The 144,179-nt window shown below is 36.8% G+C and overlaps 1 protein-coding gene and 1 long non-coding RNA gene across 2 annotated transcripts; both read right to left on the reverse strand.

Moving 5' to 3' along the window:
• Positions 1 to 34,754: 34,754 nt before the first annotated feature.
• LOC144372927 (uncharacterized) lies at positions 34,755 to 86,685 on the reverse strand. The gene is made up of 9 exons (XM_078036126.1): positions 86,664 to 86,685; positions 84,620 to 84,664; positions 64,071 to 64,124; positions 62,403 to 62,429; positions 59,982 to 60,025; positions 42,631 to 42,693; positions 38,430 to 38,498; positions 35,959 to 36,004; positions 34,755 to 34,912 (listed from the first exon to the last, which is right to left on the reverse strand). Exons 2-9 carry the CDS (start codon positions 84,632 to 84,634, stop codon positions 34,811 to 34,813), a joined length of 420 nt encoding a protein of 139 aa, XP_077892252.1. The 5' UTR covers positions 84,635 to 84,664; positions 86,664 to 86,685; the 3' UTR covers positions 34,755 to 34,810.
• Positions 86,686 to 99,728: 13,043 nt separating this feature from the next.
• Positions 99,729 to 104,006, reverse strand: LOC144372926 (uncharacterized). The gene is made up of 3 exons (XR_013432742.1): positions 103,566 to 104,006; positions 102,779 to 102,877; positions 99,729 to 101,524 (listed from the first exon to the last, which is right to left on the reverse strand). It is a non-coding gene; the product is annotated as an uncharacterized LOC144372926 (long non-coding RNA).
• Between the last annotated feature and the right edge of the window lie 40,173 nt (positions 104,007 to 144,179).

A 144,179-nucleotide genomic window follows, 5' to 3' on the forward strand; every position in this document is an offset into this window, starting at 1 on the left:
CTCCTAGCAGATGAGAGGATTCTACTGCCTTTAGTGTCTCATGTGGATAAAACATTGGGGCTGGGGGGGGGTGAGATGTCCCTGGTGCTGGGCATGGGTCACCATGGTTAGCGTGTAATGACAATACATAACTTCAGTCAGAGCATAACTAAACGCCAGCTTCTGTCTGCTGTAATGAAAGGCCTTGGCCCTCCTAGCAGATGAGAGGATTCTACTGCCTTTAGGACCAGAGCAGGGTTAGCGGCACCAATGGCTGCAGGTCTCATCCCCAGGGGAGGCAGGAGAGTTGGTCTCACAGGGGCTCCTAGAGTCTCAGAGGACAGGGCTTTTACAGGTCCCCTGGGGATTCAGGGACATCTTTTTCCCCAGGTGTGTGGACGATTTTGGTGACAGCTGGCTTCTCCTGGAGGAAGGTCTTGGCCCTGTCCCTGCCTCTGGCCCCTCTGAAGACAAGGCCCCAACAAGGCCTCCTCCCAGGGGCGAAGGCACGGAGTGTGAGGTGCAGGACTTCCCCCCACCGTGGTGTAGCCGTGACACCAGAGAGGAGAAGGCAGGTCCAGGACCCTCCCAGGTGGGCAGCGGGAGCTGCTGGGCTTGTGCGGAGGCCATCGCCAGCTCATCTCCAGGGTCCTGTGATGCACTGCGGGTGCTGAGCCGACACAGCTGTGGTGGTTCTGGGTTCTCGCCTGCCGGCTTTCCTCCAGATCGGGGTGCTCCTCAGTGGTCACAGACAGGACAGCAGAACTGCAAGGAGGAGGCCACCATGCAACACACCTGGCCCCCCCTCGGCTGCAGGTGGAGGCCTGACTCGGCCTCCCTCCCCGGCTGGCAGCTCTGGACACAGGCGGCTCGGGAAACCCACACTGGCCCTATAATGGGCAGATTTGTGTTCCCCAGGCAAATACCAGGTGCTAATCAGTAGATTTTTGTAAAGTACAAAAAACTTGAGAGAAATGTGCGCAAACACTGTGGACATCGCCTAAGACACAGCACCATGGGGACACAGCTCATGGCCACGCTGACCACTGAGCCCGTGCCTCACCTGGTCCAGGGCCCCTCTCCTCCAATCTCTTGAGAAACCCCTGAAAGAGAGTCAGGGAAGTGATTGGTCAACGTCGAGATTTAGAGGACTCCCTGTCAAACCAAGGAGCACAGATGAATTTTTTTCTTCCCTTTTTTCAATTGATTCTTTTTAGTTACACATAATGTTGGGATTCACTCTGACATAATTATAAAAGCATGGAACACGATTTACTCTACTTCAGTCCCCAGTACTTCCCCTTCCCCTCTCCTCCTCCTCCCCCTGTTCTCTTAACACATCTGAATTTTAGTGAAACTGAGTCAACCAATCGGTTTACTTTCTTGCCGTAACCAGAGCAGCTGCTGAGCACGGGGTACCCACCTGCCATCATCAGGTACCGAGGTCCAGCTCTGCTGAAACTCAGCACCTGTCCTCAGAGACTGACAGTGACCTTGAGACTGTGGGCACAGGGTCTTCCCCCTGCACAGGTGCTCCCTAGGGTTGAGCTGATACTGAAAGCTGGGACCCAGGACCAGGATTCATTGCTGGGATGGGAAGGAGGAAAGATGTGTATATGGTTGAGTCTTGCATCTCTGAATCAGGGGGCAGGTGGCTGGTGCTGTTCTAGGCTGTAAGGAAATTGCCTTCCTTCCCCGTCTCATGTAACTGGCAGTAGAAGAGTTGGGGCCCAGTGGGGCTTGGAGGAACTTTTAAGTCATGATGTGAAGGCAAGATCCTCTGTCTGCACTTCTGCCTGGCCCTGAAGAAGGCCCCCATAGCTGCCTGCCCCACCAGAGTCCACTGTCAAGGCCCCAGGTAACCCCAGAATCCTGGTGTGCTCCTCTGGTTAGCAAAAAAAAAGTGAGATTGAGTCCAGTTTCTACGCAGCATCCCTAGCAAATAGTTAATTGTTCCAGAAATGGAGGCTTAGACCTCCTCATAACAGAGCTTTCAGGCCTGGGAGGAACCGTCCGTGGAAACTGCGCACATGTCTGACTGGTCTCCGTGCCACTGCAACTCACAAAGGGAACAAAAGCTGAGGCTCGGGGACTCCAGCTCAGCTCTCAACCATCAGTGTGGTCACAGAACCTGCCACCTCACCGTTGGGAAGATAAAAACGCCCTCCTACAGGTCACCCAAGAACAAGAAAACTCCAGCAATGAAGAGAAGAATGGCAACACTCATCAGGCACCTAATATGTGCTGGTGGCCAAATCCAGGCTGTCGATGTAATCTTCAGAACAACAATTTTATAATAGGAAACACAAGGCTCAGGGAGGTTCATTAGCCGCGCTGGGCTCTACAACTACTCAAGGCTTCAAGTCTCATCCTGTCTTTTCTAAAATCCTTAAGTTCCCCACAGCACCACAGAATCAACACGTTGAGTGGAGCTTCCGGGGTGGGAGAGGTGGGTAGTGTCCAGTTGCTTTGGAGAAGCCATTTCCGTTATTCATCCTTGCTGGGCTGGGCCAGAGCTCAGCCTCTGGGACGGAAGCAGGCCCCAGCCTTCCTGGAACTGGAAAAGTCACCCTAAAAATAAGATAGAGTCAGTCCTAAGACTTGACTCTTAGAAATGTAGCAGAAACAGAAGGGCACGCCATCTCACACGCACCCCTCGGACGCCTCACTTGATTCCAAGACTGGAATAATTTTTTTAGATTATTTCATTTATATGTAATGTAGACCTGAGCCTTTGCTGACAAAATACAGTTCCAGTGTGGAGTGGATTGCAAAGTGGCTGCAGTCATTCACTTCCTGCACCCGTATCCTGTGCACTATGATTCCGTATTATTTCATCTGAATGTGCATTGATTTTTTTCCCCTTCCCTGAGTCCCAGATGGCCTTGTGACTTAGTTTGCCTAGGACAGGGGAGGACAGTGAACTGGTGCTGAGCCTCCTGTCGGGGAGCCTCCGATACTTGTGCTCTCTTTCTTGGTCCCTCAATGGCCCTTAACTCTTCCCTACAAGTGCCATCTCCTAGCAAGCAAAGTTGGCCAGAGCCATGCAGCGAAGGCCAGGTGAGACCAGAAGAGCTGCCCTGCTAAGCTTAACCCGCACTCAGCCTACTGGAAAGGAAGCTAAAGAGACAGCTGGGTTTGAGGTAGGTTTGGAGGTGGACTTCCAGGCAGCAAGAGCTGACTGAGACACACTTCAAGCTAATTGCTGAGTCATCTTCTGTCCCCCCAACAACCCCCACCAGAGCCGAGCGTACTGCTTTGGGATATTTAGACAAGGGTAAGAGAAGGTGAGGAGCAAGACTGAGTCCTCCCCGAAGTAGCATAAAATCTAGTTAATGATTCAAAAAAGGCACACACCCGATAAATAATGAATCAAGAGGACGGTAGATAATTATGTGATAAACTGCATGTCCTGGAGAGCCCAGAGAAGGCAGAGGTAAGTAAATAGAATAAATCAGCTTATTTTTTTTTACCTAGAAGTTTTTCAATTTCTGCTAACATCGATCATGCCAGCAGCTTGTTTTTCCTTTGGGGAAAACCTGGTCAGTAATTACATGATGAGTAATGACTGGCTCCATGGTATCCAGCAGCCTGTGATATCCACCCAGCTTCATTTGCCTAGATCTGGCAAGAACAGATATGCTCTAAGTACCTAGTTAATCAATATTAATGTCGGGGAATTTTAATCCCTTATTTATTTCACACCATCTGCATAAGACCTTCTCAGGTAAAACTAATAAAAGCTTCATAGGATTTGCAGTTCGAGAAAATCCACACACAGAAATGCTCTGAAAACAGAATAGAGACTAACCACAGGAGGAACATAAACTCCCTTTTGTAGAAAAATCTCAAAAGAATTTCCATAAAAAGTGATGAAGGCAGCCAGAGCTCAGGATGCCATCGGGCTCAGGGTGCATCCCTGAGAGTAATGCCTGCTCTGAGAGAGGCCCCCTCCCCCCCCCCAAGCAGTGTGTTGCAAAGACTCGCTGCTGCCCCACCCCCAGCAGATGCACCATTCCAGGGGCCGTGAATAGAAAGATCATCCAAGTCAACAAACCAGTAACTGTTAGACCACCTGCCCGTCTCAGGGGGATTTTACTCCAGAATAAACTCACAAAGAAAGCAGGAGGCCCAGGCCCAGAGGTTGTGTGTGTTCTGGGCTCTGATGTGGCCACCGTCCCCGGCAGCCCTGGGACAATACCCCCTGCTTCTACGAGTTTCTGGAAGTGCAGCGTATTCAGAGGGAGGATCTCAGATGCACAACCAGCTGGAACATTATTTTAACAACTGTTTTGGTTAAAATGCACCTCTTAACCATCACTGACACCTATTTATTCTATGGCAAAGATAGTTTTCTAAATAATGGGGGAAAGATATATTATTAATAAGTAGCCTTAAAAATGGCTAGCCATTGTCAAAGAAAAATAAATATCTCATTTCACAAATAAAAATTAAGTATTAAATGATCAAATATCAAACTGTAAAGAAATGTAACCATACAGTACAAACACAGATGATCTGTTCATAAGCTTGGTCATATAACTGAGCGGCCTGTCTTTACTCCCAAAGAAGAGCGGCTTTTCTGAAATGCGTCGGATTAGTGGCTGATTTGCTCACTGTGGAAATCTCTGTTGGGTGAGTTTTTTCGTATGGCAAGCAGCGAATGAACACTAGGAGAAAAGAGGTTATATTTCATGTCAAAATAGAGTTACAAGTGATTGATAGATATCTCCCAATAATCCATTATCTTAGATATCAGCCGACTCTTTTGGGTTTTATTTCAAGAAATAAAAGCCCAACATGAATATTCTTTTCAGAAAGGATACAGTCTGCAAAATTGAACTTAAAATGTCTACAATTCCCCACTAGGAGCTTTTTAAAAGAACACTCCCAAGTATTGTTGCTGACAAGTTGTGGTTTAGAGATCCTCTAATTTGGATTGCCCTTTCTTTCTGTCATCTGACAACAGATAGCAACAAGAAAAAAGTTAAGTTTCCCAAGACAATGTCGCTGCTCACAGATCACTCCTTACTGATGTGATTCCTGGCTTGGTTTTGGTGCTGCTGGTGATCACGGTTCTGCTCCTAGAGATGTGTCTAGAGGTATTTCTGTCATAAAAGTCAGAACACCAATAATGGTGTATTTATCCTCCCATTTATGGCGCTCATTGCTGCTGAAAAAATAAATACTCTAGAGAGGGGTGTGTGCCATTCTACTGATATTCAGAACACCTTTAAGAGTGTTTGTTTAAAAATACAGACATCTGCTATCTCCTTGCTGCCCAATGGCATAAACTCTAAGTTGATGGCAGCTTTCTGGGGTTATTTACACATCTGTGCAACACCTGGCAAGAGGAGGTCAAAGTTTGGGATAGACAGAAAAGGGGGAAAGAACTAAACAGATTTTGTGGGTGTTTCAAAACTGGAACCAGCTAATGGGATCTAATCTAGAAGGAGGAGTCATTTCCCCAGTGGGTGTAGCCCCTTAGAGACCTACTCTGGGGGGTTCGGATCACAGAATGGTATACTGTAGCAAGAGATGGTTAGGAAGATGGAGATGGATGTGGTTGCTTTTACACAAAATTCCAGAAAGATCAGATAAGGTCAAGTCAGCTACCACAGTAGTGGTAGTGAGGGGAACAGGTGGGAGGGATTTGGAGGGCGTGAAAGAACCTTTACTAGCTCTCCTCTTTCTGCCAGTGTGGACAGATATCAGGATAAGATGGAGCCACCGGGCTAAGCAATTCCACTTTAGGGTTAAGAAGAAGTTTTCTACTGTTCTAGACAGTTCAGTGAAGTCTGAGGCTGCTCTAAACCGTATCTCTTTTGCAAATAGTGTGCAGGTGTGGAGGTGCTTTTCTGGAGTCAGAAACCTGTCCTCTGTAAGGACTCTGGGCGGGGGGGCGGGGGGAGTCTGCAGTTCCCCCCCTTTTCATGCAGGGCACGTTTGAAATGGAAGGAATGTAGTATTTTTTCTTCAGAAGCAAAAGGGGCAAAATCAGTATTGAAGTCTTTGCACCAAAGGCTGATGTTGTGGGGTACCTAGCGGGTTACTACAAGGCCCCAAGGTATCTCTTTTGTCAATGAACCCAGTAAATGTCATTTAATAAACAAAGTGAACATAGGGCCCTGAGGCCCCTCATTAAATCCTTGGCATACAACTGTCTGAGCCGTGTTTACCCAGAGAGTGAATCAGCACAGCCACCTAACACCTGTTTTTCTAATCTCTGAACTCAGGTTGGAGCAAGGACTCTTTCACTCCCCCACCCTACCCAAGGGCCCCACTTCGCAGCCTCTTGGCGAACCCACCCACCAGCCCCCCACACATGTGCGCCTTGCCAGCCTGGGACGTGAACCATGAACAGGGACTTCAGGTGCCTCCCACGTGCTCTGTGAGTTTGCGGTTGCCTCCAGCATGGGAAATTTTAAATAAGTTTCTTGATACTAAGAGGCTAATCCTACTAACCTCTTTTCCAATAGAAGAGGAAAGCAAAGAGATGGGCACAGCGAGCCACCCACACCAAGGGATTCTACAGAATCTAGGCCATCGCCTCCTTTGTATTAAAACTTAGCCCTGTGGTCCAGAGGCGGTCTACACTGCCCCTGATCCTGATCTATACAGACATCTCCCCCAACCAAGAAGGGCAAACAAACAAAAGGCATGACATTGTTTCCCGAGAGCCCCTTCCACCTTTGGGGCTCCCTGAAATGCTGCCTTCATGGAACCTGCTAGCAGCTGTGGCCCAGACACCTGGACATGCATAAGCCCAGGGCTCTGGTGGGGTGAACTCTGCAGGTCGCTGTGGCGGATTCGGAATCATGCCCGTGCCTGAGAAGTCTCGAACACTGCATGCCTCAGAAAGAAAAAGAGGGCCACCTGACCTTTTCAACGGCAGGCCAACTCCAGACTAGAGATGCTGTACCTTGTATTATAAAAGAACAGGTCAGTGCCAAGAGGAATCCCAAAACAAACTGCCAAACTGGATTTTAGCGCTGTGGCACAGACCTGGGTGCATTGCAGTTCCGATCCTGCTCCAGTATAGACCTCCGTCCTGTCTTCGTGTAATTCCTCTCTGTTCCCAGCTATCTGAACATTTTAATCAAAATAAGAGTGATTTCAGACGCTTTTCTTTTTAAAACTGCCAGAAAGACACAGTTACATCTTCTCACATCACGTGTGCACAAATGCACAAAAAACGCAGACATGGATTTTACTCAATGATCAAGGTCAGAATGAGGGATATATTTATAATCAAGATGAAAAATCCAAAGGCGTCCACTTAAACATCTCGGTATGTTATATCCAAATGTTCACTCTTTACCACGGAAAAAGGAAATTTTATCTAGAAAACGTTAAGGTCTTAAGAAATAAATACTCCCATTTTTCTTCCATGTATACAAGGTGGGTTTTTGGGTTTGCTTTGGTTTGTTTTGTTTTTGTGGTACTGGGGATGGGACTCAACAAGTTAATGTTAATCTCATCCTTGACCCATTTTATTACCATATTTAGATGTTGACAACTCTGTGAAGTTGTGATATTGAAGCAGAAAGAAGGGATAAGCCCACCAGAAAAGAAAGGAGAAGCAGAAACAAAATAAAGGGGAGGGGTCATTCTTAATGCCTTAAAATTACAGGAAATATTACTTCTTTCATCAGGAAGTTTTGAAAAGTATATTTTCTGCCAAATAAAGAAATAAACCACACAACACACACACACACACACACACACACACACACACACACACAGAAAATAAAGCAACTTGAAAGATAAGAGTGGTGAATACAAGAAGGGATTCTGCAGTTTCTCTAAATATTCTGGGTAATATTTATCCATCCAGATTTTCAAACCATATTCTAAAACATAACCTTTAATTGGTTACTGACAAAAGAGTGCTTTAAAACAGTTATTAGAAGTTGCAGTAGCTGCAAAGGAAAGTCTGAATCTGTTTATTCTGAAGAGGGAGTCAGGTGGGATGCCTTCTGTTCCCAGAGAGGGCCATTTGCACACTTTTTCCCCTTCCAGAAATCAACTAAGAATGCTGTGTGCACATAAGTCAGAAATGGTGGACACAGGAACAAAACAGAGATATCAAACCTGGTGATGAACATGGACTAACAACTTCAGGTGGAAAGATACTTTGATTCTTAAATTGTTTCTGGATTTCAGAGGAAACTACCATCTTGGTAAAACTGCCTATGGGGGGACCCTGCTAACAGCCAAGAGGGACGGGGTAATGTCATTGGCCTGGGAAAGGCTGAGATCGCTGAGAGCGGGCTGGATTCAGAGGGCAGGTGCCTATGTAACTTCAGGTCTCTAACACGAACTCTTCACAACCTTTGAGACCCTTTGGACTAGGTTTCTAGAGAGTTTCCACCTCTGAGTCCCCTTCTAGGGACCCAGGTAGCAGTGCACCCCCAAATTATGTCACAAACACCTAGCCCTGCACTCTTGAGGCAGAGTGAGTAAGGGATTCTGGTGAGGTGAATCCTTTTAATCCATAAACAGATTCTTTACTTCCAGACCTGGCTGATCCTCAGGGTTACCTAGGACAGAGGTGGGAAAGGAAGGCAGATTTTAAATATGGGCTGTCTGGGCCTATCTGATTTAGGAATCAGAAATTCCTATTGAACTCCCAAATTGGCATTCTGTAAGATGAGAGGCAAGGTGAATCTGATCACCAGGCAGCCACGAAAGTGGGTGGGAGCCGGAGTAAGGGTACACTGATCCAGAGGCATGGGTGCATCTCCTGAAGCTCAGTAAGAGGGCAGGGATCTGCAGCAGTTTAGCCAGACTACCACACTGCAGGACCGAGGTCTTTGAATCTCCTGGCCAAGAGCCAAAAGTAGCTGCTGCCTGCAATTGCTCTTGTGGTGTTGCCCCAGCACCCTGGGCCAGAGATCAAGTGCCTTAAGTCTAGGTAGCACATCCCTAGGTCCATCTTTATCTCTGGGCCAAGGATACCCGTTATCTGTCCTTGAAATGCTGGGTGCTTAGCGTGGTGTATTTGAAACTTGAGCATGCACAGAAATCTCCAATAGTATTGGTTAAAATACAGATTTCTGGGTCCCATTACAGAGTTCAAGATCAGTAGAACTAGAGTGGGACCCAGTGATCAACTTTTCAGGAGCTGCTGCTGCACACTTAGAGAATCATTGCTTTAGTCTGCTTTTTCTCAGTCTTATTTTATTATTTATTTGTTCTTTTTAGATATACATACCAGTCGAGTGTATTTTGACACATTATATATGCATAGAGTATAACTTATTCTAATTAGGATCCCATTCTTGTACATGATCTCAGTCTTTCTTTGATAAGGAGGGAAAAGATATTGTAGTATCTAGGGCATATGACATGGGATGATATGCCTGACAGGATGAGGCCCAGGAGAGAAAATATCCTCTAGAAAAGTGATGGGATCTCTGAAGGTGGCTCCTTCCTGTTTTCTAAGGAAAGAGCATGGCCTCAAGATCAGGGAGGGGAGGCCGTGACTCCAGCCAGACCACACTTCTATGGGGATTTTGACCTCAGAAAAACGGAGAAGTGCTTGCCACCATTAGAATGTTCCAGGGTTTGGGGTTTTCAGCTCTTGCATGGAAGAAGTCCAGAGAATTCAGGACAAAACTAGGCACTGGTTCTTCTGTGGGTCCCAATTTGTTTTCCTAATTTTAAAAGAACATGTATGGATAAAGGGTCCAAGGTATGTGTGGTATTGGTGCAGGGGAAGAGTCCATAGAGAAAGAGGCCCTGACATTGGGCCGGGGAGGTCTAGGCCTGCTCCCTCCTCTTCAGATAACATCTCAACATTTGTTGGCAATTAGGAATTTCTGACATGTTTTTATGTGCTCCTTCCTCCATAAGAAGACATTTTAAATTATATTTTATAACTATTGGTATAAAGATGGATGCAATTCAGGCTGGATTTATTATTATATACTTATTATTATGTTTATTTTTATTCTGATTATAAAAGAAATTAAAGTTAAAACATTCCCATAACCCATAAAATTACATGGGATCAGGAAATGTGGCTAATGTGCAAAACGGGTAAGTCAGCGTTGCTCCTGAAAGGGTGAGGAAGCTGGTCATGCCTCTTTCCAGCTGTGACTTTTTTAAGCCTCTCTAGGAAATCTAGAGAGGGGTTTGGAATGAGGATATTTATCTCTGAGTCAAGTTCCATATCTGGTATGAAACTGGTTGGCTCCTTAGTACATCTACTAAAAAGTTTGTCCACCCAAAAAACTGGGTAGAAAAATCCAGACAATTAGGTTACCAGCATCATCTTATCTTAACAGCCGGCCTGTGTAACTCATTTTCTTTACCTGAAAATCCAAATTATTCCATGAAATCCAATTGATGAAAACCAAGCAAATGCATATTTAGACTATTCTTCTCTGCTGCTATACAATAACTTAAGTTCCTAATATCTTTCTAGAATTTCTTTAAAGCAAACACTATGATTAATATTTTATACCCTCTTCTGCACCTATTTTTTTTTATTTTATACTTCTCATGACAGTATGCAGGGATCTTCTTTATCCTTTCTTTCCTAAACATCCATGTAGCATTCTGTTTTAAGGATATAGTGGTACAATTTACAACTGAAGGCATCAGGTTTGTTTTCTGCTATTGTTATCACAAGCAATGATGCAATGAATAACACTGTATACATGCCATTCACCTGTGTACAAATGAATGTACCCACAGAAGAGTTCTCAAAAGTGGAGTTGCTGGGTCAAAGTTTACATGGATTTGTACTTCTGATATACATTGCTAAATTGTCCTTCATGAGAATTGTGCCAATTGACATTATCACCAACAATGTGGAAGGACGACTGTTTGCTCTAGTACTGAAGCATCTTATCACACCCCACCCCCTACATTGATGGGTAAAAGTCATCATTTTAATTTGTTTTTCTTTTATTAGGGAGATTCAGCCTAAAAGCCATTTGAATTTCTCACTTGTGAACTGTCAATGCCAAAACATTTGAAGGTGGAGCTTTCTCTGGCTCTTAATTGGTTAAAGCCCCTTGAATAGGAAGAAGAGGTAGAACCAGGTTTTTAAAAAGAGATGAGGGTTTCTTGAAGCCCTGGGAGCAGAGCTCACTAATCAACCTGACAAGTGGAGATAATCAGTTCAGAAGTCATCTACCAACACTTTTTTCATATAAAATATTTAGCACTCTCTAATGCAAAACACAGAATAAAAATATGCAAATATAGTTCCAGCATGTCTTCATCCTACAGACTTCCTGACTAATTATAATAAATTATATTATGCATACATATTTTAAAATTGTGGTTAATTTCTGGATTCTGATTGCTTTGAAATTCAGTCACCCCAAATTGACATTTGATCAACCTTTTTTCTGTATTTTACCTACAAACACACAGGGATTTTACCACAACAAAAGCTCAAGTAGTGACATATGCTGGCCACTTTTCATGATTTGAACAAATAACTTGGAGAAAACAAGGGGATAGATTCAGCTTAGCATCAGTTTCACAAGAGAGAAAGCCATAATGTTTTGGTTAAGGATCTAAATAAAAATGATGCATAGGAGAAAACAGAGGAAAGCAAGTGTACTGCAAATGTGCAGCCTATGTTTATTTAGATCTGCTCTGATATTTATTTTCACTCTCGAAACCCAATAACCTGTTTTCAATGATAAATGTCATACCATAAGCCATCATGTATTCTCTCTGAATAATCAAAAGTCACAAAATGAAACCTTGATGACAATGTGATTTACTCCAAATCACTTATAATTTTATATTAACTCTTCTTAATTTTTAAATATCTAATTTATTTAAGAGCCTGGCTGCATTGAAATTATAACACATTTCGATATCAGATAGCATCCCCTCTCTTTCTCTTTCTCCTGATTCCCGCCCTCCTCCCATCAGAAAGACATGATAATGAGAAACGATTCCAGAGGAGGGGCTGGTTTAGAAACAAATGGATTCCACGGCAACTTCTGACTCCACATGACTCCTAATAACCAGCATTTCAGTTGAAAATTGTTTGTCTGATATTCTGTCCAACGCTGGTACTTTATGTGGGGTTTTCCCTAGTTTCCATCTCCAAAATGAAGTCTTAACCTCCAGTTTCATGAATAAGCAGCAGCAGCAGAGATATGTCACCACCTGTAAGCATGATGTAGCTAGTGATTTGTCAAGTATTTCTGGTTCCAATTTTCAGACTAGCTGATTGAGATGAACACTGAATGAGAAATGTCCAGAGCTGGTACCACACACTACAGCGTGACTCCTTCTCCACGCTGCACCAAGGGCGACGTGCAGGACAGGGTCAGACGCCACACAGTTCGCCACGCGCAGCGGCGAACTCCTCCCAAGCACGGGCGCGGGGCAGTGGCGCCGGTGGGACAGCCCGAGTCCAGCTCGGCCGGGATACAAAAGGGTCCGGGTCCGGCGCCCGGGCCGCAGCGGCTAGCCACCAGGCAGAGACCGCGCCCCGCACCGCTGTCCCGAGGCCCCGCACGCCCGCCGCCGCCCGCCCCGCCCCTGGGGTGTGTCCGCGGGAGGGTGCGGGGTCCTTGGAGCCCCTGTGAGGGCCGCGGCTCGCGTCCAGCTAGGCGCCCCCAACCCTCCTGGCCCGCGGTGCGGGGCGCGCCAGAGCGGAGGTGGCGCAGAGGGGAGGCGGGTCTCCGCCAGCCCCGCCACAGCCTCCACCAAGGGAGGGCCTCGCTCCCGCTGCCACCGCCGCCCCTCGGTACTTGAGGCCCCACCGCCGCCGCAGCCGCCGCCTCAGGCACTGGCTGCGCGACACACCGCCGCAAGCAGCACTCTCGGATCCGGCTGCAGCCGCCTCCTCTGCCGGCCTGGGGTGCGCTCCCAGCTGCAGAGCCTCCTGTTGGCTCCCGGCGACAGCCAGCTCCGGCTGCCCCAGCAGCCCAGGCCTTGCAGCTCCTCAACCCCACCTGCCAGCGGCCGCCACCGCCGCCTTTGGGGCAGTGACTGTCTCTGGCAGCCGGGACCCGCCCGCTCCGCCACGCCGCCGAAGCTCCGCCCCTAGGCCCCGCCCCGCCCTTTCTTCGCCCGCCCAGGCCCCGCCCGCCCTCGAGGCCCCGCCTCCGCCGTCGGACTGGCCTCACCCGCCCGACAGGCCACACCCCTGGCATCGGCCCTTCCTAACTCGCCGGCGAGCGCCCCGCCCCCGTGGCCCTGCTAGCTTCGCTCGCCAGGGCAGGTCCCTTTGGGCTGCACAGGCCCCGCCCCTGAGGCCTTTCCCGGCTTCCCTGGTGGCCCGTGCCGTCGCATGCTGGGCGGGGACGCCTTTTGGGGCGGGCTTCGGTGCTCCGCCTTTCCACCGCAACCTGAACTTTCCTAGTCGCCGCCTACCTCGGCTGCGAGCCTTCCTTTGTCCTGCGGGCCACGTCCCTCCATTGCTGCGCGCCTCCGAGGCCACTGAGCTCGCAGCCCCACACGGGCCTGGTCGCCTTTCCGTCCACTGAATTGCGGAGATGCTTTCCCAGCCCAGAACTCCACGAGGGATGGGCGGGGGGAACGCTGCCTGTCCGCAGCCGCCCGCCGGTTCCGGACGCTCCGCTGCAGCGCCGCCCACCACCTCGCTGCATGCAGGTTGAGCTCGCTGTTGGCTCACCCTGCGCCCTCCAGAGGTCTAGATTCCGGGTTTCTGTTGGGAAAAGAGGTGTGTGTCAACCAACGGAGCAGGAAACGTGGTGCATTTATTATTTTTATTGTTTTTGCTAAAATAAAAAGTTCTCCTATTTTCCAGTATGTTTCCCAAAATACCAAGCCAGTCTCCCTGGTTTTAGGAATTTCAAAATATAACAAGCATTCATAAGTAGAATGTGCTTACTCTCCCATATTGCTTATTCATGGCATGCGGCTTGATTTTTAGCTTTAACTTATGTACCCTTAATTTGGTGGTTCTTTTTCCAGAACACAACCAAAATGACAGTCAAGTTTAATTTTTCCATAATTAGATGAAAGTTGATTTTATGAAACTATAAATTATGATTTAAACAGCTTATTGTTTTAATAGTTTTACTGGCACATTATTGTTGTACATAATGGGGGATTTGTTGTAACATATTCCTACATGAACACAATGTATCAATTTGGCCAGGAGCATTAACCAGTATTTGTCCTTTTTATCGCTTGTTCCCTCCCCCCCTTCCCTCCCCTCAACAGATATCTTCTCTCGATTTATAGATTTACATGAGATTCCCCCCACACACACACCTTTATTTTCCTTTTTCCTCTCTAGCTTTCACATATCTGAAAAAACATACCACCTTTGAACTTATGAGTTTGGCTAATTTCACTTAACCTAAGTTCTCAGGTTCTATTCATTTTCTTATACATGCCATGATTTCATTTTTCTTCCTGGCTGAATAAAACTCCTTTGTGTATACATACCACATTTTCTTTATCCATTCATTCACTGATGGACATTTTGGCTGGTTCCATAGTTTGGCAATTGTAAATTTAGCAGTTATAAAATGGGTATGCATCTGTAGCTGTAGTATGACTAATTTTTAAGGATACATACTATGCAGTGGTTTAGCTGGGTCATATGGTGGTTCCATGCCAAATCTTTTGAGGAACCTCCATACTAATTTTCCATACTAGTTGTACTAATTTACAATCCCATCAACAGTATAAAAGTGTTCCTTTTTCTCCACATCTTGTCCACCATTTATTATTGTTTTTACTCTTAATGGCTGATGTTCTAACTGGAGTAAAGGGAAATTTCAGTGTAGTTTTGCTTGCTTAAGCAGTTTTTAAAAATATATTATTTGTTCTAATTAGTTATACATGATAGCAGGATGCATTTTGGCACCTCATACGTAAATGGAGCAGTTTTAATCATGACTTAGTTTGCCATGCAACACTGATTGACTCCAGTTTCACAGTTGTCACTTTATATGTTTACTGAAATTTTTAAATGAGAAACATATATATCACATTTCATTTCCATTAAGCCACTTGCTAGTGTGATAATTAAAATAGTTTCTACCTGAAGGGGAAATTCCAGAAACTTGGTTTGGTGGGCCATTCTAATAACTATCCCCCAGAATGGAATACAGTTTATAGTAACATCAGCTACATCTAAGCTGTTAATAATCTTCAGCCCATCTAGAATTTTAATTTTTTACTTTAAATAAGTTTTATTTCAGGGTTGGGATAGTGGCTGAGTGGTAGAGCACTCACTTCCCATGTGTAAAGCCCTGGGTTCAATCCTCAGCACCACATAAAAATAAATAAATAAATAAAGGTATCCTGTCCATCTACAGCTAAAAAATGTATATATCAAAAAATAGGGGCTGGGATTGCGGCTCAGTGGTAGAGTGCTGCCTAGCACAGGCGGGACCTGGGTTCAATCCTCAGCATCACATAAAAATAAAGGCATTGTGTTGTGTCCATCTACACCTAAAAAGTAATTTAAAAAAAAATAAAGTTTATTTCACATACAAATAGTTTATTTCATTTTTTATTGCTTTTTGCTTTCCTCAATAGAAAAGCTTTAATAATAACAATTTTATAATACTTCTTTTTGTTAATTACCTGCATGCTAAAAATAGATGAGCAGAGTTCTTACTCCTGCTACTATTCACATTGTTTAATCAGTTTCTTAGCCATTATTTTCTCCAATAGTAGGTACTGGCATTTTCTGAAAAATGCCTTTTTTTTTTCATATGGCTTTTCTTATTTTTCTTTATAAGATTTGCTGAAATTATCTTCACAACTGCATAAATTTGAAGTTACTGACACCTTCAATTACTGCTTCTCTATATAATCTTAAATCAAAAATTTTTGCTGTTTGTAGGAAGGTATCTACTACGTTCAAAGCAATCTTTGCTTAATATATTCTCCATTCTGGTTTCTTTATACTAAAAAGAAAAAAAATGTTCAGATTAAATCTTTCCCTAGAAATTGTCTTTTTAAAATCCACTTAGAGCTACACACGTCAACATATATTTTTAAAAGAGGCAGCTCAACATATATTTTAAATTTGTTTGCTTTGATGATCTTAAGCAAATTTGTAGACTGTACAGATTGACATCTCAATTTTAGCACATTTGTGTACAAAATATAGTTTGTTGTTGTTGCGGTACTAGGGATGGAAGCTTTGGCCTCCTGTGTGCTAGCATTCATCCTACCACTAAGCCACATCCCCAGCCCCAAATACAGATTTTTCCACTTAGAAGCAGCAGTTCCATCAAAAGATTCTCCCCACAAGTTCAAGTATACCAAAGTACAATTATACATTTCAAAATTAGTTTTTTTTAATAAAGTTTATGCCCTTTTCATAGAGTACATTGATTTTCTTTTTTTTTTTGGCAGAGATAAATTTCAATTTATTTGTAGGCTCAGTTTTCAGTCATTATAAGACTTTAAAGCTGCTGAAGGTGAATAATCTGACTTTAGAGTGCCAATGATTTTGAATGAAATGCATGAAAATGTAGAGGCTTTGTGTCAGTCCTCCAGTTTAACTAGTAGGTCCATAGGTTTACTCACAACAGAGTGCTTTCAGGAGCCTTCCCAGCAGGCTTTCCGACTGGGCCACAGGGTACAAAAGCATTCAGCATACTTGCTTCCCGTTCCGCTGTAGGCAAAACCATCTCTATTTCACATGTTCCAGACAAACCTCACAAGATTTTCCACATGTACCAGTGGGTCTCAGAAGTAGCAGCCCAGTGGGGCTCATGTGTGTGGAGAGTGGCAGCAGCAATCCACAGCACGCTAGACGCTAGGCTGACACACAAAGTCACACAGCGTGTGACTGTGACACACAGCGTCAGTGGCCTTCCAAGCTTCTCTGATTAGGACCAAGCCCAGGACTGCTTGGAGGTGCAAATGTACCACCTCCCATATCAAGCCATATGTACTTACTTATTTTCAGATAGCACCCTGCGCAGTATTCTTGTTACTTTGAATCTGGAAAGGTTCAGGAAAAAAGTTCTCACTGGCCATCTTTTATATTTCCCCACAAATTTAAATTCTGTCTTCTCACACACTATTAAACATGCCAGATGCTGGAACTAAGACAAGAAAGGTCTATCAAACTCATCCCAGATGATTTTAATGCTGATATTAATAAGAGTCTTATCTACACAAACACATGCATTCTGTTAGTTATGTTGATGGGTCTTGAGGGAGACCTAGACCATGCAAAAGATTTGATTGGCATGATAAGTGTATTGATAGGGATAGCCAATTGTGTTGCTCTATTAAGTACTCTTTTTAAATAACCCTTATTTAAATTTCACATTTAAAAAAAATTAGGTGCCAGCTTTATTCAGTGCTGTTCTTGAAAGCATGTCTTAAAATAGTCTTTACCTATAAAATGTGAAAGAAAAAAGCCTCTCCTTCAAAAAATTAAAAGTACCTCCAAATATGATTCATTTTGCAGAATTACCAGATAAGCAAGATGAAGAGTTGCTAATGATGATTATCAAATAGCTGATTAAAACACTTTACCTGTGTACCTTAGACACCTAAGCTAGTGCAAAAACTCAGTCAAACCTCAAAATTACATCTATAGTACACATGATAACATGAATTCACATTCTTGTCCATTCCTTGTATACAGCAAGGAATTTTAAAAAGGAAATTAGAATCCTCTAATGTATGTCTATTCACTGGATTCTCAGAACTGATTTTCCCACCTCTTCTACTACAGGTTTCTGTGTAGCTTAAATGACCTCTTAATGCCAGCCGTCTCCCTCAGCCTACATCAGATGCCTCATACTGATAAATGTCACTCATGAGTATTCTCTGAACTATATTTGAAGTATCTGAGACTAGCAGAAACAGACTTAGTAACAAGTTGCTTTCCTGACTCCCGTGTCATGTGGTCATATAAAATAATAACAATAATTGCATATAATTATACTACTTTGAACCTAATGGTAAATGTCATTTGTTAAGGTGACATTTATAATTTATTATGTCCACTATGCATTCTCTGATGAGATTTCTGTGAATCAGATAAATTACTCACTTGTTGTGCACAATTTATTATTAACTTGACAAGTTCCCAAGAAAATAAAAAGGATTATTTCTTGTCCTCAGTCTCTGCTCTTCTAAAACCATACCTCCTTCTTTCCTTTTCCCAAGTCTCCATAACTTGCTCAACAGGCATGCCTTAGCACTGTTGACCTCGGGAAGGTCGATCAGATTCATTTGGAAATTATTAAAATGTTCTAGAAAACGCAAAAATAAACTGGAAGGCAGAGTCTGTGGGGTGAGACATTTTCCTAAGATCACAGAGGCTCCTGGGAGACCATGTTTTCCATCCCACAAGGTGGCAGGGTACTGTCACATTTCCCTGTGGCGATGGCTCAGATGGGGCCTAGGACCCAGAATCACCAAGAGTCGCATGCAGGGTCCTCAGTTTCTCTGAATGTTTCCTTTCACCTTGTCTGAGTTAGGCTGGACGTTACATGTCCCCCTGGTGTAACGTGTCCATTTTTTACTCGTCAATTTCTTCTAGGTTCCCATATTTCTTAGCACTGTCAGTTGGCCTAATTCATAATCCTTCCTTTGGGGAGTTAAAATGTCTTTTTCTTTTTATTTAATTTTTACTAAGCCCTTTCTGAAAAGAAAGAAGGAAAGAAAGAAAGAAAGAAAGAAAGAAAAAAGCAATCCTTTTGTGTAAGAGAACACATGAAGTGATAGTAATAAAAAAGGAGCTATGTTGTACGTCCTTCAGGAAGGAGTATGTCTTTGAATTTACTTTAAGGTGGAGTCATATTTGAATGTTAGGAGCGTCATGGTTTGAGAACAGTGTAGGGTCACCACAGATAACTGCACAGGCTGGATATTGCACAACTTCAGGTGACATTATTCAAATGACTGTGATGCACTTCTCAGGGACTAGAGGGCATCAAGTTGGGAACATAGTTAGAGGTTATGTTTAGTATGGGTAACAAAGCCCCCAAACAATGATTTGATCATTAGGGGGTGTTTTTGGGCAACAAGAAGTTAGGGAGGCCTAGTTTATATGGTGTACTAAGCCATCAGAAACCACCCTGATGTCTCTCTTCTGCCATTCTATGTAGCTCAGCATAGTGGAGCAGAAATAGGCAAGCGGAGAGCCAGATGAAGCCAAATTGTCCATCCTGAAGTGCATCCTGGGGAAGGAGTGCCAGACAGCCAGGCAGGGCTCTGATAGTGAGATAGGCGGTAGGCTAGGTAGCAAGGTTCCTTTTGGACTTTCAGATACTGGGGGAAAATTCTACCTGAGAAAATCAATGATCTCAAAGAGGTAAATGAATATTACTTCTTTTTGGCCTATGCAAGAATGTTTGCATTTAATTTGAGATTCGTCAAGTAATTCTGCTTTGCTCATTGAAAAATTCTAAACTTTAGGGATTGGGGTTGCAGCTCAGTGGTAGAGCACTTGCCTAGCACATGTGAAGCACTTGGTTTTATCCTCTGCACCTCATTAAAATATATGTGTGTGTGTGTGTGTGTGTGTGTGTGTGTCTGTGTGTGTGTGTATACACACACATATATATGCATATACATATATACACAAATAAAATAAAGTGAAAAAAATCTAAACTTTAAGGATGAAATTTTGTGCTAAAATGAACCTATTTCTGTCACAATGATTTTGTTTCTCAAGCTAGAGCCTAGATTTCCACATGTGGGCTCCATTTCTCACATTGGTCTAGGTTAATTTTACCCCAATAGATTTTCTCACTCCTCTAAGCCAAGGAGAAAAAATATTCTCAAGAAAAAGAAGAAATCACATAACAATAAATCAATAAATAAATCTTAATGATAAGAGCAAAATCTAGTAGAAAAACAGATGGTAACTAGATGACTGATGAATTTTTTTAAATGTATTTTAATGAAAATGTGTGTGTGTGAATCTAAACTAAATTTTAGTGTCACATGAAAATTAGGATAGCTCACTGATTGAAAATGGAAACCATTTGTCTTAAATGAATACTGACAGTTGTCGGAAGTGACAGCTGAGTTGGAAGCACCACCTCCTACTTAAGTTGGGGCACATTTAGGAATATATGCCCTTATCAGACTGGGGATAGCAAGAGCCATAACAATCCCTCTAGGGGAAGTAGTATTTATTGCATATTTCAATTTCCCCTACTAATAATAGAAGGGATTAAATAAATGAAATCCAGAACTACTGCTATTTATGTAAATATACTTTAAGGAATCGGTAAAACAAGTCAGTCGTTATTCAGATATTACAAATAAGAAAATAAAAATGACTCAACATACTTACAGACCAGTGTCACAGCTGCAGTGGTGGAAGATAAGACAATGCTCTAGGAACCAGTAACAGAAATTTGATGTTCTGTGTGTGGACCTCATTTTATTTAATACTAACTATTAAATTAAATAGTAATTGTTTCTTTCATCATCACTGTGGGTGATCATCATTTAGCGTAGAGGATACAGATTTATAATTGCTTGAGTCCAGACCTGGTGAACATAAAATGATGCATTTCTCAGAGGGGGAATCCTTCCTCATGAGAGCTTTTAAACCTCCAACCTGAAGATTCTGTACACTTGACTAAGGAAGGCCAAGACATTCCACTGACGATGGAACCCTCTGGAATAAATAAGAACCAGGCCCACAGAGTCAGCAGCAGAAGAGCTGCGGGGCCCCTGCAGCAGCCCCGCTCTGGTTTGCACTCTACTGAGGCAAGAGGCTTTTGTGTCTCAAGCTGGAGCCTAGATTTCCACTTGTGGGCTCCATTTCTCATATTGGTCTAGGTGAATTTTACCCCAATATATTTTCTCACTCCTCTAAGCCAAGGAGAAAAAAATATTCTCAAAAAAAAAGAAGAAATCAATGAGAGTACAATGGAGGAAATATTACCTGCAGAATTGGCTGCCTGTCCCTGAGAAATTGAAGATGTGTTGAAGCCTGCGAGCTCTTACACTGATAAAACGATACTGTAAATTTCAATTCACTTAAAGATAAAAATACACTGAGTATAATTTTTGAATAGGAGAAATTACAAATTTTCAAAGTATAAAAATGATCTTTTCTATTTATATTATTCTCTAATGCATTTTTCTGAAAATGATGAACATAATATTACCTACTTTTGACTCACTGAATAGAAAAAGATCATTAAAATGTTGGTACAGAATCTCTTCATATACAGCAGTTTGCTAAAGAAGGCTATGGTAAAGTGGAGCTTTTGAAAGAGGACTCATTTTTTGTACCAGCTTTTGGTGGAGGATTAGATTTTTGTACTGTGTAGCTGCACTGAATCCCTTAACCTGAAGCCTAGTGGCTGAAAACAACTCTTACCTATACTTCTCACAATGCTGTGTCCAACTGGTTGCTCTGATGCCTATTGGGCTCCCTCATGCAGCTGTCCTGGGTGGGGGGAGGTCACTGCATGAGTAGTTTAGCAGCTGAGAGACCCTAAAATTTGGTACTGGGTCTTCTTCTTTTTCTGGGGGTCCAGAGTTCCTCAAGAGCTGGGGGCAGTGAGGAAGGAGGTTGTGAAAAGCTCTGAAAGCTGGTGAGGTCTAGATTCTGAAACTGCCCTACATAGCTTCCTGTCACATCTTATAAAAGCCAAGGCAATTGACCAGGACAGCTCAGCATCAGAGGTGGGGGCAAATCCCACTGCTATTGGCATAAGGTTCACAAAATTACAGCTATGTTTTTTAAAGACCACAAATGGAAACCTTTGAAAACTTGATATTTCATATTAATTCTCCACCAGAGAAAAACCAAAAGCACACATATATCAGTTCTCTGTCCATTTTAAAGAAAGCTGATCTTCTGTGTTACCTTAGAATCAGGATGGTCTGATTCAAACAGCTTCCATTTTTATGGATTTAATTCTACATATTGTTTAACATAAATAAACAGGAAAACCACAAGATAAAAACAATTGTCCATCTGTACCTTTTTCAGTGTTAGAGTCTGTATTTATTAAAAATTGCATTTTTATTCAATATAACATGATTTTTACAGAAGTTAAGGCTGAGAAACTTGATATATAGTAGTTCAACAGAAACTTATAACTTTTGGAAAATATTTTGTTTGACCTCAAATGGAACATTACTCATATGAAAGAATACATAACAAGATGATAGTACTTTTCAAGTTTTATGAAAAGCTTTTTAATTTAATCAATTTGTCATTCTGTCTCTGATTACATTCTTTTAATCTAAGGAGGTTAAAAGCAAATAGTTTTTAATCTTCTGCAATCATGGGTAGAAGGAGCTTCCCTCAAAGAAGAAAGCAGATATTATTTTTGCTTAATTTATGTGCTTTAAAAATATGTTGAAGCATATGAGCATTTTGCAAAGATAATTTAATAATTACTGTAACTTAATAATTGGCATCAGTTAAATCTTCTCAAGATACATTTCTTATTTGATAGAATTTTTGAAGTGAACTGATTTTATAATCCCTGTTGTTAGTTTAATTGGGCTAACTTTAAAGTGAAATCAATGAAGAACATTTTATTACTTTTATTTTTATGTGCATTCATTATTTGCTTCTGGAAGAATTTAGAAATTCCAATTACATAAGTGCCTAGCACTTCAGTCTGCAATTTGTGATGGATGAGAAAAAAACAGGACTTTTGGATATGTACACAAGTTACATAAAAAAAAAACCTGGCACAGTTCCTGAAGTTCAGGAGAATCAAGGTGCTGCCATTGGATGCCACACGGGAACCTGTAGAGAGAAATAGCATAATCAAAGTATGCTCAGATGGGAGCAGGGACCGTCATGGTAAAGTTCATGGTAGGGGGTTATATCAGGAACTCATTTATCACACACGAAAGAAAATGAAATAAAGTTCCAGTTGAAGCAAGGTTATAGAACTAAACCCAACTTGGGGGTGACTGTCTGGGAAAATCTTTGTTCAACTGTATTTTGCCCTGCTGTTGCTGGCCTTTGAAGATGGAGAGGACCATAAGTAGGGATTGGAGAATGGCTGCAAGGAGCCAAGAGTGACTGCTGCCCAAATACCCAGGAGGACACGGGAACCTTAGTCTGCAACTGAAGGAACTATATTTCGCCAGTCCCAAGAATGGCCCTGGAAGAGGACCTGATGTTCCTGAGGGAAACAGGCCAGTGGGACCTCAGTTGTTCCTGCTGTAACTCCTTGAGCTGGGAACCCAGTTGAGTCCAGCTAGACGTCTGGTGCACAGAAACTGGGAGGTAAGGAGTGAGTCCTTTTTTAGTTTCTAAGTTTGTGATAATAGGTATGGTACCGGCCATGCTACCATAACAAAACCTCAAATATGTGCAAAGTGTTTTGGAATCTGGTGGTAAACTAAGCCTGCTGGAATTTTGAGGAGAATAATAATAATTTTAAAAGCCTTGATTGCTTTAAAGACTGCTATAACTATGGACCCTAAAAGGACTGCAAGGGAGTGCTCAGAAAAAAGAAAGCCTCATGTTATTGGAACAGCACGAAGGGAGACCCTTGTTCCACCATGCCCAGAAGCTTAGGAAAATGGTTCCCTGCAGTCCTTTAGGAGGTAGGACCTGTCACTGGTGACTTTACAAGTTGGGTTGAGGAGATGTCTAAGCAAAGTATTGAAGTGAAAACTGTTTTCTTCTTTATATTTATAGTAAAATTTTGGGGTGGGGAGAGAGAGGGAGAAACTGAGGAAAGAGCTGTCAATGTGGGAAATCCTCATCCTCTACAGATGTCAAAAGGTGCGAAAAATAAGAGATAGCTGCTCTGGAGGTTAGCACAAAGAGCTGAAGGGGTGGAGCAGTACAGGCCTTTACTGCAATCTCAGGAAGATGGAAAGGTCCCAGCACTCAACACCAGGGGTTCAAGTTATGCCTGTAGGTCTCCTCAGTCCTTTCAGAGAGCCACCAGGGAGCTTCTTGGAATGATACTTCAGCCACCCCAGAAGAAGCTGCAAATGGAAAACGAATGACCTCAGCAAGATGTGAGCACATGTTCTGTCTCATGAAGCATCCACAGGGGCCCACAAGGGACTGGGCTGTCTCATCAGCAGGAGAGCGGCCCATGGGAACGGACAGGGACAGACCTCAGGACAGGAAAGATGCTCAGAACTATCCAGATCTCTGGCAGGAGGGGGCTGGGCAAGCCACGCAGCTACTAACACAAGCTCCCTTCCATGCAGAAGCAAGAAGACACAGTAAAGCTCCCAGAGGGCAGAGATAATCCAGGTGGGATCTTCCTGGGCCCGGGGACTTAACGTAGAGGAATTCCCCCATTGGATTCAATTTTCCCCACATTTAATGAAGAATGCCAGTAACTGTCAGTTTTCAATCCCCATGTAACAAATTAGCACAAAGGTAGTGACTTAAAACAGCACAATTTTTTTGGAACCTATTGAGAGCCACAGCCAAAGTCAGAATGATGCCTAGCATATTGCCAGAGGGAATGGTTGAAAGGTGCTGCCAGCGAACCATTGAGATGATGATTTGAGTTAAGCTGTATATAATAGTTGTGGTGCTGGATTGATTGAGTTGTATATGAACCCTATGGGGGGGGCGGAATAGGCTGGCTCCGGGAATCTGCCTCAGGCACCCAACACTTTGTAGTCATGTTGCAAGGCCCTTCTTTTGGAATTCTTTTCAGAGTTTATTGGAAATTTTTGAATGGTGACATGTCTTGTTCTCTAAAGATTAATTAATTAATTTTCAGCAGTAACTAAATTTCCAAAAAGCAAAGTATGGTATATAAATTTGGGCTCAAAATTAGACAAAGGTTATGAAAGGACTAGAAATCAAGTAAACATAATTTCCCATATGGCTTTTAACTGACTGTAAAGAACACTCAAGAAGAACATTTAGAATAGTTGAAATCAGTTGTAACTTCCCATATTAACTTTGCTTTTATAATTAGTTTGACATTATCTTAAAATCTAAGTACTTTCATATCATATCAAACATTTTAGCAGATAACACTAACTTGAATCAGTTACTCTTAGTTTCTTTACCTACATTCATTGTATTCATATAACAATAATAATAATAATAATAATAATAATAATAATAATAATAATAATAATAATAATAATAATAATGTGTTAGGCACGATTCTGCTGCAAAGGTGTTTCTATCAAAATTTGTGTGAAATTACAAAAGGAAAGTAAGCTTTTACCTTGTAGGTTGAGTTCTGTTGCCTACTATAATAAGTAATTGCCTTTTATAATAAGGTGATTCTGTGCAGAGTTCTGTATTTGCTGTGATTCTAAATTTTTATTTACATTGTCAGAGAAGCTGACAGGTAAGAGGTAAGTTTCATGAGTTACACTTAGACCTAAAGACCTTGAACTTTACTGAAATTGTTTAGTAGCAATGAATCACAGCCCTTCATCACCTGAGTCCTTTTCATATAACCAGGACATGACTACAGCAGCAGCTGACTGTGTAGATTTTCATATAGGCTACAACCAAGAGCAATTATTAATCTCCTTACTATGAACAGCAACTCTAGAGTTAAAATGTTGACTTTCAAGAGAATGTACATGAGGCCAGAGACCTACCAGGTGACCCGATGATAGTGTACCACTCCAAACCAAATATTTCACAGTAGGAAAACTGTGGCTGATACCTAGAGTAGAGTTGGAAGACATCAAATCCAGCATGGTTTTTTCTTCTATTGATAAACTTACAGATTTCTTCTGTAAGAAAAATTCTGAAGAAAGGAATTACCTTATTTTCATAGTCAATGTGTAACTGAGTATGTTTTTCTGCCTCTTCTGTTAGTTTTGGAATGCCCTTCAACCCTGACTTCTGTTTATCCTTCTCTTTACAATGAATGCTATCAGAGCAGTCAGTTACTTTTATGTTCATGGTGCATGGCACAGAGAAGGTCATGAAGAAATCTTTTTGTTGGAACAAAGAAAAGAAATAAATTATCTTACTGGATTTTGCAAGCTTAAAATTAATTTTGTAGTCAAACTTTCTGTATTAAGATTTTATTTATTGTTATAATGTTGGTGAATAAAAAAAAGCATTTCCTCCCACTGAACATTAATTCCCTTAACTATAATACTGGGGTATAATTTGACCAATCTAAAAACACTGTTGTAAAGATTAAATGAGATAATACAAATAAAGTTGATAATATAATAAGTAGGTATTATATAGTGTTCTGACTGTAAATAGCTTTATACCATTTAACTTTTATTATTTCAAAGGGATGTTATCAATCTATTAAAGAATCTAATGGAATCCCCTCATCATCCCCTCATCATTCCATAGCTTTAGCAAGCTCTTCAAACTATCTACGCACAATTCACAATAGCTAAATTGTGGAGCCGACCCAGATGACCTTCAGTAGTTGAATGTGTAGGGAAATTTTGGTATATATGCACAATGGAATATGACTCAGCAATAAAAGGGAATAAAATCATGGCAAATAAACGGAGTTGGAGAATATAATGTTAAGTGAAGTAAGCCAATCCCTAAAAACCAAAGGCCAAGTATTTTCTTTGATATAGGATACTGACTCATAGTGGTGATGGGTGGGGAGCATGGGAGGAATGGAGAAACTTTAGATAGGAAAGGGGAAGAAGAGGACAGAAGTGGGTATGGGGGTAGGAAAGACTCTGGAATGAGTTAGACATCATTACCCTAAGTTCATTTGTGAAGACACGAATGGTGTGAAAATAATTTGTGTACAATCAGAGACTTGAAAAATTGTGCTCTATATGTGTAATATAAAATGAATTGCATTCTGCCATCATATATAACAAATTAGAAAAAAATAAATTAAAAGAAAAGCTACCTGTGTGCTCCATATCAAAAGTCACTCACTGACACTAGTCACATTTCCCCCCACTTACATATCATGATCCATTAGTGAAATGAAGTCTACTTATTTCATAGGGACTGATTTTATTTGGCAGGGGGAATGACTTGCCAAGGATTGAATTCAGAGGCACTTGAACACTGAGCCACATCCTCAGCCCATTTTTGTATTTTATTTAGAGACAGGGTCTCGCTGAGTTGCTTAGCACCTTGCTATTGCTGAGGCTGTGTTTGAACTCAAGATTCTCCTGTCTCAGCCTCTGGAGCTGCTGGGATTACAGGTCTGTGCCAAGGTGCCTGTACAATAATACATTTCAGAAGACAAAATATCAACTTTGAACGTTTTGACAGATCTAATGTCTTATAAGGAACTGACAAGATTCTTAGAACACATCCTATTTTCAATAGAGTATAATTGTTAAGATTTTTTTAAAAAAAATCCTTATAATTGTATTTTTAAAAAATCCATGGGTAACTGGATGTGGTGGCATATGCCTGTAATCCCAGCTAATGGGGAGGATGAAGCAGGAGAATTGCAAGTTTGATGCCAACCTGGGCAAATTAGCAAGACCCTGTCTCTAAAAAACCGGCCAGGGATATAGCTCAGTGGTACAGAGCTTGCCTAGAATGTGCATGGCCCTACCTGGGTTTCAGCTCTAGAAATGAAAAAAGAGTCAAAATTCTATTTATCTGATTAAATAATGTATAGTAAAGTAATATACACTACAGGCCTGTCAGCATAGTTGTGAAATTAGAAATTTACTATTGATCAAAGTGTTCTCTCTAGGAGTAAAACTGAAATATCCAATTGCATTTCTTTTGTCCTTTAGTCTGTAGCTCATTTGCTGAGCTAGAATTAACGTTTTTGTTATATGTGCCATAAGTAAAGAAATTAATAGTGAGTTAATCTAATTTCTTAATGTGCTAGAGCACCTTAACAAAAAACATGATTCCTAATCTATGAATCATGTTCTTATATAACTATTTTCTAGTTTACATCTTGTACTAAAAGTTCAGCAGGGTCTATTAGCCACTTTAATGAAACCAGAGAGGGGAGAACATTTTCCATTAAGGGCGTTGGTCATAGAGAAACTATCTGATTACATGTAAACTTGTGGATATCAGATTAACACCATCTCTTTGTTTTCCATTACTCTGTTCCAATCTCTGACTCAAGGTGTTGTTGTTTTTATTGTTGTTGTAAAAAAAATTAAAAAGTAAATCTTACTTCAATCACTTGAGTCTTTCATGACATGGTACTATCATTCCTTAGAAAACAATGTTTATACATGTGTACACCTGGTTAAAATTTTTATTCTAGGATAAAAGTAATCATGGTTATTATAACTTCAGAGAAATAAGTAGGAAAAAAACACTAAGCAATTCTAAGACAACAGACAAAATGGACACAAACTGATTAAAAAAAAAGTAAAGATTTTGGAGGAGATCGAGCAAGGTGAAGCCATTCAATAGCTTCTGAAGACAGTCATATGACAGTCTTCTGTAGGGTATATATATATCCTTATAAATAAGGGTCCAGAATTTAATAACAGCATACCTGTGTAATGTAAGGTAACACATACTTTCTTTCTTTCCTTTTTTTTCCCTTTGGTACTGGGGATTAAAACCACAGGCACTTTATCTACCACTGAGCTCATCGTTAGCCCCTTTAATTTTTTTGAGACAGCATCTCACTACATTTCTTAGGGTCTCACTAAGTTGTTGAGGATGATCTAGAACTTGTGATCCTCCTGCCTCAATCTTCTGAAGTTTCTGGAATTTCAGGCATGTGCCACAGTACCCAGCCAACATACTTTATACTTAAGGGATTTACCTAGAACAAGAATTGGATTTACATTTATAGAAAGCTTCTTCACTTGTATAGTGCTGCAGTCCGGCTGCAGCAATAAAGATGAGTCATTTAAACAAGGCTATTAGAAAATTACAGAACAGAAATAATTTCTTTATCATTGCCTTCCAATATTTTTAACTGGAAAGCAGAGTCCCAAAAACTTACAAAGGGAAGCACGTTTATAATGTGAACTCAGATTTTCCAACATGGGGCCATGTATGAATTCACTTTTTCATCTAAATAAACACAAGGCTAATATGTCCATTTTTAAAAAAATTTAAGGATAACAACATGTTTTACAATGAACAAGTAACAAAGGACATTATTAATGGTAATTGAACTAACAGATGGGATGTACATGATTTCCTTGTAAGACCTAAAAACTCAGCTAACTTCACAAGCACCTTACATTGATCACCTTTTGGAAGTACCAGCATGTACACCCACAGAAAAGTCATAAAGATGGTTGCTTGCTTTGGATGTCTTATATCTGAATCCTCTAAGTTAAAGCTACATAAACCTAGCAGGGGTCTCTCTCAAACTCCAGTAATAATGTAAAACACCCAAAAAACAAAAAACAAAAAAACCCCAGAATTTGTGGCAGTGGTGGAGAAAGATATGACTTTCTTCAGAGACACATGAAGAACAAGGAAGGCGAGGCTTAGAGCAACTGCAGATGGGGGAAGCCTAGCAGGCTGCATTGTGGCTTATTTCCTGAGACGCTTCCATGAACTCCCTATTTTTTTCATTTCTCATAATGATAATGATGCTAACTTAAAATATCTCATGATTTACACTAAAGAACAAGGTTATTTTAGAAGGTGATGAGAATTTGTTAAAACCTGAATCAGGAAACAGGTTTTATTGCAAATGGTGAAAATTCAACTACCTTAAATAAAAATAAAGAACTTAGATCAATGTTTATATATAAATAACAATTTTCTTTTCATAGACCAATGCAATTTAATAGTCTTTCTAACAGGGTATAAGAGAGTAATGCACAAAATAATAACAGTACTGAACAGGTTCAGTACTAGGAAGAGGGACAGAGTAAAACACCCTAAAAAGAAATTTGGAGTAGTCCTGGGCAGAGAAGGGAAAAATAAAATAGAAATAGGCTCTTTTTGATTTTGTCTTGTGTCAAAAGAAAAAATAATGAAATCTCTCAGGTTTTTATTTCACTCCACAATTTCAGTTCCAGTTAAAATGATACAGAAGTACTTTGTTATAGGGGTTGAAAGCTTTTCATTTGACTATAAATGAGAATTATAAACATGAGAATTATAAACATCAAATCCAGAACACCAAATATCTCAGGCATACTGTATGTATAGGGTTTCAACTATATTGGGTAATGTTGTCTCTCTTAAATTGGGTTCTGGACCCACAGAAGTTTATACTATTTTTGATAATTTTTCATATTCTGATATTTTATAGAATATTTTTCAATAGAAGCAATATAAAATTTTATATTTCCTCACATGATATTATTATAACTGTAATATAGTCCTCTTTATCTAATTATCCTAGAGATTTTTGGCAAACATTTTGTAGAAGGAAATAATTATATCTATAAAACTATAAACATCCATTACTAGTTAGAAAAATCAGAAGAATAAATGTCTACCAACTCTTCTAAATCCAATAGCTGTCTAACTGAATTGATTTTATTAGGGGCTCTTAATCCACCAGAGTACTATGTTTGGAAAACCAATAAATAGTTTTGAAGTGAAAAAAAATAATTATATTCTATTTACAAGCATAACACATGGTTGCCCTAACAACCTCATAAGGATAATAAATCTTAAGGTTTGAACTTCAGCATGATAATATTGAATTCATATGCTTATAGTCACACTGAACTTGAGTTAAGAAAAATAAACAGAGCACATAACCTTTTATATCAAAAAGCAGGTGTCTGCGCCTACTAGAAGAGAAAGTAGGCCCCAAACTCCATTAGTCAGCGTAGGAACCAATTCCTCAACAAGACTCCTAAACTGCAAGAAGTAAAATCAAGAATCAATAAATGGGATAGAATCAAACTGAAAATCTTCTCCACAGCAAAGGAAACAATCAAGAACATGAAGAGAGAGCCTGTAGAATCAGAGAAAATCTTTGCCACATGCCTCAGATAGAGCATTAATCTCCAGGATATATAAAGAACTCAAAAAACTTGCAACAACAACAACAACAGCAACAAAAACCCCACAGACAACCCAATCAATAAATGGGCAAGGGCACTGCATAGGCACTTCACAGAAGAAGAAATACTATTGGCCAACAAATATATGGAAAATGTTCAACACCTCTAGCAGTTAGAGAAATGTAAATTAAAACTGCACTGAGAGTTCATCTCACTCCAGGCAGAATGGCAGTTATCAAGAATACATGTAACCATAAGTGTTGGTGAGGATGTGGGTAAAAAAGCACACTCATACATTTTTGGTGGGACTACAAATTGGTGCAACCACTCTGAAAAGCAGTATGAAGATTCCTCAGAAAACTCGGAATGAAATCACTATTTGACCCAGTTATCCCACTCCTTGGTTTATATCCAAAGGATTTAAAATCAGCATACTAAAGTGACACAGCCACATCAATGTTTATAGCAGCTCAATTCACAATAGCTAATCTATGGAACCAACCTAGGTGCCCTTCAACACATGAATGGATAAAGAAAATGTAGTATATATACACAATGAAATAATATTTAGCCATAAAGAAGAATGAAATCATGGCATTTGCAGTTAAATGAATGGAACTGGAGACTATCATGCTAAGTGAAATAAGCCAATCCCCCCAAAAGCAAAGGCTGATTGTTCTCTCTGGTATAAGGATGCTAATTCATGTTAGGAGCAGGGCAGGGAAGAATGGAAGTTCACTGGATTAGACAAAGCAGAATGAAGGGAATAGGGGGAATTGGGAATAGGAAAGACAGTAGAATGAATCCAACATAACTTTCCTATGTTCATATGAGAATACACGACTAGTATAATTCCATATCATGTACAACCACAAGAATTGGAAGTTATACTCCATGCTTGTATAGTACATCAAAATACATTCTACTGTCATGTATAACTAAAAAGACCAAAAAATTAAAAAAAAATAATCTGAAGTTTATATTCACATCCATGACAAAGGGAAACAGAAGACATTTTCCAGTTTCAGCCTGCATTTCTCTGGAGTGCACTGTTTATGAAAATTTTAAAAAAATGAGCACAAAAAAGAATAAAGAGCAGGTATCAGATTTTTAAAAAAGGACAGTGATTTTAGGTACATCAATAAAGTGTTCAGGAGCTTCTAAAAACAACCTGAGATAATATTATATTTCATGGACTCCTAGCAAAGTATCTATTCCAAAGATATCCTCATTTTTCAGATAAGATCAATGAAGCACAGATACAATGATTTCCCCCAAATGACCCTGCTCATTAGTAGTAGAGGGAAGACTGAAACAAATATTTCCACTTTAGGCTAAGAGTAGCTAAAAGCCAGACCCTGTTCTTGCAAATAATGCTTTAAAAATTCTTCCACAATTTTGTGGAAAATGATCAATTACATTGGGACATTTTGTTGAAAAATAAGAGAGCAGATACCTTTTGGTTTGGCGGGTACTGGGAATTGAACTCAGGGGCACTCAATCACTGAGCCACATCCCCAGCCATATTTTGTATTTTATTTAGAGTCAGGGTCTCACTGAGTTTCTTAGCACTTCACTTTTGCTGAGGTTGGCTTTGAAATCACAATCTTTCTGCCTCAGCCTCTCGAGCCACTGGGATTACAGGAGTGCACCACCACACTCAATGAGGGCAGATACTTCTTATAGGTGGAGGTAGAAATTATCTTGTCCTTGGAATTAGTTTAAGAGAAATGTACAGCATTGCTGATAAATTAAGTTTTAAAAGTGTCCCTATATTTTGATGTATAAGTTAAGATTTTGAAAACATAGTAGGTACACTAGAAATTTGTGTATTCTCTTTCTATCCATAAGCAGTTATTGGCTTAAGAGGAAAAGGGAACAGTTCTGGTTCTAAAACTTAACCATAACACTGAGGCCACTGGTTCTAAAATTTAGCCATAACACTGAGGCCACTGCTTATGTGTAAGCCACTTATATTGGAGAAAACCAGTCACATTGTTGCCTGAATACACTGTCTGAGCAAGGTTTCTCCAGCCAAGAAACATGCTTCTCTTTGCATTTAGGAGGAGAGAGAGAGAGAGAGAGAGAGAGAGAGAGAGAGAGAGAGAGAGGGAGGGAGGGAGGGAGGGGGAGGAGAGGGAGAAAAAGGGAGGGAGGGAGGGAGGGGGAGGAAATAAGGGAGGGGAGGAGGTAACTAGAAAAAAATGGCTGAGCTGAAGACAGATTTTGTACACATTAATAATAAATACTTTACTGGTTAAAAATAGTGGTAGTAAAAAAGGACACGTAGAAGTGTAAATCTACCAAAGTTAGATCACATTAGTGAGGCTGAAAAAATGATTTAAAGAGGTATAAAATGGAAAAATATTTAAAATTAGTTTGTCTTTCAAACTAAAAAAGGAACTTGTACATAAAAAGTACACATACTCATTTAACCACTAAACCTCAATAGAAAACATGACCAACAGATTAGTCCACTTGGAAGACAGGACCTCAGACAATGAAGACAAAATATATAATCTCAAAAAGAATGTATATCACACAGTGAAGATGGTAAGAAGCCATGAGCAGAACATTCAAGAAATATGGGATAACATAAAAAGACCAAATTTAAGAGTTATTGTGATAAAGGCATAGAGAGTTCCAAACCAAAGGGATGAACAATCTATTCAATGAAATAATAGCAGAAAATTTTCCAAACACGAAGAATGAATTGCAAAACCAAATAGTATAAGAGACTTATAGGACACCAGATGTACAAAATCACAACAGATCCACACCAAGGCACATTATAATGAAAATGTCTAGCATACAGAATAAGGAGAGAATTTTAAAAGCCACAAGAGAAAAAAATCAGATTACATATAGAGGGAAATAGTTTGGATTAGAAGGGCAAGGAGGCACTAGCAGGAAGATGTATTGGTCAAGGGTTTGTTATGGTGTTAGGTATGCAGTAAACAGGATGTGGACCTCCTTGGGAATGGAGAAGATGGAAAACAGAATGGATGAAGGACTAAGACTAGTGTAAAAATGGCTCTAAAGCTTCTACTCCACGAAATACAAAGACTCATGGTGTCATTAACAGAAACTGGTTAGTCAAGAAAGGGGATCATTTGGTAGGTGGGCAGAGTAACCAGCACAATCATGGGCATTGGTGGAAATCGATGGGCAATGGTGCACCTATAGGGAACTGGTCTTACAAGTACACCAAGATCAGATCCCAAAATGACAGAATTGGAATCCTGATGTGAGGAACACAGAGGGAGTCATTAAGAAAATATCAGATACTTCAGAATATCAAAAACTGGGGTGTGGACAGAGAAATTGGACACACCAACACAGAACAGTACCATGAAGGAAAATGGAAGTAGAGTCTGAAGAAAAAGAATTTTAAAAGGAAGGTGGTTTGGTACAAATGTCACAGAAATGTCAAGAATGACAAATATGATGGGCTTTATCTAGAGGTCACCATTGATCTTTGTAAGAGAAGTTGCAACAGAATGACAGGGACTCAAGTGCAAGAGTCTAAATCTGAAGAGGAGGAGTAAGAAGCAAAGGTGGTGGAGCCATCTAGTTTATTTTTGACTTAATGGAAGGAAAAGAATTGAATGGTAGCAGTTGTAAGAAATACTTACAGGGGGGTTATGCGGTGCTAAGCACTGTTTTAAGCATAGGCTATGTAGGTCATTTGCTCTGTTCAGGAACCCTATGAAGCAGATATCAACTCATTTTATAGATGGGAAAACCAAGGCACAGGGAAATGAAATAACTTGTTCTAGGTCATGCATTTAGTAAATAAGAGCCACAGAGCGCCCTCTTTAAGCAAAGAAGTAAAAGTCAACCAAATTAACACAAATTTTATACTTGATAAGGCTTAGGAATGTCTGAAGGTAGAAGGAAAAAAAAAAAGAGAGAGAGATTTCAAATTCCTATGAAGTGAAGATTACTGGGGCCAGATACAGGAATGGGCTCAAGATGACAGGGAGCAGGTGTTCTTCAAGGAATGGAGTGCTCTGAGATTAAGGGGTATGGGAGCTCATGCTGGCGTGTGCTATATGGCACCCATCATTGTTCTCCTTGTGTCTCAGGGCAGGGAGCAGTCACTTGCCTGTAAGGCTTCATGGAGGTTGCCATTGTAGTCTATGATTTCAGTGGCTCCTTGATCTCCTTTTTGCCCAGGTGGACCCTATAACAAAAATGAATTGAGGAAACACCATGGGAGTTAGGCTGGTGTATAACAGGAGTATAGAAAACACAGAAGTAAGGCTGGGGTTGTGGCTCAGTGGTAGAATGCTTGCCTAGCACATATGAGGGCCTGGGTTCGATCCTCAGCACCACATAAATATAAATAAAATAAAGGTATTTCGTCCAACTAAAACTAAAAAATAAATATTAAAAAAAAAACACAGAAGCAATATCTTGTGACTCTCTCTGACCATTGCTTCCTTGCCAGGACCCAAGTGCAAACCACTTCTAACTTCTTGTCTGTGGTAGGTAAAAGATTTTTGAAAGACCTATGATTTAAACTCTGAAATCATTTTCTGAACATTATAAAATACAGGCTAATCTGATGTGATTTACAAAATTTTATTAGCTTTATTCACATTTATTTAAAAAACTCCTATCTGCTTTCCACTCGTCTATACCTGATAGATTATACCTTCTCATTCCTTAAGAAGATAGAATAATGTTCTATAGGAAATGCTTGGCTTTCCTAGTGGGAATAGAATCCCATGAAAACGAAGCCAAATAAGGAACAAAAAGAGATTTCTACTTGACTCATTATATCTGCTACATAATTTCCATTAGTCATGTCCTAATTCCCTGCCTGTTTTAAAAAATACTCTAAACAAATGGGTTATTGCCCTCTTTATGATCAGGTTAATTGAAACATGGGAAATTCTATTAGCTGTATGGCTGTGGGCTTGCTATTACTCCTTTGGCAGAGGGAAAGTGTTTTCCACCTTCTCAATAAAGCTTATTGCAACATGCTAGAATGCCCACACTCACTGCTTGTGCTAGAATGTCCACACTCATTGCTCCTGGAAACAAAAGTCAAAAATAAAGAGAAGGGGGCATGGAAGGCAGCAGGAATATTTAGAGTGGCCCTTCTCCAATGCTATTATTGGGTATTATTAGTCCAGATGGCACTCATAAGGTCACATACACACATACTACATCAAGTCTGAGTTTGTAGGGGACAAAAAAGTTGATATGAGAGGGTTCACTTACCCTTGGTCCCAGAGCTCCAGATTCTCTTTTGTCACAACAGTCACCCCTTCCCAATTAAAAAAGAAAAAAGTTAATTAGTAGTAGGACCAATGGTCTAGAAATTTCTCAAGTCTAAGGATGTATTTATACCATAGTGCATCCCTTTAAATATAAACTTCTGATGTGGAAAACAATAATAATCACCACCAATGCACCAGTGCAAATGCTTTTTTTTTTTTTAAGATGCACCTTGTAGGGCTGGGGTTGTAGCTCAGTGGCAAACTAATCTTCAGCACCACATAAAAATAAATAAATAAAGATATTGTGTGCATCTACAATTTAAAATATTTTAAAAATAAAAACATGCTCCTTACAGGTAATCACAACTTCCCTTTCAGATAATTATTGTCTTGGAACAGTAGTATAGTTTATATAGTAACTCTGCTAGATGGAATCTACATAAACAAAGCAAATGGTTTCTAAAGCACCCAAAGTCATACTAACTGAGTTATATTCTTTTTAGTTAGCGGGATTTGGGGCAAAGGGGAAAAAAGTCAAACAGTTATGTTGCCTGTTTTCAGAGAAGAAACATGTAGATAATTGGGACAGAGAGGAACAGAGAGGTCATTATAGGGAGAATTATCAAGGTAGGGTCACAGAGTACACCTCCTTTTGATGGTGGAGATCTAAGGCAAAGTTCATCTGTAGGTATAAGCATTTTAACCCTTGGTGCTGAAGTGGACAGCAGCCAGTGGGAACAGGTTGGCAGGGATGAAGGTCAGGGGCAGGGCAGTGCTTTCTCCCCATCCCCCTTCAATCCAATATAAAAATCTCTGAAATTTTATTTATGATGTCAGAACTCCACTTGGGAAGACACTATGAATAGTCTAAGCCCTCAAAATTAGTCCAAACTGTAACTTTGGAGAAAACATTTCAAACTGTATGGATTTGAAGGTTCTTGAAAACAGCTTAAATTTAGAGACCTTTTCCTACATGGAATTCAAAACATTTTTGTCTTTCTACCTATCTCTATGAAATGGGTAAGAAAGGTAAGAAAGGAAAAGGATTATAAATTTACCCATCCACATAATGCTAATAACATCATTCATAATAATGTAATTTGTGTGAATGGAGAATTAATAATCTCTAATCTCTGCTTTCTTCATTTTGTACCCATTTTTCCATGTTATCAGCCAGTGGTACTTTAATTAACTGTTAATGACTCTGCCAACAGCGCATATGTTCTTGCAGACAAGATAAAGAACATGACAAAGAAAAGCAATTTAATTGGTGGGCAAATTTTAATGCAATGAAGGAAGTCACCTTATTTAAAGGCAAATTATAACTTGAATATTTATCATAAATATAGGCAGGAAGTGAAAAGTAAGATTATACGATTAAGTACTTTTCCCCCCAAAGAAGTGCTAAAAATAAAAGAAAATATAACTTATCAAAGAAAGACCTACAGCACAAGAACATACAAAAACAAAAAGATAAAATAATTTTTTGATATTATCATAGGGACAAAATTATTGCAATCTCTGTGTGTGAAATATTTTAATCTAAAACATGATTCTCCATGGAAAAGGCAAAAAGGACAGATCATGAGGCCTCAAGTTACATTAAAATGTTACCCAGTTGCTGACCTTGGACCCCTTTGGGCCTCTAGTTCCTGATTCACCTTGTTTCCCCTATGACAGGAAAAGATGAAGATGAAAAGAGAAAATGACACAGGAGATAAGAACAGGAAAAGGAAATTAGCAGTGACTCAGAATAACGAGGAAACAGGGAAACACTTTATTTTAACAGCCTCAATATGTATATGGCTGGTGAATACAATACTAAGCACACATATTATCACCGTATCATTAGTTCGCTCCCTGGTTATTCCATCAGCCTTCATTCCATTATTACTCTGAAAACAGCCCTCCCCCATCAGTGGATGGGAAGAGTACTGTAAGTAATTCTCATTAGTCTCAACAATGCTCGTTTGCATAAATTTCCTTTTCATCAGAGAGTAAATCGTTTCCCATAGCTCTCAGATAGGTTATTAAAATAAAATGTGGCCACATTAGTTTGCAGGAAGTTTAGATGGATCAAGATTGAACAGGTAAACAAATCCTTAGCTCTAATATTTTCAAGGTTTTACACTCCATCAAGTTACCATGGAAATGAGCACAGCACTTACCAACAGAGATTTTTCTCAGTAGGTTTTAATACACATCAAGGGATAACAGGTTAATATGACAGTATTCTCCCTTTACACTTGAATGTGTCATTAAATTTGTTCACTGAACTGAACAGAGTAAACAGGGAAAGTTGAATTATAAAATCCCTTTTGAAAACAAGCAATCAGTATACATTTCAATAAGTTATTTCTAATTTTAGCTGTTTTAATACCTGTTGAGGAATTTTCTACAACATGTTCTACAGGCAAGTGGCAGGCATTCCTAAATCAAAGAGTATTCTCTTTCAATGTAAGCATAACTGACCTTTGGTCCAGGGGCTCCAGGACCCCCTCGTTCACCTCTTCCAGGAGGCCCTGCCTCCCCACGTTCACCCTGTAACAAATTAGAAGACAGGTAAATGACACGCCCAGATGGGTCAGTGCGGATACTAAATAAATTGAATAAAATAAAAATTAGCAGAGAGTCACCATTTACTTAACTATGTACTCAGCACTGTTCTCATCTCCTAACTGAATTATCTCATTTAATAACAAAAAACAATCTGTGCTGGTTAATTTAAGTGTCTGGATTAAGGAATACCTAGAGATCTGGTAAAGCATTATTTCTGGGTGAGTCTGAGAAGGTTTCCAGAGAAGATTGGCATATAAGTCAGTGGACAGAGGGGGAAAGATCTACCTTCCATGTGGATGGCCATCATCAACTTGGCTGGGGGCTAGGCAAAACAAAAAGGCAAAATCTCCCGCTACCCCTCCTAGACCAAGGACACCCTTCTTTTCTTGCCCTTGGACATCAGAACTCCAGAGTTCAGCCTTCAGACTCCAGGGTATGTACCAGTATTCTCTGTGTTCTCAGGCCTGGAGCCTTAAAGAATCAAACAGTCAGCTGCCCTGGTTCTAAAGCGTTTGGACTTGGACTGGGTCACAAGAATTGGCCTTTCTGGACTCCCTCCTGCCTGCTGATGGCCTATTGTGGGACTTCTTAGCCTCCTTATTACAGTAGTCCATTCCCCTAATAAATTCCTATCCCTCCATCTATCTTAGTTCTGTCTCTCAGGAGAACTCCAAACTAACATACAATTATGCAGCATTTCCATTACATAATCAAATGGCTAGGCAAATGCCTGTCAGATGACTATGTTGTTAAATAGAAAGCCCTTTAAAGGGAATTGATAAAAGCTATCATCTATCTCAAGACAGGAATTGGCATTAATTCTCATTCTGCAGTCACTTTTTAAGTATTATTGTCAAGAAGCATGACATAGTGGTTATTTCTCAGGCTTTGTAACATGCAAGATTTTAATTCTCTGTCATTTGCCAGCTTGGTGTTCTGGGACAAGGTTGTTAAATTCTTCAGGCCTCAGTTACCATGATCTCAAAATTTCAGAATGGTGTAAGACAGAAGAATTTTAGCTTTTTCAAATATTAGTAGCTCTGTGAAGTCTAAAGATGCTTATTGTCCTCTAGGAGCCAGTGACCTAATTAGACAAGATCCACAAGAACAAACCCATTAATAATTAAGGAGTAATACAAGGCTCTATGTGACAGAAGAGGAAACATCACTGAACCTTAGTTGACTGGCTCTCTGGAGGTAAGACTCAAATCACATCCTAAAGGGTCAATAGGGCTTACTCTATAACCACTGATGAGGGCAGGAACTGCACAAAATACTTTACATGCATTAACCTGTTTAATTCTCAAGACAAACAAGACAGATATTCACATTCTACAGACAAAGAAACAAAAAATGAGAGCTGTTGCCCAAAGTAATAAAGCTGTTAAAGAAGAAGAGCTGAAATTTAAAACTGATTACGTTCAATCTTCAATTTTTGCATAATTGTATACCAATTTTTGTATATTCTCTAATCATTTTCATAAGATAAATTACTAGTTGGGGAAATCCTGGGTTAAAAATATGAATGTTTTTAAGTCTTGCCAAAGATGGTGCCATTTTATGTTTGCTAGAGACTGTTTTGTTTCCTACAAGATGGGTAGAATTTCAATAATCAGACTTGGAATTCAGAGTGTGGATGGTGTGTTATGGAAGAGTTGCCTTCCTCACTGAAGAAACTGATTCATTTTGGAAAGGATAAGAAAGAAGGATTGGATTCAGGATGAGTAACACAGGGCTTCAAATTCAGAAATCCTTTTCTGCATCATGCCCACTTTGGGAAGCCTTTGTGGTTTTGCAAGTGATATGGGGCAGGAATGCAAGACTCAGTAGGTGTCTGAGCAGCAACGAGGAGGGTGTGAAGATGGGAGGCTGAGAAAAAGGCCGGGGGCTTGCCTGGACACAGAAGATACCAAAGATGGTCCAGAAGCCAAGGGACTTCCTTCTGTTTTTCTCTTTTTGATCCCTCTGTAATAGAGTGAGACTGAAGGACTTCTCTTAGCATATGGAATTTTTATTTTTTTAAATGACAGTATTTGATATTTCTCAATATTTTACTTTAAAAATTACAGAATAACTCTTTTAAAAATTAACTATAAGATTATCTTAGGGAAAAATAAAAACCTAAAAAAAATCAATGCATTTGCAGTTTCCTATGGTAGCGAAGCCTACATATCTTTACATGGAATCACTTTTTTTTCTTTTTTTTCTTTTTTAAATCACAATGCCCCTAACTAGTTTCCCATCATTGCCTGAAATACTATTTGTTTGTTTATTTCTTTTTCTACTTCTGCCCCCTTCCTCACCCACAGTGGATGCAAGCTTTAGGAGGGGAGAGAATGTTTTTGTTGCATTGACTCCTCTTTCTCAATACCAAAAAAACAAACAAACAAAAAATTCTGGAAAAACTTCACTGACTTAATAAATACACGATCTTACTCAGAGTATTCTAAAATAGTCACTATGATTTCTCTTTGCTGGTGTTTGGAGTAAAAAATGCGATCTTATTTTATTTTTTAAGTCTGAATCCAGACTGGCTGTAAGAGTAGAAAAGAGTACTGTTGGATTGAGATTTTAACATAATCATGACTCTTACCCTTGATATTGAGCTCAAGACAGGCATTTCAGTTGTCACTTAACTTTAAAATATTTCTAATGAAAGAAATTTTCTATCCACAGCTCTGCTTGTGAACCCAAACAAGGACAGCACATTCTTTTACTTAGGGTTCAGAGTAGTATCTGTCATGAAGTATATGGTCTATAGAATCATGCTAGGTTCTTCATGTCTGGATCTTTTTTTTTTAAATTTGAAACTGTAGAGTAATTTATGATCAGTTAAGTAAAGAAGAGATACTTAGAGATCGACTCCACTCTCTACTGCCTGGGTTTCTTTAATTTTCTCATGTATATAAACAAAGTGCACCAGCACTTACAGATGCAGTCCATTCTGGTTTTCTCCTACAGTGACCAGCCCTCCTCTGTGTGTGTCCTGCTCATCTTCAAGTCTGCTTCCTTTCCTCCCCTAACACACAGCAGTTCTTAGATCAAAAGGGAATGCTTATTATTCTCTTGCTTTCTCTCTTTTTCTTCAGAAAGGCTTTTCTTGTGTGAATCTGTTCAGGCTAAAACAGGCATTCCTCATACTTCACTAATAAGCCTGACAGCTCATTATATGGCAAAAAAAATTTCTTAAGAAAATAACAATTTTGCATAATTCCACTGAGTTTCAGACCCCCTTTGGCCACATATAGTTTCCATGTATGAGGATTAGAGTTATTTTTACTTGACCAGTGGAAATGAGGACTAGTCCTGTCAGAACAGACCATGAACATATTTCTTTAACTCTTGGAAATCATCCCTGGCTTACTTCTGGGGAACACAATATACATTGAGGCAAAGACTATATAAAAGTGGTATAAAAATAAAAGAATGTAGTTTGATGTCATTTCCCACCTCCCCTTTGATTCATGGGTCTGTCATGAGTCCAGTTCTATCATCAGAGCTGAACTTTTTTTTATGTCTTACTGGGTAGATAAAGAGAATCCTGGGTCTGTTTGTCTCTGCAGCACCATATAAACCTTTTGATTTTAGAGTCCTGTCTATGGATGCCATGTCAAGGAGCATGAGATGGTTTTCATTACAGAATATTTCTGCAGTTATCATTCAGGGTGGAGCCTTTTGGAAAAAAAGCACTTAGAAATCTATATGACATCTGTACTTGCCTCTGAAATCTAGGGAGTGATGGTAATAGTAATAATGTTTGATTTACAAGTGTATCCTAAAGTGGGTGATAAGCAGCAGGAGTTAATGAGTTATCTCCCTCCTCTTCACAGTTTCTCTACTGTTCCATAAGGCCAGAAGGTTAATAGCATCATAACAATTTAGGAGGGATCTGGAGGACAAGTTAACAATACATTCCACAAGTCTGTTGTCTTGCTTAAGGGTTTCTTGAATTAACTTTCCTTTGCTCTATTTAGTAATGGTGATCTCTCTAGAAGTGCCATTAATGGCACATTAGACTGCTTTATTTCTTAAGACAGAAATATCTGGTCACCTCTTTCAACAAGTATGACAAAAATTTAAAAAAAAAAGCAGCAGAAGAAAAGACTCCACTTACTTTTGTTCCTGGTAATCCTGGTAATCCTGGTTCCCCCTGAGGACCAATGAAACCTGGTTCTCCCTTTGAAAAGATGGGCATACAAGATCATTGTTAATTTGACAGTAAATAAAGCTAAATTCATTTCCTCCCTTTGGTATCCTTGAAAGTATACCACAGTTTTGCTGAGATAAAGTTATTGTCTATAAAATTAATCAGAACTGGTTTTAATCTAATGAAAACTCTTTGAGAAATACTCTGGAAAATTAGATCAATTGTTTCACCTTTTATTTTCCCTCATCTGTTTTCCAATGTTTTTTTTTTTTTTTAATCACTTACCAAATTAAGACCTGTTGTGATTCGGTGGATGTGGTAGGTGTCCTCTAAGGTGGGCTTCAGTGATCCCACTCCTGTGTATCTGCCCTTGTGTAATTCCCTCCCCTTGAGTATGACCAGATTTACTGACTCACAGCTATGAACATGAAGAAGTGATGGGATAGTATAAGCTGTAAAAAGACAGAGGTGGCTTCCACTTGGGGAAGCTCTCTTGTTTTTTCTCACTTGGATCTCTTGCTTTGGGGAAGGAAGCTACCTTATTGTGAGCAGCCCTTTAGAGAGGCCAACACTATAGAATGACACCAGCCAACAACCACACATGCGAATTTGGTTGAGGATGCCCCAGCCTTGTAGAATATTCTGTAAGACACAGTCTTGCTGACTACTTCACTGCAACTTCACAGTGAGCCAAAGGCATCTAGCCATTCTGTGCTTGAATTATAGTCCCTCAGAAACTGTGAGATAATTAATATACATTGTTTTAAAGTACTAAATTTTAGGGTAAGAAGGTAGGCAGCAATAGATAACTGTCATGATATATATAGCTAGGGAAGAGACTCAGGAATGGAGAGCATGAAAGATAAAAATCTTCCTTGTCATAGCTACAGAATCATTATTTCCATCATCTGTAGAAACTCCAGTTGTGGTGTAATTGGACCTACATTAGTCCTGGTCCCCAACTCTTGGCACAGATCTCTTAAATATTCTGTGAATATTTAAGAATATTCTGTGGATATTCTTAATGATAGAGGCAAAAGACATTTTTTACTCTTAACAGTCTCTTCCAACTATACCTGATTTTATGCAAATGAGATGACTCTTGTTGGGCCCCTAATTAGCTTCAAGATGGAGATTTGACTGCCAGAGGAACCAACCCTGTGATTAGAGGGTTGGAACTTACTGCTGTACCTCCTGATCTCCATCAGGGGCAGATGTCTGGAGATTGAGTTTAATCACCAAAGTCCAGTGACTTCATAGATCATGCCCATTTAATGGAACCTCATTAAAACCCCCAAACAGCAGGGACCTAAGAGCTTCCAAGCTGGTGAACACATTTAATGCCAGGAGGGTAGACCATTCCAACTCCACAGGGAAGAGGCTTTTTGAGCTCAGGACTCTTCTAGATCTTGCTTCTGTACTATTCACCTGGCTATTCCTTTTACCCTTTATAATAAACTGAAATAGTAAGTATAGCATTTTCCCCAGTTCTGTGAGTCATTCTAGCAAATTAGCAAAACTGAATGGGGTATTGTGAGAACCTGTAAGTTTGCAGTAAGTCAGATGTAAGTGCCAGTAACCTGGGAATTTCATACCTGTTACTGGCAAAGGGAAATGAGGTCACTCTTGTGGGACTGAGTCCTTAGATGTGTGGGGTCTGGTACTAATTAGAGTAGTGTCAAAATAGAATCAAATTGTTCATGTCAGAAAGCTGGAAAACTGGTGTTGGAAAAGACACCACATATTTGGTGTCAAAAATGAGAAGAAGAATAATAACAAAAACCTGAACCAGTATTCACATTGTCTTGAATAAATATTAAGTTTTATTTTCTTTTTAACTATGAAAGCTCAAGGTCCAACTACCTAAAACCTATACCAAAAATTTCAAGCAAACCTATAATGGCTTTGTTCCAATATTTACTCCCTGCCCCTTGGATTAGTTCTGGAATAGTTGTTCATGTTGTTTGATACACTTGATGTTTTCCTAATGCAGCAATATTTCAACCTTGATCTTATGATACTTGGAGCTAAGCATAAAAGTACTGAGAGGATGTTCTAGAAGACATGTTAAAATGTTATGTAATATATTTCAAACAAGTAAATTTTAAAATCTACTGTGCAAAATGTGGGGTACTGGGTGGGGAACAAAGGCTATCATGCCACAAAATGCATGTTGATACACAGCTCAAACAGATTTATTCTGACCTAGGTGCTCCTGGTACTAATCTAAGAAAATTAGGTGGAACACTAATGTTTTAGGTTTATTGCCTACAAACCTTTTACAACTACTCTACGTATCCCATTGTCTTCCATCTAATGGAATGGTGAACTAGAACAAATCATTTTGGGTGGATCTCTTCATAGTTCAAAATAAAAATATAAACTCTATTCAGAAAAAAAAATGATTACCATTATACTTCTATTAAGAGAGTTTAACTTATTTCACAAACAAAAAACAATACATGCGTTTAAAAGTAAAATATTTCTAATAAAATGATATATACAAATAAATATTCCCTCGTTTTCTAAAAAAATGCTCACTGAAGTCGACAATAAATTCATTAATAAAGACTTACTGTCATGAACATGTGATACAATCTAATAGGTTGAAAATTATACACTCTAATAGGTTGAAAATTTCAGATTAGAAGGGAACCTTACATATCTTCAAGGAGAAATAAAATGATCTGTTTAGCATATCAAATAGTTGTAGCCCCCTTAACACATACTAATAGAAAAGAAGAAGAAAAGTAAATGCTGTGGAAACATATTTCTCATTTAGGTTAGTGTTTAGTTTATAAAAAGATGAAGCATGCAGTTACATAATTCACAAATAAGTAAGGCTTTGTGACCTCAGTGTTCTGAGACAAGTGTTTTTTCATCATTTTTGGAAACAGAACATATATTAAATTTTTCTTAGAATATAAAAAATTCCTATAAATAGAATGTTCAGGAGTAAATTTTTATTTCAAGGTATAAAATTAGAATGCATTTGATAGTACTGATGATTTTAGCACTATTAATATTTGCTAATTTTATAGGCTTTGATTATGACCATTTTTATCTGATCATTCCATATTGATATATTCTGAGATTCATATTCTTATATTACTTTATTCAAGGAGTCAAATAGCATACTTTTAGGATCTCACTTTTAAGTTCAGTTATTTCCAGAGCTTTAAGGACATTCCCTCCATTTTCTCTGTGTCTTGGGGGGACAGGAAGGAGCTAATTATTGGTATCTTTTTCTCTCTCAGGCTTCAAAACCAGTTATTAATGTAAACATGGCATGAGTATGTCTACTTGTGATCTTGAGACATTTGGACTATTTCTTACCTCCCTAAACTTATAGCAGAGGTTCTCAAAGTATGCTCTGGACCTTTTCAGGGAATCCTAAAGGTCAAACTATTTTCATAATAGTACAAAGACATTATTTGCTTTTCTATTTTCATTCCCTTATGAATGCAAATTATGAAAATTTCATGATATGGTTTTATATTTTATACTGCACTTAATGTTTAAGAAACTGTCACTATGGAGTTTGGGAGTAGCAAAGAATATCAACAGTAATCGAATAGGCTATTGAAATAACCTTCTTGTGTCCAATTATATATCACTATGAGGCTGTTTTTTCTTCATATACATCAGCCAGAACAGCTAACTGAACAGACTGACTGTAGAAGCAGATGTGAGATTCCATTAAGCCAGACAGTCCCCCTCAAAAAAAAAGCATACCAACATTATTCTCCGTAAGAAACATTTTTCAGTCTCATTTTGAAAAATTCTGCTATATTTAATAAAATGTTATTTAATATAATAAAATTTTCTAACAGAAATTCAATAAATAAAACCTACCTAAACAAAAGCTCTTTAGCAGAGTACAGGGGTTCTCAGACTGAGTGTTTGAGAACTGTAGGTGCAGAAGTGGAGTGTGGAGATGAAGTCTGACGTTTGCAAACTGGAGTCTTTGAAGCCAAGAAATGGAAGATTCTGGCTTCACCAAAGGGTGCTTAGTCAAGACTTACTGTAGGATAATATGAGCACAACACAGCATCCTCCCCAGAATAAAGTGCACATCATATACCTATTATTTTTTTTCTTTATGGGCTCAAATATATTAGTTATCATTAATATTAGCTAATATTCCAACATTTATATATCCTAACTGGTGCATCACCTAAAAGTAATCTCTTAACACCTTCAACCATACTAGAAACATGCTCAATACCTCTTCAATTTCTTTCAAGAAGTAATCCTAAATTTTCTCATGTGAACATACCATTTTATGAGACAGAACCCACCTGCCAAGGCATTTAAGATTGCAAAACCAAAAGAAGTTTAAAACATATCAGAACCATGTAAGGTAGAAGAGACAGGTTTACTAAGAGTGAGTTGTCTTTCTTTTAATACAGGAGGATAAGAATCATACCCATTGAATTTACCTAAATAAATGTAATCCTTTCAAACAAATCTTGTTCCTTTGTGGAGGAGTGATGTATAGTGTAAATGTTCTAGAATTTCCTAAACTCTCTAGAGGAGGACAATGACAATCTAAAATTATGTAAATACTTTCTTGTGATATAAAAATTAAGCAAATGCCTCTTCTGCTCTAGTCACAATTCCTAATTTGCAGGATAGACAAAGGAGAAGGTCAGGGGAAAAAATAAGAAGCTGAAATGATTCAAAGTCATAGCGCTTTGGAATAATCGTATTTAGAGAAAAATCAGAATATACCAGAACAATATTACATACATGTCTGCAGAGCAACAAACAGGAAAAATAACAATTTATACTGGAATATATAATGATTCTAAAAGCTGTTTTGCATATTTAATCTCATTGAATGAACACAAAATAGAAGAATGCTAAATTGAAACTTATTCACGTGTATTCATCTGAGTAGACAAATTGGGGAGAATACAACAGAGGAAATCCGAACTATAATGGAATTAAACTCTGACATTACTTTTAATGAAGAAAAATATAATTAGAGGGTTTTTCAAACTAGGCAATTGCTGAATTAGAAAATTCAATTTCTAATTTCACTTAATCATTTTAGGAATAACATAGGACCTTAAAGTGAAGATCCTCTGAAGAGGACAGGGGCTGGCAATCTTAATTAGGGAAGTATAGACTTAAACAGCAAACAGTAAGCACAACAGCTCGACCATTAAAATAAAACAACTAAACATGATATTTTCTAAAATAATTAATTTTTTAAGTTAATGATCTCTTAGTGCTTTTTCTTTTTAAAAAGAAAATAACAAAAATGTTCAAGATAAATGGGGGAAAGGCAGAGGTTTTAAACATCTGGCCTGTTATGCATACCAGGGTTACAATAAACAGCATCAGAATAAGCAGGGTACCAATTTTTTCAGAGCCTCTTTAATCTATTTCCCTCTAGCTTAACACAGAGAGGTATATGTGTTTATAAATAGAAATATGATTACAGACATCATATTTGTTGCACTTTTTTCCATCTTTCTATAAACTCATCCTCTCACATTAGGCAGCATTGGAGGTTTTTACTTTTGCTACTAGTGAGATTAACAAGAGGACGAGGTCTATTCTTACACTGGTGATGCTGACTGCGTGTGGAGGGGAATGGAAGAGTGAAGGAAACCGAATTCAAAGTCTTTGCTTGCAAACTTCACATCCAACTAAAAGGGGAGAGAACAGAAAAAAGAGGGGAGAAGGAAGAGGAGAAGGAGCAGTGGAGGAATGTAGGGAAGGGAGGTGAAAGAGGAGAAGAGGGGGGAGAAGAAGTGGAATGGAACTTCTCCATCTTAAGGATTCCTGTTCCTCTCTCCATTACCATAACCATGGAATCCAGATTTAATCTGCTTCCTTTTTATGTTGCTGTTTTATGGTCCAGGAAAAGTCCAGTTGAATTTATTCTTGGAGCAAAAAAAAATATAAACAATATATTATCTAACTCTAAGTAAGCAGAGAACTGATTTAACCAAACTGGGAATAAAAGATATACATTATTTATCAGAACCATTAACACAACTAAAATTTTAATTCCTAAGCCACAATGAACAGATGATACTCTGTTCTGCTACTTCAGCCACATGTTAACAGATAACTAAGTGACTCTCAGAGAATCAGAAATCTCAGTTCTGCTGGTTTTAGTGCAATGGGACTAATATGGCAGGAAATTCCAAATGAAAGAAAATTTGGTCTAAATTTCTGTCTTGTTCTGGATATTGCACCTAATTTCTTCTCGAGTTATTTCATGAGTTTTTATCTATCAATCACTTAAAAAAATTAGGTCTCAGTACCAAGATTAGCATACTTCCTTGGGCTGAGCAGGTAGAAAAGATGAATAATGAGGTAGCTATGATTTTGGCATCTAAACTGGTGTTCAGGTAGAGCAGAGGAAATGCTCTTAACTTAGGCTGATGCACAACAGAGGCCTGATAGTCAACTGTTGGGAGTAGCAGCAAGAAATAGGATGATTTGACACAGGGTGTTAATTTGAATCAAGTCTAATTTTAACAGCCAAGATGTGTAAAAATACCAAACCAAGTCTAAAAAACAAAACAAAACACAACAACAACCTAAAACATTAGTGAAATTAGAGATGCCTCTTCATGTGACCAATCATGGAAGGCCTATTGGTTTCACACTGGTCTTATCAACTACAGCTAACCAACTGGGCAGCCACGACTTTCACCTTGTAGTATTAAACTCAGTGAATGTAAGTCACAGTAACTAATATGTACCGTATTTTAAAAATCATTCTATGTTAATACCAAAAAATAGTTTAATTGTGAGTTAGGGTATTTCATTAGGGTATATCTCTGTTTCTGTCTCCCTTTTCTTTTATTAGTTGATAATATGTACACATAGAAAGCTACAAGAAGAATTTACCATATCCATCAAAAAATATTATTTTTTAACCTGTCTGAAAAATTCTGTAATATACCAGCTTAAATCAAGTCATATTTTCCATGATATTTATTATTCCCAAGCAGATCCAACTTTATTTTCATTGCCCAAAAAATAGTCCAACAGGGCTTGACATATATGTACTGAGTTGCCTGGGTGCTAAAAGCATCGCCAATAATTTTGATTAATGTGTCTTGACACTGAATGCATTAACCAAACAATAGTCTTCTTGCTTAAAGGCTAATTAGAATTCAAGTCAGCATGATACCTGCTTGTGAGGATTACAGCAATAACATTTGTTGTAATAAGAACCTCTAGGCATCCAGTTGGAGTAATGATTGATTTATAAATTTATTGAGAAAAAAAAGAATGAGGAAGTAGAATCTGTCCTTAAAATACTTATTTCCCTTAAGGATCAAATTTGAGTATAAATTAAAACATCCTGGTGGCTTTGTCAGAAATGAACTATAATAGCATATTTATTTAAAACCCAGAAAATATAACTTTTTGTTTCTAAAACAGGATTACATCATGAAAGCACATTCAGTGTGTTTAGTGAAGGTTTCATTATGCTGCTAAAAATCTCTGATTTCTGGTTGTATGAGTTTCCTAATTGGACTCTAAATTACTCAACTTCTCAGATGAACTTTGTGCAAGCAGAAAGTAATTGTAAGTAGCAATAACTCAATGTTATTATTTTAACTAGTATTCTTTTTCTTGTTTTTTTCTCTTCTAGGAATTCACTCCATATCCTATAGAACTTCCAAAATTTTCCTCTGCTATTTTTTAATGTTTTAAAGGAAGGATCCTTGCCTTCAGTGGATTTAGAAAATACATTTCTGTTTAGATTACTGAGCACTATACTTAAGAATGCCAAAGTGAATGTTTCTGCCACCTGTCAAAGTTAGATTTCATATGCTTTCATGTCAAATTTGATTTCATATGACATGGTATAAAGAGTTAGTGACTGTCTCAGACCCCCCCCGCCCCCAGTCCTCAAAGTCTTGATCTAAATGTCAAATTGTCACTGATGTGGAAGCCAGAGTAAAACCATCAAGCTTAGAGGGCTGATACACTGTAAAAATTTCATTGCCACTAAATGATTTGTTTTTCTGATTTGATGTCATTTTAAAAAATGTATTATATCTCCCTTGCCATATATATGTATATGTATATGTATATATATATAATTTTCCCCCATAATTGACTTCCTGGGTGAGATAAACTGGTAGTATATGCTGAAAGGAAAAAAGTAAGCATTGAAAATCAGTATTTGTGAACAATACCTTGGGTTGAGCATCACTGAAGTATTTTCATCATTACAGTATGTGTCAAGTTTTACATTTGCTCTACCTGTGAACAGTGTCGGGGGGAACTTTGATAGTGTCATGTCTTATCCCTTGAGTCCTGTGCCCTTTTGTTCCTTATTTCTAGAATACACTTCACTAATAAGAAAGGGTAGTGGTATGACATCATGTGTCAGTAGAAATTGTGTGTCTTACTGCTCTGAAGGTCATGTTAACCTATCACTGAAAAGGAGTTTTCAGTTTACATCTATTAGCATAGAATATAAATGGCTGTATATTCTATAGGTTAATATTATTCACACGACAAAATATCATATAGAACAGATAGATACACAGTCATTGTTCCCCATTTCCCCAAGAAAAATAACAATAGCCAACATTTATATTGCATTCACTATGTGCTTGGTGATACTTTCAGAGCTGTACATATATTATCATGCTCCCCTATCAAATAGTTCTAAAATAGATTTTTTTTAATAAGCTGATTTTAAAGGAGTCACTACAACTAAGGGAGCAGAGCTTTACATCTTGTCAATTGCTACATGAAAACTTTTAAACAATTTGATTTGTACTTTGCACAGAGAATTATTGACAGGAAGTAGGAGTCCAAACATTTTAGAGGGATTATTATAGTGGGTGAATCATAAAAACAGCTGCCTAAATGTTTGATTTATAGGGATGATAAGACTTCAATTCTGGTCAAAATCTGATAGGATCTTAAGAATGAACTTAAAATGTGAAGGTAAAGAGGCATTCTAGACTTTACAGAATTTATGTTTTCAAGTAAAGTGGCATTTACAATTATGTAAGGGGAATGATAGGTTAAATAGTGGAAAACATAGTTCAGAGAGCAATGGCAAACTTTAAATCCCCGTGCTCAATTCTTAATTTAAAAAACTTAATTGGTTGAGATGGTTGTGGAGTAAAGAACAGCATTATACTTTTTAGTGTTCATTTCCCCCCTATTTGGGGGACTCTGATAATTACAGTTCTATGAAATCAAGACTATCAGTGCAGTATTTACCTTTATCCCTGGAAGTCCAGGAAGCCCAGGAAGCCCTGGTTCAGCCTACACAGGAAAATCATACAGCATTATAGAATAATATTTGCTCAGTCACAGTATATGGAGAAAAACATGGCAAACGTTCCCAGCTGCATACTTTTGGCATATATAAATATGTATTTAAAAAAAAACCTGTTTAGGTTCAAGAAGTCTAATGAGATGGTGTAGTACATTCAACTCTTGATTCAAGGATTGGGTGATCCCTTTGCAGATTTTTCAGGATTTTCCCCTCTTCATGTAGTTTACTGCTATTTAGCATCTCTATCAGAAGGTAAGAATGAGGAGTAAAAGGAAGAGGAACAGCTATATGTTTCACTCTCTGGTAAACGGTTTGCTGGAGCTGTTTGCAGAAATAGCGATTATGCATGCACTTAAATAATGCCTCCTATTCCAGGACTCTCACCTCAGATAATCAAGAGTTGGCTGTATGAACAGATGGTCACATCACAGTAATATACATTAAAAGTATTGCTCACTTAAAAGTATTGTAATATTTCCTTTCCATTCCTGAATGATGAGAGGATAAATAAATGGTTGAGATTGTACTTAACTCTGGTCTGTAGTTCTGACAATTGTTGAATTGGGGAAACCGTGCTTAGCAGCTTAGGGCTAATGGTACCATGCAGCTGTTCCTGAATACAGGTCTGAGATTAAGTGGTACATATTGCGTGAGAATACTGGAGTCAGGCTAAACCTTCTCATTTTCACAGAATTGTCTACATTATTGTAAGCACAAAGTATAGTGGCAAGAGATTACATTGCTTAGAAAATCTCCTGAATTCCAATAAAGAAGCATAAAGGAACGACAGGAACAAATAAAAAGTCTTCCCTGAGTTGGGAATGATAACTATGATTTGTGGAAATAACATCTGAAGATAAAAGAATCCATTACATAACAGCCAGTCAGTGGGACAAAAATCATTCAAAATTACAGAGGAACATCAATAAAGTGGGAGAATGAGTATCTCATTCCTTTAAGAATACTCATTTCAAGATAACTCTAACAAGCACAACCAGATTTTCCATTTTGAATATTAATACTTTCAAGTTATGAAGAGCCATAATTTTCTCTAGTCTTATTATGAAATGATTTCAGATACTGTTTATTAAACTGTGGGATTTAGACCAAAAAAAAAAAAAAGACAATGATTTTCTTTATGGTTTGGGTTTAAGGTTTTTCAGGAATGCAAAAGAAAAACTATTCAGTCCAAAACTACATAAATAAAAGTTTGCATTATGAATAAGACTAAAATGAGATTAAGCCAGAAAAGAGAAAATGATTATTAGGAACTTGTTATTCCAAAGACTTCAGATCTGGGCTTAAATGGCTTTGCCTCAAAGAACCCTTCACTGACCAGCCTAGGCGGACGCCCCTCACACACACATTTGACTGTGTAGGGTCACTCTCTGTTCACGTCAGCCCAGCTTACTTTGTAGCTGCCTGCTTATGGTTTTTGTGTATTCAGTGTCTACCCTTCCTTTAGACAGCCAGCTGCATATGAGCAGATTCTGTGCTTTTATTCAGTACCTGGCCATAGGATGTGCTCAATACATATTTGGGGGAAATGATGAACAAATCTTAAAAAGATTTTTTTTTTTAAACAGATCAGCAGTCAAGGATCAAAATGAAGAAAAAAAACTTCTAGGAAGGAAAAAAGGAAAACTTAGGAAGGAGAATAAAACAGTAAATTAGCTTGTTGAGGAAAGAATATATATGAGTTTCTTGGACATCTGTAATTGCTATTACCTAAGGAAAAAATTAAAATGTGGCTAAACAAAGTAGGCGAAGATATCTAGAGATTGTGAGCATTTTTTCATGTACTTGTTGATTGATTGTATATCCTCCTCTGAGAAGTGTCTGTTCAGGTCCTTGGCCCATTTGTTGATTGGGTTATTTGTTATCTTATTGTCTAATTTTTTGAGTTCTTTGTATACTCTGGATATTAGGGCTCTATCTGAAGTGTGAGGAGTAAAAATTTGTTCCCAGGATGTAGGCTCCCTATTTACCTCTCTTATTGTTTCTCTTGCTGAGAAAAAACTTTTTAGTTTAAGTAAGTCCCATTTGTTGATTCTTGTTATTAACTCTTGTGCTATGGGTGTCCTATTAAGGAATTTGGAGCCCAACCCCAGAATATGTAGATCGGAGCCAACTTTTTCTTCTATCAGACGCAGAGTCTCTGATTTGATATCAAGCTCCTTGATCCATTTTGAGTTAACTTTTGTGCATGGTGAGAGAAAGAGATTCAGTTTCATTTTGTTGCATATGGATTTCCAGTTTTCCCAACACCATTTGTTGAAGATGCTATCCTTCCTCCATTGCATGCTTTTAGCCCCTTTATCAAATATAAGATAGTTAGTTGTAACTGTGTGGATTAGTCTCTGTGTCCTCTATTCTATACCATTGGTCCACCCGCCTGTTTTTGTACCAGTACCATGCTGTTTTTGTCACTATTGCTCTGTAATATAGTTTGAAATCTGAAATCGCTATACCGCCTGATTCACACTTCCTGCTTAGAATTGCTTTTGCTATTCTGGGTCTTTTATTTTTCCATATGAATTTCATGATTGCTTTATCTATTTCTACAAGAAATGCCATTGGGATTTTGATTGGCATTGCATTAAACCTATAGAGAACTTTTGGTAATATCGCCATTTTGATAATGTTAGTTCTGCCTATCCATGAACAGGGTATACTCTTCTTCTACTTCTCTCTTTAGGGTTGTTTGAGTTAAAAAAAAAAGAAGAAGAAGGCGAAGACTCTGAATCCTGTCTTTCTGTACAATGATACTCCTTTTCTTCCCAAGCATTAACATCCAATTGAGTTCCAAAGGGGAAGTGAAATAAATGTGGATAATATAACAAAACTTATTTCTATTTCTACAGAACAGAGTCTGAAAGCCATCAACACTAACAAAGTAGGTTTGCAACATTTTGTGTAATAAGACCTTTGAATGCATAAAAGCAATTTTGGCTTCACAAAGTTCCTTCTCTCATCTTGTTTTTGCCTTAAAAAACTATAGGCAAATATTATTGGCATGGGCAAATATTATTATTTCCGTTTGGTAGGTGAGAATGCTGAAGCAAGTAGACGGGAAGTGAATTTGGGGCTTCCTCAATTCTACTGCCATGTTCTTTTTGTTAGAATAAGAAAGGAATTATTGGCTTATTTCATTTCGACAACAGGTCATAGAGTAAATTTGTAAATAATAGGAAGTTGCTTGTTTTAATTGTAGTTTTTTTTTACCAGTGTTTTAATGAAAAGTGGTTAGATAATCCACTATATGACAAAAAAGACTAGATTTAGTTCTCAAAGAAAGTGGCTGGAGAGAAAAGGGCAACTTTCTGAAGGGCTGGTTTCCTTGGGAAATCTGAGAAGTTTCATTTGATGGACAACTAAAAGTGATATATTTTTTTCTCTTTTTAAAGATTTAGAACTGTGAAATCTCCTGGAATTTTTATAACTTTTAAATAGCAAGGCAACTGCTGGAAGACATTCGTAAGTTCAACATTTTAAAGGGTAATGCTGCAAGTCATGGAAATAATATGTGTTTATAATCCTCCTCTCCCAAAGTGAAAATAAATATGGGATTAAAGTAGGAAAAAACCCTCTAACTATGTCTTTTTTGTGTGGGGGTGGGGTACCTGGGATTGAACTCAGGGGCACTTGACCACTGAAACACATCCTAAGTCCTATTTTGTATTTTATGTAGAGACAGGAGGGTCTCACTGAGTTGCTTAGTGCCTCCCTTTTGCTGAGGCTGGCTTTGAACTTGCAATCCTCCTGTCTCAGCCTCCCAAGCCCCTGGGATTACAGGTGTGTGCCTCTGCCCCCAACTATGTCTTAAGTATACTCCTAGCTTCATAAGTTGACTGATTCACAGAGAAAAATTTCTATAGGATAAGTCACAGATGGGGAAATATTGGGAAGATATCAGATATAAATATGCTTTGTTTGTGATTATTTCAAATATGCTGGGTAACTAATTGTAACAGATGTGCTAATAAAGCATATGTAGAGATACAAAATGAATGTGATGATTTATTGATATCATTCATTCACTTATTCCATAGAAACTTAATTGAGCACCAAATATGGATCAGGCATGTTCTGGAATCAGGGATTTAGGGAGCCAAGGAGACAACACAGAACAATGTGATTACAATCCCTGACCTTGTTATACTGTATATATGATTAAAAAATTATTTATTGAAAAACATTTTCTTATTCTATTTTAAAATCCAGGACAGGAGGGTCTGGAGTTGTAGCTCAGGGGTTGAGGACTTGTCTTGCGAATGTGAGGCACTGGGTTTTATCCTAGCACCACATAAAAACAAATAAAGGCATTGAGTCCATATACAACTAAAAAAAAAAAAAGAAAGAAAGAAAGAAAAAGAAAAAAATCCAGGACAGGAAAAAACTGCCTTGTTAGGGAGATTCCATTTCACTGTGTACATACAGAAAATGTGATAAGCAAATGCACAATACACGAAGAATTTTATTCATTCAATGAGAATATGAAACAGTTCAAGAGTAAAAAAATACTTAGATTCTTCATTTACTAAAGGGATAAATTCAATATTTATTACCTTCTAACTATATGCTAGGACCTTGTACTGATGATGGGAATAAAACAGTCTAGCTGTTTTTGTTTTGTTTTTTTCTTTTTACATGAGCTGTATGTCTAATAAAAAATTGGAAATTTTAGTAAACCACAAAAAGGATTGTGAAATGAATTCCAAGGAGCTCTGCTGGAGCAAAGAGTAGATGACCTAACCAATCCAGAGGAGGATGAAAGGTTGCCCCAGTGAAATGATTTCTAAATTCAGTTTTCACTGGATTGAAGAATGACTAAGATTAGAAAATGAAAAAATGGAGTTGAGGATTTGGGGGGAGGAGGTCAGAGAGCAAATGTTGGCAACAGTGGCAAAGAATAACATGAGCTAAATTAGAAAAAAACAAAACAAAACAAAACAAAACCAGAACTGATTGTTGTGGGAATATCCACAGAGATAGAACTTCAGGTGGGATTTCAGGAAGAGACAATAATTTGGTTGGTAGCTCCAAAATGACGTTGCTTCTGCAAAGGCTCAGAGGATGCAAATCAAAGATGGGAAGTGAATGTAAAATAAGAATACAATGTGTTCATAGTAGGAACCGGAGAATGAAAAAACAGATAGTCAGTGCCAAGAAAATACATGTGGAGATCTTTACCAGCAAATAAAAGGGTGAAGAATTGTGTGACATGGTCAAACTGTTCACTGGGCTGCACAGACATCTACTTTCAAGTGGGTGAAAATAGATAAGAAATCCATTTGTACATTTGGTTGTGGGATTAACACTCAAAAGAGTTGAACACCACCACAGTAAACCTTCCCATAGTAACTCCACACATGATTAAAACCAGTCTTTGTCAAGTTGCTCCTAAACCTGGAGTATACCCTAGTTGCTGGCCACAGAGAAAACCCAGCCCAGTGGCTTTTATATTATAGTTCCACAACATTTCCAGATGACCAGTCTGGAAAGGCTTAGATTGCTTTACCATCCAAAGGCACTGATTTGGATCATAAAGAAAAAAATATCCTATTAAAGTGAATCAGTTAATGACGTAATTTACTACATCAATAACAGAAAAGGAGTATTTTTAAAATTTTACATCTCAAACTTGGTAAATGATGAATGAGTTTTACATAGTGAACACAGAGGCCACAAGGAGAGTGTTTCCAACATGCTGGAAACAAATTATATGACAGAAGCAGGAAATGTTTAAAAAACACATCAAAAATTGTATTCCAATTACAGCATTCTTGGGATGAATGCTACAGGTCAGATTACATATTATACGTGTTACAGATTCCTATTTACAATCCTGTTTAGACCCATTGAAAGTTTATAGAAATGATTTCCATTCTAACTGAGGCATTTCTTGTACTTAATTTCAGCTGACTAGTAAAACTTTTTTTTATATTAAAAAAAAAAGAAAAATGACCAATCTTGTTGATTTCTAGTTCCATGTGGTAAGAAAAGCTAATATTTATTGAAAGTTTATGATGTGTGAGTCAGTATGGTAAATGATTAATATATAAAGTAAGAACAGTATTCCTTTGAGATAACTTGGTCTTTTCAAATAAAAAAAGTTGCCACCCTATTGTAAAATTAAATTTCAAAACGTGTGATTAAAGAAACAAATATTGACCTATGTTCCAAAAATGCAGCTTTAAAAATACATCTTCTAAAGCATAAAATCCTCTGTATAAATCCAAATAGGCAGAGTTCAGACTTGGTATACACTTTTTCACTTGAAGAAATTGCTCTGTTTAGAATATTTCCTTTCTTTCAGGCAGAGGTTGGCAACAGTGGCCAAATCCAGTTGGCCACCTGTAAGGCCCTTGAGCCAAGAACAGTTTTACATTTTTAAATGGGTGAAAAAAACCAATATTTCATGACACATGAAAATTATATAATAATAAAAGTTCTGTGTCCAGGAATAAAGTTTTATTGGAACACAGCCACACTCATTGTTGACATGTTGTCCGTGGCTGTGTTCACGCTACAGCAGAGCTGAAGAGCTTATGACAGAGACCATATGGCCCACAAAGACTTAAAATATTTATTTTCTGGCCCTTTACTGAAGAAGTTGGCTGACCTCTGCTTTTAAGAAGAAGCAAGAAAATTAAACATAACATCACCTAATTTTATACATTTAGGGTTTCAAATTTTGATTTTGAGAGTAGTCGGCTTCTAACCTTGGTCTCAAATGCATCAAAAAGTTTCATGTCATCTGATGGCATCATGGTATTTAAAATTTGGCAGATCAATAGAATGGGTCTACATCAGTAGAACTGATGTAGGGTGAATTTGTACTGCAGGGAACATCTGGAAATGTGTGGACATGTGTCTTTGTTGCAACTCAGGGGTGCCACTGGCATCTAGCAGGTAGAAGCCAAGAGTGACTGAACATCAGCCAATTCCTACAATAGAGAATTACCTGGCTCAGAATGTCAATAGTGTGCAGGGGCCAAGAGACCCTAACCTGTAGTTTCTTGTAGGAAACTAAAAGTCCTCTCTAACCTCTAGACTGTTCCTCAAATACAAACACAATTGTGGTGACATAGATTCAATCCCACTCCATGCCATATTTACATTAATATTTATGAAAAGAAAGATAATTGTTTTTTTTGTTTTATGAATATGTTTTTATGACTAACCATTACCCATCTGTACTATAATAACTTCTAAAGTTGAATGTTTCATTCTCAACTATAAGTCTAAGTAAATAATGCTTTTAATCACTCAATTTATTTAGCCTGATTTATGCTAAAAATCTGCCTGATTCTATTTTAGATTTGGCTTCTTGAAAGATTTTCTTGATTTTAACATGGTCAAGGTGAAGTGAAATATCAATGTCAGAATGTTCTGATGTCAGATGTCAAAGGATGAATCCAAGCAAATGCTACAATGATGGAGTGGAGGCAAAAAAAAAGGGAGGCAAGAAAACAGGCCACGGACCACTGCACTATGCCTGCAGATCATGGTTTAAAAGGCAAGTGGAGGAGAGAGACAACAGAGAGATAAAATACACAGATTTAGTGGGTTTCACGTCGAGGCAAATTTTCAAGATTGATTTAAAGGATCTAATCAGGGGATATTCATTTATAATCAAACTTTAAAATTTCATACCAATCACCTGACATGTTCTCTCCTTAAATTGGGACAAACTAAGTCACCTTAGGAACTCTATGTTATATCCCTGTGTATAAAGGGAGCATTCAGGACAAGTGTTTTTCTTCCTTGAAGGCCACATTATTGGAACTTAGCTATGCATTTTCTAGCATTCGGGATACATTGTTTTGCTTTCAGAATATTTAAATTTGTGGAAAGGATTCAAATTAATCACTTTTTATAAATCACGTATTTAAATGTCTTTTAACCAAATATTTAAATGTCTTCTAATCTTGGAGAACTATCTCTGATCTTAAAAAACCTCCCATTTTCATACACACAAAATAACAATTTTGCTCCTATGAATGCCCTTTCATATCTCATTAAACTGTACCTTTTTCCTGTGTCACCTTTGGGGCCACTTTCTCCGGTATCTCCCTGAGGAGGGAAAAAAAGTGAGACATGTAAGACATATTGGTGCCACAAAACAAAGAGCAGTTCTCATTCAAACACACCATAGAAAGAAATCTGTTGCAAATGTTCTACAGAGGTAATGTACTTTTACCTGACCAGCTGCCTGATTTCAATACAATTAATTTTATTACAATGAAATGGCTGAACAATTTTAAACTCTTAAGATTAACAAGGAAGCACTAATTTATCTGTCTGCCTTTTAATAGCATATTTGGACATTTAAGCCTCTTCCGTCTGCTTCTTTTCTCCTGTGCTAAAAGCTCCTCTTTAATGAAGGTTTTTTCCCTGACAGTTCTCTTAGTAAGTCATGCTACCCATGTCCTGCCACCTCAGTATTCTTCTCTGTGCCACACTTGCCCGCTGGACTCTCGTCATCTTTTTCCCTTTTGTTAGTATAAATTCTACCCTCTCTTCAAATCCATTTAGCTCTCCAGGGCCTCAAAATGCATGACGGGGCTTTCAAAGCTTGTGGACTGAGCATTTATTTATTTGGCACTACATCATACTCTAGATCTTTTGTACAAACACAAAAGAGTTGCACTTGTGAAATGAAAGTTTACATAATCTATTAGAAAACTATTTTTATAAATCACAATGAGTTTGAGGAATTTAAGATTTGATATTTTTAAGTCTTCTGATGCTTATTTCATGGTATCTCCTTTCCATCCACAATGCAATGCCACTGGGGGAAAAATTCATTTACGCTGTATGCTTTGCCTCCTTAAATTCTGAATTCTTGAATCTAAGCTTTACAGCATAGCATGTACAAGGTGAAATGTCATTAATTTGGAGCCAGTAATTTGGCATTACTGGGCAGATGAAATTCTCTTTGCATCCAGAGTCTCTTGTGTAATGTGAGGATAAGAACACTTTGTGCAACTTTAATAAATAAGTGATATCCTGTGTATAGAGCAACTAGGGCATATCTGGCATATCCTGGGCCATTAGTGGGAGCTGCTATGATAATAATGCACAATTGCTCATGTGTTCCACGGGGTGGAATGCCCTCCTCTCCAGCTTTGTAAGAGGTTCACCTTTTCATCATTTAAAGAGTTCCTCAAAATAAGAGGATGGTTTCTCAGGACAGAGGAAGTAGAAGAGGGAGATTCCATTTTTCCCTTCATATTTTCTTTTATTGTTTCAAATAAGCATGAAATTTATGGTGACAGATACTCTACAGTGGACTGTGCGAGCTGGTGACACCATCTGATGAGACTCCAGAAGGATGCTGCCATTATTCCCTCTCCCTCCTGAATTTCAACACAGAACAATCACCTGAGGACTAATCAATTTCAAGTTAATTACCATGAACTATTTGATGCCAAATAAATGTAATCTATTACTAGGAGACTTTGACAGGCAGTTTATTTGTATGCTTTTAAAAAATTTGTAGAAAATCCATTTATTAAAAAAAACAAACCTCACTAGGTTTGAGTGGTTGTTAAGATAAGGGTGTGACTGAGCTGTCCCTTCATGAAATTGCTTTTACACACCTCTATTTTGTTGTTCTTTCATTTTAATATGTTTTCCCTTTTTTCTTTACAATGCTTAAACATACAGTTGCATTAAAAATGTGTGTGTGTGTGTGTGTGTGTGTGTGTATTTTTTAACTTTAGATGAATTTATTTTGAGCTTAGGGGTTACAATACTAACTTATCAGAAATATCCTAACACTTAGGAAGAGTATAATGTAAAGTGTTGGTTTTTTCCCACTCAGCACATTCTCAAGCACTAATAAATAGCATGACAACCAGGAAAATAAGCACCACCATATTCACTGAGAGTCGAAGTCATCAGGGTGGGCCCAAAGGTAGTAAGGAAAGGAGGCTAACAGAAATTGAACATGCAGCATCCTGCTTCTCCTTTTGTTTCTCTTTCTGGTTTTATAAGAATTGTTTGTGGGACAACATTCAGATAATTGTTGCAGGTAAACCATCTGTATCCCTTTAACCTCATGACCCAAGAAGCCATAGAGAGAGATGTAGATGCTTAGAAGAGTACTGGCCTGGCATTAGCAAGTGAGCATAAGAGTGATTTTGTAGGCCTAGGGAGTTCTGAAAGCCATTTAAAGTCTGTCATAGGAGTTTCAATTTGTTTCCCTTTTCTCCATTTCTTTAAATATTTTACTCAAATTTTTGCTGTACACAAGAATAACACTATTTTCTTCTTTCCCTAATTAACAGTTTAAAAACAGACAAATGAATACAGTTATTAACTGTCCCCCACCCCCGACTATTGTATCTGTCTGTATGTCCATCCATCTATCATCCCTCCATCCATTCATCCAGTTCATCTGGGTACTTCTTGGAAGGAAAAAAGATAAACACGAGTAGAATCATACCTTTTCTCCTTGTTCTCCAGGCTCTCCCTGAGCAAAAGAACAAAGATTGAGTAATGTTAAGTGACAAAACACCTAATTAAGTAACATTGAACAAACCAGATATTGAACACATTAGGTGAATTATGTATGGTACTTTCTTTTTGTTATATATAGTTTCTATAGGAAAAAAAAGGTATGATGAGTTTCCTGCAGAACTGGGTATGTATATCAATACCATATGTACTCTTAATTATTGGCTTTTACAGGAATAAAGACATGTGCAGTGTTTCAAGATGATCCAGGCACAGGCTGGGCCACTGAGGAGCAAAGGAGGGTTCAGTATCTGGAGAGATTTCTTAATCTGCTGCTTTTTATTCTGTCCAAACTCTGGCATGTCCTTCCACAAAACCCTTCACACAAAGCATCTCCAGGTGTGAGGATTATTTCCTGGGACTGGAGTTCCAGTGTTGTCTTTTCCTAATAGGATCATAAACCTGAGATGCTGAACTCAGACCCCTTCACAATGTCACATACTCCCTCTAACTGTTGATAACTAGCGTGTTCCAGGTGAGGTATATTTTAGGAGGTACGAATTCTTTCAAGGAAGACATAAGAAAGGGGCAGAATTTCAGTGAGTTTTGAAGAGACATCTTAACTGAAATGATGACCCAAAGACACGAAAACTACAATGCTCTGAAAAGAATTTCATTTTCACTTTACCCAGGAAAGGACAGGAGACGGGGTGGGAAAGTTCTAAAGTTCATCACACACATTATGATAATATTTCCAGCTGAAAAGATTGAGGGTTGTCATGAGATGAGACTGCTTTTTAAAAAATGGTATAAGGCAATTATTGTGAGTTTTTTTTAAATGAAAATATAACCTACTCTAGAAGTCAGTTTGAAGGCAAGACCCTTTTCATTTTCCGGAACTCAACCTGACCCTTTGGCTCTCTGAATCTCTGACCACCTTTACTTCTAAACATCCTTCCTGATGTCGGGTCGCTAGGCAACACAAGAATAGCACAGTGAATATGCATTAAGCATTAACTCCCATCATTTGGCTTTTTAACATGGAGCAAGAGAGGGAAAAAGACAGGAAAACGACTATAGTCCCAGAGGGCACATTTTCTTTCCTCCCCTGCAGGACAAAGGACAGGTCTATACATTTTAGATCTGTCTGAGGCGCCTGTCAATAGCAATGTGATCTGTAAAATCAGCTGACAGGCATCTGTGGGTAGGGATATGCACCAGCACAGCTGATGGGATTAGGCATTAGTTTTGTACTTCAAGGGATGTTCACTCATCAAAGGATTTGGGATTTGTCTACCTGTTTGGTTTAAACTAAATTGTCACCAATCTTTTTATATTTAACAGATTCATTTGTTCTTTAAGAAACAAAGAAAACATGTGATCCAAAAAAAAGATCTTCATTATGTTAATTATCCCAGAATTAAAATTTTAGACAATCATATCCTATTTGTTTTTCTGCCTTTTTAACTTAACAGTAATAAAAATCACAAATATAATTTATTTATTAGTCACAAAGTCCTATACTGTAGCATATTATACTATTGACAAAAAAATTCCACCCGAGTGCCATCAAAAGGATATAAAAAAAATTGTGATAGCTACAATCTGATGGAAATCCATGAGTTGAATGATTCTTTTTGGCTTTATTTGTACTAACCTTTGGCCCTGGGATTCCATTCTGTCCTACTGTTCCAGGCAACCGAGGCTCACCCTCAAAATGAAAAACAGATATCATCACTAAGTAAAACAGACAAAATCAGCACATGAAGTAGTTAGAGGAGATAACCATTCAATAATGCTATAGAAAAAGAGAAAAATGACTATTACTGTAATCACAAGTTAGCTTATACAATCCAAAATTTTATGTGATAGAGAGCAAGGTATATAACAGGATTAATTAATTTATTATTTTTATCAGTAAGAAAGATGAAGGGACTGACCCATGGAGTTAATATCTACCATGGTACTAGGTACAGCCTATATATCATATAAGTACTGGTTGAATGAATAAAAGATCCTTGAAAATATAAGACACTTAAGATGGAGAATTTTTAAGAGATTAACTCAGAAAAATAAAGATTAAATCATAATATTTTCATATTAGATTTAATCAAACGAACATTTGTAAATCTAAATCTTGAAGAAGACACATCTTTGAATACCCACTTAATGTATTTAGACACATTTGATACAAAAGTTAAAAGTAAAAATGGCTTTGATTTATTTTTCCAATATCATTGTAAAAATAATTCGAATAACATATTTGGACTTAAGGGCTCTCATTCTCATACTGAAAGGGAGACTTCTGTCGGGGGGGTGGGGTGGGAGGGAGATGATGGCTATTAATCTAGTAAAATTATCCATCTAAGAAAGGTGATGATGTCTACTAGTCTTTCTGGATTTTCAACCAGCAATGATTTTCCAAAGAAGAGAAAAAGAGAGTCCCATAAAGTACCCAGAATCAAAAGAAACCCACCGACCTTGTGCATTTCTGCTGCTAGTTGGTTCCAACTTAGATCCATGAGAATCTCATTTTAAAACACCTGCAAAGCCCTTTCCTGTGTGCTCCAACTAGTGGACAACTTCCTTCCACTGAGGGTGATAAAGTTGTTTTTTAGTTGAATTTTTTTTGACAGATTGATTTTTAGAGCAGTTTTAGGTTTAAGTTACAGAGTTAAGTGATTTTAAAGAACACTTTATAAATCATCTAAAGGGCAGGAATTGGGTGATTTTTATATTTGTGTTCTCAGCCTCAAAAATATGTACATTAATAATAAAGTAACATTTTTTTAATGTGCCAAGATCTTTACATTCATTAATTCAGTTAGTTCTCAGAAGCTTCTATGTAGTACTATTGCTGTCTATTTTATACGTGAAGAAACTAAGGAATTAAAAAGTAATTTGTCCAGATTTACATAAATATAATCAGGATTTGAACTCATGGTCTGGCTTAAAAGGTGGGGCTTTTAACACTGATGAATGAAAGTATCTAGAAACTGAGAGAGAGAGGATAATGAATATTTCTATCTTCATTGTATTTGGTTTATATGTCCCATTTACAAATGACTTTCTAGAATGTACAGGAACCTAAATTAAATATAATTTACCTAAAGATAATTCAGGCATTCCTACCAGATTAATCTAAGCCATGTGAAGCTTGTGGTCTCTTTCTAGAAGAGTGGAAAATATCTTACTATTGTGCTGGATTATTATAAATGCTGAGGTCTTAACCTTCTGGAAGAAATTCGACTTCCTCTCTAAAATCACACTGTGATGGCAACTCTTGCACTTTCCTTGGTAAAAGGACAAAATTGTTGACTTAGAATAATGATGGCCATTATGGGAAAATTTTGATATGCCATTTGTATGTAACAAAAGGATAAGAACTTGGAAACAGAATACACCCTGAAAGAGGACTATCATTTACTGTGGAACTAGAAAAAGAGCTATTGAGTCTGCTTTCTTCAAAGAATCCACAACAGGATGCACTAATATCATAACTCATGTTTTAATGCAAATAAGAGATGCTGCCAGAGAACAATGAAAACTTTGTTTAGACTTTCAAAGAATAACCATGGTAGCCAGAGTTACTTTAAAAAAAGGGTTAAGCCCCTTGGAACCAGACAAAATTCATGCTGAGATTTCAAGCAAGGAAGAGAAATGTTGCTTATAACATTCATATATTAAGGAGAATGTTATCTGCCTAACATTCTCCTTAATATATGAACATCAAGGGACTAAAATTTGATCCCCTTTTCTCTTTGATTTTACATATTTCTAAAATAACCTTTAACCTAAGATGAAATAAAAAATTGCACCAGTAATCTCATCACCTTTATGACTATTTTCATTTTGTCCTGTTTCTGTAGTCTTTTTTTTAACTTACATATTTCCAACCAATTGAAAGCATATTACATAGTTTAATGTTATGATTTTTGTTCATCACACATGTGTTTTCACATGATATTCATTATTGTCTTGTGAATAGGTTGATTATCCTCTATCAAAGCCAAGTGTGATCATTTGTTTCATCAGTCCCACATTGTTGAATACTCAGGTTGAATATTCTATCCAAATTTTTATTGTCAAACTAAAGTAAATACCTTTGTAAACATGCTCCTATTTTTCTGTCAAATTTTTAATTATGATAAATGCCCTGGATTTATGTTTTAGTCACTGGAAACATTATGGCCCTAACTGCATGTTTCTAAATTGCCTTCTAAGAGCATTCTGAGTTTTATTTGCTTTGATAGGCATCCATTCTGTATTAGTTTTTCATAACTTCATTAACATTGGATATCACAATTTTAATTCTCTTTGTGGCTGCTTAATAAGCCTAAATAAGAGAACACTGCTATTCAATTTGACATTTCTTTTTCACTTTCAAGTTAAATATTTTCTCCTGAGTTTATACTATAAATAGATTCATAGGACTTTAAATCTGGACACTGAAGAATACTGTTACTTGAATGAATCAAAGGGAGATGATAAGAAGAAAAAGTGACCCATAGCATTTTACCTTTAATAAAGAACATCAAGAAAAATACATCCCAAGTCATATGAGGGGGCCTTAGAGCATTCTATGTCTCCTAGGAAGTGTGAAAGAAATGTTCAAGCTGAAGTCCTGTTCAACTCTGAGGACCAAAGCTAAGCTATGCGATCCTGAAAGGCATGAATTCATTTTTCTAAGAGCTAGAGAAAATCCACTGTATGTTCTACTGTGGTCTCAGAGTTTCATGGACTATAAAAGATGAGACATGACAGGTGCCTATACTCAAAGCTTATTTTTGAGTGAGAAAAAAATATATATACATAATAACTGAAGGAGACATCTAATTGAGTTTGTGGTTATTTGTTCTTGTTTTGTTTTGTTTTTCTTTTCTTGAGCAAAGTTTTCTTTCAGCTCATAAAGAGGCATAATAAACAGAAATCAAAGCATAGTCTTAATGAGGAATGAACTATGTCCTGTAGTGTATTAATTTGTTCCAATATATGAAGACAAAATTATCATGAGTCCCCTTCAAATAAAGTTCTAATGATATTATACTATTATATAATAGTAAAACATGTAGATATAACAGAAACATACACATATCAGAAAGATACAAAAACAGGAACTAGGCTTTGTGTGTGTGTGTGTATGTGTGTGTGTGTAGCAGTGTGTGTGTGTACAGCTAGTCTCATGTTTGTTGGACAACCTATCCATCTACTTCTTAATGCCTTCCACATTTATAAACACCGAGGACATTTAATCGATGGTAACAAAGCAGGTAACATCTTAACGACAGGTAGATTGATGGGGTTTTCTCTAGCATAGTTTAAATTTTAAGGCCATTCCCAGTACATTACTCCAAAATGACCTTTTCCAAATTTAAGCTGAAAGTAAGTTGGAGTGACTTTTAAGAAAGATAGTTGGCTGTTTTTATTTTATATACATTTATGTATACCAAATACTCTTTGGAACTCTAACAAAACATAAAACATCGCTTAAGGCTTTTGCAATTATTTCAGGTACTACTACTCAAGGTCCACTTGAAAAGAGCACTTAATGACAGAAAGGAATGTGGTTTTCTCACACAGACTGAGTGCTAAAGGGAAACAAGTCATTCAGCAGTAATATCACTCACCATCACTTCAATCACAATAGCTTTCCATTCTGTCATTGGAAATTTAAAATGAATTGAGCATTACATTTTTAGCATAATGTAATTTAAAAATAGAATGATTTCTATTCAGCAGTGCATTTTCAGAAAAAATCATCCAAACAGAAGATGAAAATAACTTCATGTTATTCATGCGAAGCACAGGCTTGGCACTAGACGGAAAGGGTGACATAGAACACAATGTGGCATCAGAGGTTAGGATGCTCTGCCCCTGGAGCTGGTGATCGTGGGGTGAGTATGTAGAATGAAATAAAGACTAAAAATATCCAGTGTTGGTCACTGATACCTCCCTGAAACTCTGGGTGCACTGGGCCTTTCTTCCTGACAGTGACTCAGCACACAGAAGGGTCTCCCTGGCTTCACCAGTGAGCAAGACCAGCCTACAGCCATTTTTCTTCTGCAGCAGCCATCGGTGAGGAAGAGACATGCTTTATAGGTTTCAGAGCCTCAGAGCCTTTGGCAACAATTAGATAAATATCAACCAGTACAGGATTGTTCTTTGAATGCAATGAGGCACCAACCAGCAACATCCAGAAATATTTTTCAGGGCAGAGTCAGAAAAATGGTGTCTAGCTCTCCATTCATATTTATCCACATTCTCTCTCTCCTTATAACTATACACACACTATATATATTTTATTTGAGTTTAGTTTTCCATTCTAGTTCTCTAATGGCAGATGGGTGCAAACATGAACTTGGGTGAAGATAGGAGGTATAAAGTGGTCAAAATACTTAACCTCAAACTCTACCTAAATGTAGCAGACAAATAAAATATAAAATAAGAATCCTATGCCCAAATTCTAAGTGTTATTACTGCCCTAGATCCTCTGTGATTTTGTACCCCTGCACACTTCTGTAAACTCCCAAGGATACATGCACCTCAGCTTAAGAAATTTGACAGAAGGGAGATTCAGTTTACACTAATGACCCTGTGTAGCAGCTCCACTACCCTTTATTAAGTCTGTGTGGGCTGGCCAAGTGCACTATTCATCGTGTTTTGTGTGTGTGTGTGTGTGTGTGTGTGTGTGTGTGTGAGTGTGCATGCGCACATGCATGCATAAGTAATCATTGAAATTTTATTTGTGCACTGTTCATCCTTGATTATACTTCTTCTCTACACTTTCACACTAATTTCTACACAAATGAGTTAAGTACATTCGAGGATGTGAGCGCAATGTAGGCTGGTTGAGACACTAAGATGGCCAGGCTGCCCTACTGGGAGACGGGAAAATAAATCTCATGGCCAGAGATGGCTTTTGGTCTCAGCTCCAGCAAAGCTGTCTTTGGTGGGCAGAGAGGGGACCCAGGAAAAGGTAGGAGAGATGTTAACCAGCAGTTGTCCCCTCCAAGTCCAGGTCAACCTGTGATGTGAGGACTGAAGACAGAAGGTAAGAGTGACAAAGGGGAGAAGCAGGGGTGGGGTCATGTGTGAAGGACAGCCAGGAATGAGAACTTCTGTAGCTTCCAAGAAAGACCCTAAGCCCTGCAGACTCTGCAAGGGGAAGAGTGGTTACCTTAGAGGATTAAAGACTCCAACACCTAAGCATATACCTATCTCAAAATAGTGATACCCTATCTCAAAGTAGAAAAACAAAACAAAACAAAAAGCAGGGCACGGGGACACATGCCTGAAATACCAGCAGCTTGGAAGGTTGAGGCAGGAGGATCGCAAGTTCAAAGCCAGCCCCAGTAAAAGCAAGGCACTAGGCAACTCACTGAGTCCCTGTCTCTAAATAAAACACAAAATAGGGCTGGGGATGTGGTTCAGTGGTTGAGTGCCCTTGAGTTCAATTCCCAGTACCTAAAACAAATACACAAACAAAAAGGGCTAGAAATATATCTCAGTGGTGGATTGTCCCCGGGCTAAGTCCCCAGTATATCCCCCTCAAAAGACTCCATTCATTTGGCCTAACAACATTTATATAGACGTGGTTTTATCCCTCATTCCCTCTGCTTCTTCCCTGAGATGAAGGTCAAGCAGTAGCTGACGCTTTATCATGTCACCTAAAGTCCCCAAGCATTACCACTTACCTCATGAACTCACTCTAACATCTGCTTTCCCTAAGACAAAACACTTAGATTACAATGAAATAGTTTAGTAGAAGGGGATCAGGTTCAATGACTTTTAATAGACAAACACATTCAGACAGGGCAAGTAAGTCTTCCAGGAACAAAAGCAGCAAAGAGATAGGGATGACATTAGAACTCAGGTTTTCTCATTCTTCTGAGCAGCTTCTGTCTAAAAAAAAACTCATTCAATTTCATCATGTTTCCTTTCTGCTTAATTTTTAGCATGAAATAGCAAAGTAGCTCTAGGAAGCATCCCAACATTTCTGCTTCCAGTGGTGCAGGGCCAATGGTTTGCACTTCTATGGGCTCGATGTGTCTTCTGTAAAGTATGCAGGGCTCTGATTTAATGTTAGCCCTAATGGAGTAAGATGTATAATAACAGTTAACATTATTTGTTGTTGTTGGATTAAAGATGTTACCTGGTTACCTAAACCCTGCATACTCTGTGAAGGGAAGAGTGGCTCCTTATTCCTCAGAAATCTGAATAAATTTGGCTTCAGACCCACTTTCACAGGCCTCAGATGCCCGAGACCTGCTTTCCCATTCCCACGGCTCAAGTTCTTGTCTTCATGAACTGAGTCAACTCTGGTTTGCCCCAGATGGATTCAGGTGGGTCAGTCAGTTCTTTACCCATTGCCTCAAAGGGCTCATCCTGCCCCAGCTTCTTGTGAATTCAAGACTGACTATGTGGCGCTCTTGGGATGACATCACATCACAGAGTACACAGTTTGTCTTCATGTCCCTGGCTTCTCCTTTCTCCCCCATCCTCCCTCTCAGACCATACTGGCAATTCAACTTCTCTCTGTGAGGAGCAGCCAGCAGTTTTTAGCTCCAACTTGCCCGCCCCATGCCCGATTCTCTGTTTTTCCTTTCCTGGAGGTGAAGGAGGCTTTGTAACATGGTGAAAGAAAAGACAGAGTTGGTTATTCATCAGAGAACTGCCATTCCTGTAGGGAAGTTTGGTCTTGTTTATATAATCAGCAAACTCCCTTCCCCAAATTAGAATCTCTGTCCACATTGGTAATACGATCTTAATGAGTAGAAAAGTAGACAGACAGATCAACCAGAAACTTAATGCAAACATGCTATATCAGGTAATTTGCTGAAATGGGTCTTAAATTGATCAAAGTAATATCTAAATAAAATTTAGTAACCAAATCTTCATTATGCTCTTTAAAAAAATCCATGTTTAAGAATTACAAATGTCTAAAAATGTAAAATAAGAAAACATTGTTGTATCAATTATAAGCTATATATTAAAGCTATTTAGTAAAGAAGTATAAGCTATGTAATAAAGAGGTCTTCTGGCTAATACTTAATTTTAATTTTCTATATTGCTAATATAGACAGATAAGTCGAAGAATGGAAATGAAATTCAGGGAGATAGCTAAGAATTTAGAGGTCTCAGAAGATAGACCAATTGAGTTTATCTGGATGAAATTTACATAAATAACAGGAACTATTTGTTTTGAGCACACTTGTAACGTTTGATGGCCAGGTAGTGGTACACATGGATCCCACTGATGAACTCCCTACCTGGCCCCTCATCCCTGCCATGAATAGTTTGAATGATATATGTTTTTTTCTTTTACAAACAGAATGTGCTTAATTTATAATGGAAGTTTTAACCGGCTTTGGTCAACTGGAAAAATTCTAAAGGTCAGTGGAGAGTAGAATGAGATAATACTTTACTAATACTCACTTGGGTACCCAGGAGATTTGTGTCGTGGAGGTATTAAGGCCTCTAATGCAGAGAGGAAAGTTTTCATCTTTTAATAGAAAATTATATTTATTTATTTACAATTATACTTACTTCCATTATTTTTTCTGATTAAACTCTGAGGTAAATATTATAATCTCTATTTGACAAATGAGGAAACTAAGGTTTAGAGAAGGCAATTTGTCCAAGGTCATACAAATACCTAGGAGCAATGCTAATCAGGCATTGGGTATGCAGTGCTCACATTTTCACATTCACATTAAACCTAGTAACCAGACTTTCATCATGCTTTGTTAAAAACTACCAATATTTAAGAATCACAAATGTCTAAAACTATAAAATAACATAATATATCAATTATGTAACATAATAGTTGTGTCAATAATGTAAAATAAAAATATTATAATTGTACCAATCAATGTGATTTTACAAATCTACATTCTTAACTACTATTATGCATTACAAGCAGAATTTCTGGCTTTGAAGGCTATTCAGTCATAACACCTGGGTGACTCTGGGGAGAAAATTTGTGCTTTTGTAGCTCTATTTTCTCATTAATAAAATGGAAATAATCACAGCATTTACTCCATAGGATTGCTATGAACTGTGTGAGTTAGTGTGCACAGAATCCTTAGAATAGAATCTGGCAGCTAGTAAGTGCTGAGTGAATTTTAGTAATTATTTTATTTTTTGGTACAAGGGATTGAACCCTGGGGGTGCTTAACCACTAAGCCACATACCTCCCCTTGCCGCCCCTGCAATCCTTTTTATTTTTTATTTAGGTCTCCCTAAGTTGCTGAGGCTGGCTTTGAACTTGTCATCCTTCTGCTCTAGGCTCCTGATCCTCTGGGATTATAGGTGTGTAACTATGTCCCACTAGTAATTATTTTATACAACTTCTGTTCTCTGCACTAGGCAAGGAACAGAAGATAATCCTGAAAAAAATTTAATTTCTTATAAATTAACCTCAACAATGCTGTGTTGTTTTATTTGTTTTCTTTGGGGCACTGGGGATTGAACCCAGAGTAGTTTTACCACTGGACTACATGCTAGTCCTTTTTATTTTTTATTTAGAGACAGGATTTTGCTAATTTGCCAAGCTGGTCTCAAACTTATGAACATCCTACATCAGCCTCCTAAATTGCTGGGGTTACAGGTGAGAACCACCATGTTTAGCATCCATGCTGTTTTACAGTTAGATAATGGTTGGCCCCTTGGCATTGTGACCAGAGGTCAAATAAATGAAACCTGGTAGATGTTACTATGTTATGATTATAACAATAAACTATCTCAATGCAGTTTTATTTTTAATAAAATTTCAAATTCTAAATTGATATTAGAAATTAGATCTAATGATACAAAAACTGGTTTTGTGGCTTATATTATTTAACAGTTTAGTGGTATAAAATTTGGAGTATTGGTTATCCATGATAAATTTTAAAACCCCATAGTGATTAGTACTATGGTGTTTTAGAACAGAATTCTAAGACCAAGGTTCTCTGTAATTTGTGTGTATTACAACATAGTCATGGTTATTCTTTCCCTTGACAACATTTGTCAGATTTTAATTCTCACTTAAAGTCATCTATTCCAGGAAGCTCTCTTTGTCTTTCAGAGGCCAGACTGCCCTATGCTCCTCTTGCATACTACTTAACAGCATTGCAACTTAACATACTTTCAGCATATTGTTTAATAAATGTTCTTATTCCCCTTAGCCTGGAAATTCCATGACAGTGGACACAGCTTTAACTTTGGTACTCAGTCGGTGCCTGGCACTTTGTAAAGTTTGAATAAATCACTGTTGAATGAATGACTGAAGCATCAATATGTGAACCAATGGACATATGTAAGGGAATCTAGGGGCATAAGCTTTTCCAAATTACAGATGTAATTTACTAAGAACTAATAAGTGAATATTTCTGTATGCTCTTCTATTAAAATATAGTGGCTTTTAAATTAAAATGGCAAATAAATAAACTTCATGATTTGATTCATTCAAATACTTCCACTTGGTGGCTTCTTTGTCCTGCAATGGCTTGTGAAGAGCTTCACTTCTTACACTCCTTTTTCCCAACCCCAATTCCTTTGATTTTTATTCTCCTCTCTCCCAATATTTTCATTTACTAGAATGATAACTAGTTCTGAGTTTCATTGAAATATGCTGAAGTGAACCAAGGGGGAAGTGGTTTGAAGAATATATGACCATAATCGATTTATTTCCAGCCAGCATTAAAAACTTCTTTCAATTAACTTTTTATTCCCTTCTAAAGGAACTTAAAATTTATTACTTAAAGAACAGAACTATCTTTTATTCCATTGAAACAAGTGAAATGGAGTGCAAAGTCACTTCGAGAGCAGGGCGAGCCTGAGAATACCCGGTCCACACTCAGGGTTAAAGTGATTTGACTTTATAAAATGCTCTGTAAAAGGAAAATGATGGTGTTCTTTAAGTAAAAAGGAGGCGTCCTATGACTATAGCTACTAGCAGAAGAGCAGTCCCATATTCTCAGAATTCTAATCTAAATAATTGCTGATTGTAGACAGCAGGAAATTTAATAAATATAATCTAATTCCCACCTCTAACCCATAGAAGAACTGAATTATTGTAAGATTCTTTCCCTGAACCATTAACTAATCTGTAATCAGAAATCAGTCACTTATTTTGCTCTTAATATCTTTTCTTAAGATTTAGCATCAGAAAATCATAAATATACGGGGTAATATGTGTAAATTGTGCTACAGGAAAATTTTAGGTGAACTAGCCAGAAGACAAACAGACCACAACACATTGAAATCCTTCAGGAATTTAATTCAGACTCTTAAAATGATGGAGTCAAGGTAGCAAAGGAAAAAAACCATATGTTTAGTGGTTACAGCGAATGAACCAGGAATAAAAGATATCGGGTTCACTGTATATCTCACTGTGCAGCTTGAATCAATGGTTTGACCTTTGGAAGTCTTAGAGGCTCAATTTATCGGCTCTCTAAATATACTTACAATAAAAGTGCCATTAGAAGTATGCTGTGAAGATTAATGTCAGGGAAGAACTGTGATACTCATGTGTAAGAGATGGAAGGAATTCCAAATACCACAACTATAAGCTAATTAAAATTTAATGCTCCTTAAAAATCACATAGCTAGCTAGGATAGAGTCATAGGTGACACACTAATATCAATTTTTAATTTAAATGAATTTTGAAGTTTTAAAGACAATAATAAATTCTGAAACAGGATTATGAAATACTTATCATTTTGCTTTGGAAAAAAAATATCCCTTATGACCCAGGCCTCAAAAAATTCTAGTGTGCTTAGGCAAAAAATATATATATTTTTAATCCTGAAGATCTTTGATGTTATCTTCATTATTTTTTCTCTTTAAAAGGAGATGAGGATATGAACTCAGAGGAGCATGGGCTTGACTTTTTATGGGCTGTTTATCTGTCTCTACCTCTTTTCTTGCATGGCACGTGCACCAAGACTGGTCATTGATTGCTATTGAAATAAATTGTCATTATGATGATTAAGATGAAAAAATGATTAAGATGAGAAAAGAGTCGAAAAATTAAAGGTTGTAAATAACACCCATTCAGAGATTAGATTTTTTTATAAAGAATTGATATATAAATATACCAAAAAAATTGTAGAAAATTCTTTAAATTCCGCCAAAGGATTCTTCAGTTTGAAAGTGGTTCTATCACAGGACCGCCTCTTCTGACCAGCACGGGAGCCTAGGCCCAGCCCAGATCCGTCCACAACCACTTGTGCAGGACCCAGGTCCAGGATAGATCTGAGTTCACTACACTCCCTACCTGGGAGCCTAAGCCTAACCCACTTCCATCTTGGGACTCTGCAGTCACTACCATAGCCTTCCCTATGCAGTAGCCACTAACTTTTGACAACAAACAGGGCCTAGAAGCAGCTGAATCTTAGAGCAGGCATCCCAAAGAGAGTATGAGGCTCATCCTTTCAGCCCCATCTCTGTAAGCCATTGTTTCCATCTTGGGGCACTTTAACTATTATCTAGAGTTACCTTGGCTATTGCAGCCACCACCTTTAGTTGCAGTAGCATACATTGAGGAACACCAGCAGAGTCTGGAAACCTAACATCAAGGTGAGGTACTGACAATCTGCACAAGTATTACAAGAATATAGGGAAGAAACTGTATTATCTCAGATCCATGCCACAAGAAAGGAAGACACATGGACAACATGAAAAAACAAGAGAGGAAAGTGCTCCCAAACAAACAAGGATACAATAATAACTGAACCTACAGACAGTGAAGTTGATGAAATGTCAGAGAAGGAGTTCAGATGGTTCATAATTAAAATGATCTGTGAATTAAAGAATGACCTAAATGAGCAAATACAAGCAAAAATGATCACTCCAACAAAGAGATAAGAGAGCAAATACAGGTAGCAAAAGATTACTTCAAGAGGGAGCTAGAGACTCTGAAAAAAATAGTCAAAAATCCTTGATATGAAGGATATAATAAATCAAAGAAAAAAACTCAATAGAAAGCATAATCAACAGACTAGATCACTTGGAAGACGGAATGTCAGATAATGAAGACAAAGTATACAATCTGGAAAATAAAGTTGATCACACGTGAACATAGTAAGAAACCATGAACAGAACATCCAAGAATTATGGGACAGCATCAAAAGACCAAATATAAGAGTTACTGGGATAGAGGAAGGCACAGAGTTTCAAACCAAAGGAATGCACAATCTCTTCAAAGAGATAATATCAGAAAATTTCCCAAGCATGAAGAATGAATTGGAAAACCAAAAACAGGACACCAAATGTACAAAATTACCACAGATCTACACCAAGGCACATTATAATGAAAATGCCTAGCATACAGAATAAGGATAGAATCTTAAAGACACAAGAAAGAGGAATCAGAACATATATGGGGGAGGCCAATTTGTATTTCAGCAGATTTTTCAACCCAGACCCTCAAAGCCAAGAGATCATGCAACAACATATACCAAGCTCTGAAAGAAAATGGATGCCAACCAAGATTCTTATATCTAGAAAAACTAAGCTTTAGATTTGATGATGAAATAAAAACTTTCCATGATAAAGAAAAGTTAAAAGAATTTACAACTAGGAAGCCTGCACCATACAACATCCTCAGCAAAATATTCCACAGAGAGGAAATGAAAAACAATAATGAAAATCAGCAGAAGGAGGTATTAAACTAAGGAAAATCTCATCAGAGGAGAAACCAACACACATTAAATACCAAAAATAAACAAAAATAGCTGGGAATACAAATCATGTCTCAATTAACAACCTTGAATGTTAATGACCTAAACTCACCAATCAATAGACATAGACAAGAAGATTGGATCCCCCACCCCCCCCCAAAAAAAAAGACCCAACAATATGCTGCCTCCAAGAGACTTATCTCATAGGAAAAGACATCCAAAGAATGAAGGTGAAGGGTTGGGAAAAATCAAACCACTCACATAGATGGCAGAGGCAAGCAAGGATTTCCATCTTCACATCAAATAAAGTAGACTTCAAGCTAAAGTCAATAAAAAAGGAGAAAGAAGGACACTACATACTGCTCAAGGGAATCATACATCAATAAGACTTAACAATTATAAATATATACTCCCTTAACAATGGAGCATCTATGTTCATCAAATAAACTCTTCTCAAGTTTAAGAGTCAAATAGACTAGAACCCAATAATTTTGGGTGACTTTAACACACCTCTTTTATCACTATATAGATCTTCCAAACAAAAGCTGAACAAAGAAACTATAGAACTCAATAATACAATCAATAACTTAGACTTAACTGACATATATAGAATATTTCAACCTCCAATGAGAGAATACACTTTCTTCTCAGCAGCACATGGATCCTTCTCTAAAATAAACCATATACTATGCCACAAAGAAACTTTTAGCAAATATAAAAAAGTAGAGATACTACCCTTAATTCTATCAGATCATAATGAAATGAAATTAGAAATCAATGATAAAATAAGAAATAAAATACACTCTAACACCTGGAGACTAAATAATATGCTACTGAATGGACAATGGGTTACAGAAGACATCAAGGGGGGAGATTAAAAAATTTTTAGAGGTGACTCAGAACACAGATACAACATATCGAAATCTCTCGGGCAGTATTAAAGCAGTTCAAAGAGGAAAGTTTATTGCATGAAGTTAATTCCTTAAAAGAAGAAAAAGTCAACAAATAAATGACTTACATCTCAAAGCCCTAAAAAAAGAAGAACAAATCAACACAAAAAGAAGAGAAGACAAGAAATAATTAAAATCAGAGCTGAAATCAATGAAATTGAAACAAAAGAAACAATTGAAAAAACTGACAGAACAAAAAGTTGGTTCTTTGAAAAAATAAATAAAATTGATAGCCTCTTAGCCATGCTAATGAAGAGAAGGAGAGAGGAAATTCAAATTACTAACATATGTGATGAAAAAGGAAATATCACGACAGACACTACAGAAATACAGAAGATAATTAGAAATTATTTTGAAAACTTGTACTCCAATAAAGTAGAAAATATCGAAGGCATCAACAAATTTCTAGAGTAAAACAATTTGAATCAGGATGATATACATAATTTAAACAAGTGACGAAATAGAAGATACCATCAGAAGTCTACCACCAAGAAAAGCCCAGTACCAGATGGATACACAGCTGAGTCCTACAAGACTTTTAAAGAAGAACTAATACCAATACTCTTCAATTTATTTCAGGAAATAAAAAAAGAGGCAGCACTTCCAAACTCATTCTATGAGGCCAATATCACCCTGATTCCAAAACCAGGCAAAGACACATCAAAAAACCCGAAAACTTCAGACCAGTACCTCTAATGAACATAAATGCAAAAATTCTCAATAAAATTCTGGCAAATTGAATATAAAAACATATCAAAAAGATTGTGCACCATGATCAAGTGGGATTCATCCTAGGGATGCAAGGTTCGTTCAACACATGAAAATCAATAGATGTAATTCATCACATTAATAGACTTAAAGATAAGAATCATATAATCATCTCAACAGACATAGAAAAAAGCATCTGACAAAATGTAGCACCCCTTCATATTCAAAACACTAGAAAAATTAGGGATAATAGGAACATATATCAACATCATAAAGGCTACCTATGCTAATTCCCAGGCCAATTTCATTCTAAATGGAGAAAAATTGAAGGTAAAAACTGGAACAAGATAAGGATGCCCTCTTTCACCACTTCTATGTAGCATAGTTCTTGAAACACTGACCAGAGCAATTAGACAGATGAAAGAAATTAAAGGGATACACAGAGGCAAAAAAAACCCTCAATTTGGCATTATTTGCTGATGATATGATTCTATACCTAGAAGACCCTAAAAGTTCTACCAGAAAATTTCTAGAACTAGTAAATAAATTCAGCAAAGTAGCAGGATATAAGATCAACATCCATAAATCAAAGGCATTTCTGTATATCAGTGACAAATCCTCAGAAAGGGATAAAAAAAAAACTATCCCATTTACAATAGCCAAAAAAAAAAAAAAATACTGGGAATCAACTTAAAATAGGTGATGGATCTATATAATGAAAATTACAGAGCCCTAAAGAAAGAAATAAAAGAAGTCCTTAGAAGGGAAAGAAGATCTATCCCTAGCTCTTGAATAGGCAAAATTAATATTATCAAAATGACCATACTTCCAAAAGTACTATATAGATTTAATGCAATTTTGATCAAAATCCCAATGACATTCCTCATAGAAATAGAAAAATCAGTCATGAAATTCATCTGGAAAAATAAGAGACCCAGAATAGCTAAAGCAATCCCCAGCAAGAAGGGTGAAGCAGGGGGCATCACTATACCAGACCTTAAACTATACTACAGAGGAATAGTAACAAAAAAGCATGGTATTGGCACCAAAACAGACTGGTAGAGCAATGGTACAGAATAGAGGACACAAAGACTAACCCACATAATTACAATGATCTTATATTAGATAAAGGCACCAAAAAATATGCATTGGAGAAAAGAGCCTCTTCAACAAATGGTGCTGGGAAAACTGGAAATCCATACACAACAAAATGAAATTAAACCCCTATTTCTCACCATGCACAAAACTCAACTCAAAATGGATCAAGGACCTAGAAATGCAACCAGAGACCTTGTGTCTAACAGAAGAAAAAGTAGGCCCTAATCTCCATCATGTGGGATTAGGCCTCAACTTCCTTAATAAGACTCCTTTGACGCAAGAATTAAAATCAAGGATTAATAAATGGGATGGACTCCAACTAAAAAGATTCTTCTCAGCAAAAGAAACAATCTCTGAGGTGAAAAGAGAGCCTACATTCTGGGAGCAAATTTTTACCACTCACACATCAGATAGAGCACTAATCTCTAGGGTATATAAAGAACTCAAAAAGCTAAACACCAAAAAAAAAAAAAAAAAAAAAAACCAAATAACCCAATCAATAAATGGGTGAAGGACATGAACAGACATTTCTCACAAGATGATATACAACCAATCGATATAAAAATATATTAAAAACTGTTCATCATCACTAGCAATTAGAGAAATGCAAATCAAAACCACTATAAGATTTCATTTCACTCCAGTCAGAATGGTAGCTATTAAAGACAAATAACAATAAATGTTGGCAAGAATGTGGGCACAAAGGCACACTCATACATTGATGGGGGGACTGCAAATTGGTCTAGCCTATATGGAAAGCAGTATGGAGATTCCTTGGAAAACAGGGAATAGAACCACCATTTGACCCAGCTATCCCCCTCCTTGGTATATACCCAAAGGAATTAAAAACAGCATACTACAGGGACACAGTCACATCAATGTTTACAGCAGCACAATTCACACTAGCTAAACTGTGGAACCAACCTAGATGCCCTTCAGTAGATGAATGGATTTAAAAAATGTGGCATATATACACAATGGAATATTGCTCGCAGTAAAAGAGAATAAAATCATGGTATTTGCAGGTAAATGAATGGAGTTGGAGAAGATAATGCTAAATGAAGTTAGCTAATCCCCCCTAAAACAAATGCTGAATGTTTTCTCTGATATAAGGAGGCTGATTCATAGTGGGGTAGGGAGGCGGATCATGGGAGGAATAGACAAACTTTAGATAGGGCAGAGGGGTGGGAGGGTAAAGGAGAGGGCATGAGGTTAGAAATGTTGGTGGAATGTGATAGATATTATTGTCCAAAGTACATGTATAAAGACACAAAATGGTATGACTATACTTTATAGAGATATGAAAAATTGTGCTCTATATGTGTAATAAGAACTGTAATGCATTCTATTGTCATTTAAAATAAAAAATTAATTAAAAAAATGGTTTATCATAACATCATTTTAAACAGTCCATGCTTCTCCATGTTATCTGAAGGATTTAAAATATTCTGACAGAAAAATGAGAAATTATACCCCAATTGATTCAAATGTATGAATTGCCAAGATCATTGTAATGTCATGTGTAGCTAATAAAAAATAATATTCTGACATACGCATACACATAGACACATCTTGCCACGTGTACATTTGTGTATATGAACATAAATAAAATGTTGATATACCTTTAACTGTGAGAATTATAAAAAATAATAAAATGGGCTGGGAATGTAGCTTTACCTTTCTCCCCTCTGCCCCACCCCCTCCTCATTGTACTGGGGACTGAATCCAGGGGCACTGTGCCACTGAACTACATCCCTACCCACTTTCTAAAATTTTATTTTGAGATAGGGTCTCATTAAGTTGCCCAGCCTGGCCTCAAATTTGTGATCCTCCTGCCTCAGCCTCCTGAGTAGCTGTGTTATAGGCAGGGCCACCATACCTGGCTGCAGAGATTTTAAAGCATGATGGTTCTACTATCAATGCTTTTCAAAATTTACTGAGCATCTCTTATATAAGGTTCACTTTAGACACTTAGTCTAGCAAACCAAGGTCCATCTCTACATTTTATACTGGAGACTAAAACAGGTCTGTATCTTGCCTAGGCAAGGACTTTTTTAAACACAAGCACCCTGTCTTTGACTGGGAGGCCATGTTCTTTCCTCTACACCTCACCAGCCTCCTGCTTTTCACCGAAGGATGCTTAGTAACTAGTGTAGGTTGGGATGCTAGAAGGAACTAGATTAGAATTTAGTGCTGGGTTCCTGCAAGTCTTTTTTTCCCTAGCACAATCTAAAGAATTAGAAAACCATTACAAAGAACTAACATTCTGATTAGCAAGTAAGGTGACTAATAGAGGAAAATAAGTGTAAAAAAAATCACCATCAAATTAGTGACCAAGGCTAATTACCAATTTTGTCAATCTGAATGACGGATAAAAAAATGCCTTGTAGAAAACAAAATATTATATTAGAATAATTTACTTTTCCTTTGTTTTTCAAACACAAGAGAAAATTTTTTTTTTAAATTTCCTGGTTGTTGTTTGCCATATTTCATGGCTTAGAAATGATAACCCTCTCTTAAGGATTGTTTGAAAATGATTTTCTGGGCATCAAAAGTATTTCTTCAGAAAAAGTGAATCTATAATGTGGAAGAAAATGTTCTCTCAAGACAGTTTAAGGACATGGAGTGCTTTTTAAAAATTATTATGTCATTATAAGCTCTCTCTTTTAGAAAAGCACTTTTAGAAGTTCAAGAATTATTATAGAACTGCCAACCTTGTCTTCACTGTCTAAATGACCAGCCATCTCAGTGAAGGAAACTCATGTTTGCACCTTCTTTTCCTAAAGACAACATAACAGCTATTCCATTGTTAAATAATAAGTAGGATGAACAGAAGTTCCATATACAGAGTTTTATGTCGAGATTGATGAAGCAGAAAAAACAAACTCAAACTACATTTTGCTGAGACCTTCATAAAAGTGTGAAAACATTTGGTTTCTCTAGGTTTTAGAGAAAACACATTGCGAATGCCACAAGGATGTATAACAAAACATAAAACTGCAAATATTAACTGTCTCATTCCTTGAAATATAATTTAAACTTGATGACTAGGACAAGAAAATGTCACACTCCTTTCTCTTGCTAAGGAAATTGCATATTTCCTTGCAAAAATAAAGAATATGCCGTCTTCAAAAGAGTCCATGTGACAGCTTTAAAGTTGTTTTGTTTCAGGTTAAAGGTTTCTATAAATTTTCATGATTGTTGGAAAAGAAAAAGAAACAAAGAAGACAAAGCAAAACATTAACCTTAGGCACACAAGTTTTGGGTTTCACCAATGTTAAAAAACATTTCGAGTTATATAATTTTTCAAATTGATCCTAAAAAGGACAAACTTACAAATTGTGTTTGTTTTCCTTCATGACCTGCAATGCCAGAAAGTTAATCTTCTGTCCTTACCAGAATTTGTAAAGCAAAGGGACATGCATTTTACGAAGTAGAAAATGGAGCTGCGGCATAGTTAGCTAGCCGTGAATGAGTGCTGCATGCTTGGTTTATGGCCTAAGGGTGTCATAAGCCTTGGTCAAGAACATTAATTTCACTCGAGAGGTGAGTAATTCCGAAGGAGAGTCTTTACTAAACACAGATTCATCAAATTTCCAGAATTTCACTAAAATAAAATGAAGGGAAATTTTACTAGTATTAGCAAACAGTAATGTAAGGGCTTCATGTCTATTCCTTACATTGACCTTATTGGGAAGGAACTGCTACTGTCTCTCTCTTCCAGAAGAGAAACTGAGGCCAGAAACTTTAAGGACTTGGTCAAATTCACATCACCTCTAAGTAGCACAATCATGCTTTTAGCCACTTTGCAGGTTCTGATAGAGAAGCCAAGATGGAGAAAAGATGGAAAGGATTATGAGGCATCTTAGTCTCTCTGCAAAGGCTGGCCTCCTTATACTTTCAGAGTTTGGTCCAGGGCACATGGATTTAAAATATTCTGGGAATACAAGCAGATGAGTCACAGGATTTCTAAAGCCCAGTCTCAGATCTCTGAGGGGGACAGGAAAGTCCCTAACTCTGCATCCTGCCTTCTGGTAGACGAGCCCAGCCATGGGCTTTGTCAGCTCTCACAGTGGCTTTCCTGGTCTCTGTAGAGGTTCCAGATTGCAGAGCCAGTCAGGACTGCTGGGGAGCACAGAATATCAGACTTATCCATGGGATAACGCTAGATGCTCTGTCCACCAGTAAATATGTGGAAGGAATAAATACACTGAGGCATGGAAATATGGGTATGTGGAGTTGTGAAGTTCTGGTTTTACTTTATTATTCTCCCTCACTATTAACAGTACCACAAAAGTGTTAATATGAGAATGGCAAGTGTATTTAACCCTAATTCTGTTCAACAATTAAAAAAGCTTGCTTCTGGATTCAGAAGGTTTTATAGGTTCCCTCTGTAAAAATAACTTTTGTTAACCCAGAAACAGTACCTAGTTTAACCATGACTAGAATAAACTAGAGCATACTTTGTTCTTCAAGAAAAATGTTAAATTTGGCATTTCCCTAAACCATTTATATTTATGAAAAAGATATAGCTGTATCATACATATAACTGATCAAACTGGCATTCAAAATACTTACAATGGAAATTTTTCAGTTTCTGACTAGTGCATTTTTTTAAAATGACACAGATTTGATCATTTGTACCATACTTTCCCATACTTCAGAAGTATATGTAGTCCTTTTATAAGCCCAAAAACTTATTGTTAACTCATTCACTAGAATAATTTTGTGATTTGAATGCTCTCAAACTTATAAAAGAAATTAAATATTCAAGGGAACTCACCTTTTGTCTATTCATTCCTGGGATTCCAGGTGCGCCAATGGAACCCTAAGAAGATTTATGATTAAGTTTCATAATCACACAATATTTCAATTCTAAATTTATATTATGTTAGTTATGTCAGTCATAACTTTACTTTGGTAAAACAGCACAGAACTTATGTGCAAAAAATTATAAGATTATGTTTTTTTCAGATTGTATTTACTGTCTGAAAATATATAACATAGGTAGTCTTCAAGCTTTCTAAAAAACTCAAGTTAAAATTTAAACTTGTTTCCAAATATCCACTTAACCCTAATATGATTTTAAAGAATTTCATGTCATAAATTGAGGTCCATATCCATCAGAAAGTTATATGGCTTTAAATTTTGTTGTTAAGAAATAAATAGCCTTTGTTCCATCTGAAAAAAGCCTTACACTAGCAGTAATTCTTGAATTTCAAGAGTGTAAATAACATAAAAATATATTAAAATAACAACTGTTTGATGTACTCCTAAATAAAGTACTCATGTTGTAAACTCAAGATTTTTGTATTTGGAGTATTTTCCCGTTGGACTCAGGTAGTATGTTTATGCCACCCAAATTTTGAGTGGACTCAAAAAATATCATAAATGTTATACACTGATCAGGAAAAAAAATAACTTCTGCACAAAACATTTTAAGATGTGTGTGCATGCAAGTGCACACATTCATACTTGGGTAAGTATGGATGGTTGGGCATAGATGGGGTGCACTGAGAGTAGGAAAGCTAATTTGACTCAAGAAAATCTAAGTCATTTAAGTGGACACAGAAGCATTAGCAAACAGTGATGTCATTTCCCTCCCTTACACCTCCCTTTTAGGCTCTGGAGAAATCATTTTAAAATACAATGTGCTTATTCTTTGTCTAGAACTAGAAAACAGATTTTCTTTTTTGTAGATGTATATTAAATTTCTTTAATAATAATGGGAAATTTTTTTAATAGTAATGACCCACCAAAACCTGTTCTAAAAATCAACCTACCCTTTCCCCCTCAGAAAAGGAATTATATGCAAAACAAATTAAGATGGTAAATTCCTTGGTTCATTCAATGATTATATGGGGTGGGTCATTAAAGTACTTCCAGAAGGCTGAAGCAGTAATTTTATCCTGGTCGAATGTGGATTAGGGTAGCTTTACAATTTCACACCATGCTTAATAGAGACATTATTGAGAGAGACAAAGTGTTCCTATACTCAAGTTGTCTCACCACTCATTGGCTTTTACTTGATTTGTAGGATTATGTTTCAACAGATGCCACATGCGCAGTGCTTGAGGGATAAAAAGTCTCTATCTTTGATGGATTCCAAAGATAAAGAATAATCACTTTTCCACCTGTTATAATAAAATGGTTTTCTTTAGTTTTCTGCAGGTTAACTATCCCTTTTTCCCCTCTGCAGGAGGGGAGGTTAGTGGGGAATGGGAGACTTCCTTCTATTTTGTTTGCAAAGAGCCTTCTTCCTGCTAGTGACATATTTACCTCTGTGGTACTGGTGTAATTTTAGAAACCCTAGATTCTCCCCCAGGAGAATGTAATGGTCAATTTGGATGACTGTGGATGACACTGAAATGACAATCAGGAAGTCACTTTTTCAGTTACCCTGGCAAAGGAGGATACTTAGTGGACCCCTGAAATGCAGCAACAAACACATTTTTCGTCCTGGGCAGTTCTGTGGCTCTTTGGCTATTACATATTAGAGCAAGACCATGCATTCAATTTGTAATGTCATTCGATCTTTTGCATTTTAAATTTTGTCACATTGTTTAAACAGTATTTGAATTAAAAATTTAATAACCGACACTTTCAGCAGACAGCTTAACAATGGTCTGCTGTGGATTTTCAGAATTTCCTACAATGGAGTTGATTAGAAATCTAATGCTACTCTGTATGAATTTTTTTTAGAAAACAGAATGTACAAACCAGACTGCTTCAGCATGGCTTTACAGTAGCTAATTCTGTCCATCTCTCTTGCAGACCATTAGGCAATGGGAATATAATTACTTCCACAGCATTGTTGTATACTCTACCTTTTGTCCTGTAGGCCCCAGAGGACCCTGAAAAAGAAATATAATTTAATCAACATAACACTATAGCCATTCAAGCTTAGATGACTAATTAAATCTGTCCTATTCTGTAGGTTCTCTTTGCTCTACTGAAATACAGTGATGCTCAAGGAAAATTTTCAGTTGGAAGTACAGATAGGTATTTTTTCCCATTTTATTCTTTTTTGAAGAACATTCAGCATATGCAATAGGGCTCTGATTGTTTCTCCAGGGAAAGAAAAAAAAGAACATTTGCTTTTCCAGTGACTCTGTTTCTTCAAATACTTGCAGATCTATCATATCAATCTCATTTAGAGGGCTGCAGGTATTGTTGCTAGAAGCTGTTACAATGCAATGCATTTCCCCAACTAATGGACATTATGTGAATTCTGCATCTGCAAAACTTCAGTAAGCAGATTTGCAAAGGAAATAATTAAATAGCTTACAAAGAAACATACTTTGTTCTATTCTTTCTCAGAGGAAATGTGGTCAATTGACCTGCACAAAAACTTGTTTACAGACTAGGGGAGGCCAAGGTCAACTGTGGTACGCAGTTTGTACCTGAAAAGTGAAAAAAAGATGCTGCCAACTGTCGCTTAGTCTATAATGGGAGTTGGGGGATACAATGTTTAGTGAGATGAATGAGAACATTTACACAGAAAATGTAAATGTGACAGTTTTGAGATTTAGCAGTTTAAAAATCACAAAGTCAGTGTTGGGATTCTGTTGGCTTTATTTAGAGCAAGGCATGGCTTTGGGAGAGTGGAAAGGAACACAAGGAGATATAGCTACATTTCTGACTTTTTGTGTCTATTTTAAAATTAAAATATTAAATACTTCCAGTCCTTTCAAAAATATATTTACTTTTTTGTATGGTTTAGTGAATTTATAGACATTATCATTTAATGTAAAAGCTCTTTTGCCCAATACACTTTAATTAATGGCAATCTTATTTTCAATGTGTGACATTTCCATTAATTAGGATCTTATATTCATACTCAGTTACATTAAATAAAACACTAGGGTGGTCATTAGAGGAAGAACTAGTCATGCATCATTATTTAAAATTAAAAATACACAATGTTCAGGAACATTGGTGAAACTGTTCCTCATGGATCTTTTGTAATCCTACAAGTAAGACTAATAATTTCCTCCTATAATCAGCTTTAGGTTATTGAAAGTTCACCATTTACTACCATTTTTATATATTCCTATTGATATCCTCAACCAACCCACCAAAATTTTAATGAGCTTGCTATCTACATACCTGTGGTCACTCTCCCTACCCATTCTAATTCTTCTATTTAAAATTCTCTGTTTCAGGTTTGCAGAGAAAATAAGAGAATTCAGGTGTAAATTCCCTTGACATCATGTCACTCATCAACCCCAATCCACATGGACCCTTCTCTGGTATCAGAGAAAGAAGATTCCCGCCTCCCATGCAAGGCCAATTCATTTGGTAGGCTCTGGAATACATCCTTGGCCTCTGTCCTCAGGGATCTGTTTCCATCAATTTCCCCTACATCCGTATCAGAGCCTCCCCTTCTCCACCAGTTTCTTCTCCTTAGCACATAAACATGTGTAATCATTTCCTCACTTGGGTAAATTGTTTGGAAAGTAAATGTTAATGCTGAGTAAAAGACAGAGTTTAGAGGTTGTGGTGATAGGAGATCTGAGAATGAAGACAAGCCGTGGGTCTTATCATTGTCTAGGATTCTATTTTCTCAAGTGTCTCTAGAGCATTTCACGTCTTAAAATGTTGATGTTAGAAAGGAAATCATATAACAAGGAGCACATTAATGCAATGTTTAGACTGAGAATGTGTAGGTTCAATTCACAAAGGTTTCTTTCCCATTGTAAACCTAACTTTGCCACTTGAAAAAATATTATTCCCTAAAACTCGATATTTTATTACATGGATATATAACCCTGGAACGGACTATTTAAAATGAAAATAAGAGCAAATTTTACATCAAATATTTTAACTAGAGGCCAGCATATCTGGTATTTTCTATTTTGGTTTATGCTTATGGTCACATCAAATCAGAGATTTAGAAAAACTGATCATAGCTCTGAAATCCATAAAATTATATTAGTTCTATATTTTAATGCAGTATTAATGGATAATTGTAAAAAAAGCATAATTGTTCCATTCACTTTTAGGAAACTAGTGTTATTTTTGGTAAACTAGGAAAATAAAAACAGTTTTTAATATTTAACATTAATTTTGAATTGTGAATACATGTCTTATAGTCATAATTCTGCTGCCAAGAATACATTCTCAGCTATCAAAACTGTGTATACAGTTTTGAACTCACTAGTAGAAAAAATGCTATCAAGCCAAGGAGAATATAATCCATTTCCAAGAGGAAACTGGAAATAGAGTTGGATGTAAGGCAAAGATATACATTTGTAAGTATACACACAAACATACACACCCCAGTTATTTTAATGAGCAAGATTTTACATGCATTTTTAGTATCCTTGGATGAATACTACTACTATGGACCTCTAATGTTGTGATAATTAAATTTAAACTTACAAAATAAGATTTCCCTGCTTAACATTTATTTTGAAATTAGAGTATATTGCCAGTTGGTTAAGATGTCTACGTTTGATTAGTCTTGTGGCTTCTGGTACAAATAAAGCAATGGACAAATACCATAGAGTCATTCATTAATTGACCTAATCTTTCTGAACTTATTTATATTTCAGCCTGCACAATAGCTGAATGAAGTAAGTCATCAATTCATTATTTACTAATGAAACTAATGCTTCTTATTATTCTTAAAATTAAAATTTTAGTGGTTTAAGATTTCTAAAATAAGTCCATTATTATTATTCCCATAATTCAACAAGTTTGGATTAAGTAGTTTTCCAAAGTAGGACTATAATCTTCTTGGTCAATTTTTATTAATCAATGAAGTGCTCCTTTCTTAGACATTTTCTTGACAGGCAAATTTGAAATTTGCATATACTTTGCACACAACCAAATAAGGTGGAAATACTCAAAATAAAATTTTTATTTTTCTAGATAGTTTCTACGTTTCAAGTTTAGAAATTATGCAACACATAGAATCTTAACATATTAAGCTATATTTCTTTAACTCCAAAAATTCCCCACTATAATTTGAATCTTAAAATATACTCATCTCACTAGAGTTTCAGGTTGATATAAAATGCTTAAACTTTGCATTGAAGAATTATGCACATAATTATGAACATAATTCTACTCAAAAGATGAAAATCAAATGAGATACTGAAAAATTCTAAGTGTGAATTACCAACACCATGTAGACCTTTACACCAGAGTTTCCACAATCTTCCATAAAAGACCACAGAGAAACGGGCCAAACAAAGTTCAGATAGAAACTTGTAAACTAGTAAGGAATTATACAGTGAACTTAATTTTCCTTCCTGTTTCCCCTTCCCTTGCTAGATTCCATTTCTGAAAGATTATGTACAATTTTCAGCACATGGTGAGCAAGTAAGTTAAAGAAATATGATAGTCCCCATGTTGGTGATCATCTTCCCCAATATCAGTTAACTCTGGCCTGAGAGTGATTCTTTACTCCTGCTCTGAGCCCCTTGGATACATAAGACTCTCTCTCTGGTCCAGTCCTCTTCTCCAGCTGCACTGCTGTACTCTTGTTGGAGCCCTCATCTCTCTTTCACCTAGCTAATGTGACAGCCATCTAATGGCCACTCTGCTTTTAGCTTCCTTCAGTCTTTCTGCACACTGCTGTCTGAGTGAGCTTTCTAGAATGCTAATGGTTCCATACTTCTGCTTAAACATCCTTTGATGGCTTCTCAGAGTTGAAGCTTTGGTAATACTTGTACATCATCCCATAAGCCATGCTTCCAACACCTCTGGCTGCCTGTTGCAATAAGGGGCTTCTATCTGATACTCTCTCCTGCAACAATCTATAAATCAGAGCCCAATGTCCTTGCCTGTGGGGTTCAGTTCCCTTCTTTTGTTCTCCAAAGCATCCCTATGTTAGGGCCTTTTCATAGAATTTAACAACATTATTGTAATTGTTTGGTTACTTCTTTCTTTACCACAAACATCTTTTATTATGCATAGTAAGTGGCATATATTAATTGCTCAGTGAATCCTATTGTGCTCATTCATTTATTCATTCACTTTACAGTTTGTGAGTACCTACTGACTGCCAGGCAAGGCTCTAGGCACTGGAAAGCCAATGTTGACTAATAAGACAAAACTCGTGCCTTCCTGGACTTCATGTTCTAGTGAAGGGAGAAAGACAATGATAGATGAAAACAAATTGAATCAGGGGGTTAAGTGCTAAAGACAGGGAAGGGAATGGGAAGTATTTTAAATGAAGGGTTGGTGAAGATCACAGTGACAAAGTGACTCCTGAACAGACAGCTCTGAGAGAGGTCAGGCAGGCCACATGAATGTAGAAGGGGAAGGATGCTCCAGGCAAGGGGACAGCAAATGCAAGGGCCAAGAGCTGGGAACATGAGAAGTGGGTTCAATGAACATCCTGGAGATTACGAGTAAATTAGATATGGAGAGGGAAGGGAGATTGTATTTGCATGGCCTTGTAGGGGCTTCTGAGCACAATAGGATTTACTTGGAGGGAGATAAAAATGATAGAATAAGGAATAAAGTCAGTCAAGATTTTTTCTTTTTTTCTTTTTTCTTTTTATTTTTCAAGATTTTTTCTTATAAAGACAATAGTGTCTCAAGATATGAATGGCAAGGCTTCTTACTCTTTTGTTTACCTCAATTATTCTAATGCTAGTGGTTTATTACAATAGCCTCCAGATTTACTTCTTAGTGTAAGAGTGGGTAAAAAAACTCAATTCTGGCTTCTACAATCAAACAGTAAAGCAAAGATCATTCTCATTGCATGGCATCATCATAAACACTGAGAGTGTTGTGTACATCAGTCTATGGTCTCTAATGAACCTCTGAGAGTCATTATGCAAACCGTATCTGGAATTAGCAATCCAAGTTAATCTTCAAAGCAGGCTGTTAAGAAATTGATGATTCTACAACCATTATGCATTGGCTGTACTTTCCAGTTCACATATATTTTTTAAAAGTCTTTTGCTTGATAGGTCATGGAATGGAAAAAAATAATGATTTTTTCTGACACTAGTGAAGTTAGCATAGATTTGATTGAGATATTAATTACTTAAACAGGATGCAAAGTTTCTAAATGACGTGCTTTAGGAAGCCTCTTGGGAGATGTTTTAAGGCAAGTTCTGGTTGCCTGCTATTAGGAAATGATGTAGGGGGCGGACACAGTTCCTGTTCTGTCCCTGATGGCTAACAGTAAAATCTAAAGCTCTGAAAGCTGTTGGTCATTGCTGTATATAAGAATATACAATTAGCTTCTGTAATAAAAAACACAGGGAACAAAAAAGAGGTGGTCCATTGGTACTGGGGAGAATTTAAATAGCCTACACTATTAAGCCATTTAAAATTAATTCCTTTTTGAGTTAAGAATTTTTCCATGATGTAATAACAGTGAGACATAATGAAGAAAATGCTTTTTAAAAGTCTGGTTCCATTGGGAATAATGATAACATGTATAATCTAACTTACAGAGCCATAAAACATCAGTACCAGATTTTCTTAAGGATTTTGTGTAACAGATTTTAATCACAACTTTTTGAAGATATTAACCTGGTCAAATGCCTCATAAGATCACAAAATACATAAACTTGGTTTATAAAAAGTTAAGAGGAAATTTGAAACAAATAATGGAAACATGTCTGATTTAAGAAGCAACCATTTAAGATGTACTTACATAAAATTCTATATTCTACTTGGATGTTTGATGTGGGAAGGTTAAGAAACATAAACTCTAGCCACTATTATATGTCTGTCTGGAGTGGAATTCAAGAGATGTTTTACAAGATTGGATTTCATAGCTTAAGTGTGTGGAGATGCCAAACCAGAAACTATTGGGAATGTTTGAATATAAGAGACTGTGCTGAAATGTTTTTATTGTGAAGGCCAATGATTTAATTGAACAGTCTGTGGAGGAACACAGCATAAACAAGAGTGAAGGCAGTGCTGAGATGGGGTAGCTACACCTCTTGGATCAATTCCTCATGGACCATATCTCCATTTATACTTATCATTTATATTTTCCCAAGTAGCCCATATCCTCCCCCTGTTAGTCTTCATTTGAAGTTGTTACTCATTCTTCCAGGGATCATGGTCATAGCTCACACACCTTGTGAGCCTTCTTCAGTTCACCCAAGGCTAGTAGATTTTACATCTTCAGAATGTAGGTTAGCACTCAACAAAATTGTTGTTGGCAAAACTAAAACAATGCATGAATGAATGTAAAAATTATAAAATCCTGTTTTAGATGTCCACAATTATTTTACCAAACTGTCATCCTTCTACCTGGTATGACACTGGAAAGAGCTCCTGGTTTTGAGGCAATTGTTTCTGTTTAGAATCTGAGACTTTTATTTCAATAAGGTGGCTCCATAATTTCTTTGAAAAAAATTTGCCTAAAACCTGGAGCTCATTAGTAAGATGGTGTTCCATGGCACTACATCTATTCATGAACACTTGATGAAAAAATTTCTAATGGACTAATTATTTTTCAAAAGTAGCAAATTTTTTTCTGACTCTGTATCTGACGGGCTCATTCTCCTGGGGGAAAAAATACTAAACAGGGATGATTCATTTATTGGTATTTCTCAAAATCATGAGGCTATGGCCTTTTTAAGGGAGGTCTCTTAAAACTCAGGAAATTAAAGAGGTAATACATTTTTCTCACTGCTTGACAAAACCAGAATCCAAGACTAAATATTCAGTATTAAATACCACTAGCCGATGAAAGACAGATCTAAATATTTGAGAATGTATGTTCTGATCAGGTTCCAAAACAAGAGACTCTATATGACCTTTCACCAGATATCCACAGTTGAAATTAGCTCACTCATTCCTTCTACATATTTAATAAATTGTTTCTTAGTGCTGAACCCCCAAATGGAAATGACCCAAAAAGAAAGAAAAATTAACAGGCTCCTCTGCCCTCCACAATTACACACACTTCCCTTGCGTATCATAAAGGAAAGAGATTTATGGTTCATAAAGGCCTATCACCCCATACTACACTCAGCAAAAAATATTTCTATTGGGTAAAGTATTAAGTGCTTTTCCTATTTTAAATCAGCAACGTTGAGAAACACTGGTTCCTAGAATTTAAATATTACATGATCCACAGAAGGTCTTAAATTTAAGACTATAATAAATAGTCATATGTTACTAAGATCTATTTTCTATCTAGATAGATCAGTGTTGTCTAATAGAAAGTTTTGCAATTATGGAAACAGTCTATACTGCTCAGCCTAATAGGGAAGCCACTCGCCTCAAGGCTATTGAACACTTGAAATGTGGTTACTTGCAATTTTTAGAAAGTGAAATTTTAATCTTAATATAAATTAGTTGAAATTAAAACTGTTACATACACTAGTAGATACTATATTGGACAGTGTGGATTTAGACTAAAACACATAAAACTGCAATCAGCTGGATTCTAGCATACTTCTGCCACTATTCACCTTGTGACCCCAGCCAAGTTACTTATGTGCTATGTTTTAGGTGATTTCTAAGATCTCCTCTGAATCTGCTGCTGTGCCCCATTTGAAACTAGCTACCTAGTGTGACTAGAAATTAGTGCAATTACTTTTCCACTGTCCTCATGAAAATCAGTCTTTTGGTTTCACTATCCATATTCATGAGCCCATGTATATATTCCAAATATATTCCAATCTATGACACTTAAAAAACTGTAAGAAGGTGCAGAAGAAAAGACAATTTATAGTAATTCTGTTATATTTATCCTGCTTAGCCCCACCTCTGGGGTGAAATGACATCATTTGGGAGAAAAATAAGAATCTGATTCATTTATATTAGTATATGATTTATTGGTTTGTTATACATTCAGTTTACCCAACATTCGAAGTACCCACACCTACAATAAGATGTGACAAATGTTGTGAGATGCTGGGCATGAGGGAAGATGACAATTTCTTACTTCGTTTGGAAAATGATGCATGTACATGTGTACATGTGAAGTTTTCTCAAAGGAGGTGATGACAGCAGATCTAGTTTTTTAAAGCTCCATTCAGATAAGGGACTCTTGAACTCCCCTTAGACCCAATTAAGAAAGCTCCTATTTTGGGACCTGTGATTTAGAGAGTTCTTCTCTGGTTGTGTTTCTCGTGAGGTTAGGAATCTGTGAGTTGGTGGGGGCATTCCCACCTGTATTCCTTACCACCTCAACCTTAAATGATGCTTTGGGTATTAAAGACCCTGGAATTTTCTGCTCCAATGACTTCAAACACAGTGAGTTGCCTCTTTCCTAGGTCCATTATTCTGAAGGTGAACCACACCTTTGGTGTGCACAACAATTAATTGGAAGAGGGGGCAAAGAGGTGGGTATTTTGAGGGGTGTGCATGAAATTTGGTCCTGTGAGCATCCAAGAGTCTGAGTCTTATAGTTGTGAAAGGGGTAGGAGGGAAAGGAAGCAGGCCAGAGACTAGGAGCTTGTCACACAGCTCTTCCCAAGTCATCACACTCTGGCTTTGAATTTTAAGGAGGGCAAACTTTCCATGTCATTCCATGAATTTTCCATGTCATTATGAAAATATGTTTGTACAGGTTAGAAGATAGAACATATATCACTTAACAGTTTATTAGCTTGGTTTGTAACTTTGTGATATTTACACATTTTTGTGGGAGGACTTCCATTTGTCCTTGCCCTAAAATGTGTATATTTGTCCTAAATTTGCAAATATAATGCAAAGACTTTAGATAATGTTATTATATGCTCACTCAAAAAGTCACATATTTTGCTTCAGTATTTCTACAATAGGTTGGATTCTAAAGTTAAAAGAAATGATAACTGGAGAAATTGATTACAGTTTTTGAAGAAACTGATTAAAAAATTTTTATTCCTTTGAAATTTAACATGACTGTTGCACTTAACTGTCTGCAGGACACACACACACACACACACACACACACACACACAGGACATATATCTGTAGTTTATAATAAAACACAGAAGGATAACAGGACTTTAGAACTGGGAGGATACTCATGTCACTTAGTCTCACCACTTTCTTTAGATGAGAAATCGAAGGTCTAAATTTCTTAATTTGTTCAATAAAACATAGGTTCTAATACAGAACAGTGCAAAGACAGTTGACCATAGAGCAAATTTACAGTCCAGAGATCATTAAGTATAAAGATACAATGAGGAAAGAATACAGTGTTATTTACTTTGACTTTTGGGCTTTTTTTTAACTTCTGCCATTTGATTATGCTTCTAAATGATGGTTGAACATCCTTCCCCAAAGCTGAGATTTTGTTTCTAGAAGACAGAACCATCCTCAAAAGAAAGCAAATGTTCCCCTCTGTTCCTTCACTATCACGACCTTGGGCACCTCTGGAAATATCTATGGCCCACAGAAATGGACACAGAGCTCCCTTGTGCCATGCAACTGGGAGGGACTCTGGGCTGGCACAGGAAGGAGGAGCCATCACTTATCTACTTTCTCTCGGTTCATTTGGGAAACAAAGCATTGCAGGCTTGGGACAAAAGCACCACGGAGGCGGGAAGGGCACTGTCAGTGTGGCATTTATATGCACTTCATGGACAATCAGATTAAGTGAGGATAAATAAAGTATTAGGACGGTTCCTAAGACATCCCAGCAGGCAGGGTGCACAACTGAACACCCCGTTTTGCCAAACCGAATTTCATTGTTAAAATCTAGGCTAATGCCTATGCAAAGATGATTTTCTTCATTTTTGTTATTTGTGCTTTGATGGTTTCAGATTGTGCTTTCTCTGCCAGATCCAAATCAGGAAGAGTCTACTGTTGTCTCCAATGTCTGACATCTGCTGATCAAGACAGCAGGCAGATCAAAGTTCAACTGAGTAAAATGATGAATTTTATCAAATCTGTGCACAGTGATGTATATAACTGAATATTTAAAGCAAGTGTTGGTTATTTCACTTTTGTTTTAAATCAAACAGAAATAATTATTTATGCTTATGCTATTAACTAACATTTTTAAAAAGCATGTTGTCACTTGGGCAACAATGTATTAAATGTGTTTACAGGTAAAACTAAAAGAAACTAAAGAATATAAGTTCTTCAGACACAAATCCAAATTTCACTTTAATTAACAATTTTTTTTTTCTGAGTTCTGAATTCACAGATACCATCAAGGTCCAATAAGTAACAATTTGAGTATTTTTATAGTTCAAAAAGAGATGACAGATATGTTTTGTAGATTACATATATTTGTGGAAGGGGAGATGGAAAGAATAAAGAGTTTCAGAAAATGATATAATCTATAAAGCCTTGGATATAGATATTTTGAACTAAAAAACAATATTCAGCAAACTGGGACTGGTTGGTGTGTGTGACTGTGTATAAATATATACATATATAATATTTATAAAATATATGTATATAATATATATAATACATATAATATAAATATAAATATATATATTATATAAAAATATATATATAATATAAATAAATATATATATATATATATATATATATATTTTAATGTGGTACTGAGGATTGAACCCAGTACCTCATACATGCTAGGCAAGTGCTCTACCACTGAGCCACAACCCTAGCCCTAGAGGGTATATTTTTAAAAATGCCATTTATATTTCATGTTTCTGAGAACTTCTGCATTTGTCAAATAAAGAAACAGTAAGAATATCTAAAGGAAGAATACCTTCAAAAATACTATTTTAACCATTATTTACATTCCAGAAGAACTGGAAGATAAAGATCACTCTTGCTATAACACATTTGAGCACTTTCAACTCGGTCGGCTGTTGGTTTTATTCTTGTGTCTGGTTTTATAAGATAGTGTGAGTCTGTTCTTATTTAGATGGAGTCAAATTTATTTAAGCTCAAGATTCTGTTTTTTAAAATCTCATCCTGAACTTCTCAGAAAACCCAAAGGTCACATTTACAGAGTAGATGCACAGCAGGATTAAATAAATGTGAAACTGCTTGAGCTGCAGATTTTCTTTTTTATTGTATCATAGATGCCGTTAATCTTCAGATGATTATTTTTGCAATATAAACTATCTATCCTGGATTATGAAAACTAATTCCCTACCTGCCACACTCATAAACAGTTTTGTAAGACCTAATTTTAGGCTATTTCTAGCTTCCTCATTTTATCATTGGAGATATTTTAAATTTATAAATATCCTCCAGTGCCTCTTAAGACCCTCATGGAAGCAAGTATTCCTCTAGGACACAAAGCAACAAGTGTAGCAGGTTTTACATAATGAGGGCAAGATGAGAGCAGTGGTATTTACCATGCTGTCTTGTTTTAACTCATGGGTGAGAAATGTTATAAAAAATTAAAGATGTGATATATGGGAGAAGATGGCCAAAACACAACCACCACCATCACCACCAAGAATAAACAGGACAAAAAAAAAACTACAAAAAAAAAACTGCTCTATCAATTACACTTTGTGATATGCTATAACTAAGTTGATGGCTATTGAGTCGTTCTCAGCCCTTACATTTCATGTAGCAGTCTTTCTGCAGGCTGAGTTCTATCACTGGACATTTGTTTTAGCATTAATATTTCTTTTTAATGGATTTTCTGTAGTTCATAAAACATTTCATATAAGTATTTCACTTGCTTCTTACCATAATCTAGTGAGATAAATAGATTAGGAATTATTGCCTACACTTTATAGATCAGTAAAAAAGATCATAGACCATACTATATCTCTAAGTGGTTCCAAGTCCAGAATTACAGGTACGATATACTTTTCACCATATCAGACTGCTAGTTAAAACACATTTGCACACACATATATGTATACACACCCAGACTTCAAAATATTGGAAAGGAAATTTCTGAAGGAATTTTTCTCCTCATGAAAATTACAATTATATTTCTAGTATTCTCTTCTCTATGAGATGAATTAAAATATACAGGTACTATTCAAGTTAACAAGGAGAATTGTGATTTTTTTAAAAAAAAATGAGAGATTTTAAATCAGAGAACCATTTTATGTTAAACAAATATAAACTATAAAAATTAAATTTGCTGGGAAGTGGAATAAGGGGGTTATACTACTTTACAAAAAGACTTTGAATAGGGTAGCTTTAAATAGTAAAATTTCCCAGCACATTTAAAATATGGTGATTTTTGAAAATCTGATTCATATGAAACTTTACAGGGATACATATGTTATATAAATCCATGCATGTTCACCTGTAATTTACTCTAGAGAGAACAACTGAGTGATAATAATAATAACATGCTCACATAGTTCTTCATTATATATTTTAAAGTGCTTTCCTCTAATTTATTGCATTTGTCTTTTATAGCAGGCAGAAAGAATATTATCCTTTCTTTACAGATGAGAAATTGAGAGGTTAAGTAACTTGCCCAAGGTCAGGCAGACGTTCATTCATCTACTGCTCTGAGTGATGGAGTTTTAACGGGGTAGTCAAGGCAGGAAGGTTCCTCCTCCTCCCTTTTTAACCATCTGTGAAGGCTATTAAAAGAGGTGGATGATCTCACAAACATAATGTTGAATGAAAGAAGCCAGACACAACTGTGTACATACTGTATGATGCAATTAATATATAATTCAAATGCAGACAAGACTAATCTATGGTGACAGAAATCAGAACGGTGGTTACCTTTGGGATGGGGACTGGGAGGTAGAGCAGGACTTATGATGATATTCTAGTAATTGATCTGGTTTGTACATAGTTTCATGTACTTTTGAAAACATATTGAGATGGACACTATGATGTGTCTACTTTTCCTATTATAGAAACTTTCACTTAAGAAAAAGGATTTTCTATCTTTAAATGCAGTAATTTTTAAATGCACTTTAGAAGATTACTGCATACACCTTTCCTTGGGATATTTTGACTTCAGTTTCTTAGAGTCATTTAAAAAATAATAACATGAACTGAATCTGAAAAATTTAAAGAGAAGAAAAAGTTTATAAAAAAAATAACCAGTAGTATCTGCAATGAGAAAGTTTTTATCTGAAATAGGAAATCTGAGTACACTAAGATATTAACACAGTTCATTTACGGCTGGGTTAAACATTTATATTTAATGATATCTGTCTGAGAATTGAGTGTATTTCAGTGGTAGGATTCATGTTCAGCATACAGGAACCTGGGTTTAATCCCTAGCACCAAAAATCCAAGAAACAAGGAACTGTAGAAAAATGAGATTATGTTGTTATTCATATAGTAGTATATCCTTGAGAGCATATATAATTCAAGAAAGATAAGAATATTGTTTTTAAGAAATATCCATTTTATTCTAGGATATTGCATATTGTGATGCAGGGCTGGGCATCAGGAAAGCCAGTCAATGCCAATGATAATTTCTGGGTAGGCTGGAAACAATCCAAAGTCTTGAGGTTGTGTCATAAGAATGGAAGGGAGAAATATGTTTTGACCATTTTACCAGAATAAAAAATCATAGATTCAATTGTTTAAAGCAATTCCAAATTTTATATCATATAGTCTTGCAAAAATCCTTCACACTCTGTGATTCCATAACACAGGTGTTAATGCTACACTTCTATGTAGTTATCACTGGTGACAGATGTGATTTTCATTTCTTTTTCTTTCATTTTATTTGCTTTTTAAAAAAATACATAATGGCACCAAAAATAATCTGTATCAAATATCTATCTTGATATTTTAGGTCAAGAATGGAATTTCCAGGCAGTGGGTGCGATTTGATCCTAGGGTGCTTTCATTTCATCAGAGCTCTTGCTCACAAAGGCAGCTTTGTGATGCTCCCTGGGGAGAGTGCTGTTGAAAGCTCTGAGGGGGAAGCCTTTGACCTTCCACATTCCCATGATGGCTTCCATTCCCCACACACTGTTGTTCTCCAGTGCATTAGTTTTACGAGGGCCTAGATAAGGATTTTTTAAAATAAATTTTATACTCTGATTAACTGTACACTATGAGCCACCCATCATATAGCTTGGACCCTATCAAGCTTATTATGATCACCTGCCAGCTCCTGGTGTGGTTTTTGGGTCTACCCATTCTGCATCTGGGATGGGTACCCATTGTCCTTTGACATTGGAGTAACTAGAGCATCAACCACATTTCCCCATGTAAAGTGGGCTAGAAAAGCAGCTTGAAAGACAGAGTCAGGGAGAGGTGGCTGAAGGCATTTCACTCTTCAAGGATCAGCATGCTGACCTGAGTTTTCTACTGGCAAAGAATAAACAACTCATGAGGAACTGGGTTCCACATGTCTATACAAGTCCATGTGAGATCATTGCATGACCTGTCTTAAAATGAGAGATTTAAAAAAATGTCTTAAAATGTTTCTCTCTGTGTAGAGCTTTTCAGCAACAGAAACACCCCTTGAAGTACTGTCAAGGTTTGCTACCCTAATTCACCGTTACACCTGATCCCTTTGAAAACATGTTTCTATTTAAACTAAACAGCATACTCTTGAATTTATCTCCCTTACAACAGAGCTGCTTCAATTGCCTTCTCCCTTGATCTTCTGCAGCATTTTTCTACCACTTTCTCCACCTGCAATCTTCTTTTTCTCCAGCATCATTTCTGTAGATGTGTTGAGACCCTTAGCATGCAGCAGATAGACCATATAGCTTTTAACTTTTATAAATTTTCACTTTCTGCTCATTTAACGGATGTATTTGTCATATAAACTTGGCCATAGATTTAAATAACCTGGATTTCCATTATTTTTACGTAGAATAAAATAAATCGAGATACTTGCCATCAAGCGTTGTCCTCATGGTTTTCCTGGTTCACCCTTCCAAAAAAAGTGATAATTTTAGTAATATGTAAACATTAAAAAACAATTTCAATCATTTTTCTTTCTTTTCCCCAATACTTTCTGGGCACATGAATGTCAAGTACATTTTTCAGATTAAATAGAGGAATCTAAACATAGCACACTTAAAAGAACTGATATTTTTTTCAAAATAATTTTATGGACATCTTTGAAATTAAAAATTTAGTCTGGATCATCATGACCTCTTATGATGACATAAAATTGATAATATGGTTTCTTCTTTTTGAGAATCTGAACATGTGTGTGTTTGTGTAAAATATATATATATATATATATATATATATATATATTTTACACAAATATATATATATATATATATACACACACAGTTGCTCTTAGTGCAGGAATTTAACCACAAAATGATTAGAGATTGATTTTAAATTTTGGTCCTCTTGAATTAATGATGGTTGAAGTTAAAGCAATGCATTAAATAAAATTTAATTTGGCAATAAATCTTAATTTCTAGTCCTAAAGCCATAATATTAATTTCACATTTTTAATGTTTTCCATATATTTCCTTACATGGCTGGGTTGCCTCTATCAAACCATATCATTGATCTAGCCTGTACTTTGACATTTTTGAAACTTGCTTAATCTTACTAAGTATTGAAATCACTTTTAAATGATTTCTATTAATAAACTTTACATACAAAGGAGAACTGGGGTATTAAGAACATTAAACACTGATGTTTGAACCATAAATCGTGCTATTCTTTTTGGCATTATTTTTTATCAATTTATTTATAAGAGATTAAGTATTAATTTACATCCTTTATTTTCCATACATTGTATGGGACTTTATTGTGTATGCAATTGAGCCTTTTGGGAAATGTTATTAATCCAGCACTTACAGTTTTTCAACTAAGCTCCCGCCTAAGCCAAGGCATGGGTTGACGTACCCTATGGTAGGCGGGATACTTGTAAGATGGGGCATCTCTGGTCATGAACATCTTGAGGCTTACCTGAAAACCAGTTTAGCTGCTGTCTCCAAGTCTCTGTGGTGTACATGGATTGCAGGTGGATTGGGTAGTAAAGTGGACTGTGGCTGGGAGGGCCCTTCAAACCCCGGGAACCCTCGTGTCATCCCACTTTCCTCAAACCCCTCCCCACACTTCACTCCCTGGTCCCATAGCCCCACCCTGCTCCTTTGTAGTTCTCAGCCCTTAACACAAAACAAAACCTGTGAGAACACTGATCCAGAAGGCAACTCACAGGCATTCCATGGGGGCCATCTTTCCCGGTGTCCCCAGGTGGCCCTCGTGGGCCTGGAGGGCCTGGGGGTCCTGGAGGCCCTGCCTGACCTTGGTCACCCTGGAAAGGAGAAGGGAACAGACCAACAATAACCATCAAATTTGAACACCCAAGCCTTCTTTTCAACACTTTGTACACTTTTAAACAATTTGTATCATCCACATTTACACAATGAAAAGAACCAGAAACACGGAGCCTGTAGGCAATTTACCTGCCAGCAGGGAGCAAATAAATATCACACTGGATGAGCGGAGTAGATAATATTAAAATCAAAGTAGCTCAGAAACCAGCAGCCCAACTCTAAGAGCATATACACAATCACTATATTCAGAGCTTATATAACTCTATCTATGGCAACGCTATATCAGTTATATTCACTATACATGGCTTCATTTATAGTTTGACAAATATTTTTTCATAATCTACAAAATTAAGCATATGAGGTTCTTGTATACTATGTAATACTTTATAAATTACCAAAGGTAGAGAACTTTAGAAATTGCGTCTCTTACTGGTTACAATTTAAGTTGTTATTTTTTTTAATTAATCAAAAATTAGGCAGGCTATGTCTTTTTATTTTGGTACTTGTATATACAATTCAAATGGAGCTCACTAAACATAATTTTGTTCTAGGATAAAGGCCACCCTCCAATCATGCCCCACCCACAAGAGATAAATGGTAAAGCAAAACACAGAGCAATATATGAATGTAAAGAAGAAATGAGACTCCAGCGAGAAGCAGCACTACCTTAATCAGGCGGCGTTTAATGAGCTGCTGATCAGCAGAGAGAAACCCATGATTGATTTTAGGAAACACCAGCTGATCAGTCAGGTGAGGTCAAAGTTTGAAGTTCAGAGATGAGAGAGTTGAAGAATAGGCATCAGAAGGCCCCAAGAAAGAAATAAAGATATACACATTAGATATTTAATGACCATGGAACAAAACAGAACTGGCACTTGTGTCTGCCACCAGACCTTCTGGCTCATCTTAAAAAACATATAACCCTGAAGTGGGAATGGTGAGGCCATATTTTTAGTTAGAAGTGAATCCTTTTTTTTATTAATGTTGGGTCTTTTTTAGTGTAGCCCATTCTGAGATGGAGGTGAGCTGCATTGGGGGGAGAGCTGAATTCTGAGCAGAAAGTCTACAGATGAAGCACCAGTTCCATTTTCATCAGACTTGTCAACCAGCGTAAGGCAGCAGGAACCTGATAGCCATTTCTTTGATGCTCAAAGTCTAAAGTACTTAGAATTACTTAAGTAGCTCGGAAATATCATAGAGCATTAGGATACATGCAACTCAAACCAGGCAGGTGTGGCATGGTCCTAGCTAATGATGCCCTTCTCTCTACACTGATCTGTTTGATAAAACATCCTTCTCTGAGTTTGCTCAGGATACAGCCCCTTAATATACACCTGACCTCACTGAGGCAGGTGACCTTCCAGATGCCCAACACTAGTCACTTGCAGTTAGGATGAGAGGGAGCACCTGGGCTGGGCAGGCCAATCAAATGGTTCTTGCTGACTCTTATGCTGATTGCAGTTCTGAGCAGACATAAGTATCAACCACAAACCTTGACGGTGAGGATCTGATTATTGTGCAGGGCAGCAACTGTGGGGAAGCCTGGTGGGCCCTATGGACACAGCACAGCACCAAAACAACATGACACTGTACGTCACACAGACATTTCACCAGTGGACAAACAAAACAAGCACGTACCTAATGTCTAACTAACTCCTTGGCTCAGGTCTTACGAACACCATCAACAGAATTAGACACATCAGTTCCCAAGTGACCAGCCATTCCTTAAAGCATGGTGTGTGGGACTGAGAACTCTAAGGGCCTCTTGGGGCAGGCACAATGGGATCTGCCTCTACACCTGTGTAGTTTCCTGTTCTTAACATTTCTGGAATATTCCTCATGAAATGTTAGTACAAAATGGAAATAACTATAGACACTGTTATGAAAACAACACTGTAAATCTCCTCTATTGATACTCTGTTTACAACTTCAGACATACAATACATGTATTAATTCTTCTTTTGGACAAGAACAGTGAACAGAATTTTGCTGTCAGAACAGGGGTATTCCTAAGAATAAACATAGGGCATCACATAAAATACAGTCTTGCCACCCACATATCAAAGTTTCTCTCTCCAATCATATGATGAATCTCAGGTTTCCTGTTTTAGAAATTTTCACAGAGGTGGGAGATGGAAATCTGTCTCTTATAACATGTGCATTTCATGTCAGGGGGATTTATGGTCACACTCTGCAGTAATCACTTCTGTCACGTAACTTTTCCAAAAGAACTTGACAGTTCACACAACCCCTTAAAGCAGAAAAGTGGCTTGAAATTCCTTCACCAAGGAGAATGAGGGAGAGATGTTTTACAGAGACACGGACTGACTTCGATAATATGTACCAATTCTTCCACAAAGGCATTATCCGTTGGTTAAGTTGAAGAGAGAAATTTTGCCTTTGCTCCATTTCTTTTCTGACAACATGCAAAACTGGAGTCTTTTATTCCAATTTAAAAATATAAAAAACAACAGAACATGTTTCTCATACAAATAAACAAACACCACAGTGACACATGGCCTCAAGCTTCAGTGAGATTTCCTTCTTCCCACCCAATTCTAGTTTGAGGATACTTTTAGGAACGACCAGAAAGTTTCTACGTTTATAATTTGATTACTTTTATGGACATTTTCCTATTTTGCCCATGTTAGGGATATGTTTTTCTTTTTAAGAGACCCAATAAAATCAGGTTTGTAGTATGAAGACATTTCTTCAGCCCTAATATCTTTGGTTTCATTCTTTAGCACTATGACTTCTCAGGAAGCAAAGCAGAGGAAACCTCATCCCTGTTGCCAAATCCATCCTGATAAGGCTATTAAGTGGCTGGCTGGTTTTGAGATGACCTGTGTCCTCTTTTATTCTCTCCAAGTAAAAGTCCTTTAAACATAGTCTCTGCACAAACTCAGAAATGCTACAAGTTGGAAAACAGATGTGTACAATTTGCTTTTGTTTTACTATGGAACACGAGTTTAAAATGTTATTAGATGGTAATGTGCCAGCAGCATCTTTCCATCTGTGACTCATTAGCCCGATATTACACAGTCAAAATTTTATATATAAACCTCATATTTATGTAACAAAGAACAAAAACAGATACAAACAAGAAGTCTATGAGGGATCAGAATCTTGATTAGTGGTGTTAAATCATAATGTCACTTGAAACAGGATTATCTAACAGAATAATTTTAAATTAAAAACCTTTTAACAGCACACATGGCAGGCTTAAAAATGTTTTGAAATTTGAATGTATAAATAAGTCACCTCTTGTACTTATATTTGAGCATGACCAGCTTTCAGTGTGATCATATTTTCAAAATGCTCAACAAAATATTACTAAGTTTTAGAACTTCTTGGTTTGAGTTCTAGTTTTGGAGATCTAAAGAGGAAAGGGGACAGGTAATTCTCACTTCAGATAGCTCCTTTTTCTCTAACAGGAAATATCTACTTGAGGAAGCTGATCTTCTATTCCCCAATCATCTTAACTGTGAACATGCTAGCAATTAGGTAGCAAAGTAAAAAGAGAGCAGAAGAAGAGTTTCTTAAATTCCAAATAAAAACCTTGTTCTGGGATGCAATATTCTAAGACCCTGGGCTTTTCAAACATGATAAAAGTAACCTCCAGGTGAGCCAGTGCCCTGGCATTTAAAGACAAGAATAAATATGGTATATTTTTTAGAAAGTCATTTTTAATTAATGGTGATCATTTAAACATCTTTTTAGTGTGAAACAAACAATAGTATATTCTGGGGGGAATAATGCAATACTGTGTGGATTTTAAAGTATTTTTACCATTTAATGGTGGTGATAAATTCCATTTCAAAGAAGTTATCTCTAGATGCTGGGTAGACACCAATTCTCTGCTTCCCACAGGCACTGGTTTGAAAAGCTCTGGTGCTGAATCTTAAGGACCTACTTACCTTGTGGTCATAACTGCCAGGCTTCCTAGCTATTCATACAGGAAATACACTTTTAATTAACTATGCCATTTTTTTCTCACAGTATCATTAGTCATAGTCTTTTCTAAATAAATGGAACGGACATATTTCACTTGGTTTTACATCTCAGAAAGCTTGCCTGGTACACAGATGGCTTGAGTGGGTGTGGGGGAAAAAAACATGTCTCCAGAAAAATAGGAAGCATCCAGGAATAAGCTGAAATACTGAAATAATTTGTACATATTTTCATCCCCAAAATATTTTTAATTTTTAAGAAACTAGATGTACAAGAGCATAATACATAATACCTTATACAACTCACATTCTCTAATGGGAACATAAAAAATCAAGACATGTTCATGAATCTTTATGACATTCTATGTAGCAGTAACCATCTCTGGACCAATATTTTGTCATCAACACAGGAGGGGCTTTGTCCCCCTTCATTACCCTCTAGAAGGAAAGAGGAATGTGTACCCCAAAGAGAGGTTGAACAAATATATCATCTATAAGAAATGCTTCTAACTATTTGGAGGTCTTAAATTAAAGATGTGATTGTCACTTTTATGGTATACTCAGTAATGATGAGTGTTATATGATTGCATTATGGTGAGAAAATTTTGTGTTCTGTCAAAAGTATTCCACAAGGCAACGATAGAGCCAGAAATGTAATCCCAGACTTCTAATTCCAGATTTTGTCTTTGCACAATTTATGTGTTTATGATAATTTCTTTCTACTTGTTTTAGAGTTTAAATGTTAGAAAGCTTAAAAATTGACTAACACTCAACAATATTGAAGAAGTATTTGCAAAGTGCCTTCTGTGCGGCATTCACTATGCGAGGCATTAGGGATTGAAATGCAAGCAGGATCTCAAGCTCACAGTTAACAGCTAGGGAGGAAATAAACAAGCAGAATCCACATTGGATGGTAAGTATTTTGATGACTGTGCTTGACGAAATGGAGTAGTTACAAAGAAAACAAAATGTGCACCTAACACCGCCTCTGGGGAGCCATAGGGGACTTCCTAAGCCAGGTGAATGAGCTGCAGGAGGTTGGTAAAGCGAAAGTAAAACTGAAGACAGACTTCAGGAAGATGCTCCAAAAGTAGTGATAACTATATCCCAGAACTAGAGGAGGGATGAATCAATAGTTATTAAAGAAACAGAATCTGCAGGAATTGTAACTTTTTAAAAATATATGGGAGAATTTTGAGAGCAGGTCTCTCAAAATGGTCCTAGGTTTCTAGTCTGAGCAAGAAAGGTTGTAGAGAAAATTCTAAAACAGAGTGGATTTTTGAGACAGGCGATGTATTCAGTTAGGAAATCTGCTGAATTTGAGCCAAGACCAGTCAAGGGTGACAGTTGGATTTGCACATAAAAGAAGAGAGTTGAGAATCAGGAGTCAAACTGCCATATGAAGTCATCTAAGGGGGCTGCAAAGAGAACAGACCTAAGACAGACTTCTCAGAAAGACTTGAATTTATGGCATGAGTAGAGAAAGAGGCAACTAAAAAGAGAATCCATAGGAAGTAGGTGGGTTGTTATGGAAGCAGGAGAAAGGTTAACTCCCTTCACAAAAATTCTAGATAGGCAAATAACTGAAAATGAGAGACATACATTCTTGTTTAGTACATAATTAATTATGTTGTATACATGCATATAAATATCCAATAGTGCGACTAGGCTATGGATGGCCAATGTCATTGAAATGAATACTCTTTGATAAGTATAAGAAAGTGCACCTGAGATTGCAGGGGTATAGAGAAGAAATTAATTACAAAGGCCAACAAAACTCAACAGCAACTCATATTAGAATAAAACAATATGTGTTATCTGTTATATTGAGAAGTGGAAATCTCTGAATTTCTCCATAACGTACACTATCATGACCCTGTTTGCTGAAAATATATCATATATTACAACATAACCATTAAGTGGGCATGTGTGCAGCATAAATAAAGATAAATATTCCTAGAAACTGATAAAATGATTTCTAGCTAAGAGACACCAGATGGGGAAATATTATAATAGAATGCAAAAATTTCTTAGGTAAAAGAATAACTTTAACAGCAGGAACTGTTAGGAGACTAAATAAAGAAAGACGACATTAGGAGAAAGAAATGTGCTGCTAAATCATTCCATATTGCAATAAATGGTATCATCTCTCTGTCTGAAAAGAAAAATCAACTATACAAAGCTAAGTGGCCAAAAGAATCCTATGAACAACCAAATAACATGAGAATTGGAGACTGTGAAAATCAGCTTATCAGTGACAAAGACTGACTTATGGAAGTATTAATTTTGGAAAGAGTTAGGCTTCTACTATTGAATATAAAATTTCATCTGGTTCACAAAATTAGTTTTCTTTATTGATACTTTAAGTCCCATTCTATTATGTTCAAGCATAAATGTTAATCCTAGACATTTCAGTAATTACCTTTTTGATAAATCTGAATTTCACAAAGTATTTAAAAGAGAAAGAACAATGCAATCTGTATATTGACAAATGTTAGTAAATGCTATACCTACTAAAATGTTAAGTAAGTAAAGACAAACTACAAAATACTGGCACACAATCACAAGTGTGGCAGATAAATTCCAAATGCAAATGCAAAGTGAAAAAAATTGCCCAAACTATACTTGCAGGTTAAAAGGCTTTATGTATATATGACCTTTTAAGGGATTCCAAGGTTGTTGAAAAGGAGTCTCTAATGACACACAGCTAAGAAAGACCAATAAAAGATGAACTCCATGAAAAGAGAAAATAAAATTTCTACAAATTTTATTAATATAAACTTTGTTATTATTGGATCAGAGGTAGTCTTTCTAAATGCACATCCAGAGAATAGTTCTATCTTAGGTTTTCAAACTAATAATAAAATTACAAATAATAACAATAATGATGAGGATGATGATAATAACTATGGCTAGTATGCATATGATACTTATTCCAGGTAAGATTTGGAGAGCTTTATAAATATTAATTCTTCTACTCATCACATTGATGAGGAATTTGAGGTAGAAAAAGGTTAAGAGTTTTGTCTGCCTAACTCTAAGTATCTGGACCAAGACGAACATACTAGCCATTGCTCCAGAGTATGGTCTCTGAACTTCATTTCCACTCATTCACTTAATCAAGAAAAGTTTAGTAATATCCTACTATAAGTAAGGGAATGTTTTGAACATTGAGCTTAGAGAGGTGAAAAAGATAGGTTTATCCAGGTATAATGGAGCTTAGAGCACAACCCAAAGAGGTAGCCATTGAACAAGCAATTTCAGATGTGCCCAGGATTTCTTTCCATGTCGTTATTATTCTTGATTCTTTTCCTCTTGCATTTTCTATTTCCTTTACCTCCCCACCTCCATTGATCAAGCTCTTAGTTGCCCTCCACTTACTGCTTCAGGTGAGGCATGAGGAAACGGATTAGAAAACACAGTGGTACCTAAGCACATTCTGTCTGGGGAAGGAGTAAGGCACCCTAAAGATGGAATTTGAGGTGGGTGAGGAAGGATGCATAAGTTGGTATATGAAGTGGAGTGCAGACTAGGATCCACTGGAAGAAGCCATCCCAGTCTGAACAAAGAGGTGAAGGCATATACGAATGCCAGGAAGGTGAATTTGGTTGGGACTAAAGCATACATTTCTTACAGAAAAGTATGGAAAAGTTTATACTATATAGATGTTGGAAGTCTTAAAAAATGTTTAAAGGGGGCTACCACAAGATTTTTTTTTCCCAGTGAAGATACCCTACTATATGTGGGTTTAAAGAAAACAACACTGGCAAAGTTAGGAAGAACAGATTAAAACCAAGATATAGTCCATGATTCCCCAAATCCAAAGTCCCAGGAGATAACATATTTTTTTCACAAGTTTAAAGTTTTTTCTAAAGTTTCAGCAAACTTGTGTGATGCCAAACACTTAGTTGAGCAGATGTGAGGCTATTTATGGTTCCTAATAATCTTGCTTAGTGTAACTATGCATATGTTGCACTATAGAATTTGATGTTTTGATTATGGGGTATCTCAGGCCTTTCTAAGGGTGTCAGACAATATGTAGCACATGAGCCACAGACACTCCCTAATCCCTGAAGTTCTGAAGCACATCTTATGCTGAGGGTTTCAAGAAGGGATGGTGAGTCTAGTTCAAAATTCATGACAAATCCATTTACCAGAATGAACAATTATAGAAAAGTAGGACACTTTACACTTAAGGCAATGAATTTGATTTCAAATGATAAATTTGACTATAAAATTCCCCAGATTATTTAGGCTAATCTGGGAAATGCACAGCCTAAATAGATGATATGAATTATATAATTTGTGCAAGTTTGTAGCAATTAAAAAAATTTTTTAAATGTTTATGTATGAATTAAAACTAGGCTGATCACTTATTATCTAGTATATATCTTTTACATCTGGTATATATCTTTAATTACTTGCTTTCATGAAAAAACCCACATATTTCATAAAAAATAAACTCATAGGTATTGCAAGTAAATGAAAAAAAAATTGTAAAAATTTTGAACTTTTATTAATAAAAATTCTCTTAAAGTCTTTTTAGAAAATCAACTTACCAAATACTGCATAATTTGTTTAAATATCCTTTAAAAAATGTAAAACTAAGCTCTAACTCAGCTGTATCTGAATTTCATTCAATATGCATTTGAAATGCAAATTGATGAATTGTAGACCTCCTACTAATAATTTTTAATTCTCAAGAAATCCTCCTTATAAGGTAGCAGAAAATCACAGTAGTGAACAAAACAATAATATTTTGCACTCACACTTTATTCTTTTCTTTTGTAGTATTTGGGGTTGAATCCAGGGGTATTGATGTAGTAGGTATCTTCAATCTTTACTTGTTTATGTATTTTTTGAGACAGGGTCTCCCTAAATTGCCCAAGCTGGGTTTAGACTTGCAATCCTGACTCAGCCTTACCAGTAGCTGGGATTATAGCGAGCAACATTGTACTCGATTTACCCACATTTCTATTAAATCTAGAGAGTTCTGCAGCTGTGGTTGCCAAGCCAAAGATTCACCTCAGCTTGAATGTGCCCTATCCATTCTCTGAAAAAAAAGAGTTTACATCTGGCAGAGGAGGCACAGCATGGTTCACGAAAGAAGAGGGTCAAGCAAATAGGGGATGGGGCACCTGATACTGAAGGGAAATTTGTCCAGTGGCCTGTGAGAAAAGTTCAATTTTTTAGCATTTTTCATGCTGAGAGAAAAATCCAATGTGTCTAATCTTCCCTAGAAACTCAATTTAGTGTTCTGACTTAATGAGTATTGGCTAAACTTCTTTTGTATATGTGATTAGATTGAGTTGACTCTAAAATTCCTTGGGCATGCACTGTGTATGGTAGCCTCTTTTCTTGTTCCAAGAGAGCAGACAGATGCCTGGCAGCCACTTCATAAAAAAGCTGTTGAGAGTCCCATGGGCCTTAGCTACACTGGGCAGGCAGCTATCTTTGTACTTCTTATTCAACCTGTGAAGTTTACCACTACCCATAAATAAAATTCAGCCCACAGTAAATGCCTGATACCCCTTGGGATACCAGAACTTTCCAAAAGTGATCTTAGAAACAAAGATAATGGAGTACTTAGTAGAGTCACCAGAGAGTACTGTTACTCATGGTGGTACTATTCCAGGTACTTTCTTCACTTGCCAATCTGGCCAATCTGGTTCTGTTCTGTGAAATTCCCCTTTAGTCTACATTCCAATTTTTAGTGTTTCCCAGGATTAAATTACAAAAACTAAAATAGAGGCTGCAGCTTGAAGATACTCTTGAAATTTTCATGTTTCCATTTACAGACTGTGAGTTAGAACATGTGATTGGTTAAGTAACCCTGTAATTAATTAGATTTGATATCTCTTGTATACACGGAATAAACACAAAACAACAATAAAGATGAAGCAAATGACATAAAGAAGCAGGTTTAACACAAAGGAAGTGGGGGGACTTGGCTGAAGAAGAGAGTACAATTGGGGCTACCAGGAAGCCATCACCACTCAACTGATTTTTGCCACAGGGGAAAGCAGACCTAATGCTTCTAAGTCTGCCCTTGCTTCAGGAGAAACCAGAAATCCAAGTTACCAATTCTAGTTTAGTTTAATGCATTTTATAAACCAAACCAAAATGTATATGAGGGTAAGATTTGGGCAAAGACCACCAGTTAAAGATAAGTGATATGATACTTTTGAATGTTGAGTTAGAATCAGAACTACTGTAGAAGGGCTGTGTCACATAACGGAAATACTTACCCCACTGACGAGTACTTTATTTTGGTGCCTTAGCATAGAAGAAAAGCCTACAAGTTCTCACCGTATCAATCTCAGGCTATAATTCAGAGCACTGTTAAGTCATAAAAGTTTCAAAATATGATTACTATATAGTATCTCTACAAGAAGCACAGAACAAGGTGTGATTCCTTTTTAAAAGGGAGAATTGGATTCCACAGTGATGCATCCTTTGGGAAGGAGGCTCATGATTTGAGCTCTCAATGAAAAGGGCTGTGTAATCTACATGAGAATTATGGTTTCTCCGGGAATCTCGCAAAAGAATTTCCTGACTTCTGGGAAACTAAATCTAAAGTTTATAATTATATGGATATTAGAAATTGTAATATGAAATCCTACTTTTTTGGTTTTAATTTCCTAGTTGTGGTTGATGAGGAAATGCAGTACATTTTTATATTAAGCTGTATATCACGTACTAGAATGTTTATTATATTTAATTTTTAAAAGTGATATGTATATTTGCACATATGGTTTACTTGAAATAATACTGCTGATGATATTTGATATTTTATCCCTCAAATTTCTTTTTATACTTTCAAATTTCAAATACTTATGTGATCACAGGCCAGTCAAAAAGTCAAGAATAAAGATTTTATTGTTTTCCAAAGCAACTGAAATTGAGGTCCCAAAATAAGCTTTATATGCAATTTTTAATGGGATCAATTCCCAATTTAAAGGTACTTAATATTCCATTTGTCAAAGGAATTCATCCATATACAACAGAAGCTAGATTTTTTTTTCTTCCCATGATTTCATGAACTAATTCAAAGCATAACATGATCTTCCAATTTAGTAAATGTTAAATGATGTATGTATTTTCTTTATTTGACAACAAATAGAAGACTGACAGTGTTCTATGTTTGAATAAATACATAATTAAGACCAAGGAAAAACTTTCTCTGATGTCTTAAAAGATATAAAAGTAATAGCCCAATTTACAAAATACAGATGTGCCTCATAGATCCTTTTTTTCTTGACTGGGGTCTCCAATTTCAGTACCCATAAGGAACAAAGTTTATGTGTTAAAAACCAGGTGGCATCTGGGATACTTAGATAAGGTACCAGTTCTATCACCTCATCAGCTACAACTTTTATGATTCCCATATGTGGCTAAAAAATTACAAGATGAAAGCCTGTCATGTCATTACTGAAACTGCATTGCTTATTTTTTCATAAGGCACTGTCAACCGTTCTCCTTGGTTGACATGGGCTTTTAACAATAATGAAACGAAAAGAGAGAAAGAGTAATGTATCATTTCACGGCGATGGGACAAAGCTCCATAACATTACATCCAGATCAGGTGAAGATTCATTAACATCAATTGTACAGTTGTCCTGTTTCTTGAAATTTTGAAACACCAAGAAAGTTGAAAAGTGACATAAAACAAATGTGATTGAGAAAAAAATATATGTGCAAAGGACACGCCTGAATCAATTTTTGTACAAAGTATCATTATCCAATTTGTGGATTATAAGCTCTTAATAATTAAGAAGTAGAGTGGAATTCCTTCTACTCTCTTATTCTTTGTAGGGTTTCCTTCATTATGACTGTCTAACTGGATAAAAGGAGAGGAAGAAAGAGGAAGTGAAAGTCAAATGAAGGATTAATGTAGCAGAGGGGATGGCACACCATGATCCGTGTCAGGAGTACGTGGAGCCCTCAGGGCATGAGGTGAAATTCTAAGAGAATCAGGAAGAGTATTTTTTTTTCAGATAGAATCAGAAAGAGCACAAAGATGAAGAAATAGGCCTACAGTAAAAAGTTATGAGTTGAAAGAAGAAAGCAATAGGAACCAATTTCGTTTTCTTTTCTATTTCTCTGTCAAACAGAAAATAGCTATTTGCATTAAAAATTGCCATAAATATCAGAACTATTCAATACCAAGAAAAATAAAGAAACTATAAAACCAAAAACCTTGGGGATCTAAATATGTTTTGGCTTCAGGAAATTACTTTCAAAATAATGAGCATTTTTCCCCTCAAAACATGATCCAATTGTACAGTTTCTACTTTTGTGGAAAGTGGAAGAAGAAACAGAACAAGAAATAGAAAGATTGGTAAAATTTGTGTTGATGTAAATCAAAGCTATAACAGGTGACTAAAAAGAATGTTGATGAACATTTACAGAAGCAGTACAGTTTTAAAATGTTTTATTTATTTCCCTTTTTAAAAGGGTAACTAGTAGATGGAGGTACACACGTAACTGAATTACAGCAAGAGGTCTCTCAGTTTCTTGTACGGCCTGCCTTTGGATACTAACCTGAGAGACCTGAACTAAAATCTGTTAAAATCAGTGAATTTATAACCGGCTGCACAATCTACCTAGAAAATAGGGCTTAACTGATCACATAATTCATGTCCTTGGTCCTGATCCATTCAACATTTGTATCAACCAATCAGATTCTCAGACTTGTGATCTGGGAATAATTTTTGTCTATACTTATATATCTGTTTCTCTATCTCAGAACTCCAGAAAATGGGGGGAAAGAAGGAAAATGATACTTGTTGGACTGCAGGATCAGTAAAGAGAGGAACGTCTGCAGAATGAAATGATGAATATATTATAATACTGTGGGGATAGAAAGAAGTAAGGAAAAGAATGTGGATTAAATAAACAAGCCACACCACATAAATGTACAATCTAGGAGCTGGGCATTCATAATAGTAAAAGCCTTTAAAATTTAAGGTGATAATAAACCTATATATTACTATATGCTATAGATCCCAATGTAGTCCAAAGCTAATCTAATTCCAGGCTGTATTAACATAAACTTAACAGTTGCTTCTATTTCACTTTACTTGGGCTGGACCATACCTGGATTATGGGCTTCATTTCTGGGCATTTATTTACTCTTTCACGAAGACACAAACAGGAACATGTTCAGAGAACAAGCAGTAACAAAACTGGTACATGACTAATACATAAAGGAGATGTGGTTGGATCAGGAGAAGAGGAATTGGGATATAAGAGGTATTTATTTCTTTATTTTTGTAGGTAAGTATGTACTGGATATTGAATCTAGAGTGCTCTTCCACTGAGCTACCTCTCAAGACCTTTTTATTTTTTGAGACAGGTTTTCACTAAGTTGGCCAGGCTGACCTGGAACTTGTAATCCTCCTGCCTCTGCCTCCTAAGTCACTGGGGTAACAGACATGCACCATCACACCTGGCATGAGAAGTACTTTAAATAGAGTTAACACTGAGTATAAAGCACAGTGCATAACCCCTACCACCGGAAGTGTATTCAGTTTCACTAGGTCACCTGTTGTTGAGTGATATAGCCAATAATAGTTTGGACAAGCAGGACCTTGGAGCTCATTCTAACCTTGGGCTGCAGGATTTTTATAAACTCACTTAAGGATTGTCCTATGGAAGAGTAATTAGTTCAGAATACAGGACTAAAACTAAACATACAGGAAATAGAGAAAAGTCGACACTGATTCAAAGGCAGGAGCAATAATATTTGCTCAGTAAATGAATTGTTTGTAATATTTAGGACTGCCTAGAATCAGAAGTCTGCTTGTAAGAGAGTGAGCTCCTTGTCATTGGAGGTGCCTGAATAGTATTTGGAACCATAAATTTGGATACCCCTGAGGAGGTTTAGGCAATTGTCTGGCTGTAGAATTTTGTAGTTATGGGAGAACGTTTGATAGAGCAGAAAGTGAATTTCTCCTAACCCTATTATCTTCCTCCTTGCCACTCTCTTAAAATAGAACATGATATTTGTCTGGAAACTCTTTATGGCATTGTCAAAAGAGTTTTTTTTAATTCTAATAAAAGCTAGCTTGCAATTCCTACATTATTGGTAGTTAAAAACACAGTAGGAAAAAAATCTGTAGATGTACATAACTCTTTTGCATAAATGGAAATATAATCAAAATTATATATATTTTTTATATCATCTTTTTTTGAACACTTTGGACCACCCTTTCAAATTCTTTGTTGCACTCAGAGAAATCAGGTTTCAATTCTTTTTATTTATTTATTTTTTTTTTTTGGAGAGGGAATACCATGGATTAAACTCAAGGGCACCTGACTACTGAGCCACATCCCCAGCCCTATTTTGTATTTTATGTAGAGACAGGGTCTCACTGAGTTGCTTAGCACCTCACTTTTGCTGAGGCTGGCTTTGAACTTGCAACTCTCCTGCTTCAGTCTCTGGAGCTGCTGGGATTACAAGCCGGCACCACCGCACCTGGCTTCAAATCAGTTTTATAATAAGGAGGACTCAGAAAAAAATAATCAAACAATATGCACTGAAATGAGTTCTCCCTCTGAAGATTTGTCAGTACAACTATTGGAGACAATTCCAAACAATCCATGCCCTTGTTTTTTTATTGATGCCTCAATAAGGCAATTTTGTTATAATATTTAATAATTTTTATAATTTTTATAAGGGAAGATGTTTCCATTAATCCATCTATAAAAACCCAGGAAACACGTGCAGTGTGTTAAAAAATAATTGTTTCTAAACACGTGCTGACTACTATTTGTAAAAGAAATCATTTGATATTAAAGAAAGCCACACAACAACTTTATAACACGATTTTAAATATCCATGAACTTGAGCTGTGCCCTGTACAGGTATCTAAACTAAACTGCCTTAAGTAATCAGCTAGCATAAAGGGAAAAAATCTGGCATAAATTTTTAAATTTATGGCATTTTCCTCAAAGGAATAACTCTCTAGGGTTATCCTTCAAAGTCTGTGATGTTTCTAATTTTAAACATATTATCAAGGGATTAAAACTTATCATTAAAACATTATTTACTTGTTAGTCTATTCTATATATGACAGGTAACTTCTGAAAATTTGTTGTTCTATAATTTATATTTTAGACAAAAAAAATTCTTAAAGAAAATATATATTATATTGGAATATTGATATAAAACTACCAAGTTTGAACTAATACTAATTTTAAACTTTGACCAGACTTGGTATACTAATAAAACAAATTCTCCAGTAGTACCAGTGGACAGTCACCTGTGTAAGAATTCCATGTAATTTTAAACCAAATGGTATGTAAATCATGTTAAAGGCCATAATATTATATTTTCCCAGGGAATAAATGATTTAGTATCAACTGTTTTGTGACCCACCTGACTGCATGTTAAGATGGAAAAGTTCATAGTATCATAATATCAGAAGTAGAATAAACTTAATATTGAAAAAAGTCCATTACCAGCAGGGATCACACCTGAATGTCAATAAACAAAGCAGGCTGGGTGTCCCTGTACGTAAGCAGAATTTGCACCCCACTTATAGCAAAGGAGCTCCATTCAGTTTCTGCCAGCTCAAAGTATAACAAAAAGCTGGACCCAAGAGTTCCAGATCTGCCCATTTTCCAAGAGAAATTTTTAAGATTTTAATATAAATTATCCAATATCAAAATGTTTGCAACTAATTTAGGAAAATCAATAAGATTTATCTACTACTGGAACCTGGTCCATAGGCAACCAGTTTGCAGCCTCTAATCTGTTCCCTTGCGTATTATTAACTCAAAATACAGAGAGAAGATTGCACAAAACAGTGCAAACATTCCAATAACAAGGAAAAATAGAGACATTGAACTCTTTTCCCCCAGTACAATCCAGGATGTTAGTCTCTACACTGAAAAAAAAAAAAAAAAAAAGCTCATATAAGTTGTGACAGTTTCTCAAACTACAATCATGTCGGCACATGCCATTTCATTTGACACATTTTAAAAATCTAGAGTTATGGTCACATTACTATACAAAATTCTGGGTAGATATCCGGACTCAAACTTTGCATTCTTCCCTGACACTTTTTATTAGAAGGACACGGCTCCAAAGTGGAAGTAATACCACAGACCAGCATAGAGTTACAGCAGGAGTAGTCACCACTGTAATGGTGATATGAAGAGCTGTCTCCATTTCAATTCTGTTTGACTTTTCTGCCTAAAAACATAAGATGAAGGGTGAAGTTGTAAATCTCCACCTTAACTTTCTGAACAGATCCAAAGTATTTAATAGATCTCCAGATAGTCCTTTCTTCCTGTAACTCCTCAAAACCCATTTCCTTTTACAATATTATGGAATAATTGTAAATGACTACTAAAACAAAAGGTTACAAGACTGAAAAGTAATTTCATACTGAGCAAAAATATATATACAGAGAATGGCTTTCTAACGTTGTATTCTAGAGTTCCCTAACAATGAAGAACCTTTAGCAACTTTGCTTTGTTGACACAAAGCAAAGTTTTTATCTATGCCCCCAAATAAAAATGGCATGTGTCGTGGGGTGAAGCTTCATCTGGCAGAGAGATAACAACAGATGGTTAAATGGTAGAATAGTATCTGCCACTGTTTTCATCAAAATTAGTTATTATCAAATATATTATAAATTATTTCAATGATGAGAACATAGTATGACAGAAATGTAAAACAGTGAAAATGGTTAACTTGTAACTAGTGGTTTTCTGCCATATGATGGATAGCAGCCATTCTCACAAAACAAAATAATTTCTGGTTTTCAAAACACACCTAATAAAACTATGCTAATGATTTATAAGCTTTTCAAAGCTTATCTTCTCAAAGAACAGTTCAGTAGGATAAAAATGAGTTGAGGATGGGGTAGAATCAAGGCTAAAAACTACAAGACTAAAATTTTTGTTGTCTGCAAGGAATATATCAGAGGCTCCTCAGGATTTTGGTACTGGCATTCTAAGACCTTTTAGACTTTCTCAACCACTAAGGAAGAAAAGGAAATAAGATACCTAAGAAAAGCGACTGACTTCTCCAGAATTGTTTTCAACTTTTCTCTAACATTAAAGTCAAGGCAAACACTTGTCCCTCAAAGGCTATGATGGAACTATCTAAGATTTCATCTCATCCCAGTTATAATGGCAATTACCAAGCATACAAACAACAATAAATGTTGGCAAGAATGTGAGGGAAAAGGTACACTCATACAATGCTGGTGGGACTGCAAATTGTTGCAGCCACTATGGAAAGCAAGATGGAGATTCCTTAGAAAACTTGGAATGGAACCACCATTGACCCAGCTATCCACTTTTCTGTTTATACCCAAAGGACCTAAAATCAGCATACTACAGCAATGCAGCCACTTACTTCACTGTTTATAGGAGCTTAATTCACAATATCTAAACTATGAAACCAACCTAGGTGCCCTTCAACAGATGAATGGATAAAAAATATGTGGTATATATACACAATGGAATATTACTTAGCCTTAAAGAAGAATGAAATTATGGCATTTGCAGGTAAATGGATGGAGCTGTAGACTATCACGTTGGGAAAAATAAACCAATTCCAAAAAAAAAAAAAAAAACCCAAAAGGCAAGTGTTTTCTCTGATATGCAGATGCTAATTCACAATGGTCATGGGGGGCCTAGGGAAGAATAAAGTTACTTTAGATTAGGTAGAGGGGAGTGAAAGGAGGGGAGGGGGTTTGAGGGTAGGAAGGGTAGTAGAATGAATCAGACTATGCACATATATAACTATATGACCGGTGTGATTCTACATTACATACAATCAGAAGAATGAGAAATTATACTCTATTATATATGATATATCAAAGTGTATTCTGTCATATATAACTAATTAAAACAAAAACAAAACAAAACAAAAAACAACTGTTAGTGGACTGTACCTGGGAGTCAGAATGATCTTTGGTGTGCTAGTCAAGAAATGGTCACTGAGGGCTGGGGTGGCTCAGTAGTAGAGCACTCGCTTAGCAATTGTGAGGCACTGGGCTCTATCCTAAACACTACATAAAAATAAATAAAATAAAGGTATTGTGTCCATCTACAACTAAAAAAGAAAAATACATTTAAAAAAATAATGGTCACTGAGCTTGTCTCCCTGCAATTTTGGAAGGGAACAATACAAATAGTTTTCCTTGTTTGTTAAATGTGCAAGAAAAAAATTAAGCACTGAATTATTAAAGGTTAATCATGTTGTCTTTAATTCTAAAATTCCACACCAAATAGAGAGCCATTTATTTTTTTAAAAAAAAGGAGTTTATGAGAGATATATTGAGTTATCCAGAAAACTGTACAGATTGCTTTGAACACATACCTACCTTTTCTTAATAGGGATTAGAATTAGAGTTTAAGAGAATCTGAATCTCAGGACATGGATATGCTTCTCAAATTTCCAATGTACACTGGATCTTCCTAATTTTGGCTGGTGGCTAAGATGATCAGAAGCTCTTACTAGAAGCTTCAACAACAACCACTCCCTGCATGTTTGGATTCTTCATTATTTTCCTCCTCTCTCTCTGTGGAGTGAACATAACATTGCACCTACCCACCTGCTTGTCTGCTCCCCAACATGGCCCTACTTGTCCTTTTCCTCAAAACAACATGACCATTCCCTTTGACTTCCCCCCAGAATCTCCCAACACATTCAGTGACTTTCAAAGACAAGAGCACCATTCCCTCCTTTAAATGTACTATCTTCTCTCCTAGGAATTTCACCAACTTCCCAATATAATAAATAGGTTAGAGAAAAAAAAAGAAATTAGATTTGTGGGAAGAATGAAGAGGGAGCAGAGAAATCCTATTTTTATTGTCTGGTTTTGGGAGAAATAAAGGAATATGAGGCAAAATACATACTGCTCCTAGGGGCACTGCTCTCCATCAGGAAAGGAAAGCTGAGATATAGAAGGGAAACTGCTCTTCTAGTCCTGTAGGACCTGGCAAGGATCGATCCTGGGCTAAGCCAAATAAACTGGAGCTTTGGGAGAAAGGGCTGACAAAACCCATAAATGTTCTGATTGCTATAATTTGTGCCTCAACTTTTTTCTTTTCACTCAACTCCCCTTCGTTAGCTATCAAATACACCCCCAGGCTTCAACTTGACTTATGTCCTCAACGCCTTTTTAAGCTACAGTTCTGTATTTTCAACTACTCGCCAGATGTCAAAGCCGAGATAGACCATTGTTAGCTCAAACTCAACCTTCTCAAACCAAACTTCTCCATTTCTGCTGCAAGAGGATCATGATTACAGACTTTCCCACTTTTGTTAAATACACAACCACTCCTCCCGGCATAAAAGCTGAGTTTCACATTTGATTCAGCAAATTTGATCTAAGTCAAGTCCTGTAAGTTTTATTTCCCATAAAATCCCTTGAATCTATCCTCATCGGCCCATGCTGGCTGCCAGCATCCTTGTCCACAAGCCCCTCTTGACGTTTCCTGACTCTACTCCACCCTACATGCTTTGGTGAAGCTTGGTTTTCTCACTGGGCATGGTGGCACATACCCATAGTGCCAGCTACTTGGAAGGTTGAGGTGGGAGGATCACTTAAGTACAGGAGTTTGGGGCCAGCCTGGGTAACACAGTGAGACCAACACAGGGAGAACATTTTTTTTTTCTAAAGCACATTTCTGAACATATCATTCCTCAGCTCAAAAAACTTCAGGGGCCCATTTGAAAACCCACCGAGCAGAAGCAGCCCTGGGCAACAATAATTAATGGGTGTAAAAGCCATTTGGCAGCACTGCTGACAGAATCAACTAACTGATCAAACAGTATGTGCTTCCTGATGTAAACTAGGAAGTAGACTGTGCCTTTAAAACATGTTTCCTAAATATTGAAACAAACTTAACAAAACCTCTAAATGTAACTTGTAGTTTAGAAAAAATACAGAAAATAGGGGAATGAGTTAAACAACATCATAAGGAAATAATTAGACCAATACAGAATGTGAGAATACACACACACACACACACACACACACACACACACACACACACACACACAGGACAAATGTCTTAGAAAAATTTTTAAAAAAGGGAAACTACTATAGAATACCAGAGACTGAAGGATTTTAATAATTAAGGGCTCAGTGTAGGCTTTGGGTGTTGATTCAAACAAAGCATTTGTACAAAGACATTTTGTCAACAAATGGGGGGAACTTGAATTCAGACTGGGTATGATGATATTAAGGAATTTTTCTAAGACTCTTGATGATGTTAAAATACACCAATTAAAAAAATGATAAGAGTGTGTGCTTAGCATGCGTGAAGGTCTGGATACAATCTCCAGCACAAATAAATAAATAAATAAGCAAGTGGAAAGGATGTGTGAAATAAGATTAGAATTTGTATTTCTTAAAGCTGAGTGACAGGTGATGTGTCTAGGTCAGTTTACAATACTATTTTCTTTTTTGAGTGTGTTTGAAAAATTTCCATAAGTAGTTACCTATTTTTAAATTCATTTAAAAAGGTCCTCTGATTCCTACCAAATCAAGAGTGATTGTGCCTGTGTCCAATTCCTTTATTACCTGCAGTTAATTTTCCTTTTTGCCTTATTTCTCCTCTCCTCCAGCCAGCCTTGAATACCTGCTGTCCCCAGAGTGACCTTTGTTCCTGCCATTTTCTGTCAAATAAACATCAAAAATGATCATATTGTTTGGAATGATTAGAGCACATCTTTCATAACACCTCTTACCTGGCAGCTCAACTATGGTGCTACTTAGAGTCAAAATAAACAGGACACTTTTGAGTTTCTGAAGGAAATTTCTGTCCTTTCAGTAAAGTCCCCTCTCCCCGGCCCACCCCACTTTGGTTATAGATCTCAATTTCCTTAGTATCACCTCGTCCTCCTTTCCATATGCCCTTTCCTGTGTTTCAACTCCTGAAGCACAAGCTCCTCTTTCATGAAAGTTGGCTCACCCTGCTGGAAGGAAGGTTTGTTCACCCTAAAATACTACTTCCTAGGCAGGATAAGTACAGTCTATCCTCTTTGCTGGGGAAGAAAAACACTGACCTTGGAGTTTTATATGTACTAGCACATGACCTCTGGCAGGTCATCTAAATTCTTTAAGCCTCAGTTTCTTCATCTGTAAGATGGAGTGAAGATAATTACCTCCAATGGGAGCTCAAGGAAGCAATTAAAAGACCAGGGTTTTCTGTAAAAGTTACTTCCTTTCACATCTACTTTAATTCTAGTGTGTAGTTTTGTTCCTTCTACATGGTAAATATTTAATAAATACATTAGCAGGTTTCCTGCAACTGTTACTCACCAGGGCCAAAATTAGTATTCTCTTAACAGCCTGTTGGCAATCAAAAAGTGACCGATACCTGTGTGCTCAACTTGCTTCTAAGGACTGCTAGTGAATACATGAGAATTCAGCTAGAAATTTTATCTTTGGGGATCACTATGATTTCTCATCTGTTGACTCATGACACTAGTTCAGAAGAAGTAAGACTAATAGCAAAAAGGCACAGTAGTGCATGCCAGTGATCCCAGCCACTTGGGAGGCTGAGGCAGGAGGAGAGCAAGTTCAAGGTCAGCCTGGGCAACTCAGCCAGACCCTGTCTCAAAATAAAAAAATAAAAAGGACTGGAGATATGGCTCAATGGTACAGCACCCCTGGGTTCAATTCCCATTACAAATCAATCAATCAATCAACCTTGCATTGTCTTTGGGGGTGAAATAAACAGAATTCAATGAGTTCAATAGGAAAAAAAATTCTCATAAACCTAGGCAGATAGTTTTGGCTCCTGTCTTTCTTTTCCCTATGACTCCAGACTTTGAGAAAGAATGTGCTATTTTTCAATCTTCCCCTCATTCAATACAAAGTCACTCCTAAAATCACATCAATGCTGCTTTAAAAAAAAACACAATGCTACTTAAATGACTAAATGACCTCCTACTTGCAAACCTAGTGACGGTATTTCACAAGCCTGGGTGCCTTCCTTAGCTTTGTTGGCAATGCTTTCCTCTGGGGCTTCCATCTGATAGTGCTTCCTTGGTCTCCTTCCTCAATCCTCTTCCTTTCTATACTTCATAACTAATCTCACCCCTAGCTTTTCTTTCCCCTCTACATTCACTTCCACACTTTCAGCTACTACTTTCCGACTCTATTCCCAGCTGTGGCTTCTCTCCAGGACTCTACTTGTGTCCACCCTACATCTTCTCCCAGATAGCATGTTCTCATCTTAGATCACTATGTCCACCATTAAGACCAGCTAGTTCTCTTCTGAAATTGCATACACTTTCTTCAGGGCTCTACTGGCCCATATTGAGGCTTTGTATTAGTTAGATAGGGAGGATTTTCCTCTGGATGGTGGTAGCCCCAGGCCAAGGTTCATGACTTGGCAAGTAGAGCATGAAGTGATTTTAGAGAGTACCCTGCCCTTGGCTGAGCCCCCTTGTACAGTGCACAACTTACACAAATGTTAAGTGGCAGACGTGGTGGTGAGTTTATGGCAAGTATAATATTTATTTCAAAAACTCAAAACCCTACTGTGCCTTTTCTAAAATTCTCCATAATTCATGTTCCAGGTATGATGCTTCAAGAAAGGTGCCTCAACATGATAACCAATATTTATTTGAATATGTCAATTGAGGATGTATCATCTTTGAATTACACTCAATTCCATGTATTTCTTATTAAAAGAATTTTTTTTCTAAATGTAAATTATTAAAGTAGATTTCTACATGACTTAAGATCTGAAATAATTAGCACAAATATGCAAATATACTGGTCATTTGGGTAGGGGAAAATACCCGAAGCCATAAATTTCACTTACAGAGGGAGAAAAGTCTTATTCTTTATGTTAACTAGGTTTAAATGTATCCAACAAAAAGAAGGCCTTTTAAAAGTCTGAGATGGCTCAAAGTACATAGATTTTATTTCAATAAAGAACAAAATTTTGAATTTAAACTCTGTCACTAAAATTCTTTGAATTAAAACGCTACAATTAAGGATAATTACATTATTTAATTCAAAATTTTGAATTAAAACACTATAATTAAGAAGAGTCATGGGGCTGGGGTTGTGGCTCAGTGGTAGAGTAGTCGCCAAGCACAGGCAAGGCCCTGGGTTCGATCCTCAGCACTACATAAAAAAAATAAATAAAATAAAGGTATTGTGTCCAACTACAACTAAAAAATAGATATTAAAAAAAAGAAGAGTAACGGGCTAGGGTTGTGGCTCAGGGGTAGAGCACTTGCCTAGCATGTGTGAGGCAGCGAGGGACTAGGTTCGATTCTCAGCACCACATATAAATAAATGAATAAAATAAAGGTCCATTGACATCTAAAAAGTTAAAAAAAAGAAGAATCAGTGACACAAATTTGTACATAACTGTTCATTTTACAGAAGGTCCTATACTCTAACCATATCCAACAGCGATAATCACTTTTCATGAATTTCCTAACTTTCAGATTGAATTAATTATCTAAAACATCAAATATTTTGAACAATTATAAGATTAATTCTTTATGACTGTTTCAGTAAGTATTCATAAGAGAAGTACATATGTGAGTGTTTATACACAAATAGACTTTAACAATGCTGATTTAAGTGCTTCATTAAGTTAGGTATCAAGTCAAAACCAATCATCCTCATTTTACATTGAAAAACTGAAGGATAAAAGTTAGATAACCCGCCCCAACTCATCTAAGTTGTAAGTGATAGACAGAATTTAAACCTAGGAGTCTACATCCAGAGCCCACACCCTCAATTCCATGTGTGTGTGTCACATGCTACCTTAAAATAGACTTCTAGTTCACGGGATTAGACAAAGGAAAAAGAAAGAAAGGTGGAATGCTAATAGGAAAGACAGTAGAATGGATTAGACACAACTTTCCTATGTTCATTATGAATATACAACCAGTGTAACTCCACATCATGTACAACCACAAGAATGGGAAGTTATACTCCATATATGTAAAATAAGTCAAAATATACTCTACTGTCACGTATATCTAAGAAGAACAAAATAAATAGATAGATAGATAGATAGATAGATAGATAGATAGATAGATAGATAGACTTCTAATCCTGAGTAACAGGAGCAAGGCTTTGGGTATCACAATACCTGATCTTAAATTACACTACAGAGCTATCATAACAAAAACTGCATGGTATTGGCATAAAAACAGAAACAAAGATGAATGGAATAGAATGGAATACACAGATACAAATCCACATAAATAGTCACCTGATCCTTAAGGAAAGGTGCCAAAAATATACACTGGAGAAAAGACAGCCTTTTGAGCAAATGGTGCTGGGAAAACTGGATATCCATACATAGAGAGTAAAACTAAATCCCCATCTCTCATCCTGCAACTAAAAATAAATCAAAGACCTAGGAATTAGACCAGAAACAGCCAAATTGCTAGAAGAAAATATAGAGGTAACACACCAAAACATTGATGCAGTCACTAACTTCCTTAATAAGACTCTTAATGCTCATGAAATAAAACTAAGAATCAGAAAATGGGACAGCATTAAATTAAAAAGCCTCTGCACAGCAAAGGAAATAAGACTGTGGAGAGAGAGTCTAAAGACTGAGGGAAATTTTTTGCTAGCTACTCTTCCAACAGGGATTAATAATCAGAATATATAAAGAACTGAAAAAAAAAACTTTTACACCAGAAAACCTCATACACTCAATAGATGGGCCAAAAATATAAAGAAACATTTCTCAAAAGAGGAAATATAAATAGTCAGCAAATACATAAAAAAATGTTCAACATCCATAGCAATCAGGGAGATGCAAATCAAGAGTATACTGAGATTGCATCTTACCCTAGTTCGAATGCCAATCATTGAGAATACAAATAATGATAATGCTGTAAGGATGTGGGCTAAAATGTACACTTATATATGGCTGATGGGCCTGAAAATTAGTACAAACACTTCGGAAAACAGCATAGAGATTCCTCAAAAGACTGGAAATAGAACCACCACACAATCCAGCTTTCCTACTCCTTTTTTATCCAAAATAACTATAATAAGCATATTATAGTGATATGTGCATACCAATGTTTATAGCAGCTCAATTCACAATGTCCAAGTTATGAAAACAACCTAGGTCCTCATCAATATATAATGGATAAAGAAAATGTAATATACATACACAATGCAGTTTTATTCCATTTATATAAAGAAGAATAAAATCATGGCATATGCTGAAATGGATAGAATTAGAGAATGTCATGCTAAGTAAAATAAACCAGATTCAGATTGTCAAGGGCTAAATTTTTTTCTCACATGTGGAACTAAGGATAAATAAAGGAATTTAAAAAAGGGAATCTCACAAAAGTAGAAGGAAGATCAGTAGAATAGGAACAGGGGAAAAGGGGGAAGGAAATGGGAAGAACTAGGGAATCAAATTGACCAAATTATACTAGGCATGAATATACCACAGTGGATTCCAATTTTATATGTAACTATATTGCATCAATTAAAATAAATAAATAGAAGGAAGACCAATAGAATATAGGAAAGGGATGGGAGAGAGGGAAGAAAATGGAGTAAGTGAAATGGAGGCTACATGCATTTTATGAGTGTGTCAGAATGAACCTCACTACTATGTGTAACTCTAATGCACTAAAACTTTTTAAAATTAAAAAATATATACTGCTAAAAGCTGATATCTTCAGTTAGTTCATCCATTTAATCATATGCACATAAATTATCATCAAATACAAATTAGTAAATGCGTATATATTTTTTTCTTTTTCTATTTCTTTTTTTATTAGTTGCTCAAAACATTACAATCATCTTGACATATCCTATATCATTCATACCTTTGATTCAAATGGGGTATGAATTCTTATTTTTCCACGTGTACAGATTGCAGGATTACATTGGTTATACAGCCACATTTATACATACTGCCATACTAGTGTCTGTTGTATTCTGCTGTGGGACTGGGGGTATAGTTCAGTGGAAGGATGCTTGCCTAGCATTTGTGAAGCCCTGGGTTCAATCTGCAGCCACCCACACACATACACGCCCACAAGTTTATTGTGTGTTTTCTATGTATTAACACTGCATAAAGAAAATGAGGTACAAAACTGAGTGGTTTGGGTAGTAACAGCTTCCATACAGGCAAGTATGGATTAACTTAATTATTCATGAAATTCTACGTGTTGTTCACCTTAATTCAGATGGTATTAAGAGGAATGTATTTGCTAGAGAACATGGCATAACACTGGTGATAGAAATTCTTCAATATCAGTGGGATAAAACTGTAAACTAGATTAAACTTTGAGATAATATTATACCATTTAAATACACAAATGATAATGTAAAAATATAATATGGATTCTAGTAAGATAAACAAACTTATATTATGTGCATTCTTAATACTATAAATCATCTGGAGTACAATGGAGGCTTTCATACATATTATTTTTTTAAGAGAGAGAGAGAGAGAGAGAGAGAGAGAATTTTATTTTTAATATTTATTTTTTAGTTATCAGCGTACACAACATCTTTGTTGGTATGTGGTGCTGAGGATTGAACCCGGGCCGAACATACACCAGGCGAGTGCGGTACCAGTTGAGCCACATCCCCAGCCCAAAATATTTATTTAGTTGTAGATGAACACACAATATCTTTATTTTTATGTGGTGCTGAGGATTGAACCAGTGCCTCACACATGCGAGGCAAGCACTCTACCACTGAGCTACAGCCTCAGCCCCCTCATACATATTAACCATGTACTTAAAATATCAAAAAACTAGTAAAGCATTAATATTTGTATTATTACCATCTTTTTCATATAAAATATAGATAAAATGTATGGGGGATGATAATATTTTGCAAGTTTAGCATGATTTACTCAATATGGGCTCCATTACCAGCTTAACATGACAGTTCTATTGTCATTTGAGTAAAATCAAGACTTTTTCCCCACATGTGTGCACACGCATGCACATATTTCTCAAAGAATGTGTATGTCCTCCCTCTGCCCCCAAGTCAAACTATGCGAATCTGGAAAAGGCTAGATGGAAACACAAACATGAAATATGGGAATTGCTAAAGTGTTAGGTTAGAAGGAGCTTAGTATATAATTTAAAACATATGAATAGAAACTTAAATACTGCCCCCCAAATATAATACTTTATCCAGGAACAATTCCTTACAAGGCATACACAGCTTGGATTTTATAAATTTTAGCAAAATATTGTGAAATGGCAATGACAATATCAGAAAAAAAGAAAGAAACAAAAGGGATTTGGGTGAAAAGGCAATGTGACATCTTCTATTTCTTTTCAAGTGTATCTGAGAAAACACAAATGGAAGCCACACGCCTCCATGTGCAGTTGTCTGATGGTATTTGCTTTTGGTTTTCTCTTACATTTCTTTCTCACTGGGTAATACAGAATTACAACACACACCACTTCAGTGCTCCAAATTTCTAAGGGAATCATAGCTCCTTCATGTTTACATGCAACTCCAAGTCCAAGTTACAAGAGGGATTAGAAACTGTAAAAACTTTATGTAAAAAAAAAGAAAAAAAATCTTGATATGGAAGGGTACCCCACCTAAGACAATGATCCCACTACTTCATATCCTCTATTGAAGGTACAGACAGGATTATATGGACCACAGAAAATGCATTTTTGAGAAAAGTGTATGATGGAATTCTATGAACCTTTTAAAAAACAACTAGCTTCTACATTTTCTATTATTGTAATGATTTATTAGTGGGAAAATATTAATTGTGTATTATGCCACAATCACTATAAACTACTTAAATACTATAAACTACTTAATACACAATCACTATAAACTACTTTCTCCAAGATTTGCTTGTTAAAAATCAAAGCCAATTCTTGAACCTCACAAATAAATTGTTAAGAAATAAAATATCAGAAGTATGACCCTGGGTTAGTGCTGTTTATTTTCCCCAAAGGTAAGATATCAATATAAATAAACTCCTACAATTAAAGAAAACAAAGGTATCTAAAGTCTACAAGCCATATGGAATCAAGATACTGAAACTGATAAATGTTGAATAAAGTCCCAGCCCTCAGAAACCTCAAAGACTTGTTTTGCATGTCATTATTTATGGCATGATGTTACGGGCTGGGGCATTTAGATAAAGTACAAAAAAATTGATCATTTTCTCTTTCCCCCAGCTTCTGTTTCCTTATGCTCTTCTATTTGTTGAACTGTTGTTATGTGCAAAGAACTAAGTTAGATGTTGTGGAGAATAGATCTTGCCCCCTGAAGATCATAAAAGCTGTTAAGAAAGTGGAAAAAAGATGTTTATAAATAACTATGATACAACTGAAAGAGGAAGAGGGAGAAAGGGTATTAATATTTACTGAGTGCTTGCCATGTTCGAGGCACTACATTAGACATTCTACATACAGCATATTATTTTAATCCTCTCGCCATCTGTTGAGATAAGATAGTATTATCTCTGCTTTACAGATGGGGAAAATGACCCTCAGAGTGACTGAGGAATTCACCCAAGATGGCAGTGCTTGCAAGTGGTAGAGCTAGGATTTGACTTATGATCTGTCTGACTTGAACATCGATGCCCCTTTTCTTCAAGAGTATAATATTATAAAAAGATGAACAGATAAAGTGATGTGGGAATCCAGAAAAAAGCAGAAGTCACGTTTGGGTAAGGGAGAGTAAAGACATCTTGTTAAAGCAGCAGCATTTCACTGTAAAAGGTGATCATGTATGGACACGTGAAAACTGAGGGTTAAAAGGGAAGCTGTTTATGAGAAAAGGCAAAAAAAATGTTTTTGATGAGAAAAAAATTAAATGTTTTCATTTCATTTGGGTGATGCATACAGTCTAGAAAGAGCATTATTGAGAAGTTAATGGAAGATAAGTCTGGAAAACCGACCAAGTCAGAGGATGTGAATGTCAGGTAAGAAACTAGATTCTAGTCTAAGTGGTAAACATATTGAGACTCAAAGCTTCGGGGGATCATAAGAGTGACATAATCAGAACCATAGCAGAAAATGTTACCTGGCCAAGATACACAGAACAAGGTTGATAGAATACTCCATTCTAACTCTCATTGCTTTCACAATAGAGGCAGGAAAATGCCAAATATTTGCTTTTCTCTGCTTTTCTTATTGCTGCAAAAAATGGCCAGGTAACAGGCATGTCTTCACAGCGAGAGGAATGGAAATAGGGAAGTCAGGGCCAAAAGAAATGGAAATCCAGAATCCTGGCAAGTAGTCGGTGAGCTGGGGCATTTAATCATTCAACCCACCGTTAGCATGGCTGCATAGAACTATGACTCTCTCACTTAGTTGGAAAGAGGAAAGGAAAAGGAGGACCTGGAGGAACAGTGTAAGGTAGAAAGGGCATATAGGGTTGGGGAGTTAGAGGATATCTCAGTACCAGAACAGAGTTACCTGGAGCTGGACAGAAATCCAATTATTAAAACTAAGACATGATACCAGGACTATGCTTAGAACAAGGTACTGATCCTGAGTCACCTGCATACAGACAAAAGACCTCCTTAAGTGTCTTATGTTTAAGGTCCAGATTGAGCCTGAGGATTACTCAGATATGCAGATATAGTGCAGAAATGCAGGTGAGGTTAAAGCTTTCCTTGGAAGTAATAGGTCTGGAGATTTAAGAACTTCCACACTTTATTGACCAATAGTATTAAGCTATCAAACTATCACAAGAAATGTAAATTTTTTTTCTAAATTAGACATACAAATGGCCAACAGGACATGTAAGCATGCTTAGCACACTGTCAGGGAAATGCAAATAAAATCTATAGAGAGATATAATCTCACACCTCTTAAGATGGCTATTTTCCAAAAAACAAGATACAAGATATAAGTGAGAGTATGGAGAAAATAGAGCCCTGTTCATTATTGGTAGGAAAGTGAAGAATCACCATCACTATGGAAAACAACATACAAGTACCTTAAAAATTAAAAACAGAATCACCATTTGTTCAGCAATCTCACTTCTAGGAATATATTCAAAGGGAAATGAAATCAGGATATTAAAGAGATCTCTGTAAGCCCATGATTACTGAAGTACTTTACACAGCACCCACAATATGGAATCAACCTAAGTGTTTATTTTCCTTTCTCAGATGAGTAAGAAAAATATGGTATATAAACACAATGGAATACTATTCTGCCACATAAAATAATAAATCCTGCCATTTGCAAAAATATGGCTGAACCTGGAGGACATTATATTAATTTAAATGAGCCAGGCACAGAAAGACAAATATTTCCTAATATTACATCTATGTGAAATCTATCCATAATAGTCAACATATAGAATCAGGATAAGTGTCCATTGACGGATGAATGGAGGTGTGTATATATACACACACACACACACACACACATACATACATACACACACACACACACACATATATGTGTGTGTGTGTGTGTGTGTGTGTGTATGTGTGTATACATATACATAATGACAACAGAATATTATTAGCTATGAGTGAGAAGGAAATCCCGGCAGTTTTGATAACATAGATTAACCTGGAGGACATTCTACAAAGTAAAGTAAACCAGAGTCAGAAAGACAAATACTGTATGATCTCACTCATATGTCAAATTTAAAAGAAGCTGAATTCATAGAAACATAGAGTCGGGACTATGGGTGGCAGAAATGGGGAGATTTTGGCAAAAAATTACAAACTTTCAGTGAATAGAGGAACCACTTGTGAGGAGGTAACATTGTCTTGCATGGATAGAGGTGGATGATAATTCTTTTGTTGTAACCATCATTGATGTAAATATATATGAAGTCATCACTGTTCACCTTCAATACATTCAATTAAATATTTAAATTAAAATATATAATTTTTCAAAATAAAAATAAAACAGAGTCATTGTAAGAACAGAAGCTGAATCTGTTTTATTCACCATAATTCCAGTCTTCCTGTGCCTTAGCAGGGGTTAAATAAATACTTGTTGAGTGATTGAATTTAATTATGTTAATATGAGTTACTGAACAAATATCAGGGTCACTTTCATTTCAATAGCTTGTATTTCAAACTAGAGACAATGCAAAATACTCAAACACTCATCTGCCTTTTTTCTAACTTCCTTTCCTTCCTTCTGCCTTACTTGTCCTCTGTTGTCACTTATTTTTCCTCTTTACACTCATGTTTTTCAAGTCACTGTGACATTATTTACTCTAGTGTGTCGTCTTCCCCCTCCAAAAATTTAATGTCCTTTGATTCAGTAGAGTCACAGCAACATCCTCTCCATTCATGTCCTGCCTCTTTATTTTTTATTTATTTTTTACCTTAACCCTAGGTGCTAGAATTGCTTTTCTCCTTTCTTTCTAATATCCTTTCATTATTTTGTTTTCCATGTCAGGAACCTTCCCCCCACTCCACCCCCCAGGTAAATGCTAACACTCACCTGTCTTCCCTAAGCTCTCCTTTCCTATCAGCTTTATACTACTATTGTAACAGGGTTCACTGCCATTTACTTCTCAGTCTTCTTCACAATGTCTTAAGGATCTCAGCTTAAGTCCATCTAAGCTGTATTCAACTTTAGGAAAATGATCAGAACGACTCACTGAATAACTCCCTCATAACCAACAGTCTTCAAAATACAACCTTATTCATCTGGAAGCCCTTATGAAAGAACACGTGATATGGAAAAAAGTATTAAAGAAGAGTTCTACACCTTTTAATATTGTGAATAAGATGATGTGGAATGGTTTAAAACTATGCAAAAAATCATAAACATAAACTTCTGCACAAGAATAACAAGTGCCTAGCTGCAATTCTGTTCAAATCTTTTTTAAAAGTTAAAAGTGTTCAAAAATCACAATTCAAACATTTCTGATTCTCTTTGGAAGTTAATTGTTTGGAAATCTTATTTTGTCTTCCCATGGGGATTATGATATAATTATTATAATAATCCACAGGTTATTCCCAATCCCCCCAAATATTCTTATTATAGAAACAAACCATTAATTGGTACTTGTATCTTAATGAAAAATCCATCAAAAATTGGAATTTGACATTTAGAAATGTATCATTCAGAATACTGCTCAACAGTAGTGGATATTCAAAGGACTAGGCAGGCTAGATAACAGAGGCCACAGGTGATATGGCTATGACTCAGGGAGGGGAAGGAAACTTGGAAATAAGTTGTCCCTTATTTACATGGCAAACTCTCTTCTTTTTTTTCCACCTCCCTAAAGTAGTTGCAGAAGGAGATGGGAGAGAAGGTAAGAAGGAAGTTTTTCAATGTTCATGCCCTTCCCTTTCCCACGGTTAATGGCATGTGCAAAGGTTAAGAAGGAAGAGGATCAGCAGGGAGGAAGTGTAGGTAAATTATATTAAATTTTACACCCACACAAAAAGAAGAAAGTGAGGGAAACTAAAAACATTGACATTTTAAGGAAAAAGAAGAGATTGTTTTAAGTCATTAAAAAAAAAAGAGGAAGACATACTCCAAATTACAAGTTCCTGGTACTAGAAATACATTCTATGTGACTAGTCGTTTGCAGTGGCTAAATAACAGAATAAGAAAGTTTTAAGATAAATTTGATCACATAAAATAAACCTTTTAACCATTTATAAATCCATAAAATTTCCCAACTTTGGGTTTTAAGTGTATATTGCTTGCTTATTCACTGAATGCACCTTATGAAGCTGTGTTAAACAGATTTAATGTATAGTTTATATGAATTTACTCAAGAAAAAAGTAGATGCATTCTAAAGTGTGAACGTAAGATATAATTGTATAAAATGTAATAACTGCTGCACTAATTGATAATCACATCTATTACAGGAGTCATTTCTAAATGTTCAGATTTTTGATAGATGAATTTTATTTCTTGAGTTAAAATCCTGTTGAAAGTCTACTTTCTTTGCAAAATAAATTTCCCAAGAACAGATTAGAGCCTGAGAAATTAACACATTAAAACAGGTAGTGGTGAAAATTAAATATAAAGATGGATAGGAGCCTCTATGTAAAATTCACTTATAATTTATAAAGATCCTCAAAACAGCTAATGATCATGTACTTAATTGAAAACTTCACTAAGAACTATTTAATACACAAAAATGGAAGTTTCTTTGGAAAACTATTATGATAATAATGGAGTCTTAGAGGTAGGCTAGACTTTTTCTTTTGTGCTCCAGAAATACAATGTGAGAGTATGAGTTGGTTTTTCACTTCCCTCTCACACCTATTCTCCCTAAATTCATTGCACTCCTCTTGCTGTGATCTGAGGAAGATGTTTTGAATTAAATTCTCATGTGATTGTCTTGGTCCCTACAGGCTAAAACAAAGGAAAAACAAGAGCAGGGCACCATTTGACAATTCCAGGTCCATTTTCACTCTAAATTTCCAGAATTGTCAAATACACATAAAAATTAGATCGACTTTGTGTTTTTTTCACAGTAAATATAAGACCTGGAATCAAAGTCCTCTGAAGTACCATTATACATGTTCAAGTCTTAGCTATAATGATCCATGATGCTCCTGGTTCTGTCCATTCTTGGCTTGTCATCTGGCTTACTCTCTTTCTTCTATTCATCAACTACAGCTAATACTCAAGACCTATTATGACTGTACTTTGCTATTTGTAATTATTTTCTTTAGCACTTTCTTAAATAATATACTTTTAATCCTGTCTTTATTTCCAATATCCAAGTCTCTATATTTCATTTGTAAATTTTCCATCCTGTTTTATGTAAGATGCTTTCACTTGGATGTGGGAATGGATGTAGTTGCCCACCCACACCACAACCGTGCTCAAAGACAGTGCTGGAATACCCATTCTGCATGTCCCTACAGCTTCCCATATTTCTCTAGCAGCTGGAGTATTCAGACCTTCTGGTGCAGGCCAGAAGTACCACAGAATGAAAATCTGGACAGGACTTTCAAGAAAGAAGAAAGGGAAATTAGTGGATAAATACATCAACTTCCTTGCCCCTCAGCAGGATGTTTCTGAGGCATGTTCTACATTGTCTCTCACAGGTTTTTCAGCTGGATTGAACCTCAGCTGTCCACAGCAATAACCTCTTCATTAATGTATCAGCTTTTTTGTTGTTGTTGTTGTTATTCTGTTTTCCCAGAATAATTTTTCCCCTACAATGTCTCCTGGGATCCTATCTTGAACTACTTATGCCCAAATTCTTTTTTTTTTAAGAGAGAGAGAGAGAGGAGAGAGAGAGAGAGAATTTTTAATATTTATTTTTTAGTTCTCGGCGAACACAACATCTTTGTTGGTATGTGGTGCTGAGGATCAAACCCGGGCCGCACGCATGCCAGGCGAGCGCACTACCGCTTGAGCCACATCCCCAGCTCCTATGCCCAAATTCTTAAGAATTACTTGGACATGGTTGGAGATGGCTGGCTAAAACAGAGGTTCTATATAAACTTCAAATGTGTTAAAGATAACAATCTTCTTTCAAAACTAACACTCCAACTTTACCATATGCTGCCTCACCTTCTTTTCCCTCAAAGGCTGAGTATTAGAATATGAGGGTTTGGAGTCAGAATGACCTCTGCTTCCAGCTCTATGGTATCACCCAGGCAAGTAATTTATCTCTTATGAATTTATATATCTATATATAGGTATATTTTACATATTTATATAGGCAATTATAAATACATGAATATGTTTATATTTATATATGTACATATAAAACTACCTTCTAGTATAACCTGTCCAGGGCTTCTGTAAGCATTCATTAAAATAAAGCATGCTAAGCTCCTTATACTTTGTCTTTATCCCATTATAATTTAGCTCAAATTTAGAAAACAAACCATAATTCCCTTCTGTATTTTTTTCTTCCTCTAATAACTACCTTGAGCTCACCTGAAATGCAAGAGTGAACGTTACAAATAACGAGAGTATTCTTTGATAGCAACATAACTAATTAAAGATAAATTTTTTTTCTCCTGAGCTTAGTATGAAAAGAACTGACTGACGCAGTGAGATTTTTTTTTTTGGATTATTATTCTTATACACAGAGCTCTCAAAAACTATGAAAAATATTCTTGTGGTCTACTGTGAGGATTATCACATGATAGGTAATTCATAATATTGACTACAAAAGAAAGAATGGCACTCAATGAATAATTGCATTGTTTACAGGTTATTACGGTGTTCTAGGTAAAGCATTAATAATTGTACTTCCTTCCCAAGAGCACCTCTCAGATTATCATTAGCACGGACACTGGGTTTGTTGAGTTTAAGTTTGTCGCATTGACTATTTCTAGAAATCCTCTTCTTTTGTTTTTAGCTTTATACAAATTCTTCCCCACACTAAAATTTTGTTATTTTCTTCAATATGATTTAAGGCTCAAAAATTTTCTGTTGACTGTATTCATGCTCAATTACAATTCATGTCAGCTGCAGTTAGTCTATACTGAAAATGTACAACAAAGTCAGTATCTGTCTATATTGAATCGAGAGAAGCTAGCAGAATTACAGTTTAAATTATCAGAGACTGTGTGGGTCTACAACATTATTAGTCCATAATTAACCAGTACCTAATTCAAATCAGTTCACTTCCAACCTTAACTAAGTCATTCTGCCTTCCATGACAGTTGTGTGGCCCTGGTCGAGGTCAGTGAGGAGTTTTGTTTATATGATGGCACTCAGCTCAATTTGCCATCTGGCCTAACAGCTGATGTGGCTCACACAACCCTACAGAGGCCCCAGGGCTTTACTCCTGGGAAATATTTGGTCAACAATGTGGTGTCATAATTACCATCTCATAGCTTTCTTATATTCTTTGAAAAAGAATTGAAGAAAAACTTGAGAAAATCCTAAGTTGGTGCCAATTTATTAGAAAAGAGATCACTTACCTGAGGACCAGGCTGACCCTGAAATTGATAAGAAGACAAATAATTATAAGATTGTTATATAAATATTTTTCACTACTAAAACTTAAATTAGCCCTGAAAACCTAAATATAGAAGCTTCGAATATGTACATTATAATATGTAATCTATCAAAAATAATAATAACTAACTACTGACAAACTTTGCTTTGTGGCTTCCCCAATTAAATTGTATCTTGATATTTTTACTCTACACTATTGTTCTAAAATTTTGGTATTACAATTTGTTATGTATAATTCCAAAATGATGTCAAGGTTGTAGCATGCTCTAGAATTTAACTGAGGAAAGAGAAGTCACAGGAGTATCACATCTCACAGCATCCCATCAACAGGCTACTAGAGGGAGGTCTTCCAGCATGGGTGTTACTAAGATACTGATTCAAACATGACATGGAGGAGAAAGGGGGTGGGGGAGAGAGAGAGAGAGAGAGAGAGAGAGAGAGAGAGAGAGAGAGAGAGAGAGAGAGAGAGAGAGAGAGAGAATATGAATGAGAATATAAGGTAGAAAGTTTAGTTTTAGAACTCCCTGTGTCTTTGAATTTCTCATTGTTTCAATAATATCTTGAGTGAATTTTTTGATTAACAGCTCTCTTTTACTTTACACAATCAAACATAAGGGCATTTTAGGAGTCTGCAAGGTCTCTAGATCATTACAGTACAACAGAACACCACCCACAATAGATTATGTGACCTCTAGGCGATCTAATATGTGTTGAATGTCACTCTCTTGTTGTCTAAGCTGATAAAGATTTCAGAGCAGTGTAACTGTATGTGCTTCTAGCTAAAGAAAAATCACTTTTTAATAAAAATATTGATTACACATCACCTTATTAATCCCTAATTGAGTTTTATGTCAGAGGAGATTAAAGAATAAGTTCCCTCTAAGTTAGGGAATCTATAAAAAAATGATGTGCAGTTTCATTGTATTAGCTGTATATCATTGGGTAATATGCCTGGGTACACACTCTCTCTCAGCCTCTCTCTAGGATTAGAATTTCTCTAGGAATTTCTTCTCTAACTCACTGGGGATAGACCAGATAAAACACAAGAGTTTTGATTAAAAATGTGATGGAACAGATTTTATCTAGTCAAACCAGGAAGAAGAGCAAAACTAAGTTGCTGAGGATGTTATCCACTTCATTGCTATACTCTTCAGTGGTAAAAGAGAAAGATAGTAACATTTCTTACTAAGTACGAGGCACTTTGGGATATATGTTGTTTCATTTAATCCTTATAACTGCTCTACATTTGACAAACAGAGAAACTGAGGCTCAGAGAGTTAAGCTAAAAGTTCACACAGTCTATAGATGGAAAAGCCAGAACTTAACACCAAATCTGATAGCAAAGTTCATGCACTTCCTACAAAGCCATTCTGCTTTTCCCTCTGGAAATTTAACCTCACATATACATCTAGATTTGCTGGGATAACTAGGGTACCATGGCACTCTTCAATTGGATGGACACTTCCCAGGCTGCTACAGTATGCACGTCTGCTTCCAAGGCACATTCAGGACCAATAGGCACCATAGCCTGTTAATTAATACCTGTACAGGTAACAGTTTGGAAGAGCTTCTTCTGAAATCAGCACTAAACAAAGTTTTCAGTCAATAACCTCCAAAACCAGGTTCTCCAGTGACATGTAAACATAGGTCTAGAAGATACACGGACTAAATAAAATTTTGATATGTGCAATTCTTCTCTGTCCCTCTTTTTTTCTCTTCTTCCTTCTGCTCTCCTTCTCCCTATTCATCTCTTTCCACATTAAATTTCTGGCCTTTCTAAGGTTTAGAACTCATATAAACTCAGAAATATGAAATGTGCATCTCTAAAACCCTAGAATATATTACATCTCTTACATGTATTATATGAAAAGTTAAAATGTAAGATTCTTTAAAATCAGAAAATTAGTCTTCAAAAGAATCAATTTAGCACAGTTGCTGAGATTTTCTGATTCTTATGGTTGTTCTACAAACTTTTCCTGTTCATCTTTAAAATGTGGCACTTCTGTATTATGCCAAACAAATTATTTAGCATAGCATGCACATTTATATCATCATATACAAATATCAATTGTTCTATGGACTTCATTTTAGGGAGAATAACTAGGAGTAAATGACAGTGAAATTTTAAGAAGCTGACTTCTATCTAGGCATTGAAAAGTAGCACCAGAGAACTAAGATCATTTTAAAGGATGGTATATATTTCAGGTCTATGTAGCAGGTGTGTATGGGTATGTGTGTGTGCAGAGGATGGGGAACATGAAAAAGAATAGATGTGGTTGGTAGAGAGGTTTCCCCAAGAAACAAGCATAAAATAGTACAAATTTGGTAACTGCCCAAAGTCACAGATCACACAATACAAGCCTTACAAATCATGCCTGTACCATGTCCTCTCCATACGACATCAGAGTCTATTCACCAGTGCAAACCTACAATACACCTAAGGAGATAGTCTGGAGGCTGATCATCAGAACAAAGCCATGTGACCCAAATAGGGCTGATATCAAGAGGATTCTGGTGTGTGGCAGGGTCTGCTTCTTAGCGTGCAGACAGAAAGACAGCAGAGCCCACCAGAGAATTTCAGAAACCCCCTCCTGAACAAGGGCCCTAGGTGAATTGCCACAGACTAATTGCCAGAAGAGATATTTCAGAATGTCCTTACACTGCTTCTGAGTCATTTACTGAGGAATGGAAGCATTTTCATTCATTCATAGTGGATACTTTTCTAGGTTATTCTCATTTATTGTAGTGAATATTATTAATAATAAACCATGAAAGTTAACTTTTAAAAAATTCTTCCTAAAATACACCCTAAACGAGTACTTACAAATATGATGAACCCTCACAAATCACAACTTGAGATATTTTTTTAAAAGCAAACTTACTGAATAGGTCTCCCCCACCCCAAGCAAATAACTAGAATGTTTCACATAAATAATAATCCAAATCTAGTATAATCTAGGGCCATGTTAAGCAAGGGTTAAGTCACAGAGATTCAGAATCACACATGTCAGGGGCATCCAGTGGAGAACTCTGGGCCTCTCAAGTGGCTGATTTACAGCCCTCAACAGCTAAAGCAGTACCCCCAGGGCAGCTCAGGCTCTAGTGGAAGTAAGAGAAGCATCCGAAGAGCTGCTTTAAAAGTGTTAATCAGAACAGTGTGGGGAAAACCATCAGCCAGTAGCTGAGGCTTGACTGGAAAAAGTTCCAAGGAGGCTAAACACTGTGAGGCAAGTAATCCACAAAGTAACATGATAAATGAGATGACCCATCACTGGAATATGTACTGTTACTTGAGGCAATTAAAGAGCAATAGTAATATCCTTTGCGGGGCTGTTTTCACAAGTAGAGTTGCCAGAAATTGCTAACACACTTTGCTCAATCGACAAAGTCATTTGGATTTGTGACTAAGATAATTAGTTTCACTACATATTACTTTTTTTTAATGGATGGTAAATCTGTATCATTTTTTTCAGATGGGACCAATGTGGTTTTTTGTTGTTGTTGTTGTTGTTGTTGTTTGTTTTTTGTTTTTTTTTGTTTTCACTTAACATATGCATAGACAGAGACACAAAGGTTGTAACTTCAAAATGTTATTTAAAATTTGATTGAGATAGCAGATTCACATATATCTTTACTGTGTTCAGTTTCAAATAAAAACTCTTTCAATTACAAAATCTTGAGGGAATATTAGCATTATTCACGCAACTCAAAAAGATGCTACCTCTACTTCAAAATAATGAGAAAAAAATTGCCTCAATAACTCAGAATCTCATCATTGAGAAAACCAAGCTTGACTATTGCTGTTATTTTAGCACTCTCAGAGTCAGATGTATTTCAGTCTCCTGAACTGAGGAAATCATTTCTGTTTTGCATTTGGAAACCTTACTGTCTAAAAAATGTAATTTGAATAGATATCCTATAAATTCGTTATTTCTTAAAAATTCACACATGTGGATGTCAATCTCCCCCCCCAGGTAAAAAAAAAAAAAAAACACCTGTAGCAAGCAAGCATCTGGATAAAGCTCTAGAACCACAGCAAAGGAACTCAGAATGGCATCCTAGTGGCAGGATGTCTCTCAAGGACCAACAGGAATCCTATCATGGAACCAATGGGACCCCTTAGCCTCTCAAGAGTCTCCAGCAGTTTGACCTTCACTCTGTGCCAACAAGTAGAACAGATGTACTCTGCACTTGCAGCACCAGAAAGCAGGAATTTTTCCCAGCCTCCCTGCACTGTGAATTTCAATCTCTAACACACCAGTGCTCAAGCTAGAAGATGCTTCCAAAACAATTGCTGAAATGCTATAAGCTGAAAATATTTTGACTGGCTCAAGGTTTGCCAAAGATATTTTAAAGAACCATTAGAGGGGTTTCTGTTGCTACATTACAGGGTCACATTTTCAAAATAAAGGTTCTCAATCTAATATTTCAGAAAGAGTTCTCTTGGCTTCTGTTCATGGCAGAATCCAAACACATCCGTGTCAAGAGGAAGTCTGCCTCCTATGGAATCTTGTTCACATAATAAAGCTGGAACTCAGGCAGCTGCAGGCAGCAGAGTCTTCAGGGGTGCATGTGTGGTGGGGTGCATTCCTACTGACACATGTGCCACCAAACTGGAGCATGAAAGTTCTGTCTTCAAGAAATAGTGCCAAGTTTGATTAAGACTCCATACCCAATTAATAAGAGAATACACAGTTACAGTACTTTGTATGCTATGCTGTACAAAAGAGCAAAGAGATTTTAAACAGGCTACATGGTCAATACCAAAAATTTATTCAATTCAAATTGACATAAAAAGTGTCTATTAATTTTTAAAGCTAATTAACATGCAAATAATAAACTAGATAAAGAAGCAATTGAAGAAATAAAGCATTATGGATTATGTGTGTTAATTAAAAAATGGATTTGCAAGGACTGCATAATCTCTCAGTATCTCCAAGTGACTCAGGCTTTCAAGGACTCATACATTTGGTTGAAATAAACATAATTCATAATTTATATTACCTATTGTGCTGCCCTACAGGATAGATATTAATAATTCTTACCTTAGCTGCAGTCACATAATATTACTTAGATAAGAGTCCTTCAATTTAAAGTTTTCTTCTGAAAAATACTTAATCCTTAATGATTTTAATGCAGGAAAGGAAAAAGCCATATTCTACTCTAGAGGAAAATAAATAGCTAGTATCAAACTTGCTTCATATTTCTCTTTAACAATTTGAGCAATAAGGTGAGCCAGAATGAACATGGAGATGGTTTTATTAGGATTGATGTAAAGACAGTAAAAATTGATTCAAAACTAGGAAAATTTCTTATATAGCACTTTCCTTTCATAAATTAAAAAAATGTATTTAACGATGTACTCACATTTAGATGGATTCACGTCTTTCCCACATGAACTCAAAGGCTGCATTTTCTAATATAATACTACATTTACTTTTTTCTCTTGTATATTCATATGA

This window comes from Ictidomys tridecemlineatus, unplaced genomic scaffold (assembly GCF_052094955.1).
Source record: "Ictidomys tridecemlineatus isolate mIctTri1 unplaced genomic scaffold, mIctTri1.hap1 Scaffold_191, whole genome shotgun sequence".
In the NCBI taxonomy this organism is placed as follows: Eukaryota; Metazoa; Chordata; class Mammalia; order Rodentia; family Sciuridae; genus Ictidomys; species Ictidomys tridecemlineatus.

Coding starts and splice junctions, on each gene's coding strand:
- LOC144372927 (XM_078036126.1), bottom strand. Junction 60,026..62,402: donor CTGGAGAACAAGGAGAAAAG/GTATGATTCTAC, acceptor TTCCCTCCTCAG/GGAGATACCGGAGAAAGTGG. Junction 36,005..38,429: donor CTGGAGCCCCTGGACCAAAG/GTCAGTTATGCT, acceptor TTAATTGGGAAG/GGGTGACTGTTGTGACAAAA.